Source organism: Bubalus bubalis, chromosome 6 (genome assembly GCF_019923935.1).
Source record: "Bubalus bubalis isolate 160015118507 breed Murrah chromosome 6, NDDB_SH_1, whole genome shotgun sequence".
In the NCBI taxonomy this organism is placed as follows: domain Eukaryota; kingdom Metazoa; phylum Chordata; class Mammalia; order Artiodactyla; family Bovidae; genus Bubalus; species Bubalus bubalis.
Window position 1 is genome coordinate 79,822,197 of NC_059162.1, and position 144,179 is coordinate 79,966,375.

At 42.2% G+C, this 144,179-nt stretch overlaps 1 protein-coding gene and 1 pseudogene across 6 annotated transcripts; one reads left to right on the forward strand and one right to left on the reverse strand.

Moving 5' to 3' along the window:
• Positions 1–2,786: 2,786 nt before the first annotated feature.
• AK4 (adenylate kinase 4) lies at positions 2,787–100,244 on the reverse strand. Of its 6 annotated transcripts, XM_044944891.2 has the most exons (7): positions 99,686–99,988; positions 99,215–99,486; positions 39,549–39,668; positions 13,008–13,180; positions 10,107–10,225; positions 8,659–8,819; positions 2,787–3,736 (listed from the first exon to the last, which is right to left on the reverse strand). In XM_044944891.2, exons 1-6 carry the CDS (start codon positions 99,868–99,870, stop codon positions 8,705–8,707), a joined length of 984 nt encoding a protein of 327 aa, XP_044800826.1. In that variant the 5' UTR covers positions 99,871–99,988; the 3' UTR covers positions 2,787–3,736; positions 8,659–8,704. The 6 variants fall into 6 exon arrangements, with proteins under 6 accessions (XP_044800826.1, XP_025144322.1, XP_044800827.1 ...); XM_025288537.3 differs by lacking the exon at positions 99,686–99,988 and adding an exon at positions 100,227–100,244 and having other exon boundaries at positions 2,787–8,819; XM_044944892.2 differs by lacking the exon at positions 99,686–99,988 and adding an exon at positions 100,018–100,142 and having other exon boundaries at positions 2,787–8,819.
• Positions 79,915–80,546, forward strand: LOC102403991 (annotated as a pseudogene).
• Positions 100,245–144,179: the final 43,935 nt, after the last annotated feature.

A 144,179-nucleotide genomic window follows, 5' to 3' on the forward strand; every position in this document is an offset into this window, starting at 1 on the left:
TATGTACACACACATATAATATTTACATATACATGTACGTGTGTGTGTGTGTGTGTGCTTCCGTGGTGACTCAATAGTAAAGAATCCACCTGTCAATGCAGGGGTCAGGGATTCAATCCCTGGGTTGGGAAGATCCCCTGGAGTAGGAATGGCAACCCACTCCAGTACTCTTGCCTGGAAAATCCCATGGACAGAGGAGCCTGGCAGGGTCGCAAATGAGTTGGACACAACTAAATGACTACATAATACATATATTTATATGCACATATAAAATATGCACATATATAAAATACATATACAACGTATCTAGTTTAGGTAGGTTCCCTCAAATATGGGCATAGTTTTCATTTAATTATTAGTTGCTTACATATTCACTGGCTGAAATGAATATGGGGGAAATTAAATCAAATTGAACGCTGGGGAAAAAACTTCAAGTTATTTAAACAGGTAGTGTTCTCTGATACATCAGAATTCTATATAAATAAGATTTTATTTGGTCATCAAAATTAGAAATCCTCTCCTTCATACCCCTTTGTCCTTGTACACACTACCCCCTCACTTCATGGACATCCAGCCAATAAGACCCTCTTTTCTACCTCCTGTATTCTTCTCATCCAGAAGTCCCATATCAGCTTAAACAGATATGCTCTTCAGCCTGTGCAGTGTTTTTAAAAAGTTTAAATTGCCAATATTTAAAAATAAGATTTCACACAGTGGCTCCCCTCCCAGAAAAATATAATACAACCACCCCTTTTCTGAACTCTACTATCACATCTTAGTTCAGACCTTTAGTGCAATTACATCATGCAAATCGGATGAGTCTCTTCTCAGCGTAAAGTCTGCTGTGAATTTTGAGACCAGGTCAATACAACTTCCCAATTCAAGTTGGTCTTATCTTTGTCTCCCCAGTCCTGCCTCACACGGTTTTGGCATCCGTCTGGCATATGTACTTGTATTTCTATATACATCCCATTCCCTTGGCCTGGGTTCCCTCTTTTCCTGAATCACTCAACTCAAATGTTAGCTCTCCCTTCTTCTCTCCTTGGTTAGCCAAGAGTCACTCCCTCTGTGTTCTTTCAAGTATAATCCAGTGATTTAACTCCAACAGTTACATAAAGAGTTATTTAATCATATGTCCATCCCCTCCAGGAAATTGTAAGAAGTCAAGGACAAAAACTGGGTCATATTCATCTTTGCAGCCCCAGAGCCTAATAGTATTAGATAAGTGAAAGTTGGAACTGAATGACATACTCGTCTTGGACCCATTTCTATCAGTCAGCTTGGGTTAAATCATGCTGTGATACCAGCTCCACCCAAATCTTAGTGGCTTATAAAACCACAGGTTTGTTTTTCATGCACACTACCCATCCATCATGGACTGGCCACATCCCTGCTCCACATCTTCCCTTTCAGTTCAGTTCAGTTGCTCAGTTATGTCCAACTCTTTGCGACCCCATGACTGCAGTATGCCAGGCCTCCATATCCATCACCAACTCCCAGAGTTTACCCAAAATCACATCAATTGAATTGGTGATACCATCCAATCATGTCATCCTCTGTCATCCCCTTCTCCTCCCACCTTCAATCTTTCCCTGAATCAAGGTCTTTTCCAATGAGTCAGCTCTTCGCATCAGGTGGCCAAAGTATTGGAGTTTCAGCTTCAACATCAGTCCTTCCAATGAATACTCGGGACTGATCTCCTTTAGGGTGGACTGGTTGGATCCCCTTGCAGTCCAAGGAACTCTCAAAAGTCTTCTCCAACCCCAGAGTTCAAAAGCATCAATTCTTTGGTGCTCAGCTTTCTTTATAGTCCAACTCTCACATCCATACAAGACTACTGGAAAAACCATAGCCTTGACTAGATGGACCTTTGTTGCAAAGTAATGTCTGCTTCTTCACTTTAGGATTCAGGTAAAAGAAAAGCCCCATAAAGCTGCCAAGTTTCAATGCAGATGGAGAGATAGGTACCCATCCTCTGGTCCTAAGGCTTCTGCTCAGAAGCAATACCTTCATTTCTGCTCACCTCTAGTGGTTAAAACACATTATATACCCAAGTGTTAAGCCAATGAGGCCAAGATATAAAATCCTCCTAAAAAGTGAATGGTTTGAACTTTAAAACAATGTCACACATTGCCATTAGGTCCGGTTCACCTTTCAGGGACACGGAAGCCAGGAGAACAAGTTGCTGTGTCAGCTGGCGTCTGACTTCAGCTAACGGAAAATCCCTGCAGGAGATAGGAGTGGGTGAGGTTAGGAGAAGCCAGGGCTCGTGCCCCAGTCCCTGTCATAGGAAGACTCTCCTTCAGAGGCTCTGTTTCCTCTACACCTCAAGCTCCCACCATAGAGGTCTGCTGGAGTACTGCTTACTGTTGAGTAAGCCTGGATGAGATGACCTTAGAGTCAGGCACTCTGATCCAGTCTCCTTACCTGTAGGATAGGATCTACTTACATCATCCAGTTACTTCAAAAATAAAGAATGTCCATGGAAATAGGTAAAAAATAAGGTGCTGGAAAATAAAGGAGTTTGAAGGTAAACAAAGTGAGGCAACATAGTACAGCAGAAAATGAGACTGGGGGGGTCATAAATCTTGGATGTGGGGTCTTGCTCTGCCACCAACTATCATATTATCCAGGGAACACTATATTCTCTGTTTTCCCCATCTTCAAAGTGGAGAAAACACTGTTGATAATGGGGAGGTTGCAGAGTGGCATAAATGAGAGCATTTGTGAAGGTGTGTACTGCCAAGTATAAAAGGCTATATAGAAATGTTAAATGAATTCACTAGTTATAAGCAGAAAAAACTTTATTTCTATCAAATTAAAAAGTATGAATCGATCTTCAAGCCAGATAAAATCATCAATAACACAATTAACAGAGCATGTACAGATTAGACTACAGGTTTAGATACTTTGAATTAAGCACATACACCAAAATCAAGAGGGCTGATAACTTTCACACTGAGGAAAAGCATTGACTCATCGTAAACACACAACTTCTGGGAAAATGGAGCTGACATTTCACAGGAGAGTAAACCAGAGGCAAGTTGTCATTAGGTTAGAGAACTGATTTGAGCTTGAGAGGAATCACAGTGAAATGCCATTGTAATGCAACAATTTCCCGAGATCTACTCATCTCAAAAACAAGAATATATAAAAATCAGTAGTACAAATTCTCATAAAACTAGGAAAGCCCTCTATGCCCTGACACCTTGGAGCTGACATAAAGATTGAGTTTTCATTTTTCTTCCCTTTATTCTTCTCTAAATGAAACACAAAACTTTGTTTTTATTTAGCACATTTCTGTCTCAAGAGAAAGGTTTTATGAAATGAAATTAGACACACATCAACCCCAGTGAGAATCTTCAAGGTGCAATGCTCTTTTGACATGTGTTTAAACAGGAAATCTTTTATTTCAAGAATGACACTGTGCTTTCTAGAATAGCCTAATTATCACCAAAGAAGGAATGAATATATCCAACACTACCCTTCCCAAAACACACACTACATTTCTTTCTCTCACACTCACTCACACACACCAATTTAGGGAATTTCCTGAAGCATACAGATAATGACATTTATTTTGGCAAGAACTGTGCAATTTGTTAAAAGAAAGATAAGGTATGGCATTTATCAGCAACTGTAATTATGTCTCAACAGACGCAGGAAGCAAATTTTCCTCACAGTTGAAATATGGCTTCACAGTTCCCCCGTCATCTGGGTCTTGCACACGTTGCATCTGCAAACCAGACTGGGTCAGTTATATAAGGAAAGGGACCTTATGACCAGACCACATTCCCACATTAAAAGGCGTCTGTTACTGGGTTCCTCTTCTGAAACACCAATCAGACAAGGAAGTTGCTGAAGATGGAGGGAAATAGAACGCAATTCATACTATAGACGTGACTCTGTCTTACGAATTGCCTTTCTGGCAAAATTACTGCAGCAAGAAAAGATATTGTCTATTAAGTGAAAAGCAATACATGAAATCCATCAGGTAGATATGAATGGCTCCAGAGACCCCGTGACCCAGCAGAGGACAGAGGAAACACCGTCCTCTGCATATGCACTGTGCGGCTACCGCCAGGACCCACTGATGCCCATTTCCTGTCTTGGCACGAGAGCCAAAAGCAAAGATTCCAGGTGGGAGCAAATACGTTGTTTTACCTATTCATGAGGATAGGGAGCTCAAACTAGAGAAACATATTTTAAAAAGCCTTTTTGAATTTCCTGATTAATCCCCATATAGGAAAAGGTTAAGTAAACGAGCATTTCAGTTTTAAAACACAAGGAGGCAAGATAATTGAGATAATACTATTACTTAGGCTAATTGTTGAGGATTTAACTAGATAATGGATGGAGTGCATATAGCACCAATAAACAGTGACTACCAAGCCCTTTTGATAACTGAACATACTTGGAAATTTGCTGTCTTTATGATTTAAGCAAAGACTTCTCCTCCCCTCCTGCTCCCAACACACACCACAAGCGGGTAGTTAAAACTTCTTTAAACAAATAACCGAAATCAGATATTGAACTCAGTTTCCAGTGATTTAAAAAGTATAAAAACTCTATTTATGGGTTTACATAGGCATCTTTCTATCAAAATTTATCCTGTCAACAACCTGTAGGGCTTCCCTGGCAATCCAGTGGTTAAGACTCCGCACTTCCACTTCAGAGGGCACAGGTTTGATTCCTGGTTGGGTAAGTTCTGCATGCTTCATGGTGTGGCCAGAAAAGAAAAAAACTCAACCTAGAAATGGCAGGAGAGGCCACAGCATCACCTGCTTCCCAAGAATCCTCCATTGCCTGTGCCTATTCTTACCTTTTCCCCTTCCCTACCAAAGAGAGGAGCACACCCTGGATGAAGCTGGAGCTCATGTGAGCTGAGCTATCGGAAGGTATTGAGAGTCACCCTGGAGAAGGCAGCTGAGGTGGGAAGCCATTCCTGCCAGAATTGTGAGTGATAAGCAGCGCCACCACATCAGAGGGCAGGCAAAGACGTGGACTTGGCCTTCAGGACCATGTTAATGTGCAACGTCGCACAGGGAAGATGACATTAAAGTCTAGGATGACCCTGGATTAGGAGCTCAATCACCACTTGCTCACCAGCTAGCACTGTAGGAAAGATCAGTTACTATGGGGGCCTTGTTTGGGGGTAGAGGCAAGGGAGTCATTTGTTCTGATGTCAGAGAAACAAAGTATTGAGTAGTTTCTGGAGGGCTCCCAGGAGTCTAGGGGAGTGTGTGAGCACCATGGCTGGGGTGGCGCAAGCATCAGGGTCCCTTCAGGGACACAAAACCATGGACGCCGAGAGAACAAAGGAGGAGCATGAGCTTGCTGCTGCCACCGAGTAGCCTGGACCCAAGCCAGGCCTACTTTGACAGCATTTCATTTTACTTATGTACAAAAGTAAAAGTCGCTCAGTCATGTCCCACTCTTTGCGACCCCCATGGACTATACAGTCCATAGAATTCTCCAGGCCAGAATACTGGAGTGGGTAGCCGTTCCCTTCTCCAGGGAATCTTCGCAATCCAGAAATTGAACCCAGGTCTCCCACAAAGCAGGTAGATTCTTTACTAGGGAAGTCCTCAATTTACTTATAAGTGAGCAGTTATGGATGATCAAGGGCTCAGACTCTCCTCTAGCAGCTTCCTTTGCTTAAGCAAAAGGGAAAAAGGAAAAGGAACACTCTCACACAGAGGTGGATGTCACCAGAGTGAACCCCGCCATTCTGGATGGGAGGCCACTTGGAAATACAAGCAAGCTCAGAGCCCTGTGTTGCATAGGACAGGACGCAGGTAGTCAACATCTAGGAGCAGAGCCAGGAAACCTGCATTCAAGTGTGTCTACACTGCACGTTGGGAGCAGAAGCCAGGGCACGATGCTTTACTCTGCCGACCCTCGCTTTGTTTATAAGCATGGGATCGTGCCTGTCTCAAAGGCAAGATTAAATGAGATGTTTGCAAATGTCCTAAAACTGTACACACATGACACTCAGCAGGCCTTCAATACATGGTACCTATTATATGCTTGCTTTAGTGTTAGAGGATATGAAACACAGCAGTGTTCTCAAGTTCTCAATAAGCAGGAAGCTGGTGGGGATAAGAGAAAGCAAAATGAATGCAGAGCTGGCTAGAATCAGAGAAGGAGGGGATATGTAGGAATTTTAGAAACCATCCAAACTACTCTTTGTGCCTAGCTTTGATGGAACCTCACGTGTGGCAGTAGAAGGAAAACTAAAGAGATCCCTTTAATTTTATCTTGGTCAAAATATTTTCAAGAAAATTTTATTTATTTTAGTGCAAAATCATTGAAGGAAAAGCTAGACTTTGTTGAAGAAAACCAGAAACATTTTTTTTAGGCTATCGAACATCATCAAACAAGCATCATCTTTCAAAAGCCCGTGGAAACAGTGTTTGGCTTTCATTATGGTCTCACCCAGCAAAGGTGACTGCCCTCTACTGCAGGGCAACCTCAGAAACAGCACACACTATTTAAGTGTCTATTTTGTTGGAAGGGAGAAGGGAGGGAAGGATGAAGGAGCAGAGTATCGAGTCAGGGATCACCTAGGCCATTTCCCATACTTCTTCCCAAAACTCCAAAGCCCATGATTACATTGGAGCATCTGCTAAACATCAACAGAAGGGAGGAAAGTTTTGAAGATTTTTCTGCTTCCAAAAAAGCACACACTTTCCTCTCCTGAATGATCCCTATAATAACCTTAACTTTCTACTTTTCCTACTTTATGGAAATTGTCTCCATGGCAAAACTACTCTAAATTGTGCAATTTTCCTCAAATAAGACTTGTTTTTCTCTATGCCTGGTTCCCCTGGAAACCTGAGCTGTATCTGCATGTCTGGTTTTTACCCTATCCCCATCAACTGGCATTCAAACACAACTCTTTTCAAAAGTCACTATCATGCACTAATGTTTCACAAATCTGAACTGGGCATTTTAACTGCATAAACCTAGAAAGTAAATAATCTTACTTCACTTGGATTCAGAGGATGAGGAGGAAACTGGTCTGTGTTTCCACTAAGGTAGCCAAGGAACACTCACACAAAGGGACAAAGCGAGAGGGACTGGCAGAGTGGGGGCAGTATTTGTAGAGAAGATGCATGGCTACCATTCAGAATCCATGGGTCAGTGAATGACTGGAAATTCACTGTGACATCTTCAGAAAATAAATAATGTGTTCCAACATCACCTATGCTGAAAGGCTTTTGTTTTCTCAGCAGTATCAAGAGTTAGACAGAAGTCACTTCTGGGAATAGGAAAGGACCCTCGCTGGTACAATCACGATGCATGAAGAGGAATATCTATTTTTAAGGCAACAGGAATAAATTTCATTGTCTTTCCCAGAGGAGGGCGAGCATTAGTGGCCACCAAGTCTGGAAACCAGGCAAATCCTTAATAAATGGTTTATTGATGCTACATTCTAATGAATGACAAAATAGTGTGATCTATATTTCTAGACTTAATGGCCATCCTATAGAAAGCATCTTTGGAATAGAATAAAAAATTACAATTTTATCAAATCCCATAATCATAAAGCTGTCATCATGAGTCTAGGCACAGGCAGTGCAGCATTTTCCTTGACCCCACAGGCTCCATTCCCTTTACCAACTATTTATAATACGCTTGGGTCACTCACACGAGAAAAACACTGTCAGCATCAATATTTAGCAGCATTTTCAAAATATATATATTTTTTGTCTTCACTATAAGCTAAACTATTCTTTCAGTCCAGTAATTCCATATGGTCTTATTTACTTCTATACATAAGATACAATCTTTTAACATTTATGGAGGTGAATATTTCCCAGTTTTTGAGAGTTCCCCGAAGACTCTTAGGGTTTTATTTTGCCACAATAAAAGAAAGGAGCGGTGACAACTCATGCGAGTCAGACGAACAGTTTAAGTAGACCCTCCACGCAGTTCAGCTCCTGGTACATAAGGAGACTGAACATCGTCCCCCAGCTCTCAGCTCTCAGACAGGAATTTGAGAGGGATAAAAGCAGGAACAATATTACTTAATAGTCTAGGGAGGGAGAAAACAGATGTCTAATAAAGTAGTAGAAGGCAAGTTCTTCATTCTAGGATGCCTGAAAAAGAGATTCAGTGGAGCACGGATGCAGAGAAGGCATCATTCCTAACAGGAAAAAGTGAACTGTGGACAGTCACTCAAGGCCAGAGAAGCAATCACTGAGAGCTACTGTTTCAATCTCACTGTCACCAGGAGGGCACATGCCAGAGAAGCAGGGACAAAGGCAGCTAGAGCCCCTGGCATTCTCAGGCCTCCTGGTGCTATGTTTCAACAGCCTTTAGGGGCTGGGGAGAGCCAGGGAGCACCACAGTCACGTGTGAGAAAGCTATTATGGCAACAACCTGGCTGTGGAAAATCAACTACAGCTTGGGTGATACACCGCTTGGAATCCAGCCTGTGTTGCTTCCTTTCTTATAAAGAACTTGAGACATGTGCAGGGACATTTTAAACACGTGTAGGTAGCCCCTCTTTTAGAAAGGCAGAGAAGAGCCTCGTCATTAACTCATTCTATTCATTAGTTTTCATGTCTGTTCACCATTTAAACTAGAAAAGACACTGCAAGCTATCTCAGCTAGCTGCTAACTGGGGCATGGCACCAACACTACACATACAGTTGAACAAATGACCATATCTTCCTGGTTCTTCCATTGCGCAGGCTCAGTAGGCTTCTTTGGACTGAACAGGTGTGATCTTGTTCGAGAAAAGCGTGTAAACATAGGGCCAGATTTTGTTAGTCTCGGTTCCCGAAAACTGGTGGAGCACTCCTCGGCTCCTGAAAAACAAAGTCCGACATACAGGGCACTTTAGGTTTCCTTTTGACATGATATCAGCACAGATGAAGGTCCTGGGTACAATCTAACACAATCTCCTGGTCTACGTCACACATCACTGAGTCCCAAAACCAATGTATCAACACCCCTGGTTCAGTACAACTAAATAAAGCCCTATCCTCTGCAATTCTGGCAAGCTTGATGTCATGCCCCCTTTTCTTCTCCCCTTTAAAAACATGATAACATTATAGGGACAACCCCAAATCTGCCTCAATACACACACTGAAAAGCAAATCAGTGACAAATCTTGCTACTCTAAAACCCTTGTTAGAGATCATGAAACACAAGATGTATCCTAATAAATGGTCAAGAACTTCATATCTGAAGGCTGGCTAAATTATTTGGGGGCTACAAGATCAGACAATGATTACAGCAGAGGCTGTACACTGCTGTCCTGAATACAGTCCATACATGGGCTTTGTTTGGCATCCAGGCTATTAAAATTTTTTTAGGGAATTGCCTGGTGGTCCAGTGGTTAGGACTCGCTGCTATTACTGCCAGGGGTCCAGGTTCAATCCTTGGATGGGGAAATGAGATACCACAAACTGTGCAACATAGCCAAGAATTTTTTTTTTTTAATTTTTTTGCCAATATATGATAAAATATGGGATGTTCTTCTGCAGAGAAAGCCTGACTTCTGCTTCTTTTGAAAAACAGGCTCACTGGCCACACTTAGCCTGAGTGCTTCCATGGTGATAATTGGCTCGAGCAACAGAGGAGCTGTCTAGTTCAACTGTCACTCAACTGCCCAGCTTGACATGCCCCCCACCAGGTTTGACACTCATTTCCATCACCTGCCTGGCCCCTATAGTTATCTGAATTTGCAACCTGTAGTTTATACCTTTAGTTTTTATTAAACTCCCTCCAGACATATCTAAGCCAAAAAGTCCCTTCTAATCTTCTATCCAAGTCTTATATTTACACGTGGGAGTATCAAAATGTAAACCATTATTTCAGTCCCTTAAGAAAATGAAAATGTCTAGATGCAAATTTATAATCACACAGAGATGATCAGGCTGCGGTCCTTATAAGAGTTTAAGCATAAAAATACCAGGCATTCTTGCCCATGTACACACCAGCATTTCATCTGATTTCATCCGAGAGGTATTTGGCCTTTCAGGTTTATCAAGCTTAAAGAAACACCACCCCACTGCATCCCACTGTCCTTCCCGTGAGGAGCCACACCGTTTCAGCTGGCAAGTGGCACAGAAACACGGAAGCACACTCACTTGTATAACTCGATGATGGGTTTTGCCACATCCTTGTACTGCCTTAGTCTGGCAGCAACTGCTTCAGGTTTGTCATCCTCCTGCTGGACCAATGGTTCACCAGTGACGTCATCAATGCCCTACAGATACCAGAGAAAGCAGCTAGTGTGGCCAACACTTAAGCCATTCCATACGTAAAAACTTTCCTGGGCAAAACTGTACATTCACCTTTGATTCCCACCACCTGATGAGTTAGCCCCAGGGGACAATAAGAATGATGAAGGTGGTTGAAAAGCAAACAGCATTAGTAAGTACGTTAAGCTTTTTTCATAAGAGATGAAACAGTAAATCTTTAAGACTTCTGATATTTCCAAACATATTCCACTGCTTGATAAATGACACCTTTAATTCATAGTTCAAAATTCCATGCCACTTCACCCAACAACAAAACAGCCACTAGACAATGTCACTCTGGTCCTCTAAATATTCCTAAAACTAGCTTCTTTCTAAAGCTTGAGTTCTTAAAATGGAAAATGAATGTCTCAAAGAACCAAATGGCTTCCTTAGGAAAAACACTCATCAAAGAGAAGGTATGTCAGGCCTGTTTTTGCTACTTTCAAATTCTATCACGTAGTTCTTCTAAGATTAAACTTACTCAGGTTATTTTAGCAAATCAAATAATGACATCTAAAGTTAGAACAAAATAGGCGTGAATCATATACCCATGATAACCACGAACAAACATTCTGGCAACTGAAAAGCTGTAATTTTAGAAAATCTGATTTTTTGGTGTACTTTAACTTCCCCAGGAGCTATATCTGCATACAAAAGCAAAATGGACACCTCAGAATTTCACCTCCCATATCCATGGCTATTGGACTACCAAGGCAGATAGTCACAGGAAATCAATCTGTCAAAAGGCAGAATAGAGCAGAACTCAGGCATAGAGCAGAAGGCTCAGGCATTCAACTGGATAATCTAGAATTGGCTCTAAATTTGAAATGCACTAAAATTCCAATATATATATATAACTTACACTTGGAATTTACTGGTGAGCCACATAATTATCATGTGTGTAATACAGGGCTGTTACCCTGATGGAACAGGAGAGATGAGGGGTGGGAGAAGGAGATCCAGCACTCATTTCTCTCCTTTATTTTACTTATTACTGCAAAGCTCAGGAATCATTTCCAGGACTTCAGGGCACCCAGAAATACAACACTGCTTCCAGAAAGAGCAGAAGCATGCTAGGACAGCAGCATCTCTCCCAGGGGAGCTTGGTCGCAGCAGCTGGCTGACTTGGCCCAAACTGGCACTTCCACTGCTGTCTTTGGAAATAGCGTTGCGGCTGCAGCGCTCTTTCGGGGGCGCGCAGGCTCCGGAAAGCAACTCAACTTCTACAAGAATCTCCACATCAGCAAGTCTAAGGAGGGCCAAAATACGATGTATTTGTGTTAGATTCCAATGCCAACTCAGAACCCTCTTTTCTTCCTTATCCATTTTTCCCCCATACTTGTTTTTTGGGATGGAATAATGGAAGAGCTCTACAAAGGAATTCCAGAATAATGTACATTTTTAAAAGAAGACTTCAAAAGGAGACTACTGCTTAACCTAAATGAAAAGGGCTTATAAGAACCTAATGATGACTTAAGGAACTAGATGGCATCCATACATAACCCCTTGAAGTAGTTTTCTATAGTTGTTATTGACTATATTCAAGTCTATCCTAGTCCATAAACATTAAACCAGTAAGACACAATAGCCACACCTTTCACATTTAGATAGGGACAAGTAATACTATATATTAGCAAATAAGAATGAGCAGACTGAACTAATTCATGCCTTTACCAGGAAGAACAGTAACTCTTTAAACGAGTTTACCAAAAGTTTCTTTAACCATATACCTTTACATCTACTTAACTTTACGCATACACATAGTCATTATATTGTGACCTTCTTTTAAAGGGCAATCTTCTATGCCTTTGGCTCTCTCTCATCCCTGTACATCCACATGCTCACTACTCACATGACCCCACTCACTCTAACCCTGTGCCTTACTCTGTCCCAGCCCCAAACACTGGCAGCCCAGGATAGATCCTTTGTATCTTTATCCCTACTTTTATGAAGCTAGAGAGCACTTATCATCATGTAAACAGATATGTATAAATAAGGGTGGTCATGGTTTTACAAAAATGGAATCATTCTGCTGTTCGCATTTGTCACTTAACAACACTCAGGGGAAAATATTACTCTAGGCCAAAGAATATAGTAAGTAAAGCACTAGTCACTCAGTTGCATCCAGCACTTTGCAACACTATGGACTGTAGCCCACCAGGCTCCTCTGTCCATGGAACTCTCCAGGCAAGAATACTGGAGCGGGTTGCCATTTCCTTCTCTGGGAAATTTCCCAATGAATATAGTACTAACTCAACTTTCTTTCTACTGACTACATGATATTCCAAAATGTGATTATTGCCAAATTTATTAAGCCACCCCTAGAGATGAATGTTTGTAATGTTTTCAAGTTTTATTTTTCCCATTAAAAACAGCACCAAAATAAGCCTCCCTGTGTACATGACCTTACCTGCTAGTGCTTACATTTTCATAGACTGTTGTCCCAGAAGTGGGTTGAATGAAATATGTATTTAAAATTTTTAATGTACGTTGTTAAGTTGCTTCTCTAAAAGATGATTAACATTTCATACACCTAACACAGATAACAGTACCGTGTTCCCAGATCCTAACCAGCAATAAAAGTGTTAATTTACATTCCTTCATTACAAGTGAATGATAATTTTAAAATATTTGTTGGCTATGCATATTTGCTCTTTTTGGAATAGCCTATTCATATTGTTCCCCCAGTTTTCAACTGAAATGTTTTACCTCCTTGTCAACGTGTGAAAGTACTTTGTATACTCTTACATGTACATGAGGTGGGTTGAAGTCCAGGTTATATACCCTTCCACTGGGAGGGTGAATCCAACGTCGGCTGAGACGATCTTTGAGCGTTTCGAATGGAATGTTCAAAGTGATCACTAGATCCAGGTCACATATTCTGTCCAAGGCTTCAGCCTGAACTAATGTTCGAGGAAAACCTAAATGCCAAAACAAAATATATCAAATGCAAGACACTTCCCAATTCTAATTAGCTGTTGGAATTATTTTCAGAGACAGAATAATCAAATCTGCACAAATACTACCCAGAAAGGAACTTTAAAAATCAGGAATTTATATTGACTTCAATAAATTGAATATTAGCAGAAAATATGCTACTTTATAACCTAGCTTCAGCATTTGGAATAGAAAATGTTAAGGAGTCACATGATAAAAGCAAAAAGTACTAAAAACTAGACTAGTCCAAGCTCTGGTGTAAGCTCTGCTCTTAACTACCTGTGTGACGTTGGGCAAGTCGTAACACCTCCATTTCCTGTTCTGTTAAAGAACCAAAGGGACAAATTTATATTTGTGTCCTTTTAGTTGTAATAGCTTGTGTGTGTGTGTGTATGTACTAACTTCATTTGTGTCCAACTCTTTGCAACCCTATGGACCATAGTCGGCCAGGCCCCTCTGTCCACGGGATTCTCTAGGCAAGAATACTGGAGTGGGTTGCCATGCCCTTCTCCAGGGGATCTTCCTGACCCAGGGATTGAACCCACGTCCCTTACATCCTCTGCATTGGCTGTCAGGCCCTTTACCACGAGCACCACCTGGGAAGCCCTTGTAATAGCTTATGAGTATATTATTCTTCAGATCAGATCAGATCAGATCAGTCACTCAGTCGTGTCCGACTCTTTGCGACACCATGAATCGCAGCACGCCAGGCCTCCCTGTCCATCACCAACTCCCGAAGTTCACTCAGACTCATGTCCATCGAGTCAGTGATGCCATCCAGCCATCTCATCCTCTGTCATCCCCTTCTCCTTCTGCCCCCAATCCCTCCCAGCATCAGAGTCTTTTCCAATGAGTGAACTCTTCACATGAGGTGGCCAAAGTACTGGAGTTTCAGCTTTAGCATCATTCCTTCCAAAGAAATCCCAGGGCTGATCTCCTTTAGAACGGACTGGTTTTTAGGTTACCACTAAATACACATACACATACACACACACACACATTTTTAAAATCCAAATCAATTAAAGTACAACCTTTCACTCAGACCTTCATTTGAGCCTGCACCTTAACAGTAAGATGGGCAAAATTCCAGTCTCAGGAAGAACTGATGCTTTTGAAACCATATGGATACTGCAAAACTTATAAATTCATCCTACTTTGCCAAACGTGGGGAAATAAACTGCAACTGAAATTTGGACTCACAGGTATTACTTTCTTTTTTGCAGTTAGCTGATCCCAAATTATATATATATTTTCCCCATCCACTTTTCCCCTTCTATTTGTCATGAAGTGATGGGACCAGATGCCATGATCTTAGTGTTTTTAATGTTGAGTTTTAAGTCAGCTTTTTTACTCTCCTCTTTCACCCTCAATGACAGATTTTATTTTCTTGGGCTCCAAAATCACTGCAAATGGTGAGTGCAGCCATGAAATTAAAAGACACTTTTTCCTTGGAATAAAAGCTATGACAAACCTAGACAGTGTATTAAGAAACAGAGACATCACTTTGCCAACAAAGCTCCATCTAGTCAAAGCTATGGTTTTTCCAGTAGTAATGTACGGATATGAGAGTTGGACCACTCTCAAAGAAGGCTGAATGCCAAGGAATAGATGCTCTTGAACTGTGATGCTAGAGAAGACTCTTGAGAGTCCCTTGGACTGCAAGGAGAACAAACCAGTCAATCCTAAAGGAAATCAACCCTGAATATTCACTGGAAGGACTGATGCTGAATCTCCAACACTTTGGCCACCTGAAATGAAGAGCTGACTTATTGGAAAGACCCTGATGCTGGTTCAGACTGAAGGCAAAAGGAGAACGGGATGGCAGAGGATGAGATGGTTTGATAACATCATTGATTTAATGGACATGAATTTGAGCAAACTCCAGGAGATAGTGAAGGATAGAGAAGCCTGGTGTGCTGCAGTCCATGGGGTTGCAAAGGGTTGGACATGACTTAGCCACTGAACAATTCCCCTCCAGGGGTTGACCTGCTTTAAATTTCACTCCAGGTTTGGCTGGGATAGAACTACACAGTAGTATCTTGTTTCTAAACAGTTTGTCAGGTTGATCTATTGTTTAAAACCTGACTGTATACACTATCACTTAAAAAAAAATGTCCTTTAAGTCTTAGTTAGGTAAAAGAGCCAGATGGATGAAGAAAAGGAAAGAAAGTATAATAGAAGATGCAATATTCAGAAAAGAAACTTTTAAATCCCTTCAAAAAGGACACCATCCCATCTCTATCCTTTCATCATTAGAAGTAATAAGAGAACTTTGTAAAGCTGGGTCTTCATGGCCCTAAAACACTTAACCATCAAAAAACTCCTTTTCCTATTATAGGAAGTCAGTTATTCAAACATGAGCATGCCACATCCTGTGTTACAATCCCCAAGTTGTATGAATGCCAAGGTGATATCAGAGTGTTTGTTCAGTTGAATATGACAAAACCCACCCAAAGTTGTCTCTATGCCCCTGCTCCAGGTAACAACCTCTGCAGAAAACTCTCTCCAATGCTCCCTTCAAAGCCTTCCTTATTGCCTGTCTATAAGGCCAGGCCCTTTTCTCCAAAGCCCATTCCTCCCAGGTTCCTTATCCATCATCTTTTGCATATTCCATTACCAGGAGTCTGAGCTAAGTCATGGATGAGATTCCTGATTCCTTGTTCCTGCATGTTCCCCAGCTATAATCCAACTCACCTGTTTGCACAGCTTCATCTCTGGGCTGCCCATGACACCATTTTCCTTATCTACACTTCCCTACAGTTGACTTTGGCCACATCAACTTGCATTCAGTATTGCTCTCCTCAGGCCTCGCTACTTTTGTGTCAAAGATACCTCTGCCTCAGGGCCTTTGCACTGGCTGTCCTTGGCCTAGAATGTTCTTCCTACAGATCTCTGAACATGACTGTTTATCATTTGAGATATTTGCATAAATAAAACTTCCTCGGGGAGACTTCTTACACTAAAGTCCCACTTCCCTCTCGTTATCTTATTCTATTCAATTTTTCTATTACTTATTATTATGAATAATTTCCAAGTATTCATGTTTATTTTCTATCCCTTGCTTACTCACTCTCTGAGAAATGGGACTTTTCTGTCTTGATCATTCTGTACCCTTTTGCTCCTAAAAAATTAACACTGATGAGCAACTTAGTACAGGGCCTTGAATTATTTGCAAAGTTTATGCCCTGATGAACTTGCTTACAGTATTTTGCAAGTTCCATGAGAAATTATCCATTACCTATATCTTATTAAACTCAACATCTGGTCTGCAGTCAAGTGTAAGCCTTGGTCACAGTAAGTACAGAAATGAGAAAAAACATTTAGGAATTTTATAGGAATTCCACAGAGTAATTTTAAAGCTGTTGAATCTAAAATTTGGGCTTGAATTTGGTGGGTTTTTCCTTTCAATTTTTCTAGTAATTTGTTTCTATTGTATTTGGCAAAAGAACTGTTCTGCAGTGGACTGGGAAAACAAAACTGGAGTTTCACAACAGAGAGTTTAATCTAGGCTTTCCCTGGGGCTTCTTTTCTAATTTCTCCAGTAAAGGAAATTACCCAATGGCCCAACTTTCTTTTCTTAAATTTGATGTTGCTTATTACAGAATCTCATAAGAGATTAAGTGGTATCTCTTTGCAAAGGGACACAGGAACAGAGAGACCCAAACCCAGGGCACATTTCAACTCTGTTCTCATGACAAAGAAAGCACAAGTTCAAGCAGAGGCGAGAACAGACCTATCTTGCAGAGCACGTCTCAGTTAGTTCATGGCTATCGTGAGCCTAACCCAAGGTAAACACATGCTCCCACCAGGCACAAGAGCCTTTCCAGTAGGAGAGAGAGCATCAAAAGAGACTGCTTTCCCATCCTCATTTGCTGGCCTCATGTCATCTAGTATTCAGGCTGGCTTCAGCAGAGAAATAGGTACTTCTAATCTTGCAGGCTAGGCTCCTGTGCCAATAGCCACCCAGCTATATCCTCTCCAACCTCCCACACTGACTCTCTGGCTAAGTATCCCCTTCACATAAAGGCACCCACCTGCTGGGAAATGATGATTGGAAGTATGTTCATGGTGCTTCTGCAATGGGAACTGAGATAAAGTATTTTCAAAATAGAAAAAATATATATTGCCTTTAAATAAACTGCTAACTATATTTTTTTCAACTCTCATAATTTCTGTTAGATCAGATTATTACTACCTGGTATTTGAGGAAGTGAAAGATCAAATCATATCTGCCTAAGAAGACCAAGTACAGTGTGGACACCTTGGCCTTAGCCCTGGAAGGTAGGACTGCCTGGCACACAGTGGCATACTTCTTTAATTAGTCTTCCTTATTTGTAAATAATTCCATGAAATTATATGACTCTCTTGAGCTCTGTAAACTAAATATGTAGCCCTCTTTCTGTTATGGAATGGCTTGATGACTTTAAAATCAATGCATTAAGCAACTTCTCTTTTGATTAAGTTCAAAAACAAACCGACTTTCTGAACTGGGGTTTCATAGCATGTGAGTGTGGACTTCCCTGGTGGCTCAGACAGTAAAGAATTTGTCTGCTAATGCAGGAGACACAAGAGACACAGGTTCAGTCCCTGGGTTGGGAAGATCCCCTGGAGTAGGAATGGCAACCCACTCCAGTATTCTTGCTTGGAAAATCTCATGGACAGAGGAGCCTGGGCAGGCTACTAATCCATGGGGTTGCAAAGAGTCAGACACAACTTAGCGCACACACACATGGCCTTATATTGAAGATGTAAGCAACATTTTAATTGAGGAGTGTGTACAGAATTTTAGAGATCACTTAAAGACCTGAATTCTCAGTCACAGTCCCTGGGGCCTCATTTTCCAGCAACATTTAGCTACTACCCTGACAAGAAAATATTGTTCTTTATCCTTTGGGTAGAGCTGAAAAAAGCCCTAGGAAAGAAGAGGCAGCTCTAAGAAGAGCAGTTCCCCCAACAAATAAAAACTTACATCTTGGTTAAACTTTCCTTGTCTAATGAGGGTAGAAGGCAGTCTGCTCAACTCCCCTAGAACTGTTTCTGAGTTTTTTGAGGGCCTCTAGAGGAATTGGTGGGAAATGGAATCGTGTACAAAATAAGCTGGATTCACCAGGAACAGATTTCAAAAACATGTTGGATAGTGCCAACCTACTGGGCTCTCACATTCAGACCCATATTTAATTCCTCTTCTGAGATTTTCTAACACTTTGGGGGGTTGCTGGTTGCTCTTTGCACTTGGCCATAGTTACAGCTCAGCACACACACTCCGCATTCTGGTCCCCACCCAGGCACCAGGGAGCTCAACTCAGCCACAGCTGACAGCCCAGGTCACAGGTCCTGTCTGTCACTCTAGTTAGCCAAAAGAACAAAGGCTCCAGGGAGTAGGGAAACAGTGTTCATCTCTACGAGATAATTAAAATATGAATATCCTTCAATCTACAGATCCTAACTTTAAGGCTTCAGGACAGGGACTTCCCTGGTGGTCCAGTGGTTAAGGATCTGCCTCCCAATGCAGTGAATGCATGGTTGTTTTTGTTGTTTTATAAATTTACAATTTATATATAAACCATGTTTACTGCATAGAAAATCTGTAGCTAGTATATACAGACCCCAAAAATGACTTGAGTATTAGTTGATCAAAAAGCCCCACAGGAAGCACACAAAATTTCATTATAGGAAAAATGGCATTTAAGAAGTAAAATGTTATACTTTACAAATTTCCATATCCTTTGATCTATTGAAAAAGATGATGTTTTTATAAATCAATTTTAAATTTCCCTGTGATAAGTGAAAAATTTAAATATATGCACTTAATACTTTTGGGAGCATTGAAACGAAGCCTTAATATTACACGGTCCTGAGCATTTTGTGTAACAATGGCTCCATCATTCAAGCTCCTGAGATTTAGTCCAATGGCAACAATGAAAACAGTCAACATGCCTGGTTACAATTCTCTCCAATATCACCCTTTAGGTCACTTTCAAACTTGAGCCTTCTCAGCCTGTTTTTCTGGGCTATGCAGGTCTGATCCCTGATCGGGGAACTAGATCCCACGTGCCACAGGGCAACTACTGAGCCGGAGTGCTCTGAAGCCCCCACACCACAAATAAAGAGAAGCCTGCACGTTGCAACAAAAGATCCCACATGCCGCAACTTAGAAGGCCCAATGCAGCCAAATACATAAATCAATGGATTGGATAAATAAATAAAAGGCTTCAGGCCATAAAACAGGAAATAGTATTCTAAAAGGCAGCATGGTAGCTCCAGAATCCCTTGAATTGATTTACATCAGTGTCTCCAAGGTGGGCTGAGCAAATCCTTAAAGTAATTCATTTGTAATTCTCAGAAGAGAATGTCAGAAGAGGTGCAACGTGACCAGAACATTTCAAGCCATTTTTAAAAGAACATCATTATGCATCCATACACATTTTTTAAAAAGAACATGAAGTCAGAGGGGTAGAATGAAGACTATCTGAAACCTGTCAAGCAAGATGTCCCTGTATCAGAACATGAGATGGTCATGTTGACTTGGGAGGTGGGGTAAATGTGGGCACTTACTTTAGAATGCATTTAGTTATCATTTGATATCCACTCATCCAAACTCTCTTCTAGAAAGCTACTCTTCATATGAGATTCAACTCAGTATTTTGAATTGCTAAGATTTAGGATTTGAAAGGAAACAAATAATTAACAAATGTAGAGAATGTTAAACCATGATCCCTTGGAAGTCTTGTAAGAGAAAAGCTGAATCTAAATAGGAATGGTTATTCTGAATGTGAAAGTATTTCAATGCATACATAAAGTCTTTAAACACATAATTAAGTGATTTAGACTAGGCAGGCCCAAGGAGAACTTGCTACTCTAGCTATGGATATTCATTATTCTTTAAATATGCTGGCTCATGGTGCCTATTAAAATTACAAGATCCCTGAGGGCTGGGGCTGTGTTTATTCCTGAAAGGCCCAGGATACAGTCCCACGTGGATATGGTATTCCAGGCAGGCAGGGATTACTGACCAAGTGGACTGATGCACACTCAAGTTCTGTCAACAGGTGGCAGCATTAATAATTTTTCCACTTAGAAAGAACAGCAGCTGTGGTATGGTTTTATTTTTTACTAAAAGTAATCCTCAAAGACATGCTTTTAAATGACTAGCAGTATTCCAGCTCCTTATCAGGCTATTCCAAGTGAATATATTCCATTGTTGAGGAAACCAGAAAGTCCAACAGATCAAATAAAATAAGCATCGTATTCAAGCACAGAAAGCTTGCTTTCCTCCCTCTAACTATACAAATGAGGCTGTTCTGCTGCCAGGTTTCTGATCAGAACGAAAAACCGGCCTCATGGGATCCTTGCATGAGTGCGTCCTCAGTCACTCAGTCATGTTCAACTCTTTGTGAACCCATGGACTGTAGCCCACCAGGCTCCTCCGTCCATGGGATTCTCCAGCAAGAATGCTCGAGTAGATTGCCATTTCCTTTTCCAGGAGATCTTTCCAACCCAGGGATTGAACCCCTGTCTCTTGCGTCTGCTGCACTGGCAGGTGGATTCTTCACCACTGCACCATCCAGGAAACCCAATGGGATTTCCTCATCTCAAAACCCAGCCTGGAAAAGCTGCACTGTCCTGTTCAAACAGCCCGTCCATGCTGAAAGCAGAAATGTTATGCAGTTAAATGTCTCCCAGAAGCAATCATGTTGCATCACTGCTTACAGTGCCTCACAGGTTGTTTTTTAGACCTCCCCAAAAGATGTGCTAGGTGCAGGGGGATGTCACTAAATTCCGGACTGGTAATATGTTCCCAGCAGTGCTGGCCACTGTGCCTTGACCCCAGCCTCTCTCAGCCACGCCAAGAGCCTGGGGGAGGGCAGCTGGAGCAGGAGGGGTCACAGCAACAAGCCGAGGCAGCAGAGGGCTAAAGGAACTAGGACATTTCTGTTTTTCTAATTTGGAGTGCATTCACTCCAGAGGAAAGGCTCGGAGCCAGAGTCCACCACCACATTCCCAGGCAGAAAAGAAAGCCCGCCACTTAATGGAAATAAAAGGGCACTTCTGAAGGGCAACTTCCAACATCCGCCTGGGATCAGCAGCTTGCAAAAAGGTCAAGCAACCTCAGGGCCCCTTCCTACCTCCAGTAAGATCTGGGGCCAGCATGGAGGCTTTTGACCACCCATCTCTTCCCAGTTGTTGGGAAAATAAGAACCATGTTACAGACTGTTCATTACAATTAATCACAGAAGGATTAAAGCTGAAAGCAGTCAGTTATTCTTCCACAGTTTCCCCTAATCCAGAGGGGCATTCACACCACCCCTTTAGTATTAACTTAAAACTAACCACCATCAAAATCTGTTTTGTAAAGGACTTTTCTCTCTTGTATCTTATCTGTTTACACAATATTAATTTGTATGCATATCTGAGACCTCCATATTCTATTTCAGCCAATTTGTATTAACAGATGGTGAAAAGATTAAGAAGCAGCTGTGCTCCAGATGTTGGCAAAGGGGGCTTATGCTACCTCTTACCACTCTATGAGCTCACAGTTCCCTCTGCGCCAGGAGTGCTCGAGGGCATGCTTCCTGCTCACTGGGATCTTCCAGGGACACTTGGACTCCTGTTATATATCCTCGGGTTTTAGAGATTTGTAAGAAGTGGGTACTGCTCTCAAAGAGCTTATAGGTTAGTAGTAAATGATTTAAAAACCTAGATAGGCTATAATCATTACTGAGTGATCTACTGATAAATACAAGATACAGAAAATTTGGTTTTGAATCACAAGTTTGGATCTTGGAAATGGCTTATTGAAATTAAAGAATTCCTAGTAGGCAGGCATTCATGGGGAAATTCCCAGATGGCATGGACATCTTCTAACATCAGTGGAAGGATCTGTCCTGTTTAAGGACATAGCTGACAACGACTAACTTGAAATCCCTGTTCTTAAACAAACTATTCTAAAAGCACTAAGCCCTCTTCCCAGTAAGGGAAGATGTACATTGCACTGAGGAAGGTGCTGCATCTGCAAAACTTTTGCTCAAAGGCTCTTCTGTTTAAGAATTCTGCTTCCTCATTCTCTAGAACCAAATTAAGGAAAAATTGGCCCCATTGTGTCTCAGTTGAAACAAAAGGAATTTGTAAATTATTTCACCACAGCCCACATTTTTGCCCCAAGTATCCCCTACACAGGCTTATCTGTAGGCTGCAGGCCAGACTTTCTATAATCGGACAGATACTTATTAACCTTTTCTATGGGCGGCACTGGCAATACAACCACGAATGACACAAATATAATCTCTGCTTTCTGAGCCGTACACCTGGGGTGGGGGCATAGGAAGTATGAAGCACCAAAATACAGATATATATCTAACACCACATGATTATAAGGTAAGAAGGAAGAGAAACGTGGATAGATAGGATGGGATGGTACACAAAGAATTCACCGAGGAGGGGATATGTGAGTAGAGATGTGAATGCAGCGATGCACATGGATGGGGAGGGTGGAGGGCAGGGTATTGCAGGGCGAGGGCATATTGAATACAAAGTCCCTGAAGCACAGCATGCATGGAACCAGAAGGTTGAGAAATTATAAGATAGTTATGGAATATAAGCAGATTTGTTCTCCTCTGCCCTAAACAGGTATGATGAAGGCAAAAGGAAACATGGCAGCAAGAAAAATTTAAACAAAACACAATAAAGACAAAGAATATAGCATCCAATACAATAGAAAAACTTAACAGATGGGCCAACAAAAAGATATAATACCGGAATTGTGTTGTTTAGTTGTTAAGTCGTATTCAACTCTTTGCAAACCCATGGACTGTAGCCCACCAGGCTCCTCTGTCCATAAGGTTTCTCAGGCAAGAATACTGGAGTGGGTTGCCATTTCCTTCTCCAGGGGATCTTCCTGATCCAGGGAGCGAACCCATGTCTCCTGTTTGGCAGGTAGATTCTTTACCACCGAGCCACCAGGGATGCCCATAATACAGGAGAGCTTTCCAGAAAGGAAAGAACTGAACTGGAGATCAAAAGGACACACTATATATAAGAGAAAAACAAAATCAATATTGAGAGATTCTATTTACTTAAGTATGAAAAAATAAAGAAAATAAAGAACCGCGCTGCCTGCAACGGACCGCGCAGAAGCGCCACCAAGAGGAGCTACCCCTCGCCCAAGGTTCGGGCGGCGACCGAGAGTGCCAGGCTGCATTGGCACAGGAGCAGCCAAGAAGAGCTACCCGCCCCATCCGATGTCACCAGCGGCAGCCGGGAGGAGCTACCGCACGCCCAAGGTCAGGGGCAGCAGCCAAGACGAGCTACCCCTTGCCCAAGGTCAGGGCAATGACCGAGAGTGCCAGGCTGCGTCGGCATAGGAGCAGCTGAGAAGAGCTACCCCACATCCAATGTTAGGGGTGGTGGCCGAGAGGAGCTACAGCACACCCAAGGTCAGGGGCAGCCGCCGAGACAAGCTACCCCATGTCCGAGGTCAGGGGCAGCAGCCGGGAGGAGCAACCCCACATCCAAGGAGTGGCAGCTGAGCAGGCGCAGGAGGACCAAGAGGAGCTACTCCACATTCAAGGTCAGGAAGGGCGGAGGTGAGGAGATACCCCTCGTCCAAGGTAAGGAGCAGCAGCTGCGCTTTGCTGGAGCAGCTGTGAACAGATACCCCACGTCCAAGGTAAAGAGAAACCCAAGTAAGACGGTAGGTGTTGCGAGAGGGCATCAGAGGGCAGACACACTGAAACCATAATCACAGAAAACTAGCCAATCTGATCACACAGACCACAGCCTTGCCTAACTCAATGAAACTAAGCCATGCCATGTGGGGCCACCCAAGATGGGCAGGTCATGGTGGAGAGTCTGACAGAATGTGGTCCACTGGAGAAGGGAATGGCAAACCACTTCAGTATTCTTGCCTTGACAACCCCATGAACGGCATGAAAAGGCAAAATGATAGGATACTGAAAGGGGAACTCCCCGGGTCAGTAGGTGCCCAATAAGCTACTGGAGATCAGTGGAGACATAACTCCAGAAAAAATGAAGGGATGGAGCCAAAGCAAAAAAAAATACCCAGTTGTGGATGCGACTGGTGATAGAAGCAAGGTCCGATGCTGTAAAGAGCAATATTGCATAGGAACCTGGAATGTCAGGTCCATGAATGAAGGCAACTTGGAAGTGGTCAAACAGGAGATGGCAAGAGTGAACATCGACATTCTAGGAATCAGCAAAATAAAATGGACTGGAATGGGTGAATTTAACTCAGATAACCATTATATCTACTACTGCAGGCAGGAATCCCTTAGAAGAAATGGAGTAGCCATCATGGTGAACAAAAGAGTCTGAAATGCAGTACTTGGATGAAATCTCAAAAACGACAGAATGATTTCTGTTCGTTTCCTAGGCAAACCATTCAATATCACGGTAATCCAAGCCTATGCCCCAACCAGTAACACTGAAGAAGCTGAAGTTGAATGGTTATATGAAGACCTCAAGACCTTTTAGAACTAACACCCAAAAAAGATGTCCTTTTCATTATAGAGGACTGGAATGCAAAAGTAGGAAGTCAAGAAACACCTGGAGGAACAGGCAAATTTGGCCTTGGAGTACAGAATGAAGCAGGGCAAAGACTAATAGCGTTTTGCCAAGAGAACGCACTGGTCATAGCAAACACCCTCTTCCAACAACATAAGAGAAGACTCTACACATGGACATCACCAGATGGTCAACACCGAAATCAAATTGATTATATTCTTTGCAGCCAAATACGGAGAAGCTCTATACAGTCAGCAAAAACAAGACCGGGAGCTGACTGTGGCTCAGATCATGAACACCTTATTGCCAAATTCAGACTTAAATTGAAGAAATGGGGAAAACCACTAGACCATTCAGGTATGACCTAAATCGAATCCCTTATGACTATACAGTAGAAGTGAGAAATAGATTTAAGGGACTAGATCTAATAGACAGAGTGCCTGATAAACTATGGACGGAGGTTTGTGACATTGTACAGGAGACAGGGATCAAGACCATCCCCATGGAAAAGAAATGCAAAAAAGCAAAATGGCTGTCTGAGGAGGCCTTACAAATAGCTGTGAAAAGAAGAGAAGTGAAAAGCAAAGGAGAAAAGGAAAAATATAAGCATCTGATGCAGAGTTCCAAAGAATAGCAAGGAGAGATAAGAAAGCCTTCCTCAGCGATCAGTGCAAAGAAATAGAGGAAAACAACAGAATGGGAAAGACTAGGGATCTCTTCAAGAAAATTAGAGATACCAAGGGAACATTTCATGCAAAGATGGGCTCGATAAAGGACAGAAATGGTATGGACCTAACAGAAGCAGAAGATATTAAGAAGAGGTGGCAAGAATACACAGAAGAACTGTACAAAAACATCTTCACGACCCAGATAATCATGATGGTGTGATCACTGACCTAGACCCAGACACCCTGGAGTGTGAAGTCAAGTGGGCCTTAGAAAGCATCACTACGAACAAAGCTAGTGGAGGTGACAAAATTCCAGTTGAGCTATTTCAAACCCTGAAAGATGATGCTGTGAAAGTGCTGCACTCAATATGCCAGCAAATTTGGAAAACTCAGCAGTGGCCACAGGACTGGAAAAGGTCAGTGTTCATTCCAATCCCAAAGAAAGGCAATGCCAAAGAATGCTCAAACTACTGCACAATTGCACTCATCTCACACACTAGTAAAGTAAAGCTCAAAGTTCTCCAAGTCAGGCTTCAGCAATATGTGAACCGTGAACTTCCAGATGTTCAAGCTGGTTTTAGAAAAGGCAGAGGAACCAAAGATCACACTGCCAACATCCGCTGGATCATGGAAAAAAAGCAAGAGTTCCAGAAAAAGATCTATTTTTGCTTTGTTGACTATGCCAAAGCCTTTGACTGTGTGGATCACAAGAAACTATGGAAAATTCTGAAAGAGATGGGAATACCAGACCACCTGACCTGCCTCTTGAGAAACTTCTATGCAGATCGGGAAGCAACAGTTAGAACTGGACATGGAACAACAGACTGGTTCCAAATAGGAAAAGGAGTCTGTCAAGGCTGTATATTGTCACCCTGCTTATTTAACTTATATGCAGAGTACATCATGAGAAACGCGGGGCTGGAAGAAGCACAAGCTGGAATCAAGATTGCCGGGAGAAATGTCAATAACCTCAGATATGCAGATGACACCACCCTTATGGCAGAAAGTGAAGAGGAACTAAAAAGCCTCTTGATGAAAGTGAAAGAGGAGAGTGAAAAACTTGGCTTAAAGCTCAACATTCAGAAATTGAAGATTATGGCATCCAGTCCCATCACTTCATGGGAAATCGATGGGGAAACTGGAAACAGTGTCAGACTTTATTTTTCTGGGCTCCAAAATCACTACAGATGGTGACAGCAGCCATGAAATTAAAAGACGCTTACTCCTTGGAAGGAAAGTTATGACCAACCTAGATAGCATATTCAAAAGCAGAGATATTACTTTGCCAACAAAGGTCCGTCTAGTCAAGGCTATGGTTTTTCCTGTGGCCATGTATGGATGTGAGAGTTGGACTGTGAAGAAAGTGAGTGCCGAAGAATTGATGCTTTTGAACTGTGGTGTTGGAGATGACTCTTGAGAGTCCCTTGGACTGCAAGGAGATCCAACCAGTCCATTCTAAAGGAGATCAGTCCTGGGTGTTCATTGGAAGGACCGATGCTGAAGCTGAAAGTCCAATACTTTGGCCACCTCATGCAAAGATTTGACTCATTGAAAACGACTCTGATGCTGGGAGGGATTGGGGGCAGGAGGAGAAGGGGACGACAGAAGATGAGATGGCTGGATGACATCACCGACTTGATGGACATGAGTTTGAGTGAACTCCGGGAGTTGGTGATAGACAGGGAGGCCTGGAGTGCTGAGATTCACGGGGTCGCAAGGAGTCAGACACGACTGTGTGACTGAACTGAACTGATGAAGAAATAATTCTTCAGAAATTCTGTACAACAAAAGAAACTGTATTCACAAAAGGGAAAACAGTCAAACTGGCCTTGGGCTAATAAATGAGGCCAGAAGACAATGAAACACGACTGCAAAGGACACAAGGACCACTTCAGAATATCACAGTCAGCTGAACCTTTAAACAACAAGGAGATGTTTTCAAACATGAAAATTCATGGAATATAGCACCTCGGGAGCTGTTCTGCCAGGAGGGCAGCAGAGAAGGGAAGAGAGGGAGAGAAGAGAGGCATCCAATAAAATCCAGTAAACCACGTGATGAATGGGAAAACTGTGTTAAAATAATGCAAATAAACTTATTTACAAAACAGAAATAGAGTCACAGATGTAGAGAACAAACTTATGGTTACCAGCGGGAAGCACAGTGGGGGAGGAGTAAATTGGGAGATTGGGATTGACATATACACACTACTGGATAAAATGGATAACTAATAATGACCTACTACAGGACTGGAAAAGGTCAGTTTTCATTCCAATCCCAAAGAAAGGCAATGCCAAAGAATGCTCAAACTACCACACAGTTGCACTCATCTCACACGCTAGTAAAGTAATGCTCAAAATTCTCCAAGCCAGGCTTCAGCAATACGTGAACCGTGAACTTCCTGATGTTCAAGCTGGTTTTAGAAAAGGCAGAGGAACCAGAGATCAAATTGCCAACATCAGCTGGATCATGGAAAAAGCAAGAGAGTTCCAGAAAAACATCTATTTCTGCTTTATTGACTATGCCAAAGCCTTTGACTGTGGGTCACAAGAAACTGTGGAAAATTCTGAAAGAGATGGGAATACCACCTGATCTGCCTCTTGAGAAATTTGTATGCAGGTCTGGAAGCAACAGTTAGAACTGGACATGGAACAACAGACTGGTTCCAAATAGGAAAAGGAGTTCGTCAAGGCTGTATATTGTCACCCTGTTTATTTAACTTCTATGCAGAGTACATCATGAGAAACGCTGGACTGGAAGAAGCACAAGCTGGAATCAAGATTGCCCGGAGAAATATCAATAACCTCAGATATGCAGATGACACCACCTTATGACAGAAAGTGAAGAACTAAAAAGCCTCTTGATGAAGGTGAAAGTGGAGAGTGAAAAAGTTGGCTTAAAGCTCAACATTCAGAAATTGAAGATCATGGCATCTGGTCCCACCACTTCATGGGAAATAGATGGGAAAACAGTGGAAACAGTATCAGACTTTATTTTTCTGGGCTCCAAAATCACTACAGATGGTGACTGCAGCCATGAAATTAAAAGACGCTTACTCCTTGGAAGGAAAGTTATGACCAACCTAGATAGCATATTCAAAAGCAGAGATACTACTTTGCCAACAAAGGTTCGTCTAGTCAAGGCTATGGTTTCTCCTGTGGCCATGTATGGATGTGAGAGTTGGACTGTGAAGAAGGCTGAGTGCCGAAGAATTGATGCTTTTGAACTGTGGTGTTGGAGAAGACTCTTGAGAGTCCCTTGGACTGCAAGGAGATCCAACCAGTCCATTCTGAAGGAGATCAGCCCTGGGATTTCTTTGGAAGGAATGATGCTGAAGCTGAAACTCCAATACTTTGGCCACCTCATGTGAAGAGTTGACTCGTTGGAAAAGACTCTGATGCTGGGAGGGATTGGGGGCAGGAGGAGAAGGGGACGACAGAGGATGAGATGGCTGGATGGCATCACTGACTCGATGGACGTGAGTCTGAGTGAACTCCGGGAGTTGGTGATGGACAGGGAGGCCTGGTGTGCTGCGATTCATGGGGTCGCAAAGAGTCGGACATGACTGAGTGACTGATCTGATCTGATCTGATAGCACAGGGAACTCTACTCAATACTCTGTAATGACCTATGTGGGAAAAGAATTTTCAAAAGAGTGAACATATGTATATGTATAACTGATTCACTTTGCTGCATAGCAGAAACATCTTAAATCAACTATATACTCCAATAAAAATTTTTTAAAAGTAGTTCAGTTTTATTCGTATACAAGTCACTTGTTTAAAGTGTATAATTCAAAAGTTTCTAGTATATTCAGTGATATAACTAAGATTAATCAAAATAAAATAAACAGGAGTGGTATGGGGGAAAAAATGAGTGCACAGAATTCATTAAAATTTCTTAACTATAAGACTGAAAAATGGGAAGTTAGAGAAGTTTATAATAAATTTTCACATTAAATGCTAACAAAATTGGGAGGAAAGGGAGAGGAGATGGGAGAAAATGTAAGTATATTGTTTAAATTTGAAATGTGAGATTAAAAAAAACAAATATGTCAATCTCATCTTTTCATAATCTTAAGAGGCTTCCATGGGAATTAATATCCCATGTGATGAAGAAGGTTTTTACCTGAAGTTCATTATTAATTCCTTAGGGTTCACTTCAGCTTTTGCTATAGTTCAATTTGAGTAAAACTGAATGCCTTTTTTTTAAAGTATGTAAAGTATGGTGTTATTCTTACAGAGTTTTACCTGCATTATGTGCATGGAGAGGTATCTAGACTGCTGGTCTGCAACTGCTAACCCTTGTTATTTCTGACTACTGGGATTTCAGGCAAAATTTGTTGCTTTTACTTTGCATTTTTTCATATGGCCTGAATGTTTTATAATGGTCATAATTTCTACAAGAACAATATGAAAAAAATAAAATTAAATCATCTGTGGGAATTCCCTGTTGGTCCAGTAGTTGGGACTTGGTACTTTTACTGCCGAGGGCCTATTTGGGGAACTAAGATCCTGCAAGATGCACAGTGCAGCCCCAAGAAAAAATAATAAAATAAACTGTCTGCTTTTTTCAACACCACCATGTCTTAATATTTAAAGTATGTCTGAATTAAAAAAAAAATTTTTAATTGGAGGATAATTGCTTTCAAATTGTGGTCCTGGAGAAGACTCTTGAGAGTCCCTTGGACAGCAAGAAGATCAAATCAGTCAATCCTAAAGGAAATCAACCCTTAATACTCATTGGAAGGATTGATGCTGAAGCTCCAATACTTTGGCCACTTGATGTGAAGAGTAGACTCACTGGAAAAGACCCTGATGCTGGGAAAGACTGAAGACAAAAGGAGAAGAGGGCAGCAGAGGATGAGATGGTTGGAGAGCATTACCGACTCAATGGACATGAACTTGAGCAAACTCTAGGAGATGGTAAGGGACAGGGAGGCCTGGCCTGCAGAGGTCTGTAGGAGTCAAACCAACAACAGCTGCTTTACAATGCTGTGTTGTTTTCTGCTGTACAACAATGTGAATCAGCTATAAATATATATATTATGTATATATATATTGAACCTCCCTTTTGAACCTCCCCCCCATTCTCCCTCTAAAAATTATTTAATTTAGCTAATTTTTAAATGTTAGTTGGAAGGAAAGTTAAAAATAAATTATTCACTCTTCCAAACTCAGTTTTAAATTTTTATTTTTAACTTTCTTCCAACTCATTTTTAATATTAACTTCGACAATTATTCAAGTCCTTGTTTTGCCTTTCCAGAAGTGTTTAACTTTTGCCCCTACCCACTTTTACAGCCTCATCTGCTCATAATTTTTGGCTCTCAAATTATCCAACTACTTGTAGCTTTCAGAACACACATGTTGTTTCACACCTCTATACCTCTCGTGCATGATCTTCTCTGTCCAGATTGTGCTTTACTCCCAGTTTCAAATTTTGTGTCCCCTCCTCCTGGAGGCCTCCCTCGGCCTCAAGAGAGCCAGTCACTTTCTCCTCTGTGCTAGCTCTCCCCTCCTACCCAGTTCACTGGTGTTCTCAAGATCCTACACTATGATTATTTAAGTAGCATTTGCTCCTCCTGGACTGTAAGGTCAGGAAGTAATGCTATTCCCTCCTCAGATGGATTGATGGGATACACAAATAATGCATACTCAATTTGTTTCTTGATCTCTGAACCAAGTTTTCCTGGGATGTGTTCAAATGTTTGTTTTCCATATGGTCCTTAATGCTTCCACGTTAAAATCTAGTCATTCCCTGAAAACACAAATGGAATAAACAAAGTCAGGATTGTCTACTATGTTAAGATTGTTTCTCATCCTGAGGCAACAGTCAGATCAATTAGAAGAAACACACCAGAAATAGACACAGAGACAGAGTCTCAGGAGAGAATCCAATGAAATGAAGAAGAGATCCAGAGTCTTACAGTGTTTTTCAGATACTCTGAGCTCATACAGACACCAAAGACACTGAACAAGGAAGGGTCGTGGAATAAAAATCAAATTCTTTGAATTTATGGTTACCAACGGGGAAGAGATAGCTAGAGAGTTTACAGACACATACACATTGCTATATTTAAAATAGATAACCAACAAGGTCCTACTGCATAGAGAACTCTGCTCAGTATTTTATGTAACAACTTAAATGAGAAAATTTGAAAAAGATACACGTACATGTATAACTGAATCACTTTGCTGTATATCCGAAGTTAACACAACATTGCTAACCAACTATACTCCAATTTAAAATAAAAAGTTAACAACAACAACAACAAAAAACCAAGTTCTTACACTGTTAATTAAACCAAAGACCCTCACAAAGACTTAACACTTTAGGTTTCTCTGCAGTTTGAAATGCTAATGTCTAACAACTATATTGATTTCTGTACATATACATGTATCTTTTTCATTTTCATATTCATTCCTATACACATGAGTATGTCAAGAAGGATGAGCCTGGTGAGATGCCAGAGATTATGACTGTTGAATCCATGCTTGGCAGCCCTGAGAACCACCACCGTGCCCACAAGAGTTCCTTCAAGTCTGTGACTCTCCACTCTTCAGCAGTCACTCCAATTGCTTCACACCTTCTGTTCAAGGTTGGGAGAATATACATACTGCCCTAATAGTGATTGAAGATACAAAGAGGTTCTTTGTGACCCCATGGACTATATAGTCCATGGAATTCTCCAGGCCAGAATACTGGAGTGGGTAGCCTTTCCCTTCTCTAAAGGATCTTCCCAACCCAGGGATTGAACCCAGGTCTCTCACACTGCAGGCAGTTCTTTGCCAGCTGAGCCACAAGAGAAGCCCAAGAACACTGGAGTGGGTAGCCTATCCCTTCTGCAGGGGATCTTCCCAATCCAGGAATTGATCTGGGGCCTCCTGCATTGCAGGTGGATTCTTTACCAAGTGAGCTATCAGGGAAGCCCAAGGACTAAACATCTGAAGGTAAGTGGGTATTACCCTCTTGAATACATGCACTCATACACATACAAGGAGAAAGCCTGATTCTTTTTTCTTCACAGAGAATGTCTTCAGTGACCTTCCAAAAAATGTACGACATGTTTTATTTTTGACATACCCTACATTCCCAAGGGCAACAGAAAAAAAAAATTGCCCTTGGCATTTTCTTGAAAGATGTGATTCAGAAGATGTGTGATTGTTGGCTTTTTCTCTGTAGGCATATGTTGCCCAGCGGGATGTCACACCCTTCAAAGGTCTGAATCAGAAAGAAAAATACAAAGTTGGGATAAGGTCAGAGCAAACACATACAAACACTGCACACATTCAGGTGGCTCTGACTTCTGCTAAAAAAAAAAAAAAAATCCCAGAATTCCCCACAGAGAGCACCCATTAGTGCTCAGAACAAAATCAAATAGAATATACAGATGGACCATGACTGAACGATGACTCTCCTTGTAAAGGTATCTTTATCTCCAATAAAAAGGTTTAAATTATATTCCACTTATAATTCCAAAATTGAAGATTTTTTTCCATGAAACCAAACTTTGACAGCAAATACAAAATATTTCGATACCTACACCTAAAGTCATCTGGCAGACAATTCTGTTACAACTTGAGATAAATTAGGACTGAGCCTGAGAGCATTTTACTGTTTAAATGCACAGGTTTTGGCAGCCATGTTTAGAAACAGGAGACAAGAAATCTATTACCTAACACACCTCCCAACGGGCCTCATCTCACAGCCAGCTTTTTTTCTTTTTAAATGAAGAATTTGTATTTGAGCTGGTTATTTGTAAGAGTTGGTTACTGTGCCTTAGTTACTATTTCACCTTAATATCACCCAGTAAGCCGTAAACATCTTAAAGAAAAAAGCAAAATCAAAACCAGAGTTTCACAGCAAAACTAGAAGACTTATACGTGACATTCCACTGGCTGAATATCTTAGAAAATATGAAAATTATTTTTATAAAACTGCTCTCACTCATGGAACGTCTAAGGAAACTAAAGAAAGAAAAAGAAAAGAGGGGGAAAGCCATACCTGTATACACATATTAATACAAAAAAGAGTGTTTCTTATCCAACTAAAAAGCACACTGTGAAGACAAGATGGTACTGGACTGTTTTTAGCAAGTACACGGCTGACCAAGCCACAGAGCACTCACCAAGCCCATTCACAGCCACCCGTGGTGTTTCCTTGGCATGCATCCGCACTGCTCGTTTTCCACCCCCCGTTTGCAGGATGCCTCTCCACAGCCATATGGACCAAGATGATGAGTCATCTGTCATCCAAAATTCTTCTCCTGACCTTTCCACATTCAATCACCTTTAGCACACTCAACCGGCACGTCCTCCGCAGAGCACATGCCCTGGAACATAACGGGTTTCAAGCTGAACATAGAACTTAGCATTCCTGACGGTCCCCACTTTGCCAAAAGGATTTCTTCCAGAGCTTTAAAGGAAAATCACAACCAAAACCGTGACCAGATGGGTTTTCAAGGAGAAAGCTATAAACTAAATCAGTGAGGAGACTGACGTCCTTTACTAAAAACAGGCCTATGATATAAAAGAACTTTACTTATTCATTCACTGAGAGGAAAAGTTATGGCAAAAGCAAAGCAGTGAAAAGATACATAAAACATTTCACAACTGAAACTGACTTTTTAACTTCGTGTAGCTGAAGATGTTTTAAACTATTTTTGAACTTAATGCTTCACATAATCACCAAAAAAAACAAAAAAATTCCCGACCTGCACCTCATGTACAACAAATCACAAAATCTCATATAGTACTTTCTATAATGGCAAGAATTCTGCTAAGCCCTTTATGTATATTCACTTACTTCATCCTTTCTGTAATCCCTGTTTTCCATGAGGAGTGAAATGCAGAGAGCTAATAAGGTACTTTGCCCAAGGTCACTGACAGTGCTGGTAAATGGCAGAGCTGGGATTGAAAGCACTGGTACTACTGGGATTAGTGGTGATTACACTAACCACCTTCCCAAAGGAGTTTAAGACACATGATCCTTTTTTAACAGTTAAGTTTACTTAAAACTATACAAGTTCATTTTATAAGGTGAGAAAACTTACAATTAAAGAATTTAAACTAGAGAAATGTAAATTATTGTTAAGTGGTGGCAAAGCTCAAGTTATCAGTCACGGAAAATACCAACATAAGAAAGGAGTGGGGGGCTAATTTTTATGAGTTAAATATTTAGAGTCTGGAGAAATTAACATAACCGGAGAAGCATAGGTAAGGTACTGATAGCCAAGAAACTCCAAAAGCTGGGAAGGCAATCATAGAGAACCCCAGGTCTATAGTGCCTAACATCAGTCAACACTCCTGTCAATTTTTTTCCCTCATCAAGGCAATCTTTCAGGAATGGTGCCTCCTGGCCATGTCACTGTGGATGCTTAAATTCAGGCCTTCAACATCTCTTGGTCCAATTGTGCTAACAATCTCTTCCCCAGCTTCAGGTCACCACTTCTTCCCCTACCCCAGCATCTAATTGCTCTGCTGCTAACAGAATAGTCTTTCTGAAACACCAACAGATTTGATCAAGCTATTCCCCTTCTTAAGTCTTCAGTGAGGTTCCCAGGTGGCACTAATGGTAAAGAACCCATCTGCCAATGCAGGAGAAGCAAGACAAGTGATTTCAATGCCTGGATTGGGAAGATCCCCTGGAGGAGGGCATGGCAACCCACTCCCGTATTCATGCCTGGAGAATCCCATGGACAGAGGAGCCTGGTGGGCTACAGTCCATAGGATCACAAAGAGTCAGACATGACTGAAGCGACTGAGAACACACGCACAAGTCTTCAGTGGTCCGTATCACGGACAATTTCCAGTTCCACCATCTCTGTATAGAATCAAAGTCCATCACCCCAGGATTTCCTCTGCCTCTGTCTGCAGGCACAGGAAAACACTAGGCTAAGTCATTCCTCTCTTACCCAGTTCACATTACCCCTTTGATGAAAAAAATCCTCCTTCCAACCCCATTCATCAACCTACAGGACCTCACTCTATTCATCTCTTTTACCATAAAGTTGCCAATCCCACTTTCTACCATGAGAAGAGATAATTTTCTCCTTTGGGTCCTCAGTGTACCCACATGGGTATTGATTCATTACATGGTCATAATTTTTTACACACCTGACTCCCCTACTGTGATATAAGTCCCTTAATAGAGAAAGTGTCCTGTCATTTTATCAACAGCACCCAATAGTTCCTGACTCACAGTAGGAGCTTTATTCATTACTAATAAATAAACATATACTTTCCACAGACCATTATAGCCTCTCTCTTGACAGAAGTTTTCAGTTCAGTCTGTTGGTTCCCTGCAGCCCCATGAGAACACAGTTCCCAATATTTTTAATGGAAGGCATTCTAGAAAGATATGATCTACGCTATAGTCAACTTTTCAGAACACCTCCACACTGAAGAATAGATGTTGAACAGTAGAGTTCACAAAGAATGGGCCATAGAACCAAACACACAGGTTCTCAATAGGGTAGGAGATTCTAGGGTTAAATAAATTCAGAAAATGCCTCATGATATTGCTTTCTATGAAGAGTTAAATCACACTATCATAGTAAAAGTTCATTAAAGTCCTAAGAAGTTGGTTAACTCTGGATTTACTAACTTTGAATAGGTAAGTGAACCCTACTGTGCCTCCATTTTTTCATCTATTAAATGGAAATAACAGTCTCTACCTTCATATGGTCACTGTAGGGACTGAATGAGATAAATATCTAAAGCTCAGATCACTACTTGGCACACAGTGAGTACTCAATAAATTCAAGCAATCTTTAATATTTAAACTAACATTTTGTAAACTACAGTGTTTTCCCATCAAGCCATTACTAACATTACACACTTTGAGAAACACTGATACAGAATAACTACTCTACAACATATTAGTCATTTTGGAGATTCACAGCTCCAGACTTTAGGAGAAATAGGCAATCTGATAGTTAAAACGTAGGACAATTCACTCTGGCTTCTCTGTGGCTAACAAACATTAAAGTTCACATTATCACAACTTGCTGAGGCTTTGGTTCTCCAAAGTAAGACAGGAAAGAATACACTGGGTGAACTAAAGGAAAACTACTCTGCAATGGAAAGAAGTTTCTTATATATAAATCTCATGATCCTTTCATTCCTAGAAAGCAATATATTCAAGTTTCTATTTTCACTGCCAAGGAATCTTGGTATTTAAGAGTAAGACAAATAATCCACACAGTCTATTTTTTTTTTCAATTAATAAATCAAAAGATTTATACTGGGCTTAAAGAATCATCTACTTAAAGTAGATGATTCTTAATTCCAGCTTCCTGAAGTACAAAACTATAGTAGTTCATGTATGAGCATCTGTATGCATTTTCCTAGGTAACATATCATAGGAACCACTGAGCTGTTCTTTTTTCAAACCATTGTTATAAAATTGAAGTATAGTTAATTTACAATGCTGTTTCAAGTATACAGTAAAGTGAATCAGTTATATATATACATAATTGAATATATATATATTATTTTTCCCATTCTTTTCCATTATGCCGCTGCTGCTAAGTCGCTTCAGTCATGCCCAACTCTGTGCGACCCCATAGACAACAGCCCATCAGGCTCCCCCATCCCTGGGATTCTCCAGGCAAGAACACTGGAGGGGGTTGCCATTTCCTTCTCCAAAGTGAAAAGTGAAAGTGAAGTCTCTCAGTCATGTCCGACTCTTAGTGACCCCATGGACTGCAGCCTACCAGGCTCCTCCGTCCATTGAGATTTTCCAGGCAAGAGTACTGGAGTGGGGTGCCATTGCCTTCTCCACTTTTCCATTATAGGTATAAGATATTGAATATAGTTCCCAATGCTACATAGTACATCTATGTTGTTTACCTATTTTATATATATTAATATATATGCTCAGTCACATCCAAGTCTTTGTGACCTCATGGATTATAACCCACCAGGCTCCTCTGTCCATGGAATTTTCCAGGCAAGAATATTAGACTGGGTTGCCATTTCCTTCCTACTTCAAAGGAGCTTCCTGATCCAGGGATCAAACCCATGTCTCCTGCATTTCCTGCATTGGCAGGCAGATTTTTTACCACTGAGTCACCTGGGAAGCCCATTTTATATATAATAATGTGTATATGTTAATCTTAAACTCCTACTTTATCTCCTCTCAACTGTTAGCCCCTTAGGTAACCATAAGTTTATTTTCTATGTCTGTGGATCTATTTCTGTTTTATAAATAAGGCTGAATTTTTTAAGAGTCCATATGTAATTGATATCATATGATATTTGCCTGAGTTTTTTGAAAAATTAGGCCTATGTATCATTTAGATATTAAAAATCAAACAGTTGCAAAGAATATATACAATGAAAGGTAAATCTCTCTCCCAAGCCTAATCCTTATCCAGAGCCAACCACTGTTATTATTTATATCCTTCCTAAGACAGATTATATATGTGTATATAAGTACATACAGTAATATTATACCATCCCTCCATTTTTACAGAGATAATAGTATATGATATATACTATATTGCAACTAGTTTTTTTCACTTGGAAGTTTATCTTAGAGCACTATCTATATCAACACATAGATATAGATATTTGATTAATAGGCATACCAAAATTTAAAGCTGCTGCTGCTGCTGCTAAGTCACTTCAGTCGTGCCCGACTCTGTGCAACCCCATAGACGGCAGCCCACCAGGCTCCCCCGTCCCTGGGATTCTCCAGGCAAGAACACTGGAGTGGGTTGCCATTTCCTTCTCCAATGCATGAAAGTGAAAAGTGAAAGTGAAGTCGCTCAGTCGTGTCCGACCCTTCGAGACCACATGGACTGCAGCCTACCAGGCTCCTCCATAGGAGGAGATACCCCACTCCAAGTGGGGTGCCATTGCCTTCTCCAAAATTTAAAGCAACCCTATGCTAAGATACTTGGCTTCCCAGGTGGCGCTAGTGGTAAAGAATCCGCCTGCCAATATAGGAGATACAAGAGATTGGGTTCAATCCCCAGGTCAGAAAGATCCCATGGTGAAGGAAATGGCAACCTACTCCAGTATTCTTGCCTGAGAAATCCCATGGACAAAGGAGCCTGGTGGGCTACAGTTCATGGGACTGCAGAGCTGGACGTGCTCTGACTGAGGGGCTGAGCACAAGATAAATACTTAGGTTGTTACCAGTGTCTTGTAACAAAGGTCAAAGCAATTGCTTTTCCAATAGTCATGTATGGATGTGACAGTTGGACCATAAAAAAGGCTGAGCACCATAGAACTGATACTTTTGAACTGTGCTGTGCTGGAGAAGACTCTTGAGAGTCCCTTGGACAGCAAGATCAAACCACTTAATCTTAAAGGAAATCAACCCTTTATATTTATTGGAAGGGCTGATGCTGAAGCTGAAGCTCCAATACTTTTGGCCACCTGATCGAAGAGCTGACTCATTAGAAAAGACCCTGATGTGGAGAAAGATTGAAGGCAGGAGGAGAAGGGGATGACGGAGGACAATATGGTTGGATGGCATCACCGACTCAATGGACATGAGTTTGAGCAAACTCCGGGAAATGGTGAAGGACCAGGAAGCCTGGCGTGCTGCAGTCCATGGGGTTACAAAGAGTGGAGGGACTGAAGAACAACTAGTGTTTTGCCAAGATTGCTGAAAATAAACATCCTTGAATATACATTTTTATGCAAGAAATGAAGCAGGGAATTGCTAAAGACTACTAAATTGCCCTCCAAAGGTTACCCATTTTATTCTCAAGAATACTTATTTCTTACACCCTCAATAAAAAAAGATTTTCAGATTTTCTCTCTTTTTTAAATCTGACAGGTAAAAAATGATAACAAATGCTTTTAACCTATGTGGCTTATTTTGAATGAAAGAACCTCTGATTTAAGATGAGTCATACTTATGATGACTTAGTCATGGAAACAAAAAGCACCATCAAAACTGGAACAATATTGGGAATTCAATTAAGGTTTGCTTCAAGTTGATGGCTTTAGGGATGGTAGTCTGCAGACAAAGGAATTAAAAGGCTTCACCCACATGGGTGTTTTAACTATGTTGCCAAATTGGAATATGTCTAAAGAAATGACTGGGGAAAAAAGGCACTTTGCAATCTGTAAGAAATTCTGGAAGTGTTCAAGGAGACCATGACCCACTACTAGCAGAAGCCCGGTGGACCCCCAGGTTCAACTCACCATCGAGTAGCCAGTGCTCGCCGCGCCTGTTCTCCAACTCCAACAGCATGAGGCGTGTGATCACATGGTCGGGAACCAAAAGGCCTTTCTCTATGTATTGCTTTGCCATATCACCAACTTCTATTAAAAAGACAGAAAAAAGAGACACTCAAAAAAGCTTCTGGGGGGGGAAAAATGCTTACCGACTCTCTCCTGACAGTTTTGCTTTTTCTTCCATTCCTGCCTGATGTCCTGGGGGGAAAGGTTTTTAAAGAGTCATATTTTTAAAATTGGCTTCAATAATGGCGACCCTGTCTCCCAGTTGTCTGCCAAAGAATTAGAAGAGCATCTCTTGAAGATACACACAGACAGAAATAAAAATGAAAGGAGACATAAATTAGGGCAAAGGGAAAATCAGAGTAGGAAATAAAGCTGGAGTCTAGAGGGAGAGCGGCACATAGTAAAGGCCAGGAGAGGAGAGAAGTCCAGCCTCTTGCTAGCAGTGAGCCGCACTCTGGACCCAAGCCCCCCACCAGTTTCCGGTAACAAGGAAAAAGGATCGACTTCACAATTCACAGTACAGGGAAGACTAAAGGAAGCTGAGAGACTCAACCATTCCTTAGACACCAAAGGGAAAATTGTCCACTACTCTTCTAGAAAAAGGGCTGGATGATACGAACAACAATGGATTTCCTTCTTTTCATGAGCCTCAGTTAAGCAGATGGCACCTTGCTGACACAGTTGTAGAAGCAACTCAAGTGTTTTTAGTGGAATGCCAAGTTCGTGAAAAGACATGAATTTCAATTTTTTTTTTCCAAAGAAAAAAATGCTCCTATCATAATTTAAAATAACAATTTGTTATACGTGGAAATTGTCAGTTGGGTTCAGGAGAACATCTGTTAAATTTCTAGGAACTGATTTTTTTTTAATCCAGATGAAATCCTCAGCTCTCTAGCAATCTGATCATGAACCATTAGAAACACATTCTTGACAGGCCAATTCAGTTCTTATAAAAACACAGGGCAGAATTATATTACTGGGGGAAAAAAGGTTAAAAACCATTTGCCCCCACCTTCTGCTTGAATTTAATAAGGTAGAGACCTTCCTTCCACAGACTGAATCTACACTGCCAGCTTCACCTTCCACACTGAAACATGGGCTGTGAAGAGTTCCCTATCACTCGATGACTACCACGGGGCAAAGAGCCCACTGTTAGGCCCAGTGATGGGGATTCAGAAATGCACTGCAAGAAAAAGAACATATGAGTGGCTAAATATGAATGTGAATAAAAAACTTTCATTCAATAAGGATTTATTGACTGCGTACTACTTAACAGGTAATATTCTACAAATGTAGCAGCGACTGAAAGTTGCAGCTTACCAATATTCAAGCAGTATGACTTTACCTGAGAGCAACAATAAGAATCTTTAACTGGGAATACAAACTAGCAGGTGCTGTGCTTTAAATATTTTATTTGTATTATTTCATTGATTCTTCATAAGATCCTTACGTTTAGATAGGAGGTAAAACTTGTATTTTTTTTTTTTTACGACAGCTTTATTGAGAAACAACTCACATACCATGACATAACAAGTCACACCGTAACATTCACCATTTAAAAGTGTGCAACTGAGTGGCTTTAGCAAGAAGAGATAAGAAAGCCTTCTTCAGCGATCAATGCCAAGAAATAGAGGAAAACAACAGAATGGGAAAGACTAGAGATCTCTTCAAGAAAATTAGAGATACCAAAGGAACATTTCATGCAAAGATGAGCTCGATAAAGGACAGAAATGGTATGGACCTAACAGAAGCAGAAGATATTAAGAAGAGATGGCAAGAACACACAGAAGAACTGTACAAAAAAGATCTTCACGACCCAAATAATCACGATGGTGTGATCACTCACCTAGGGCCAGACATCCTGGAATGTGAAGTCAAGTGGGCCTTAGAAAGCATCACTATGAACAAAGCTAGTGGAGGTGATGGAACTCCAGTTGAGCTATTCCAAATCCTGAACGATGATGCTGTGAAGGTGCTGCACTCAATATGCCAGCAAATTTGGAAAACTCAGCAGTGGCCACAGGACTGGAAAAGGTCAGTGTTCATTCCAATCCAAAGAAAGGCAATGCCAAAGAATGCTCAAACTACCGCACAATTGCACTCATCTCACACCCTAGTAAAGTAATGCTCAAAATTCTCCAAGCCAGGCTTCAGCAATATGTGAACCGTGAACTTCCAGATGTTCAAGCTGGTTTTAGAAAAGGCAGAGGAACCAGAGATCAAATTGCCAACATCTGTTGGATCATGGAAAAAGCAAGAGAGTTCCAGAAAAACATCTATTTCTGCTCTGTTGACTATGCCAAAGCCTTTGACTGTGTGGATCACAATAAACTGTGGAAAATTCTGAAAGAGATGGAAATACCAGACCACCTGACCTGCCTCTTGAGAAATTTGTATGCAGGTCAGGAAGCAACAGTTAGAACTGGACATGGAACAACAGACTGATTCCAAATAGGAAAAGGAGTCTGTCAAGGCTGTATATTGTCACCCTGTTTTTTTAACTTATATGCAGAGTACATCATGAGAAACGCTGGACTGGAAGAAACACAAGCTGGAATCCAGATTGCCGGGAGAAATATCAATAACCTCAGATATGCAGATGACACCACCCTTATGGCAGAAAGTGAAGAGGAACTCAAAAGCCTCTTGATGAAGGTGAAAGTGGAGAGTGAAAAAGTTGGCTTAAAGCTCAACATTCAGAAAACGAAGATCATGGCATCCAGTCCCACCACTTCATGGGAAATAGATGGGGAAACAGTGGAAACAGTGTCAGACTTTATTTTTCTGGGCTCCAAAATCACTGCAGATGGTGATTGCAGCCATGAAATTAAAAGACGCTTACTCCTTGGAAGGAAAGTTATGACCAACCTAGATAGCATATTAAAAAGCAGAGACATTACTTTGCCAACAAAGGTTCGTCTAGTCAAGGCTATGGTTTTTCCTGTGGTCATGTATGGATGTGAGAGTTGGACTGTGAAGAAGGCTGAGCACCAAAGAATTGATGTTTTTGAACTGTGGTGTTGGAGAAGACTCTTGAGAGTCCCTTGGACTGCAAGGAGATCCAACCAGTGCATTCTGAAGGAGATCAGCCCTGGGATTTCTTTGGAAGGAATGATGCTAAAGCTGAAACTCCAGTACTTTGGCCACCTCATGCAAAGAGTTGACTCATTGGAAAAGACTCTGATGCTGAGAGGGATTGGGGGCAGGAGGAGAAGGGGACAAGAGAGGGTGCGATGGCTGGATGGCATCACTGACTCGATGGACATGAGTCTGGGTGAACTGCGGGAGTTGGTGATGGACAGGGAAGCCTGGCGTGCTGCGATTCATGGGGTCGCAAAGAGTCGGACGCGACTGAGCGACTGATCTGATTTGATCTAATACCCTCTCCTTGTTGTGCAATCATCACCACTACCTAATTTCAGAACATTTCTATTACCCCAGGAAGAAACCCCATACCTACTAGCGGTCACTCTCCCATCCCCTCCTGCCTCTAGGTACTGGCAACTACTAATCTACTTTCAGTCTTTATAGTTTGCCTGTACTGCACATTTCACATAAATGGAAGTGTACACGATGTAGTTTTTTTGTGTCTGGTTCCTTTACTTAGCATGTTTTCAAGGTTCATCCATGTTGTACCATATCAGTACTTCATTTTCAAAGCTGAATATTATGACTCTATTGTGTGGACATAGCACATGTTGTTTATACATACATCAGTTATCAGGCACTGGGGTTGTTTTCACTTTGGGACTATTTTGAATAATGCTGCAATATACATTCATGTACAAGTTTCTATGTGAATATATGCTTTCAGTTTTCTTGGGTAATATCTGTAAGAAACACGTGTACATCTGAAAAATCACTGTCAGACAGAATGCTCAGAGCAACTGAGACACTTACTCTGTGATGGTCAGGCCAGCCCCAGAGCCCTGTTCTCAGTCTTATCCACCAAACTTAAAGGTACATGCGAATAACAAATATACATCTTCCAAGGTGAGAGACCAAGATATGAACTGGTTTGAAACATCCCATGAGGAAACGGTTAATGAGGAGGAATTGTCTTGTAGGGAAAAGAGAAGACCCAGAGAAGGAGATGATAACAACTGACCCATAATCTGATTCTGGACAGATGGAAAAGGCATTATTTTACTTAATCCCCCAGGGCTTAGAATTAGTACTAGTGGGAATTGCAAATGGACAGGAAAAGTCGCCTGAGGAAATATTTGAATGGAGACTCAGAGAAGGGATATTATAGAGGGATTTTGAAAACTGGATTGGGCTTAATTCATGTTTCAGATCCCTACAGATGGAAGAGTTATGGTACTGTGGTACATTTGAATTCAGTAATTTAATGAAGAACAGTGTCAAAAATGATAGCTCTAAGACCTCTGATTATCTCCTAAATGGCTCAAAATGTACCTCCGCTGACACCTCAAACTTATCCTGTCCAAAATCACATTACCCTCCCACTCTGTTCTTGTCTTGGATGCTTCCTGCCTCATCAGTAACAGATTCCTTGGATTCAATTATCCAAAGTCAATCACGGTCTGAAAAATATTAAATGGAAAAGTCCAGAAATAAGCAACTGATAAGTTTTAAACGGGCACCGTTCTGAGCAGCACGATGACATCTCTTGCCACTCTGCTCCATCCTGCCTGGGATGCAAATCATCCCTTCATCTACAGTATCCCACCTGTTAGTCACGTAGTAGCTATCTTGGTACATACTGTTGTGCAGTGACCTTATTTTACATAATAATAACCCAAAGTGCAAGAACAGTGATGCTGGCCATTCAGATGTGCCAAAGAGAAACCATAAACCGTGCTTCTTTTAAGTAAAAAGGTAAAAGTTCAACTTGAGGAGGAAGAAGAAAAAGGAAATTCACGCCCCAGTTTTGCTGCTGCACCTCAAACTTCAGAAGTAATGAACACAGTGCATAAGGGCATAGTTAAGATGAAAACAGCACTAAATCTGAGAGGTCACGTTCACCTAACTTTTACTAGAGTATGTTGTTAGAACTGTTCTATCTTATTCAGTTCAGTTCAGTTGCTCAGTCGTGTCCAACTCTTTACGACTCCATGGACTGCAGCACACCAGGCTTCCCTGTCCATCACCAATTCCCGGAGCTTGCTCAAACTCATGTCCATCGAGTCGGTGATGCCATCCAATTATCTAATTGTCATCCCCTTCTCTTCTTGCCTTCAATCTTTGCCAACATCAGGGTCTTTTCAAACAAGTCAGTTCTTCACATTAGGTGGCCAAAGTATTAGAGCTTCAGTTTCAGCGTCAGTCCTTCCAACGAATATTCAGGACTGATTTCCTTTAGGATTTACTGGTTTGATATCTTATTATTAGTTATTGCTATTAATCTCCTACTGTGCCTAATTTATTAATTACCATTAAATTACTTTATCCTAGGTATGTATGTATCTATAGGGAAAAAACATAGTATATAGCGTTCAGTACTTTGGTTTCAGGCATCAACTGGGGATCCTGGAATGCATTCCCCACAGACAGGAGGGCACTACTGTACTCTCCTCAGATATCATCTAAGATTAAGCACCAATTGTCTTGATTTTCTTGATTTCACTTGTTGTTGTTGGGTTTTTTAATATTTATTTATTTGGCTTTGCCAAATAATGGGATCTAATTCCCTGACTCAGAGAAGGAAATGGCAGCCCACTCCAGTACTCTTGCCTGGAAAATCCCATGGATGGAGGAGCCTGGTGGGCTGCAGTCCATGGAGTCGCGAAGAGTGGGACATGACTGAGCCCCTTCACTTTCACTTTTCACTTTCATGCATTGGAGAAGGAAATGGCAACCCAATCCAGTGTTTTTGCCTGGAGAATCCTAGGGACAGGGGAGCCTGGTGGGCTGCCATCTATGGGGTCACACAGAATTGGACACGACTGATGCGACTTAGCAGCAGCAGCAGTTCCCTGACCAGGGCTTGAACCTGGGCTCCCTGAATTGGGAGTGTGGAGTCAGTTGCTGGACTACCAAGGAAGTTCCTCTCCCATTCTCGACACCTAGCTGAACACGAAATCTTAACATTATACTTCCACGTGTCTCTCACATCCAGGACAGCTGATCAAAACATAGCAGCACAACACTAACTGCTGAACAAACTAGAACAAGCTGCATTCCTGCAGAACTGTCTGTGCCACTGTGAAACACACACTGAAGGCCCTGGACTGCCCTGATAGTTAACAAGAGCTCGTGGCTTATCAGAAAGTGGAGAAAAGGGGAAGGAAGCAGTGAGACAAACTCCAAAGCCTAAGAAATCTTTATATAGTGAAGAGGAGAGAACTGATAAAGGATCCCATAGCTGAGATCAAAGCAAGTCCTTTACCCATACCAATTCTTGACTGGCTACAAAACAAGAGTGCTTTTGGGTTCTTGCACATATGAGTCAATCTAAAGAATAATTAGACTACCTAAGCAGCCAATTCTCAATTCTTTGCTTACTTGACTTCTTAGCAGCATATGACATGACTCCTGTGCATAAATACAGAGTGACCCCTTTAAAACCCATTATGCCCCTCCTATGACTTCCCATGTCATTGAGAGTATAAGCCAAGTCCTCCCCTTGGTCTCCAAGTTCTCTGACCCCATCTCCCACTTCTCTCCTCACTACCCATCCTAGTCCAGACACAACAGTCTCCGTGCACTTTCCTGAAGATCACAAGCATGTGTCCACTGCAGGACCTCTGCATTTGTTCTTCCCTCTGTCAGGAAGACTCTTTCTGCCAGAATTTCAAAAGGTCAAGTCCTCTCAGCATTCAGGTCTCTGATTGAGTATCACCTCAGATAGGTTTCCCACCCTATCCAAACCGCACAAGCACAAACATCCAAGTCCCAATCCCCCTCTACTCTCTTATCCTACTGTGCATTCTTTTCCAAAACTACAGGCTTTACATATTATATACTGATGTATCGGTGAATTCACTTTCTGCCCCTCCAGATTAGAATATAATTAGCTCATTGGAAAAAATAATAATACTTTGCTCACTGCCATATCCTGAGTGCTTACAATATGGTCTGGCATGCATAGATACTCCATTAAAATTTGTTGCATGAATGAATGAATACATTGAAGATTATAGAGTCTCTTCCCCAGGCAAGAATCAATCTGATCGCCTTACAGTTATTACAGAACCATTACTCCAATGTCAAATATAGCCCAACCTTGCCAGGTATCAACTTTTTCAAGGGAGATATGTGACAAAGTGGGATCAGTACTAACTAGGTGAGATGACCACATAGGGTTTCACAGCTCAGTCTCATTTCCTCAGCATTTCAAACTGTGAATAGAGAAGAGCCACGTACACGAGGGAAAATGAGAAGGAAATACTAGGAGCCAATGTTGCAGAGGCATGGAGCTGCTTGGCATACCTGGAGGAACTTCAATTAGTAACATCTGAAAATAAGCACATCATGACACAGAGAGCACTAGACAGGCCAGAAAAGGAGCATAGGCTTTGAAGGATTAAAGGAAACAGGTAGCTTCAAAAATGGTATTCTCATAGCTGAAAGCAATTACCAAGGGCCCAGGACAAAATGAAAATATGGAGCCTCCTGGTTCAAAAATTAAAAACTACAAGATGGTAACAGCAGAGCATTACACTAAGTGCAGGGCCTTTTGTCACGTGACACAAGTCACATGCCCACGGCTATGAAATTTGTATGGGGTTGGCGTGATGAAAGCAAAGGAGGCTGTGATAATAATCCAGCACAGACAGGCCTGCAGAAGCAACATTAGATGACATTTTGGCCCTTGAGAGAGTACCTTGAGCTGACCCATCATCGACTGTGCAACTCAAGTTCAAAATAACTCTGTGGAAGACTTCCAGAACCATCTTAATTCAATTTACTAATGAAGAGAAAGCTCTAAGGGCAGCATCCCTTCCCAAGTATTTTTGGCATCCTTGGCTCTTCTCTGGAACAGGACAGACAACATGCCCTCTAATCTGTTACAAAATCAAACTTCCTCTGAGTTTCTCAATCCCCCTCCCCAGCCCTGTGAAAAACCAAGAAAAGCCAACAGCAGCCAGAGGAAAATGAACTTAACAACGAATTTGCATCTGAATGAAGACCTCCCTACAACAGCAATCTGAAATAAAACACTGGTCAGAAGACAGGCCCATTCCAGAAAACAGGACCTTCATCTGCCCTTGTCAGTTTGCTTGGAAGAGAAAGCAGTATCATTAAACGCTAATGCAGCATGTTTGGCTAAAACATAGACCTGAGCCAATTTCTCAAGCAGTATTTCAAAGAAAAACTGTAGATACACATATGCTGTCTTACAGTTTTTGCATCCTTTGTGCACACACATGCACACACATGCTGACTAAAATAATAAACCATAAACCACCAGGAAGGTTTTAAAAATAAACTTTATAAATGAAGGTCAACAGCTTTGCATTTTTTAAGTGTCACAACAACCAAAAAAAAAAAAAAGGGGGGGGACACCCAATTATGTATTTATGAGATTGACCATAACACTGTTAAGGGAAGCACACTGATTGAAACCGCCCACCCTGGCTAGGCACCATAGTAACCATTTGCATAAGTTGTTTTACTGCAGGAGGTCCGGGTAAGGAACACGGAACTAATAAGCCACCACCAACCAGAAAAGTTCAAAAAGGTCAAAAGGAGACACCACATGTCTGACCACCTCCCAGAATCCTTCTCTCTGGTGTCCATCTTGACTGAACAAGGTGTGCCCCACCAGGAAGGACTCTGAGTCAGAATGATTGACTAAAGACAACCCAGAAACTAATCCCATCACCATAAAACCCAAGACTGCAAGCCATGTGACAGAGCTGTTCTCTTGGGTTCTCTTACCCTTCTGCTCTCCACCCAGGGGCCCTTTCCCAATAAAATCTCTTGCTTTGTCAGCACATGTGTCTCCTTGGACAATTCATTTCTGAGTGTTAGACAAGAGCCCAGTTTTGGGCCCTGGAAGGGGTCCCCCTTCCTGTGACAAATGGTGACCTTGGTGGGACTCGTCTTCACTGCGACTGACATCCTGACCACTCGGGGTACTCACAGGCCAGCTTTTCTGCCAATGGACCAGACTCAGCAGCCACAACTGGGACCCTGTTGTCCCTGGTCTCCTCCTGACGCAGACAATTGGCCAGAGTACCCCAACTGGTAAGGAACAAGAGACTTTATCGAACTCTCTCCCTTTCCCTCTCTCTTTCCTCTCCTTAACCCTTCCTATCCTTCCCTTTTTTTTCTAGTTTTCTGGTCCTGTACACAGGAATCTGGTCAAAGGGCCTCAGCCTGAGCTGAGGATTGGAGACTGATCACCTCCTCTTGGCAGAGAACTCGAATTCTGGTTCTGTTCTCTCTGGTTTCTGGTAGGGCTGAGTTCCATTCCTCCCTTCTCTGGAGGCTCAGGGTAAAGTCCCATAACACCTGGGTATCTGCAGATGGCAGGAGACATCTGTAAGACCACCCCTTTTGCCCCCCTCTCTCGCCTCCTCCCCCTTCTTTCAACCTGCCTTCCTTTCCTCCCTTTGAAATCTTTGAAGACCTGAGATATTTTCCTTTACTCTGTTAGTACTTGGATCTGAAGTTCTATGTCTATAGGAGGTTTTCTGAGAGACTGTATTCTTATATTTAAGGGAGTGTCTGATGAGGACTGCCAGGTTTATATGTGTGTTTTAACTCTGTGTTCTATGTTGTGATTTTTGATGGCCATTTTGCTTTGTCTGGCCACCATTTGGTTTAGGCCTGCCACCATTTTGTTAGAACTTGATTTTCTTTCCCTGTGCCTTGGGACCAGGGTTCTCAGGAACACTTATCTAGACCATCTCTAACTCCTGAGACTGAGGAAAAATGGGAAAAAGGCTTTAAAAATTTTATTTATTCCAACTGTTTTTTATAAACTACTAAATTTTATATTGTAATATCTAATTCATGACTAAAATTAGAAAATGAAGCTAGATCTTATATTGTGTCTGTCTAAATATGTCTCAGTATGTCTTTGTCTCTGGATAATATTTTTGAGATTAATTTGTAAATGAGCTCTTTTTAATTGACTTAAAGAAAGGTAAGCACTTACAAATAAAATAATTCTAAATTAAACAATAAATTCCAGGTTCATATGAACTGGTAAATATTCAGTATTAAATACCTGATATTAATGTTTGTTTGTTGATCTATCTAATACATACATGTCTTAGAATAATTAACATTAAGTAGAATGTTTTCATTGTACCTAGGTTTAATATAAGTTAAATATTATCTTATCTGTTACAAGTTTGTCAACAAGGAAATTACCTCAAGTGAAGAAACTTCTAAAAAAATGTAAATGAGATATTAGCTTTTAGATAAGCTCTATTAATAATAATTATGCTTTAGGAATATCTGTTTAAAATAGTCTCTCAAGATTGGGGTAACTTGAATTTCTAAGGGTTGTGCTAAACTAAGTGTTGGAAGTCTATTGAATAGTTAGGTCACTTCCAAATAAAATAAGATTTTGAAACATTTACTACTAACTGATTTCTTTTTACAGAAAAACTAGAGTTGGGGACTATAAATGAATAATGTTTGGTGCCATCCTAAAATGTTTTAAGAAAGCAAGGGTTTTAGAAATTATCACTAGTATTTATGCTCACCAATCTATAAAATGCTAATATAAAAGTTAGTTCTTGGTTGCTAAAGGAAAGTAGGAAGTGTGTTTTCAGTTAAAAAAAAAAAGGTATAAAAAATACTAAAAAGAGTTATGCATGATCAGGATTTTTTAAAAATTGGATTACAATTAGTTAGATAAATGGATTTTGTTAGGAATGACACAGCCATGGGAAAATTGGTTAGAGCCAACTAGGTCCAAGATTGGAGAAGACAATGGCACCCCACCCCGGTACTCTTGCCTGGAAAATCCCATGGACGGAGGAGCCTGGTAGGCTGCAGTCCATGGGGTCGCTAAGAGTCAGGCACAACTAAGCGACTTCACTTTCACGTTTCACTTTCATGCATTGGAGAAGGAAATGGCAACCCACTCCAGTATTCTTGCCTGGAGAATCCCAGTGACAGAGGAGCCTAGTGGGCTGCTGTCTATGGGGTCACACAGAGTCGGACATGACTGAAGTGACTTAGCAGCAGCAGCAGGTCCAAGATGGCGGAACTGACTTTCACTAGACCTTGAGGTATATACACCATTGTGACACATCAACAAGCTAAATGATACACCCATCAACACTAAATCTCACCAAATGTTCTAAACCCTTTTAATGGATTTTTTTGACAAAACTTCCTAAATCGAATTCTTTTGAAGTTCGTTTGACCTCTAAATTTGGGGTGCTTCAGAGGGCCCCTGAAACATCCCAAAGAGAGATATTAAACTGTGTTTATTTGGTTGGTTAAATTACATGAAAAATATTATCAAGTGAGTACTAAATTCTCTCATGTTATAATGTATGGTAAATATTACTAATATAGATATCCTAGAAATTATATTGAGCTCTTAACATTCTGATATGTCCTGGTATTCTAATGAAAAACCTGATGACTTCACAGAAGTTAACAAAGGACTGAATGAACCAGTGAATATGTTTATAACTTTTACGGTTTCTGTCTGAAAAATTACAGGTTTGAATCTTATGTTTTCCAGGAGTAGGGAAAACCTTCCTCTCAAGCTAATTATGACAATACTTTGGTAAAATTATACATTATAAACAAAACAATTATATTTTCTATCTGACTCCTCCAGAAATTGGAAACTCTTGGGTTTCCAGTAAGTTTATCAAATGAATTAGAAAGGTTAACTCACTAACAGGTATAAAAATCTCAAGGAATTTTGGAGACCTTAAAAAGGGAAGAATTCACCTAGATTTGTTAGGCAAAATCTGTGATAAGCCCTTGGTGTGAGTTTCCCAGTCCTGTTTTATTTTAAAAGTTCAGTCTGAGACTCTATAAATGTTTCAGCAAAATAAAAAGTCTATGATCAATTATGGTTATATAAATCATCAGACCAAAAATTAGTGAGAACAGGCCTATTTTGCAAACAAACTAGCCTTAATTTGGTTATATTTGATAAAAATGAGGGTAATTTTATGGAAAAAAAGATGTTTCAATAAATGTTAAATCCCAGTTTGTTAATGGAGGTCTGCATCTAGTAAGACTCATTTCTTGGATAGTTCTTTGCTGTTATGTGATATTAATGTAAAATTTAATTGAATTCTTAAAGAACACCCTAAATTTGTTTCTGAAGCTTATCTCAGTAATCTATCTTTGGATGAAGATCAGATACCACCTCATGACCTGCAACCAGGACTGGAAAAAGACATAATTTAAGGGACTATATCCAATGTTGATAGAAGGACTTTTTATCAGGTACTCTTAACTAGCTCATGCAAAATAAAACTGAAGGGAAATTAACTCTTAGATTAATTCCCACTTCCAAAGGCCCCTACACTGGATTGTCTATAGAGAAGATAGCTGAACTGATCTCACCTTAAAATGATGCTCAAACAGAGGAGAAACTACACTACACCAGGATGAGAAGACAATGACATCAGAGGTAGACAGCTTGCCCAAGATGCTGGACCTGATTCGTATGATCATTTATAATGCTTTCTTGACTTCTTAGACCTTTGCATACAAATCAAATGCTTTTCTATCCTAGACCTGATACTATGCTAGTTTTAGAAATCAGTCCAATTGTTGGGTTTGTGGCCAATTACCTGTGTCTAGTTCTGAGTTATCTTGGTAAATTTCTCTACTACAAGACTCTAACTGATTGGCCCTGAGAAAATTTACTTAAAAAAAAAAATTATAGTCATATTCAGGTCATTGTGATATTACTAGATGGGATCCCCTCACTGGGCCAATTAATAATGCCTGCTCTACTCTGGCCATAAATTTGAGCTTTCTTCTATTACTCAAGTTCAGTCAGAGCAACAAGCAAAGTTTCAGCAAAGGAGGAAAAAATCTCCCACAATTATGGGATGGATTTATATAGATAACACTGGGCTATGGTAATTTAGGTTTAAAGTCTCCTCTATGTTGGAAACAATTAAATCATACTAAGGATAATCAGTCTAGTAGCACTAGAAAACTGGGCTATGTGCCTTATAGACAGTGCCAATATATAATTTCCCTGGAAGATAAAGGTTCTACAGAGTAGACTAAGTCAGATGACCTGGGATATACTGAGCTACATCTAATGGAAGCTCTTAAGTCTTACTTGTGACTTTACTAATACTGCTGGCTATGTTATTTGTATTTCACCTGTTTTACAAAATTGCTGTTTCTTACACTGCCAAATGTGTGACTGAGGCCTCTGATAGAATAATATATAGTCCCATATGACATTGATGATGATAACAGTGTAACTCTAGATATGGGAAGAAGCAACAAGAGGAAATGTTTTCCTGGACCAAGAGGCTAGTAAGACAGGTGGTCCAGAGAATTTTGGATACTGTTTTATGGCCTAGTCCACTAATAGCACATTGAGTGGCCTGTCTACAAAATCTTTGCCAAACCTGAGAATGGAAAGCACCATGGGATAGAATGGTCATGAAATGCCCTCCTCAAAATCATGGTCAAGTTTATGAGCAAAAATGGGCTCTGCAAACTGAAAACTGACACTTTCCTCTTAGGTCTACAAAGATTAAATCATGGTCACTGCAACTGCTGACCTTCAACTCTCCTGAAAGGAGTTCAGGGTGAAAATCAGGAATGAGGTACTCTGTGCTCTGGGAAAACCGACAGAACAGACCTTCAGATAGTTAAATCTTTTTAGGAGAATATTTTATGAGTTCCAATTCTTGCATCTTCTCATACCTAGAGAAACACTGACGTCATTAATAGTGACATCTGCTTTGGCTATTAAGGAAAATGTTACAATTAAAAGTCAAAATAGAGTAGCTGGTTCAGACATCCTGGAAAATAACTAGGTGATGCTATGGGAGTACTTTCAGACTAGACCTTGTATTACTAAACACTTGAGTTTTCTGAGTTGTGTCAGGCTTGGATGCCACCATTCTCAAAACAATGTCTGCTAGAAGCTAGTAACTGCAAGCTTAGTTTTTATAAAACTAGGCAACTGGCTGCCTGGCTACAAGTCTCCCCAAAGTGCCAGGTCCAGACTGGGTTTCAGGCCTATTCTTCTAAAAAGAAATGAGATTTATTTTGTCTATTAAAATTCCAGTTTATCACTCCTCCAACTACTTCTAATTGGGTCTGTTACACCAAAATGGCAGACCAAGGGATTGAGATTTTAATCATACAAGACTCAGATCTAGAACTTGCAGCTCAGGAATATTTCCCATTCAGTGTCAATTCTCCAAGCTGAGGCAGTCCTATGCCCCATTTTGACAGGAAGTTATCACAGTCATAGTTGGCTAGTTCCCTAAATTAAAACTGAGCAGAACTCTGTGGGGCTCTGGAGTACAGATCTGTTCTGTGTTCTCCATTTCTTGTCTGTAGGATATAGGCTTCATTCAGCTCCTTGACCTTCCCAGTGTTCCAAAGGGTGGATTCAAACAATTGCTAATAATGGAAGGGAGGGGATACAGAAACAGAGGAGAAACAATCAAATGGTTGTACAGCCTCCAGAGAGGGTCCAGATTCCTACTCAAAGAAATATGCATAACAATGTCTTTGAGTTCTACTACATAACTGGAGCCCCCATCCAGGTTGAGGATGGTAACTTCAGACTAATCACAAGATTCCTGGAGCACAGCTCTGTTGCCTCACCACCAACCAAAAAAAAAAGTCACAAACCCTGCAGCCCTCACCCTAAATGTTTCCTCCTGTTTCTGGGGACCAGAGATGACCATCCTGTTAGGTCTCCTGTTTGGCCCCTGTCTATTTCATTTCTGAGATGGGCCAACAGTTTCAAACTAAATTGCTGTTATTACAAGTGTGAATGCTGGTTTCAGGCAAAAAAATACCTAGAATTAGATCAGGTAAAGAGAGACGTCTGCTCTGCTAGGCAGGCCTATGCCCATGCACAGCAGGAAGAAGTTACAGAAGAAAGACCTCCGCCCCAATTCCCAAGAAGAATCTTGAGTATGAAGTCTCTCAGGGGGGAGTTGTTAGGGGAAGCACACTGATTGAAACCGCCCACCCTGGCCAGGCACCATAGTAACCATTTGCATAAGTTGTTTTATGGCAGGAGGTCCTGTAAGGAACCGGGAACTAATAAGCCACCACCAACCAGAAGAGTTCGGGAAAGATCAAAAGGAGACACAACATGTCTGACCACCTCCTAGAATCCTTCTCTCTGTTGTCCATCTTGACTGAACAAGGCGTGTACCACCAGGAAAGACTGAGTCAGGATGATTGGCTAAAAACAACCTGGAAACTAATCCCATCACCATCAAACCCAAGACTGCAAGCCATGTGGCAGAGCAGTTCTCCTGGGTTCCCTTACCCTACTGCTCTCCACCCGGGTACCCTTCCCCAATAAAATCTCTTGCTTTGTCAGCACATGTGTCTCCTCGGACAATTCATTTCTGAGTGTTAGACAAGAGTCCTGGAAGGGGGTCCCCTTTCCTGCAACAACAACACTGATTAAGGCCACATTTGGAAAAACTGTCTTCAGAAAGGGAAAGATTAAGTGTCAGAATAAAAAATGGTATGTATTACAAAATTATGTATGTATGTGCACAGACATATATCACCATCCTCAATGTTAAATGTATTATAACAATGTTCTACTCTTTTAAAATATAAAATTTGTGGCAATGCAGCTAAAAAACCTATTTCATTTAATTACTATTAAATATAAATTAAAACAGATATGGCCTTGGTTACCTTGAGAAATATATTTTTTCAATTTCTGGTCAAATCAGACAACAAATACATTTTCAGAATTTAATGTTATCTATTAAGTTGTGTGGGACTTCCCAGGTGGTTCAGTTGTAAAGAATCTGCCTGCCAATTCAGGAGATGCAGGAGACAGAGGTTTGATCCCTGGGTCAGGAAGATCCCTGGAGCAGAAAATAGCAACCCACTCCAATATTCTTACCTGGAAAACTCCATGGAAAGAGGAGTCTGGTGCATTACAGTCCATGAGGTCACAACAAGTTGGACATGACTGAGTGACTGAGCATACATGTATTAGGTTATATATTTAAGATAATATATAAATATTAAATATATTAAAATATATTAAATGAATAAATGTATATTAATATAAAATTTTTAAATAAAAAAATTTAAAAATTTAAGATATCACAGAACTTAGTGTACTTATTAAATTGGTCACTTCTTCAAAATTCATGCTTCCAAGATATGGAAGAATTTTTATTGGCTTTAATTCTTTCACATTAAAGTTGTCCATATTCACATAGGATTGTATTCAGGGCAGCAAATATGGAAAATACTGTCCACTGCTATAAGGGGGATTTTGGACACACATTGCGAATTATCTTAATTAAAAAGAAAATATCTTAGTCTAAATAACTAGGAGAGTTACTAAGAAAATAACATTTCTTTAGAAAAACCATAGAAACACACATACAGATTTGTAGTCAGCACAAAATCCATTCTATAGCCACCCTAAATATTCACGACTGCCAGCTCAAGCATTCCAGAGACTAAATGACTTCCAAAAAGAAACAAATGCATAAAGATCCAAAATGTGGAAGAAAGATTACTGAGATAGGGGAGGGGGTGGTAAACACTGTTCACTAAGGGAAAATTGGAGAATATGGAATGTAGCTGATTTTGTGGGCTTAAATACTCTGAATCCACTTAATATTCACTCAGTCCATATTTATTCAGAATCTACTACGTACCAGGCTCTGTACCAACTTCAGAGGAGGCTTGTACCACAGCTTAGAACCTAAACACTGGGATCAGGTCCTAGCCCCCGCAAAGTGTTCAACAGCAAAATTTCATGGAATTTTACACTGTCAGGCAAAAAAAAAATCAGTCAGCAGTTATCACTTTAGGCTTCCCTGGTGGCTCAGTGGTAAAGAATCTGCCTGCCAATGCGGGAGATGCAGGTTCAATCGCTGGGTCAGGAAGATCCCTTGGAGAAGGAAATGGCAACCCAAACCAGTATTCTTGCCTGGGAAATTCCATGGACAGAGGAGCCTGAAGGGCTACAGTCCATGGGGTCGCAAGAGCTGGACAAAACTCAGTGACCAAACAACAACTACTACTACATGCCAGGTACCATGCAAGCACAAGAGTTACAAAGATGAGACCATCTCGAAGAATGAGAGGAGAGGGACAGACTCATGAACAAATATAACTATTGAAAACTGTATTCTCAAGTGGAAAACTGCACAGACTGAAAAATCAACAATTCTTCTTGATTCCATAAGAGAGGGGAGGACACCAGGCAAACCACTGTCCCCAGGGATAGAGAGACAGTTGGGTAAATACATGGGGCCACAGCTTAACTGGACATAAACTCACAGCCAGTGCCAGGAAGGAAAACGTGAACTGTAATTGACAAGCTGCTGAAGGCTCTATGTGGACAAAAACTCAGGGAGAACCCAATCAGGGGGAACCCCATAATATTATGAGATTTTCCTCCAGACGCTCTACCTGGTTGCCACAGTAAGTATCAGAGAAAAATCCCCTCAGGCTTCTGGCAGGGTGAGGGGAAAGGGAACCATTTAAAAATAACCAGAGCACTTGGTTCTTCTTAAAAATTCCAAGCACGTGGAGGTGAAAGGGTGTGGTTTCACCAAAGGAGGATGCTACATTTAACCTTAAATCTCACTTTGGAAAATAAACAGTTTCGAACACAAGGCTCATAACTATACTAATAAAATTCCAAATTATCATCTTGCCCTGGTTGCATATCTCAAACCGATTTTATTTCCCCTTTACAGAAAGGCTTCAAAAGATAGGATTTAATATGCAGCTCAGTCGGGTCCAAATCTTCGTGACCCCATGAATCGCACCATGCCAGCCTCCCTATCCATCACCAACTCCCAGAGTCTACCCAAACCCATGTCCATCGAGTCAGTGATGCCATCCAGCCATCTCATCCTCTGTCGTCCCCTTCTCCACCTTCCCCCAATCCTTCCTAGCATTAGGGTCTTTTTCAATGAGTCAGTTCTTTGCATAAGGTGGCCAAAGTATTGGAGTTTCATCTTCAACATCAGTTCTTCCAATGAACACCCAGGACGAATCTCCTTTAACATGGACTGGATGGATCTTCTTGCAGTCCAAGGGACTCTCAAGAGTCTTCTCCAACACCACAGTTCAAAAGCATCAATTCTTCGGTGCTCATCTTTCTTCACCGTGCAATTCTCACATCCATACATGACTACTAGAAAAACCATAGCCTTGACTAAACGGACCTTTGTTGGCAAAGTAATGTCTCTGCTTTTGAATATGCTATCTAGGTTGGTCATAACTTTCCTTCCAAGGAGTAAGCGTCTTTTAATTTCATGGCTGCAATCACCATCTGCAGTGATTTTGGAGCCCAGAAAAATAAAGTCAGCCACTGTTTCCACTCTTTCCCCATCTAATTCCCATGAAGTGATGGGACCAGATGCCATGATCTTCAATTTCTGAATGTTGAGCTTTAAGCCAACTTTCTCATTCTCCTTCTTCACTTTCATCAAGAGGCTTTTTAGTTCCTCTTCACTTTCTGCCATAGGGGTGGTGTCATCTGCATATCTGAGGTTATTGATAGTTCTCCCGGCAATCTTGATTCCAGCTTGTGCTTCTTCCAGCCCCGCATTTCTCATGATGTACTCTACATATAAGTTAAATAAGCAGGGTGACAATATACAGCCTTGACGTACTCCTTTTCCTATTTGGAACCAGTCTGTTGTGCCATGTCCAGTTCTAACTGTTGCTTCCTAACCTGCATAAAGGTTTCTCAAGAGACAGGTCAGGTGGTCTGGTATTCCCATCTCTTTCAGAATTTTCCAGTTTATTGTGCCCACAAGGTCAAAGGCTTTGGCATAGTCAATAAAGCAGAAATAGATGTTTTTCTGGAACTCTCTTGCTTTTTCCATGATCCAACAGATGTTGGCAATTTGATCTCTGGTTCCTCTGCTTTTTCTAAAACCAGCTTGAACATCTGGAAGTTCACAGTTCACATATTGCTGAAGCCTGGCTTGGAGAATTTTGAGCATTACTTTACTAGCGTGTGAGATGAGTGCAATTGTGTGGTAGTTTGAGCATTCTTTGGCATTGTCTTTGTTTGGGATTGAATGAAAACTGACCTTTTCCAGTCCTGTGGTCACTTCTGAGTTTTCCAAATTTGCTGGCATATTGAGTGCAGCACATTCACAGCATCATCTTTCAGGATTTGGAATAGCTCAACTGGAATTCCATCACCTCCACTAGCTTTGTTCGTAGGGATGCTTTCTAAGGCCCACTTGACTTCACATTCCAGGATGTCTGGCTCTAGGTGAGTGATCACACCATTGTGATTATCTGGGTCGTGAAGATATTTTTTGTACAGTTCTTCTGTGTATTCTTGCCATCTCTTCTTAATATCTTCTGCTTCTGTTAGGTCCATACCATTTCTGTCCTTTATTGAGCCCATCTTTGCATGAAAGTTCCCTTGGTATCTCTAATTTTCTTGAAGAGATCTCTAGTCTTTCCCATTCTGTTGTTTTCCTCTATTTCTTGCCATTGATCACTGAGGAAGGCTTTCTTATCTCTCCTTGCAATTCTTTGGAACTCTGCATTCAGATGCTTATATCTTTCCTTTTCTCCTTTGCTTTTTGCTTCTCTTCCTTTCACAGCTATTTGTAAGGCCTCCCCAGACAGCCATTTTGCTTTTTTGCATTTCTTTTCCATGGGGATGGTCTTGATCCCTGTCTCCTGTACAATGTCACAAACCTCCATCCATAGTTCATCAGGCACTCTATTAGATCTAGTCCCTTAAATCTATTTCTCACTTCCACTGTATAATCATAAGGGATTTGATTTAGGTCATACCTGAATGGTCTAGTGGTTTTCCCCATTTCTTCAATTTAAGTCTGAATTTGGCAATAAGGAGTTCATGATCTGAGCCACAGTCAGCTCCTGGTCTTGTTTTTGCTAACTGTATAGAGCTTCTACATCTTTGGCTGTAAAGAATATAATCAATTTGATTTCAGTGTTGACCATCTGGTGATGTCCATGTGTAGAGTCTTCTCTTATGTTGTTGGAAGAGGGTGTTTGCTATGACCAGTGCATTCTCTTGGCAAAGCTCTATTAGCCTTTGCTCTGCTTCATTCTGTATTCCAAGGCCAAATTTGCCTGTTACTCCAGGTGTTTCTTGACTTCCTACTTTTGCATTCCAGTCCCCCATAATGAAAAGGACATCTTTTTTGGGTGTTAGTTCTAAAAGGTCTTGTAGGTATTCATAGAACTGTTCAACTTCAGCTTCTTCAGCATTACTGGTTGGTGCATAGGCTTGGATTACCATGATATTGAATAGCTTCCTCCTAACACTAAGCTCCTCCACATCCCACCATCTCATGCCACTGTTTTCTACCCTACAGCTGGATTGGTACAAATTGCACATCTGAGCACATCACATCCCTGTTAAAAGCATGCCAGGGCTTCCCTGGTGGCATAGTGGATGAGACTCCACCTGCCAATGCAGGGGACACAAGTTTTCATCACTGGTCTGGGAAGAGTCCACATGCTCTGGACAGCGAAGCCCAAGTACCTGTGCCCTGGAGCCCAGGAGCCGCAACTACTGAGCCTGAGTGCTGCAACTACTGAACCCACTTGCGCTAGAACTCATGCTCCACAACAAGAGAAGTCAACACAATGAGAAGCCTGAGCACCTCAACGAAGAGTAGCCCTCGCTCACTGCAGGCAGAGAAAAGCCCTTGCAAATGAATGAAGATCCAGAGCAATCAAAAATAAATGAAAATCTTTAAATGTGTGGGGAAATTAAAAAAAAAAAAAAAAAACTTCAAAGGGATTCTACTGCAGTGGCTTTCAAGTGCCTCCAAGATCTGGCCCCTGCCTGCCTCAGTGGGCTCGAAGATTTTTTCCCATCACCCACATGTGGCCATTCCACATCATCTCTACTCTCCAGTCCCAGGTCCTGTCTCCAAAACAAGCTAGGCCCCCAGTATATGGTCCCATGGCATCCTGTCCTCCCTCCTTACAGCACTCACATCTGCTTTTATTTCTCATGTCAGTCCTCCCCAGCATACAACAGAGGATCGTGTCTATCTGGTACACCACTGTCTCTAATGCCCCAGGAACAGCACCTGATACAAAGCAAATGTTTGATACACACTTGAAGACCAACCAGTCCCTCCAACTCTTTTCAGTCCCTAGAGGATCAGGGCTAACTGCACCTTTCGTAATAGGTGTAGCTACTTCTGACAGAACCAGACAGATGTGTAAACACTTCAGCCACTAATCTGTATGCTAGATTATGAATTTACGTTGGGATATAGCTTTCCCAGCTAGGACTCCCACATTCAGCTCCCACATGTTGCAAAGAGATGTCAAAAACAAACTACATGGAAGTTGTAAGAAGTGAAGTTCACTGACCTTGCTATTACAATTCGTTCAGAAATTTTACTGAGCAACTAGTCTGTGCCAGGCATGGCTCATTTCACTACATGTCAGGGAAACAATGAAAGGACCATTGTTTGTTATAGGAGCCACAAGGACCACAAGTTGTTATGGGCCACTGATGGTTTGGTCAGGGATCAAGTTGACAACTTGGCCTACTTCAAAACAAAATCAAGTCATAAGAATAGTCTCTTATATTTCACTGGCATGACCAAGAGATACAAATATTTTTTGTTGTCCTAAAATCTGCCCATTTATATAAAAGTCTAAAACAGATTAAATTACACTGTATTATTCAAAGTATTATGGACGGACCCATGTGTGTGTGAGTTAGTCGCCAAATCATGTCTGACTCTTTGCAAATCCATGGACTGTAGCCCACCAGGCTCCTCTGTCCATGAGATTTCCCTGGCAAGAACACTGGACTGGGTTGCCATTTCCTTCTCCAAGGGATCTTCCTTCCCAGGGATCAAACCCTAGTCTCCCACATTGCAGGCAGATTCTTCACTGCCTGAGCCACCAGGGAAGCCCCACCGAGAGACCTGCAGCTTGTAATTAATTATCCTCTTATTTTGTCATACACTTTTACCATAGATGTATTGAGGGGCCCATACAACTATGGCAAACGTGTATGGGAAAGCAAAAGGATAACTACAAGAGGCAGGGTAGCAGCTGGGGTCATAGAGAAAGAACATATAGGGGCTTCCAAGGTACTTGTGACATTTTATGCCTTAGGTTGAGTGGTGGATACACAGTTGTTATCCTTTACATCATACACACCGTGTTTATCTTCTTTTTGTCTGACTGCCTATAAAGCGATGGCAAACTGAATACACAAGACAGAGCTGGACAAATGTCCACAAAGCAGCAAACTGCCAAGATGCCTGGCTAAATCACCAGAAACACATAACAATTCCGTGTTCTCTTCATTGTTCAAGTTAGAAAACAGTGAAAGGAAAAAAAAAAAAAAAAGAAATCAGTGAAAGAGACCACTGTAAAAGAGCTTGATACCCCCTTAAGGATGCCTAAAGTAGGATAAACCATTGCCCCCTCTCAGTATCATCCCTTCACAGTGATCCCTCAGGACATCACTGAGAAGGCCAACTTCCTCTGTCTCTCGCTCTCCCATACACACACACTACAGTTCAGTTCAGTTGCTCAGTCGTGTCCGACTCTTTGTGACTCCATGAAACAGCACGGCAGGCCTCCCTGTCCATTACCAACTGACAGAATTTACCCAAACTCTTGTCCATTGAGTCAGTGATGCCATCCAACCATCTCATCCTCTGTCGTCCCCTTCCCCTCCTGCCCTCAATCTTTCCCAGCATCAGGGTCTTTTCAAATGAGTCAGCTCTTCTCATCAGGTGGCCAAAGTATTGGAGTTTCAGCCTCAGCATCAGTCCTTCCAATGAACACCCAGGACTGATCTCCTTTAGGATGGACTGGTTGGATCTCCTTGCAGGCCAAGGGACTCTCAAGAGTCTTCTCCAACACCACAGTTCAAAAGTATCAATTCTTCTGCACTCAGCTTTCATTATATTCCAACTCTCACATCCATACATGACTACTGGAAAAACCATAGCCTTACGGACCTTAGTTGACAAAGTAATGTCTCTGCTTTTTAATATACTGTCTAGGTTGGTCATAACTTTCCTTCCAAGGAGTAAGTGTCTTTTCATTTCATGGCTGCAATCACCATCTGCAGTGATTTTGGAGCCCCCAAAAAATAAAGTCTGACACTGTTTCCACTGTTTCCCCATCTATTTCCCATGAAGTAATGGGACCAGATGCCATGATCTTGGTTTTCTGAATGTTGAGCTTTAAGCCAACTTTTTCACTCTCCTCTTTCACTTTCATCAAGAGGCTCTTTAGTTCTTCTTCACTTTCTGCCATAAGGGTGGTATCATCTGTATATCTGAGGTTATTGATATTTCTCCCAGCAATCTTGACTCCAGCTAGTGCTTCATCCAGCCCAGCATTTCTCATGATATACTCTGCATATAAATTAAATAAACAGGGTGACAACATACAGCCTTGATGTACTCCTTTCCCAGTTTGGAACCAGTCTGTTGTTCCATATCCAATTCTAACTGTTGCTTCCTGACCTGTGTACAGGTTTCTCAAGAGGCAGGCCAGGGCACACTACAAGGAATATTCAAAAATGAACTATAGCTTTGTGATTCTGCATACAAGTTCTTAATCCCCTGCCCACTCACTTGGAAGAACATTTTGGTACTGAAGCGGTTACTTGGAAAAAAATAAGATAAAGAAAACCTTTATTCTATGAACTGTTAATCCTTGATACCACTTTGATAAACTTCTCCTAATAGTAAAATAAGTTTTTAAAGAGAAAAAAGTTTGGTTAAGAAATTGATATCAAAGTCTGAGGAGGCAGAAATTATGGGAGAAACTTCTGAATTTAAGAAACTTAGGCACTTAAACGACTCATTTCAGATGTCCAGGATCCATCTGTCAAGTGGCCTTGCTCAAAGCCAGGCTTTCCCTCCCTTCACACCAAAAAGACTAAATCACTCCCTGACACTTGGTATTTGTGGCTATGAAGGCAATTCTGAACCTAATGTCACAGTCAAGAACACGTACTTTAAAACTAGACTGCCTCGGTTCACATTCTGGCACCCCACTTAAAGGTTTTACAACTTGGTCACTTTGTATGTTTGTACATCCACTTCTTCATCTATAAAATGGAAATATTACCACATAGGAATGTGCTAAAAATTGTATGTGATTAATATGTATGTATAAAGGATTTAGAATAATGCCACTTTGCAAATTCCATTCAAGGACACAGATATAATCAATGTATGTTCCTACATGCCAGGTGTCGTCCTAAGCAGTTTATACACATGAACCCATTTAATCCTCACAAATATCTATGAGGTCGATGCTAGTATTTCCCCCATTTTGCAAACAAGTAAACTGAAATACAGAAAGAGTAAGTAATTCTCCGAAAGTAACTCAGCTAATAATAAGTAACAGAGCCAGGACTCAAACTCAAGTAGCCTCCATTTCCTTAACCACTTTACTACACTGTCTCTCAGCGTTTGAGAGCATTTCCTTGAATAATGGCACTTTGGATGTTAGAGTACATTCTCCTGGAAGGGTGAAGCAAATCCCTAACAAAAGGGACAGGAGCATACATTTCTGTCATGTACGCATGCATGCTAAGTCACTTCAGTCTTGTCTGTGTCTTTGAGACCCTATGGACCGTAGCCTGCCAGTTCCTCTGTCCATGGGATTCTCCAGGCAAGAGTACTGAAGTTGGTTGCCATGCCCTCCTCCAGGGGATCTTCCTGACCCAGGGATCAAACCCGTGCCTCTTATGTCTCCTGCATTAGGCAGGCAGTTTCCTTACCACTAGCAGCACCTGGAAAGCGTGTGTGTGTGTGTCTGTGTGTACATGTGTAGTATATACATGCATTAATGGTGATAGTACACCCTGTGGGAAATACATGTCTTCAACTAAATAAAAACTTACAGCAACTATTTCTGTGCAGCTGCTTCCTACCAAGCTCTTAAGCACCCTGCAATGCTATACCTCCAAACTCTCCACCCGGCCCCTTCTCTCCTCTGATCCATGTCTACACAACTCTCAGAGAGGCTTTCCAAAAAAAAAAAAGAAAACATAGTTGGCACAAGTCGCTTCCTCCTCCAACACCAAGAATGCATCCCCTGGCCTACAGGATGATGTGGAAACGCCTCAGGATGGCAATCAAAATCTTTCTGATCCACCTGGAACTATTCCTCAACCCTGACCTCCCACACAGATCCTTCCCTCAAGGTCTCTTCCCTCGAGCGGTACACAGACTCAGTGGGGAAAGGGCGAGACCGGAGAGAAAGACAGTGCTGACAGGCATGTGCCTGAGACACACAGGGACACACAGGTGGCCACTGCCCTCTGACCTTAGGTCCCAGAACACATGCCTCCCTAGAACTGGGCTTTAAAGGGCTGACAGAGGTTGCCTGAAGAGTCACCTTTCAAGGACTTCATGTACCAGCCACCTCACAGCCATGTACTTCCTACTCCCTTCAAAGGAGTCATCCTCTCTCTGTACTCCACCAGCACCTGGGCTGAAGCTCGGACATCATGTGTCTTCAGACATTAGGAAAAAAGACATTGCCTTTGGAAGATGCCCATTTCTCAGAGCTGACTCAGCTGTAAGCCAGGGAACACAGCTCGGTGGACAGAACCCAAGCTGGACTGTAAGCCCACCCCCAACACTCCCCAGCCAAGTACCCTCCCGCTCCCTATGCAGTTTCACAGCCTGTACCACTATATGCGGTTGCACATCTACCTACACGTCATTCATCGTGCTCATTGGAGGCTGCTCAGAAATCCTCCACACCAGATTTTAATCCCCTTGAGGCCACACATTACGGGATTCCCAGGTAGCTCAGTAGTAAACAATCTGCCTGGCAATGCAGGAGATGCAGCTTCAATCTTTGGGTCAGGAAGATACCCTGGAGAAGGAAATGGTAACCCACTCCAGTATTCTCACCTGGAAAAATGTCATGGGCAGAGGAGCTTGGCAGGTTACAGTCCACAGGATCGCAGAGTCAGACAACACTTAGGGACTTAACAACAGCAAGAGCCACTCCACTTGAGATCAAGAGCTACCCTATCTTTAAAATCTCCATCCTTCTACCACTAAGGTCCTACAGATTAGATGAACTTTATTATCACTGCTGCTGCTAAGCCACTTCAGTTGTGTCCAATTCTGTGTGACCCCATAGACGGTAGCCCACCAGGCTCCCCTGTCCCTGGGATTCTCCAGGCAAGAACACTGGAGTGGGTTGCCATTTCCTTCTCCAATGCATGAACGTGAAAATGAAAGTAAAGTCTCTCAGTCGTGTCCGACTCTTAGCGACCCCTTGGACTGCAGCCCACCAGGCTCCTCCATCCATGGGATTTTCCAGGCAAGAGTACTGGAGTGGGGTGCCATCGCCTTCTCCGTTATTATCACTACACCCACAATATCTTATATCTATCATATTGTTCAGCAGTCCTGATAAAGTCAACACTTTAAGGCAATTAAGGCTTAGAAAGACCTTCTTAATCACAGTAAGAATTATGTAGAGAAATATTTCCTTTAAATATTATCTTTTCTAATTCTTTGGCAAGCCTTGAATAATTTAATAAAATAAATTACTGGATTAATAAGCAAACCATTATAAATGGACACAGTGTAGTTTGTTAATGGGTCTCACGATGATTGCTTCCGTCTATTCAGGCTGGTGCAGAAAGATCGTCACCACAGGTTGTCTTTGGATCCCAAACTGGAGCTCTTCACAAGAAAGGATCTGTTCCTGCAAGTGGATGCCTGCCCCTCCCGGAGCCACCTGACATTCTCCAACACCCACAAGAGGTGCATGAGTCACCTCTTAAAGATTCTGAGAGTGCAACTCCAAAATATCTAACAGAATAAGCGGAGAGTTTAGTGTTAAGGAAACAACTTATCATTTCCAAACTAACATGCAGGTGCTTGCTTGGAAGTCACCCCAAATCAGAGTTTGTACTAGGCTCCACTGTCAAAAACCTGCTGCCTCTCTGAGCTATCTCCTCTTCTGGGTGTCTATGTGTCACAAGTTAGGTTCTACCCAATGGTTTCCTGATAAATCACAAGATATTAGGAATTGTAAACAAAGGCTAAAGAAGACCAGAGGAAATTCCCTGGTGGTTCGGTGGTTAGGACTCCACACTTTGATTGCTGAGGCCTCGGGTGCGGGGAGCGAGCTCCGCCCGTGGCAAAGATCATGAGGAAGGAGGCTTGGCATACGCAAAAGTGGGATCGAGCCTCGGGAGTCCCCCTGGAAATTCTCGAGCATCTACCCCCAAAACCAGAGTCTGCCTACTTTCTGCTTTGTGCTTTCACCTGCACCTCTGACTTTACGGGGGGCTGTCCCCCACTACCTCTCTCTGAAAAAAGAGTTAGCTTACAGCTCCAGTTAACAATTCCTGGGTGTGACAGTGTTTCAACCTACAAACTCCTTTGGAAGTCCTCTAGCTTGCCTGAATAGGTTTTTCAGGCCACATATGATTGTTCAGAGCCTCCCAACTGTGAGAGGCAGGAGATGTTCTAAACTGTCTAAACACAGATTCCTTTGAGTAATTAAAAGATTGATTAGAAATTGTATTGGTGAAGGGTTTTTCACTTATTGGGCCAATGTTTGCTGCTAAGTCTCCATACCCCTTACCTTCTGTGTCCTTGGCAGTGTATTGATTGATATAATGGGTGTATAGAAATGTAAGTAGTAGCCTCAATGTTTGTAACGTTGGACCCTTGAGTTAATTCTTTTCTTGATTGAGCCCACCTCACCTTTGCCCTATAGGAATGCAACTCTATCCAATGCTTTTTGGAGGCTGGCGCCTGACTTTAGAATAATCACCTTTACAGAAAAATAAGTTTCTTAAAATGTTAACAGGCCTCCGGGCCAGAAGATGATGTAAATCACCTAAACTTTTGCATATGATAAGTTTGCAGGAAGAAAGCCTGGCTTACTGCATGACTCTACCCCTTCCCCCATTATCCTCTATGCATAACTTAAGGTATAAAAACTACTTTGGAAAATAAAGTGCGGGCCTTGTTCACCAAAACTTGGTCTCCCCATGTCGTTCTTTCTCTTACCTTCTGGCTGAATTTTTCAGCCTCTTTTCTTCACTGAATTTTCCTACTGAGCTATCCTTATTTGAGCCTCTTTTCTCCACTGAATTTCCTCACTGAGCTATCCTCATTCTATTACTTTTTATATCCTTAATTAACGTTTAATTAAGCAGTTGTTTCCTGATCCTCGCCGATGCCGTCTCTCCTTCAAATACCCTGGATCAGCTGGGGCTGGACCCCGGCACTCGGGTTCAATCCCTGGTCAGGGAACTAAGATCGCACAAGCAACACAGCAAGGCAAAAAAAAACAAAAAGGTACCAGAGATAAATATATAATCTATTTAATGTAAAACAATGCAAAATTTTGAAACTATAAAGACTTTATTCTATCCACTCTTTGTTCCTTTGGACATCATCAGACTAAGCTCCCCCTGGGATCAAATCACTGACCACATCCCTCCTAACTTCACACAAAGCACTCCTGTCTTCCAAACCTTTCCTCTGCCATTTAGTCTCAGGATAAAATGTTTAGCTCATCATGGGGTCATTACTGGGGCTTCCCCAGTGGCTCAGCAATAAGAATCTGCCTACAAAGTGGAAACTGCAGGAGACATGGGTTCAGTCCCTGGGTCGGGAAGATCTCCTGGAGAGGGCATGGCAACCCACTCCAGTATTCTTGCCTGAAGAATCTCATGCACAGAGGAACCTGGCAGGCTGCAACTTAGCACAGCACAAGGTCATTATTATTATTGGTGTTTTAACCAAAGGAAATTGTGGTGAAAATTATTTGACTAAATATTTGAAAATTACTTGTGATTTATATGATCAATCACTACTCTCAAGGTTAAAAGGAGGTTAATAGCAAAAAAAATTATTTCTTCTTTTTAGATTTGAACCCAAATATAAAGTACAAATGTTTCTCTTTACCATTAATTCTGAGATTAAAATGAAAGAATTTATAGTGTGATTTCTTTTTTTCTATTGAGCTCTAACTCACATAACATTAGTTTCTGGTCTACAACATAATGATTTGATATTTGTATATATTGAGAAATGATTGCCACAATAAACCCAGTTAACATCTGTCAACATGCATAGTCACAAACTGTTTTCTTATGAAGAGAATATTTAAGATCCATTCTCATTAGTGTGTACACACATAAATATTTCTATATTCAAAATAGAAAACCAGGGACGTCCCTGGCAGTCCAGTGGTTAAGACTCTGTGTTCCCAATACAGGGTGCACGGGTTCAATCCCTGGCTGGTAACTAAAATTCCACATGCTGCAAAACATGACCCCAAAAAAAGAAGATAAAAAAGAAATCCAATAAACAAATGAATTACTTTTGAGGGGTAAAAAAAATATCTATTCTCTTGGCAATTTTCAAATACGTAATAAAATATTTTAAATATAACCACCACACTATATGTGCATCCCAAAGGCTCTCATACTTTAGTTTGAACTTTTTGATAGGCTAAACCCCCACCTCTGGCAATCACCAATCTGTTCTCTGTATCTATGAGCTCAAGGTTTTTTTGTTTTGTTTGTTTCTTAGATTCCACATTTAAATGAGATCATTCAGTTGATTTATTACTAATATCTATATTTTTAATCAAGAGACAATATATCCTTTTAAAAACACAGAACTGGCTTCATAATGAAGCAAAGAGCCAACATGATGCAATGAATTACCACAAGAGTGGGAATCTGGAGTCTTGACTCTTTTAAGTTTGCCTCCAAGTCACTGCCCATGGCCTGAACACATCAATGTCCTTCACTGATTGCAGCCTCAAGTTTTCTCATTTGCATGAGCGAGTTGAACTCTTCTTCTCTGTAATCTCAGAGGCAGAATTTCAATTTTGTATACCTCAGTTAAGTTCATTTGCTCAGTCGTGTCCAACTCTTTGCAACCCCAAGGACTGCAGCACGCCAGGCTTCCCTGTCCATCACCAACTACAGGTGGCCAAAGTATTGGAGCTTCAGCGTCAATCCTTCCAGTGAATGTTCAGAGTTGATTTCCCTTAGGATTGACTGGATTGATCTCCTTGCAGTCCAAGAGACTCTCAGGAGTCTTCTCCAACACCACAGTTCAAAAGCATCAATTCTTCTGTGCTCAGCTTTCTTTCTCTATGGTCCAACTCTCACATGCACATACATGACTACTGGAAAAACCGTACCTTTGACTAGACAGACCTCTGTCTGCAAAGTAATGCCTCTGCTTCTTAATATGCTGTCTAGGTTGGTCATAGCTTTTCTTCCAAGGAGCAAGTATCTTAATTTCATGGCTGCAATCACCATCTGCAGTGATTTTGGAGCCCAAAAAATAAAGTCTGCCACTGTTTCCATTATTTCCCAATCTATTTGCCATGAAGTGATGGGACTGGATGCCATGATCTCCGTTTTCTGAATGTTGAGTTTTAAACCAGCTTTTTCACTCTCCTCTTTCACTTACATCAAGAGGCTCTTTAGTTCCTCTTCGCTTTCTGCCATAAAGGTGGTGTCATCAGCATATCTGAGGTTGATATTTCTCCCAGCAATCTTGATTCCAGCTTGTGCTTCATGCAGCCCAGCATTTTGCATGATGTACCCTGCATATAAGTTAAACAAGAACGGTGACAATATACAGCCTTTACGTACTCCTTTCCCAATTTGGAAGCAGTCCATTGTTCCATGTCAGGTTCTAACTATTGCTTCTTGACCTGCATACAGATTTCTCAGGAGACAGGTAAGGTGGTCTGGTATTCTCATCTCTTTAAAAATTTTCCAGTTTGTTGTGATCCACACAGTCAAAGGCTTTAGCGTAGTCAGTGAAGCAGAATTAGATGTTTTTCTCGAACTCTCTTGCTTTTCTATGACCCAATGGATGTTGTCAATTTGATCTCTGGTTCCTCTGCCTTTTCTAAATCCAGTTTGAACATCTGGTAGTTCTGGGTTCGTGTACTGTTGAGGCCTGGCTTAGAGAATTTTGAGCATTACTTGGCTAGCATGTGAGATGAGTGCAGGTATAAGTATTCCTGGCTTTTGACTTGGGCTTTCAGGCTGCTTAGCACATCTGAAACCACAGCAGGATTCTTTCACCCACCTAGACTCTACTTTTGAAGTGAGGACAGGTGAGACGAAGGAGAGTCTCCCTGCCTTCACGCACCGCTAAGGTGTTGACCACTATACCCATTCTAGACATGACAAGTGGGGTCTGGACCAGAACTCAGGCCTGACCCATGTGCCTGGGAATAAGGGCAAATGCTTTGTTAGGCCTCTTTTCTTTTTACCTCTCTAGCCAGACTGGATATTTACATTCACTTAGTCTAATTTTGTACCCTAGGTCCAGAAATGTGTTGGCAGTGGGTGTGTTTTCTATAATAGTCAAGATAAAAATATGCATGGACAAAAGCCACGACTTTGGGTAGGGGAGGGGCTCGCATAACTGAGAAAGAAGGTGATCAAATGTCTAAGCACAAAGAATATCCTTAAGCTTTCTCATCCCATCAGCAGATTAATTATGTGACCCCCCACATACCGATTCAAAGAATAAAACTGCACAGTGACTTCATTTTAAGACTTTTAAATAAATCATGAAAGGAAAAAGACACTGTAAATTTCATTAAGCCAAAAAAATTTTGGAATATTTTCTTGGCCCAGAATAGGAACACATGCATTTATAGACGCACCATGAACATCTGGTGAAGGACCACATGCCGCCTTACATAAGCAGCAGGAGAAAAAGCAGACCGGGATGAAGGCAACAGAATCTGGGCAAGGGAACAAATGGGAAAAGGCAAGTAATCTGTGAGGTTTGCCAAAATCAAGGCTGAGTTTTAGACCCAGAGTGTTCAGCCATCTCCTCAAGTGCCGCAAGTCTGCCTTGGCATCCATGATACAGGCACTTCCAGCCCCAAGGAGCAGGATCATACTTTATATCTCACAAGCTGTCTAGATTTTCCCTGCCTCCCTTGTGACCTGACCACAACCCAACTATTAGCCCCATGCAGAGGACAGAGGGGATTTTCACTTTTAAAGAAGATAAAAGGAATTCCTTCCCATTGCAGAAGGCCTGGGTATGGATCTGGTTGTGCCAGGCACCTTGTCAGCTGCCTCTCTGTGCAGGATCTTGGCTGCAGATCTGCACAAGGGAAGCTGCTGTTTCCTCCAGAGCCATCTGCTCAAACAGGAGGGATTGCTACTGCTGCCCACGGTGGGGGTGGGGGGAAGGGTCCTCTCTCTCTCCCTCGTCTCCCTCCCTCTGCCATAGCTTTCTGGCAATACTCTGATGGAGAACTACTCCAAGAACACTGAGGATGTGCACGTTCACCAGCCTCCCAGGGCTGGTAGCAGACAGTCCTGCAAACAAAGGAAAAGAAAAGGAGGGAAACAGCTGATGGTACCTCTCTTTTCCTCTAGGGCTCCCAGTGGGGTATACGGTCCACTGAGAAGGCCGACATGCCATCATCCTTTAACACCAGCAAGGACAACAATAATAATAATACCAGAGGGCAACCATATAAAAAACAGTACAGAGGTTCTGCAAAAAATCAAAAATAGAATCACCTGGGACTTCCCGGGGTGGTCCAGTGGTAGAGAATCCATCTGCTAATGCAAGGAACACAGGTTTGAAACCTGGTCTGGGAAGATTCTACATGCCACAGAGCGGCTAATTCCATGCTCCACAACAAGAGAAGCCAAAACAAGGAGAAGCCCACACACCGCAACTATAGAGTAGCCCCCACTTTCCCAACTAGAGAAAGCCAGTGCTCAGCAATGAAGACTCAGCACAGCCAAAAATTAATAAATAAAAGAAAAGAAAAGAAAAGAATTACCATATGATCCAGCAGTTCCACTCAGGGTATTTATCCAAGGAAAATGAAAACACCAACTTGAAAAGATTTATGTAGCTTTTCATACACTGTGGGACTTCCCAGTGGGCTTGGTGGTAAAGAATCTGACTGCCAATGCAAGAGACACAAGGTATGTGGGTTTGATCCCTGGGTTGAGAAGATCCCCTGGAGAAGGAAATAGCAAGCCACACCCAGTATTCTTGCCTGAAAAATGCCATGGACAGAGAAGGCTGTCAGGCTACAGTCCATGGGGTTGCGAAAAAAGTAGATGACTCAGCAACTAGACAACAACAATCTGCACTGCAGTTCAACAGCCAAGATATGGAAACAACCTAAATGTCCATCAGTAGATGAATGGATAAAGAAAATGTGAGTGATACACACACACAGAATATTACTAAGCCATTAAAAAGAATGAAATACTGGGACTTCCCTGGCAGTCCAGTGGCTAAGACACCATGCTACCAATTCAGGGGACCCAGGTTCAATCCCTGGTCAGGGAACTAGATCCCGTATGCTCCAGCTAAGTGTTCACATGCTGCAACTAAAGATCCTGCATGCTACAAAGAAGACAGAAGATCCCTGCTGCAACTCAAACTTGCTGCAGCCAGATAAATATTTTTTTCAAATAAACTAAGTCTAATCTTAAACAAACAGCAATTAGAGAATGGTCAGAACTGTAGATGGTTGAGTGAAGTGCTGTGTACCCACTGAGCAGGTGATGGGAATTTAAAAGTGAAAGTCGCTCAGTCGTGTCTGACTCTTTGTGACCCCATGAACTATACCGCCCATGGAATTCTCTAGGCCAGAATACTGGAGTGGGTAGCCTTTCCCTTCTCCAGCGGATCTTCCCAACCCAGGGATTGAACTGGGGTCTCCTGAATTGCAGGTGGATTCTTTACCAACTGAGCTATCAAGGGCACAGGATGGGAACCTGAGTCCTCCAAATTCAACAGATAATGCTGGAGTACTGGTCAAGTGCCACAGACTGTTCCCCAGTATCACCCATCACCCTGACTGTGACAGCGTGTCACAGTCACTCCCAGGTCACCCATCGCAATGACTCAACGCTAACGACCAGGATTTGCGGTTTGCAAATCTGTTTAGAACTCAGTCTGAACTTGCCCAAAAGCAGAAGTAACCAAGAGAAGAAAGCATTGGATTTCATCCTCTGACTCTAGAAGTCTTACCTCACTAACTAATTTGAAAACGAGCTGATAAATTACCCAACAGGAAACATTAAACTTTGCACATTAAAGCAAGGGATGGCTTTCAGGCTAAGATAATTATTCCCAGAGTTGCCTCTATTTCAGGAAGAGTTCCTGGATATCTGAGGATGTCCCCCTTATAAATCAAAGTGCCACTAATATACTAGTGATTTCAACCTCTACACTTATTCTACACTCAAGTCTCTACATCTTTTTCTGCTAGATATGCATATACATGAAATTTGAATGCTCCACCAGATATACAATGTTACACTCAATTTTAAACTTTCACACTTTTTCCACCTGCTAAATGAAAGAAGGGAAACAAAGCAGACATGTATAGTTTAGCAGCTGCCACAGCTGTTCTCTAAAAACTGGTACAAAGAAGGTGACATACACTCAAGACAAGAATTTCCCATTCTTTTCTTCTTTTTTTAACCCTAAGCCAAAAAACACCTGGAGTCTCTATAAATGATCAAATTCATGCAGTAGATCCACCTTGCCATGGCAAGGCAGCATTGTCTGGCAGCAGTCAACCAAATGAAGTTATGTTTTTAATTCATTCTACTACAACAATTGGATTCCACCTTTTTGGAATCTAAAAACAAAATGATAAAACCTGCAGGTAAATTTAAACCTAATGAAAGCCAATGACAACTGCTATGGTGGTTACTAGTTTATTTAGCTTTACATATTTTATGCAAAGCATCAACAACATCCCATTTCTGTGACTTTTTTTGAGGGGGAGGTACACGAGGTCTCCATTGCTGTGCACGGGCTTTCTCTCGTTGCAGCAGGCGGCACTACTACTCGGCTTCTCACTTCACTGGCTTCTCTTGTTGCAGAGCACGGGCTCAAGGGCACTTGGGCACAGTAGTTGAGGCATGTGGAACCTTCCCAGACATAGGGATCAAACCTATGTCCCCTACATAGGCAGGCAGATTCTTAACCACTGGACCACCTTTTAAGAAGAACTATGTCTCTTACTTTGTCCAGAAAGCAACACTGGATGAATCTGTAGACGAAAGGAATGAAGGAAAGAGGAAAAGACCACTGCAACAGAGTAGTGCCCTAACAATTTGCCTTGCCTGGGTGACACCTGGACTTTCAAGAAGAAAGCTTTAAAACATCAGATTCTGTAGTTTTTTGTTTTTTGGGTTTTTTTTGCCTTTCACTGGTCATTAACTATGAAAAAGATTTCTAAGACATGCTTATAATCAGGTCTGTATAACTAAAGGCAAACTGGAGAAGAACCAGAATTAAAGAAAGATTCTATGATCATAATTTAACTTCTAGAAACACCACTTCCTAATCCCCAGTGTGGTCTGGCTTCTGTCACTTAGAATATCTCTTGCCAACTAACAGTAGTTCCAGCTCTGGCTCAGCCACCATCTGTGTCCATCTTCCACAATCCCCACCATCGAGGAGAAGCAATGTTGCAGTGCTATTTGGTTTGGCTAGATTCCTCTAGACATAAGCTCAGTTCATACATTTTTAATTCTCTGGCTGTGAACTTTAGCAGTATTTGAAACACGACGTTTCAAAACCTAAAGCTGACCTTGATAAGATTTGGACTGGCACTCTGAGATAACCTAACAGAAACATCTATGCTGGGGAAAGAAATCCTTACATGAGGCTTTTAGAACACATTTCCTTCACAAGACTAACATCCCCCTGATAACTACAAACAACACACAACACATCTGTCTGCAACCGTGGTGAGATTAGTGAGGCACTCACTTTGGGCCAAAAATTGGAGAGGATATAAAAGAAAACAAGCTCTAGTAACCAGGATAAATAATATTTTAAAATATTATCAAATGTTTTAAAATATCAAAATTAAGGTTATGGATTTAAAAGATATTCACAACTTAAAAGTTAAGAGAATTTTTAGTATTTCAAGTCTAGGAGACAGCATCTCAAGTAACCCTGGAGAACCACTAAGGAGGTGAGGGGAGGAGCCAGGTAGAGTTTTAAAACAAAGGGCAGGTAGTTTGAACATCAAATGATTATCATTGATTAAAGAAAACCAGATATCCCAAGTTAAGGAATTTTGCACTTTTCTATGTATAGAAAAATACAAAAGTCCTGGCTCACTGAAATCATTCCTTTGATATGAAGGAATCTATCTGGGGCCTATATCCTGTGTTGTCCCATCCTGAGTTTCTTCAGTGCTCAACATAAGGAGCGGCTACAGTCTGATGGCTGCTCGATGGCAGGTATTCTTTTCTTCCTGAGTTCCACAGGGCTCACCTGCTCACCATCCTTGGTGTCTGCAATTGCTGATGACTGTGACATCCTTTGTTTACTGATACGGCAGGAAATATTTCATTTCTCAAGGCAAAAAAATCCATGATGAAAAATTATGAAATTTTTAAATAAAGACAGGATCCAATCCTGCACTTGTACGACTCGCTGTCACTCACTTCACCCCAACCTCGGTCCTTTCAGATTTGGTCTCTATTTAAAATGTTGGCATTTTGGCACTTCCCTGGTAGCTCAATGGTGAAGAATTTGCCTGCCAATACAGGGGTCACAGGTTCAGTCTCTGATCCAGGAGGATCCCACATGACAAGGAGCAACTGGGCCCATGCAACCCAACTATTGAGCCTGTGCTCCAGAGCCTGGAAGTCATCACTACTGAGCCCACGTGCCGAAACCACTGAAGGCCATGAGGCCTAGAGCCCACGCTCCACAAGAGAAGCCACTGCAATGAGCAGCCTGAGCACCGCAACTGGAGAGTGGCCCCCTGCTCGCAGCAACTAAAGAAAGCCCACATGCAGCAACGAAGACCCAGCACCAGCCATTAATAAATAAAAACAGATCTTTAAAACAATAATTTTTAAAATGTTGACATTTGGCTTATTTTACTCCATTAAACTATTTATCTTGATGACTGATTTTTTTGGCAGCCCTTTAAATTTTTTACTTAAGGAGGGTGCCTTGCTCGCTCTTTTAAACTTAGCCTCAGCCCTGCCAAAACATATTAACTTATTTCACACAAGGAAACTTGATGAGGCAGCTCTATCATGACTCTCATTTATAAATGAATAAACACCAAAAGGTTAGCCATTGATGCTTTGCCCAAATTCCTACAGTTCATGGCCAAGTCAGACTCCAAACCCAGCTATGTGGGTCATAGCACAAACTCTTATTAAAGGCAACTCTCAGAGCTTTCCATCACTAAAGTATCTGGCATGGGTGAAACTGATGAGGATCCTGTGGGGCTCCGCTGGACACAAAGTCTTTCTGGGTCCCCTATTTCTTTTATTTATTAATTTGGTTAGTTGCAGCACACAGGATCTTTGATCTTCATTGCATCCTGTGGGATCTTTAGTTGCAGCATGTGGGATCTAGTTCCCTGACCAGGGATCAAACCTGGGCACCCTGCATTGGGAGCTCAGAATCTTAGCCACTAAACCACCAGTGAAAGTGAAAGTAGCTGAGTCATGTCCAACTCTTTCTGACCCCATGAACTATACAGTCCATGGAATTCTCCAGGCCAGAATACTGGAGTGGGTAGCCTTTCCCTTTTCCAGGGATCTTACCAACCCAGGGATTGAACCCAGGTCTCCTGCATTGCAGGCAGATTATTTACCAGCTGAGCCACAAGGGAAGCCCAGTGAAGCCACCTCCATTTCTTATTTAAAGGATAAAGTCTTCAGCTTCCTTCCTAAACCTTCCCAGAGATCTAAAGGGCAGATTCAAACAGCTGCCAATCAGGGAAATAAGGGATGCAGAAACAAAGGAGGAAGAAACAAGAAACAGTACAGTGATTAAAGCAGCATCCTGGTTCCTCCTCAAGGGAATACATAAGAGTATGTTTGAGTTCTTCTGTAGGAACTAAGACTCCACCCAGGTTGGGGGTGGTAATTTTGGAGCACCACTCTGTTACCTCACCACCAATAAATCAGAAGAAAAGTCACACATCCTGTAACCCTTACCCCAAATTTTATCTATAGAAACTCTTCCTCAAAAGCCATCAGGGAGTTCACAGGGTTTTGAGCACAAGCCACTAGTCTCCTTGCTTGACCCTGCAATAAAACTTTGCCCCAAGCTCCGATTTTTCAATTGATTTGGTCTCATCTTTCCTTTGGTAACCTAAGTCGCTACAATCCTGGGTTTCATAAAATAATATGTGGGAAACAATCCAAATAAGCTATAATTAATGACAATCTGGGTAAACTCGGTCATGAGTTATTCATTGCTGATCTGTGTCCTGCAATATTTAGGCTGATTAATTCCATCCAGAATTTCTCCTGGAATCTTTCTAATTTGTCCCTAATTCTCAGAGGGAACCAAGAAAGCAAGATCTCTGAACGCCCACTCAAGGACAGCACTACAGAGCTGAATAGTCTGGAGTAGCTGGTGTCTGAACTTAGGTCTTCGCACTAATCTTCAAATACTGTCAGCTTTATGAGGCTACATGAGCTACACTGCATTGCAGGACGATGTTCAGAAATACTCCCAAATAATGTATTCATTTAAGAAGTAGAATATAGAAGTAAATCCACTATAACTGTAAGCAGATAGGGTAGGAGGTCCCTGGAGAAAGAGAACCAGGAATGTCTTTCTTCACATGACAGAACTCATTTTGGCCTAAGAACATTTTGTGATCTAACCCTGATCAGGATGCTTACCCTTGAACAGGTCTCAATAATAATGATCTTTTTTTTTTTTTTTTAAACTTTACATAATTGTATTAGTTTTGCCAAATATCAAAATGAATCCGCCACAGGTATACATGTGTTCCCCATCCTAGGAAACAAAGGAATGCTGGAATAGAGAAAAGGCAGTCAAACAACAGTTCAGTGATAAAGTAAGAGTCCTAGTTAATCCTCAAAGGATACATATGATAATATATCTTTGAGTTCTGTAGGAACTAAGACCCCAACCCAGATGGAAGACAGGATAAGGATGCTGCCCTCCAGACTTCAATCAACCAAGACTTAGATTGTTGACTTTGCCCCAATTCTAGGCTGAACTCTCCTGGCTCAAGCCCCTTCATGAATATGCATGTAGCCTTAGCTTAAACTTCCCTGATTTTGCTGTTTGGGTATGCTGCTTTGAGAAAGATCACAAAGTACTTGCTGCAAGTAATAATAAGTCCTTCATTCTACCATACTTTGGCTTGGTTGTGTCTATTGGCTCAACATCGACCAAGATGTGAACCCAGTTTTCTGGTAACTTAGGTGGAATGATCCTGCCACATTTAGCTAGCTGTCAGGAGGGATGGCCATTGCAGATTAAAAGGGCCATAGTGAAATCAGGCTGCAAAAGAACCTAGAAATGATATCATGGGAAGAACGGCTCGGGGAACAAGGGCTATTTTTCTTGGGGGAAAAAAAAAGACAACTTAAGTCAGAGAAGTGGTGCCTAGCAACTATTTTCAATTATCTGAAGAGCTAGTGGATTTAATTTATGTGACAACAAAAGACTGAAGTTGGATAAGTGGATGACAGTTTATAGATGACAGTTTCAAGGAGTTGGCTTTCATCTCAGTATGAGGGGGGGAAAAAAAATCTTCCAACAATTAGACCTGTCCAGCAATGAAAGAGCCTGCCTCCAAAGGAGGCAAGTTGGCTGTCAGCTGCTGTAGAAGGGATCTGACACAGAATGGCCACTTGGACAGAAGGACTTAAAATCCCTTCCAATTCTAAGATGTTAAGAAATGGAACAAATAATTAAACTTAACACAATCATTGTTATGCATAGTGTTTAGCTCCTAAGAACCCTAGAAAACTGAAACAAAACTGAGTTCAATGAAAAGGTTTTGCACTTTCATCTTATTCCAAGCTGCATTCTTGATTTTTTTTTTAAAGCTAAGCCAATGAAGTAATGCAAGTTGAAAGTCAATCTCCCTCTTTGAAAAACTAAATTATGTCCTGAGATGGTATTTATAGTTACCATTTAAGAAAACTGGGAAACTACTCATACATGCAATCAATATTTTATAGCTCTCCTACAAACTACATTGGCTATTTTTACCAAGACCTATAGGGGTCATGTAGAAGAAAAATACAGAAGCATCTGTGTTAAAATTTAGGAAAACCAAGCAAAGCAAAAATTGAATTTCAGTTATGTCAGTTACTCTGTTTATTAAAAGACCTTGAGAAAATCTAACATATCAGATAAAGAGGTAAAGTTAAGCAAACTGTCATTTTCCTTTCACTGCTGTGGCCACAACCATAAGTATGCTCAGGCTTCAGAAGAGGCTTGCCCCCAGGGTCCCCCTGCTGTGGCAAAACGGTCTGGTTGGACCCCATGGAGACTAATGAAGTCACCAAGGCGAATTCCCATCAGCAGATCCAGAAGCCAATCAAAGATGGGCTGATCACCTGGAAGCCTATGACTTCTTGGACTCAATGGTGGAAAAACACCTTGGCTCGCTGGAAGGGCAGGCATATGGGCATAGATAACTGAAAAGGTACTGCCAATGCTCGAATGCCCGAAAAGGTAACCTGAAAGCAGAGGATGAGAACTGTGCTGGCTGCTCAGAAGATACCATGAATCTAGGAAGACTAACCACCACGTGTATCACAGCCTGTACCTGAAGGTGAAGGGCAACATGCTCAAAAACAAGTGGATTATATCCACAAGCTGGATATATATCCATGGAATATATATATATATATATCATGGAATATATCTACAAGGTGAAGGCAGACAAGGTGAAGGCAGACAAGGCTCGCAAGAAGCTTCTGGCAGACCAGGCTAAGGCCTGTAGGTCTAAGACCAAGGAAGACCTCAAGCACCGTGAAGAGCAGCTTCAGGCAAGGAGGAAATCATCAAGATTCTACCCAAGGAGGAAGCGACCAAGAAATAAAGTTCTCCCCCTCTTCTCTGTACATAGTAGCCTCAGCAATTGCATAAATCACACATTCAATAAAAACAAAACCTTATTCTGCCTTAAAAAAAAAGAAGGAAGAAAGAAAGAAAACTGTCCTTTTAATGATGACACAATTTTTAAAAAGAAAATTTCCCTGCCTTCCAAAAGAGGCACACACATAAGTAGCTTTGTTTGGATAAGAGTGGAAACAAGGGGTTTCCCTGATGGTCCAGTGGTTAAGAATCTGCCCTTGCAATGCAAGGGACGTGGGTTTGATCCCTGGTCCAGATCCAGCACATCTCAGAGCAACTAAGCCCGCAGGCCTTAACTACTTTAGTCCAAGAGCTCAGGAGTCCCTGTCACACAATCAGACACCACAACAAAAGCTTCTGAGTACTGCAACAAAGACCCAACTCAGCCAAATAAATAAATTAAAAAAAAAAAAAAAAAAAGAAATAAGACAAATGCAAAGGAAAATAGGACAACACAATTAAAACAATGAGCAAATGCTTATAACCTCTGCAGAACAGAGAATGGTTGAGTGGTGAACACACACATAACACTCACACACACTCACACACCCAAACACATCCCCTAAACACCACTGGATTATGTCACTGATTCCATTCAAAGCACCACATTCAATGAGGAAGATTTTAAATGAAATGAAAATATATAACTCCAGAGAGGAGGAGAACAAAGCAAAGACTCCTCTTACTTGCCAGGTATTTGACATAAATAACCTCCTCTGACCCTCCCCAAAGCCTTGTGAAATAGGGATTCTTACAAAGGAGGAAATCAAGTTCATTAACTTCCCCCAAATTTACAAAGTCAATAAGACGTTGAGCCCAAGGTATGCGTGACTCCAAAGCTCAACAGTATTTCCACTATGCCATGGGCCAGCTTCAGTGCCAGCCACTTGCTACGCCAAACCCACAAGGGTTCTTGTCAACTGGAACTTCCCACAGGTATGGACTGCACCCCTCTGTTAAATGGGACCACTGTCCCTGACAATCGCTGAAGTTTCAAATTTCAAAGGGCTGCATTTGGATCTGCCCTTGCCCACCATTCCCATACAGTCACATCTAATGTCACCACTTCAACTTCTCCCAAACACTTCTTCCCACTATTTCTAAACTACTTATAAACTTCCCACTATGATCTAAACTGTGGTGACACTACCCTAGCTGTGCTCCACTTCCTTCCCACCAGTCCACCGGTCACAGTCACACCACTAAAGTAATTTGAGGAAGGCACTCCCCATAGTTTTCCTATTTACAAACTCCATCTGGGATTATACAGACAGCTCCTCTCCCGCCTCCGCCAGGAACATTTCCAGCCTATTGCCTATAATTCCCAACTCTAGGTTTTAATCAAAATACCCTTAATTTTAATCACCTACTCCCAGACATGATCCTTCAAAAACATCCTTCTCAGGACTTCCCTGGAGGTCTAGTGGGTTAAGACTCTGCTCTTCCAATGGAGGGGATATGGGTTCAATTCCCTGTCAGGGAACTAAGATCCCACATGCTGCATGGTGTGACGAAAAAACTGAAAAGTTAAACAAAACACCCTGCTCCCATTTTTCCACGTGCCAGTACCTAACCCATCTGTAAAGGCCCAGCTGTAATGCCATCTCTCCCATAGCTTTCAGTTACTCTTTCATCCCAAAGTATAACAAACTATTATACACTGCCTGTGTTAGATATTGGTGATAAAATAATGAACTCCCTCCACTGTTCTTATAATAAAATTTTCATGCCTTTTTATAGTATTCAGTATAATCTCCCTGATAAAACAATTAATTGGCTGTATGTTTTACCTTGTGAATTTCTTAAAGGCGGAGACCATTTTTTTATTCCTAATAACAAGATGCCATTGGAATATCTTGATTTAACAAGTGCTTACTGAAGTTTAAAGTCTAACCATTTGTGGATACCATAACAACCTCTTAACCGACCTTGGAAGTTTCACTCTAGAACCATCCAATCCAGTTTACAAACAGCCTGAATGACCTATTAAAAATGTGAATCAAACTGTCAATTTCCTATTTAAAAACAATGGCTTCACCTTAGATTAGGTGATGGTGTCTTAGCCACATCACTAAAAACACAAACAGCAAAAGAAGAAAAAAAAACCCAGATAAATTGGACTTCATCAAAATTAAAAACTTTCCATAGACACCATGAAGAGAGTAAAAGGCCAATTCACAGGGAATTCCCTAGAGGTCCAGTGGTTAGAACTCGGCACTTTCACTGCAAAGGGCCCAGGTTCAATCCCTGGTTGGGGAACTAAAGTCCCACAAGCTGTGCAACATGGTCAAAAAAATATAAACAAACAAAAAGACAATTCACAGAATGGGAGACAATATATGCAAATCATATATCTAATAAGGGACTTATATCCAAAATATATAAAGAATTCAACAATAAAGGACAAATGAGCCAATCTTAAAAACAGGCAAAGGATTTAAATAGACATTTCTCTCCAAAGAAAACATACAAATGGTCAAAAGGACACGGGAAAAAAATGTTTGACATCATTAGTCCTTCAGTTCAGTTGCTCAATCATGTCCGACTCTTTGCGACTCCATGAATCGCAGCACACCAGGCCTCCCTGTCCATCACCAACTCCCGGAGTTCACCCAAACTCATGTGCATCAAGTCGGTGATGCCATCTAGCCATCTCATCCTCTGTTGTCCCCTTCTCCTCCTGCCTCCAATCTCTCCCAGCATCAGAGTCTTTTCCAATGAGTCAACTCTTCGCACAAGGTGGCCAAAGTATTGGAGTTTCAGCTTCAGCATCAGTCCTTCCAATGAACACCTAGGACTGGTCTCCTTTAGGATGGACTGGTTGGATCTCCTTGCAGTCCAAGGGACTCTCAGGAGTCTTCTCCAACACCACAGTTCAAAAGCATCAATTCTTCGGCACTCAGCTTTCTTTATAGTCCAACTCTCACATCCATACATGACTACTGGAAAAACCATAGCCTTGACTAGATGGACCTTTGTTGGCCAAGTAATACCTCTGCTTTTGAATATGCTATCTAGGTTGGTCATAACTTTCCTTCCAAGGAGTAAGCGTCTTTTAATTTCATGGCTGCAATCACCATCTGCAGTGATTTTGAAGCCCAGAAAAATAAAGTCTGACACTGTTTCCACTGTTTCCCCATTGATTTCCCATGAAGTGATGGGACCGGATGCCATGATCTTCGTTTTCTGAATGTTGAGCTTTAAGCCAACTTTTTCACTCTCCTCTTTCACTTTCATCAAGAGACTTTTTAGTTCCTCTTCACTTTCTGCCATAAGGGTGGTGTCATCTGCATATCTGAGGTTCTTGATATTTCTCCCGGCAATCTGGATTCCAGCTTGTGCTTCTTCCAGCCCCGCGTTTCTCATAATGTACTCTGCATAGAAGTTAAATAAGCAGGGTGACAATATACAGCCTTGACGTCCTCCTTTTCCTATTTGGAAACAGTCTGTTGTTCCATGTCCAGTTCTAACTGTTGCTTCCTGACCTGCATATAGGTTTCTCAAGAGGGAGGTCAGGTGGTCTGGTATTCCCATCTCTTTCAGAATTTTCCAGTTTCTTGTGACCCACAGTCAAAGGCTTTGGCATAGTCAATAAAGCAGAAATAGATGTTTTTCTGGAACTCTCTTGCTTTTTCCATGATCCAGTGGATGTTGGCAATTTGATCTCTGGTTCCTCTGCCTTTTCTAAAACCAACTTGAACATCTGGAAGTTCACAGTTCACATATTGCTGAAGCCTGGCTTGGAGAATTTTGAGCATTACTTTAGTAGCGTGTGAGATGAGTGCAATTGTGCGGTAGTTTGAGCATTCTTTGGCATTGCCTTTCTTTAGGGAAATGCAATTCAAAACCACAATGAGATACCACTTCACACCCACTGGGGAGGCTAAAAGAAAAAGACAATAACAAGACTTGACAAGGAAACAAAGTCATTGGAAAACTCATTCATTGGTGATGGGAATGTGTAAATGATGAAGCTGCTTTAGAAAATAGTTTGGCAGCTCCTCTAAATGTTAAACATAGTGTTACCACATGACTTAGCAATTCGACTTCTAGGTATACACCCAAGGGAGATGGAAACATGTCCACACAAAAATGTGTACAGTGATGTTCATAGCAGGAAACGACCCAAGTGTCCATCAAAGAATGAAAGAATAAAGTGTGGTATAGCCATCTAATAGAGTATTATTAGGCAAAAGAAATGAAGTACTGACACATATTACCATATAGTTGAATCTCAAAAACATGCAAAGTTAAAACAGTCAGCTGCAAAAGAAAATTATGTATTATATGAGTCAACTTATATGAAAGATCAAAAAAGGCAAATCCATATAAACAAAAAGTAGGTTAGTGATTACTAGGAGCTAGAGGGAGGAGGGGAATGGGGAATGACTGCTAATAGGTGCAGGGTTTCTTTCTGGGGTAATGAAAATGTTCTGTAATTATATAGTAGTTGCACAGGGCTTCCCAGGTGGCTCAGTGGTATAGAATCCACTTGCCAAAGCAGGAAGATGCAGGACACCAGGTGGGAAAGATCCCCTGGAGGGGGAAACAGCAACCCACTCCAGTATTCTGGTCTGGATAATCCCACGGACAGAGCATCCTGGCAGGCTACAGTCCATGGGGTCGCAGAGAGTCAGACACAACTGAGCATACATGCATGATGGTTGCACAACTCTATTAAAAAAAAGCACTGACTTATGCACTCTAAAAGGATAAACTTTATTATATGAAAGCTATATCTCAATAAAGCTAATAAAAAAAAAAAACTCCATTGCCTTGCATCCAGTTATAATGAAGTCCTAATTTCTGGCCACCCTACACCTTTCCAGCCACTTCTGCCATCTCCTCTGCACTCATGATACTCCCGAGACACCTGTCTCCTCTCTTCTCCACTGATGGAAAGCTCACTCCTATATTACAATTTGTCACATGTTCATCCTTCTGCCCAAGTCTTCGCATACCTGGCTGCCATGCTCACGTTCAGAGCCCAGCTTATACATCATCTGTTCAGACAGGCGTCCTCCGGCTTCACAGTCTGAAGTCATCTTCCCGGTCACTCTGTCCCCGCACTATTATATTTGCTTCATAGCACTTATATAACAAATAAGGTGTACAGTTATCTCAGATGCTTTTCTCTCCTGCCCTAATACGATTTCAAAACTTCTGTTGAGCTAAACTAAAGCTAATGAATTTACTCTTCAGATGGTGAAAGACTGTAACTTAAGTTATGAAATGGATCATCTTCCAGGGAGGTGATCGTGAATGCCGTGTTAGAGGTACAGATGGGTATTGGAGAAATTCCAGATTAGAAAATGACATATAGCTACAACAGCTGTGGAAAAGCTTCATAGAAATGATGGGGCTGCAAACAGACTATGAGAGATTAGCTAAAGTGTGAAAGGCATTATGGGAGAAAGGGAGAAAGTTATATCTGAATAACACCCTCCCTCAATGATGTTCATGACCTCAACACTTCACCCACATACACCCACCATGACCCATGAGAATGTAACATGGAACCTCGAACTTGAATCCTCGACAGTAAACACCTCAAGGACACTTGTGCATACCTCCCCCTACCTAACCAGGCACAGAAACATTTTTTAAGGGACTATAATAAGTTAAAAAGTACAAGTATTATTCCAGAAGTCTTAACATTATGATGAGAAACAATTTCTGCCTACTCACAAATACATATGGTTTCTATTTTAGACCTCTTTTGGCCCATTTTTATGGGAGAAAAGAGGAAGTCGGTGTTTCCTATTTTAGAATTTTGTTTTTAATGTTTTAGGGACAGAGTGGTAACAGCAACAAACCATGTATCTCCAGCTCACCATTAAAGGGTCTGCTCAATCTCAGTGGACTTGTGGAGAGCTAACCTGCAGATTCCCTGCCACTCCTGCCCAATGTGACATTTCTAAGACAAAGTAGATATTCACTAGCTACTGGAGCACCTGCAAGGCAGCAGGACACAATGGAAAGCTTAAACCCCAGCTATGCAGTCTCAAGTTTGAATGCTAGCTTCTCTATTTGACTATCTGATGTAAGGCAAGTAGCTCAACCTATCTGATGCCATTTCTTTATTTATAAAAGGAGATATTACTTACAACTGCTCCAGATTTGTGTGTGGACTAGACAACGTGCATGGGCTTCCCTGGTGGCTCAGACAGTAAAGAATCTGTCTGTAATACAGGACCTGGGTTTGATCCCTGGGTTGGGAAGATCCCCTGGAGGAGGGCAGGGCAACCCACTCCAGCATTCTTGCCTGGAGAATCCCATGGACGGAGGAGCCTGGCGGGCTACCGTCCATGGGGTCGCAAAGAGTCAGACATGACTGAGCAACTAAGCGTGCTGCACAGAGAATGTGCCACACTGGCTAGTCTAGTGCGTGCTTGACCCACTGCAAATGTCAGTTACAATGATCAAGTCACAAGAATTACAAAGTGCCAGGGTCACAGGTTGCTGGTCAATTAAAAAATGCTTTAGACTAGAAAACAGTTGATTTCTGGCTTCTTGGGAATTTGATGAGCAGGAGTGACTTTGCATTATTTCAATACTATCAGTCTCCCTGGCCAAGGAAGAGATGCTTGCTGCCAGACCTGTCGCTTAACCAGTACAAGAACCCTTGGAACTTGGAAGTGAGGCTGTTAAAATATAACATCAGCCATCTAATTGGGACTGCATGAAGCTCTACAAATGAGACCTTTTGTACTATGTCTTAAAGGCCAATCAGAACCAAACATCAAGTGATGGAGGGGAAAAGGCAGAGTAATCTAAAGCCTCTATTACCTGATTTAAAATATATTTAAAATATATATATTTGTACATATATCTAGTTCACTAAAAAGACAATACACAGTTGATATATCTGATTCACTGTGAAAGCATACTAAAACTTAAAAAAAAAAAAATTTCCAAGTCTTAAGTCTTTTCACAACATGGACCACACACAGTGCTAAAGAGAAGACTAGCATAATATGAAACAATTTAACAATTTACTTGGTATATTGTTAAATATGCAATTCTTCATGCCCTTCATAATGATTGTATTTATAGCTAATCGTCTAGAGCCAATTTACTCTAGTTTCAAGATCAGTTGCCATCATTGACCCAGGAATTGAGTTCCAGGAAGTTAGAAGCAGAAGATTAAAAGTTTCCTGGTACCATATGTGTATGGATCTTAAAGGTAAGCACAGTAATGGAAACTAGAAAAGGTGATATGAAGCAAGAATAATAACCCTTTCCTTTGATAATATGTATAATTAAAAGAATATGTATAATAGAATGATAATATGCATAATAAAAAAGGGTAAAACAGGAGATTGAAAAAGCTGGCTTGAAACTCAACATTCAAAAAACAAAGATCATGGCATCTAGTCCCATCACTTCATGGCAAATAGAAGTGGAAAAAGTGGAAGAAAGGACCGATTTTCTTTTCTTGGGCTCCAAAATCACTGTGAACAGTGACTGCAGCCTTGAAATGAAAAGATGCTTTCTCCTTGGAAGGAAAGCTAGGACAAACTTAGTGTATTAAAAAGCAGAGATATCACTTTGCCAACAAAGGTCTGTATAGTCAAAGCAATGGTTTTTCCAGCAGTCATGAATGGATGTGAGAGTTTGACCATAAAGAAGGCTGAGCGCTGAAGAATTGGTGCTTTCAAATTGTGGTATTGGAGAAGACTCTTGAAAGTCCCTTGGACTGCAAGATCAAACCAGTTAATCTTACAGGAACTCAATCCTGAATATTCATTGAAAGGACTGATGCTGAAGCTTCAATACTTTGACCACCTGATGTGAAGAGTAGACTTGCTAGAAAAGACCCTGAGCTGGGAAAGATTGCAAGCAAAAGGAAAAGGGGGCAGCAGAGGATGAGATGGTTAGACAGCATCACTGACTCAATGAACATGAATTTGAGCGAACTGCAGGAGCCAGTGAAGGACAAGGAAGCCTGGTGTGCTGCAGTCCATGGGGTCACAAAGAGTTGGACACGACTTAGTGGCTGAACAACAATATTTACAGGGTGAATGAGGTCTAAAATGATAATATACAAGGTGTAATCAAGTCACAAAAGCAATGATCCCATGGACTTCAAATAAGCCCTGGAGGAGGAATTCCAGGTATTCCATGTAAACATCTACCTCTCCTCACCTCTTAGTTGAGCTGACTTGTCAAAATTCAGCTCAGAAATATCCTCTGAAAAGCTTTCCTTAACTCCATGCAAGCATGCTAAGTTGATTCAGTCATGTATGACTCTGTGCAAGCTATGACTAGCTTGCCAGGCTCCTCTGTCCATGGAATTCTCCAGGCAAGAACAGTGGAGTGGGATGTTGTTTCTTCCTCCAGAGGATCTTCCTGACCCAGGGGTTGAACCCAGGTCTTCAGCACGGCAGATTCTTTACCATCTGAGCTACCAAGGAAGCCCCCTTTAACACCATATGTGTGTGTGTTAGTTGCTCAGTTGTGTCCAACTCTTTGCGACCCCACGGGGTGTTGCCCACCAGGCTCCTCCATCCATGTGATTTTCCAGGCAAGAGTGCTGGAATGGGTTGCCATTTCCTTCTACACTTTAACACCATACACACAAATAAACTCAAAATGGATTAAAGAACTAAATGTAAGACCAGATACCATAAAGCTCTTACGGCTGAACACGAGTCTCTTATGTCTCCTGCATTGGCAGGCAGGTTCTTTACCACTGGTGCCACCTAGGAAGCCTCTTCCTTTAACCCCACTTCCTCCTAAATGCTGGGTAGGCTGCCTCTTCCTTATGTGCCCAGGACCTACACACACACACCTTGCAGCCTTTCATCCACTGCACACTTGTTTGCCTCACTGCCTCTCCCAATAAATTTACAGCTCCTTCAGGGAACAGACCTTGACTCACCTCTTTGTGTCCCATAAGCCAATACTGCCTGGCACTCAAGCCTTTGTTGAAAAATATAACCAAGGGACAGTCAGCAAAGCGTATTTTTGTATACTGAAAGACTGCAAATAACCCACAGGCAACTGGTTAAATCACCATTCTCCAAGTGTGGTCCAAGGATCCCCAAGGGTCCACGAGACCTTTCCCAGTGTCTGTGAATCCCCTCTTTCTCTAACCACATATTTGTGTAAAGCCAGATTCTCTTCCAATACTTTCATCTGACAACATGGCAAACTGAGTAAGAAACCAGATGTGAGAATCTAGCTTTCTTCTATTAAACCAAACACTAAAGAGATTTGCAAATATGCTACTCTTCTTTGGAGTTTGTTCTAGAAAACAGTTCTTTTTTAATAGAAATAGGTTAACATGGGTTTATTACTCTTGTGTGTGTTAGTCACTCAATCATGTCTGACTCTTCAAGACCCCATGGACTGTAGCTCACCAGGCTCCTCTGTCCTAAGGGATTCTCCAGGCAAGAATACTGTAGTTGGTTGCCATTTCCTTCTCCAGGAGATCTTCCTGACCCAGGGATCAAACCCAGGTCTCCTGCATTGCAGGCAGATTCTTTACCATCTGAGACCAGAGAAGCCCAGTTACTCTTACTTTTAACAAATTAATAAATATTTTTAAACTTTCTTAGTTTTGCTTTCTAGTACAGTTAATAACTATAGGTAGGACCTGTATAAAAAAGACTCTTTGGGGTTCTCAATGTCTTTTAAATGTAGTAAAAGGTCCTGAGACCCAAACAGTTGAGAATTGGTCAGTGAAAGAAACAATGGTATAGTCGTATGATAGGAGTATGCAGCCAATTTTTTAAAAGAATATGGTAGGTTGATAAACACTAGTAGAAACCAATGTCCAAGCTATAATGCTAAGTTTTTTTAAAAAGGACAGGGACTTCCCTAGTGGTCCAGTGGCTGTACCTGTGCTCCTAATGCAGGGGGCCTGGGTTCTATCCCTGGTCAGGGAACTAGATCCCACCTGTCACAACTAAGAGTTCCCATGTTGCAAGTAAAGATCTTGTGTGCCATAATTAAGACATGTGCTGTGTGTGTTAGTTGCACAGTCTTGTCTGACTCTTTGCAACCTCATGGACTGCAGCCTGCCAGTCTCCTCTGTCCATGGGATTCTCCAGGCAAGAATACTGGAGTGGATTCCCATGCCCTCCTCCAGGGGATCTTCCCAGTGCTATGCTATGCTAAGTCACTTCCGTTGTGTCCGACTCTGTGTGACCCCATAGACGGTAGCCTACCAGGCTCCCCCATCCCTGGGATTCTCCAGGCAAGAACACTGGAGAGGGTTGCCATTTCCTTCTCCAATGCATGGAAGTGAAAAGTGAAAGTGAAGTCACCTAGTCGTGTCCGACTCTTAGCGACCCCATGGACTGCAGCCTACCAGGCTCCTCCGTCCATGGGATTTTCCAGGCAAGAGTACTGGAGTGGGGTGCCATTGCCTTCTCCGGGATCTTCCCAAACCAGTGATCAAATCCAGGTCTCCTGCATTGCAGGAGGATTCTTTACCGACTGAGATACCAGAGAAGCCTGGGTGACATGGCACATCAAATAAATAAATATTTAAAAAAGAAAGAAGGGCAAAACAAAGTACTGATATATGTGTACATTTTTAAAGAGGTACCACTAAACATACATACATATATATATATATATATATACACATATACACATATATATACACACAGACACACACACATATTTTTAGGATGAAATCCAAGAAAAGTAAAAAGTACGTATCCCTGTGGAAAGTAACTGGGGAACCAGAGGTCAGGGATGGGAGAGATTTTCCACACCATTCCTAGTGTATTTGAACATTTTACCACCTGCATGTATTATGTGTGTGCTCAGTCACACAGTCATGTCCACCTCTTTGCAACCCCATGGACTGCAGCCCTCCAGGCTCCTGTGTCCACAGGATTTTCCAGGCAAGAGTGCTGGAATGGGTTGCCATTTCCTGCTTCAGGAGATCTTCCCAACCCAGGGATCGAACCCAAGTCTCTTGCATCTCCTGTATTGGCAACAGATTCTTTACCACTGCACCACCTAGGAAACCCTCTACATGTATCACCTTTTTCAAAAAATCAAGAGTGTAATAAAAATTACATTGAAATAGTACAAAGCATTAAACTCACATTGAAGAACAGACTGTAATGACACTGGAAAATATTAAATGATACACTGTGAAATAAAACAAGCCATTTTCAAAACAGTGATACAGAATATATTCTTAAAAAACTGTCGGGAAGATATTCTGCACGTAAAAAGTATTAACAGTTATTATTTCCTCCTAGTTAGTGTTAGTGCAAATACAAATTTTTTACTTCCTCATCTTTCTTGCATTTCTAAACCTTGGGTAACTTAACATGAACTATTTATGCAATCAGAAAATCAATGAAAGGCCTCTTTCCTGGATGGAACCATGGAGAGTGCAGAAAAGAAGAAAAAGAAGGTTCCTGCTGTGCCAGAAATCCTTAAGAAAAAAGCAAAAGAATTTTGCAGAGCTTAAGATAAAATGCCTGAGAAAGAACTTTGCCCAAAAGATGCTTTAAAAGGTAAGGAGGAAGTTAATCTATGAAAAAGCTAAGCAGTATCACAAGGAATACAGGCAGATGTACAGAACTGAAATTTGAATGGTAGGATGGCAAGAAAAGCTGGCAACTTCTCTGTGCTGAGGAACCCAAACTGGCATTTATCATCAGGATCAGAGGTATCACTGGTGTGAGCCTAAAGGTTCAAAAGGTGTTGCAGCTTCTCCATCTCCATCAGATCTTCCAAGGCACCTTTGTAAAGCTCAGCAAGGCTTCAACTAACATGCTGAGAATTGTGGAACCATACATTGCATGAGGTGTTACCCAAACCTGAAGTCAACAAATGAACTGATCTACAAGTATGGTTATGGCAAAATCAACAGGAGAATTGCCCTGACAGATAACACGATGCTCAATCTCTTGGCAAATATGGCATCATCTACATGCAGAATCTGTTTCATAAGATCTATACTGCTGAAAAATGTTTCAAAGAAGTAAACAACTTCCTATGGCCCTTCAAACCGTCTTCTCCATGAGGCGGAATGAAGAAAAGGACCACCCATTTTGTAGAAGGTGGAGATGCTGGCAGCAAGGAAGACCAGATCAACAGGCTTATTGGATGAATTAAGGTATTTACCACTATTTTTGTAATCTGTTCACTTAATAGAGACTGCTTTCAAGCTGAAAAGAAAGAAAGAAAAGAAAAAAGAAAAACAAAGAAAGCGTTTAAATACACAAGTATAGGGAATTCCCTGGCAGTCCAGTGGTTAGCAGTTCACACTGTCACTGTTGAGAGCCCGGATTCAATCCCTAGCCAGGGAACTAAGATCCTGCAAGTGTAGCAGTGCCAATGAGGGGGCGTGGAGGTGGGGGTGGGGATGTTGAAAAATAAAAATATACACAAAAGTATGTGTATCTGTGTCTATATTAAATAAAATATTTAGTAAGCAAAAAAGTACATGAATAAAGCAGCACCAGGGTGGTGCAACAGTAGAGTCCCCCTGCCAATGCAGGAGATGCAGATTTGAATCCTGGCTTGGGAAGATCCCCTGGAGAATGGAATGGCAACCCACTCCAGCAATCTTCCCTGGAGAATCCCATGGACAGAGGAGCCTGGTGGGCTGCAGTCCACAGGGTCACAAAGAGTCAGACACGACTGAGCGACTAACACTTTCACTTTTATCTGCTGAATGGACTATAACATAGAAACTTTAAATGGTTTTGAAGAAGTGGTAAGAACACAGCAAAATGCTCACAATATCCAAGTGGGACGCCAAGTTAGTTTGTTGGGGATGGCGGGGCAAATATACAGGAAAAAAATAACTTGTTAGAATTTCCTAGTGTCAGTGTGGAATAGTGGGTAATTTTCACTTGCCTTTTCAGTTTCTTTCACAGCTTCGCATTTTTCAAATTTTCTACAAGGCATGACTTTGGTCAAAAAAAACTACTTTTAAAAAATGACCAGGACTTCCCTGGTGGTCCAATGGCTAACGCTCCATGCTCCCAATGCAGGGGGCCCAGGTTCAGTCCCTGGCCAGGGAGCTAGATCCTGCATGCCGCAGTGAAGACTGAAGATCCTGCGTGCTGCAAATAAGACCTGGCACAGCCAAATAAATAATTTTTTTAAGTGGATTTCCATTAAAAAATGACCACACTGAAAAGAAGCTCAGATTCAACTATGCATGTGTGAAAGTCAGTCTTATTGTCATGGGACCTTATTCAAATAAAACAGTTCTCTTGAAGTATGCATGAAAACCCTCAAAGAAATAAGGAAAAACAGGGAGATGTACAAGTGGACCTGCAGACAGGAGAGATGCCTCCAAACTTGTCAGGTCCTTGACCTACATCCTGAGTCTCACCAAACGAGGGAAAAAATATGGAATATCCCATACTCTAGAAATAGTAGACTAAGCCAAGACTTTGTATGATCTCCAAAAACATGAACTATTAATATTTAATGTTGTTCTAAATACATTGGTGAACATTAGTCTCTTTAATACAACTTCTCCAATTGTCAGACGTTTTCATTCTTACATAAGAAAAGACACACATTTATACTTAATGAGCATTTAAAAAAAAACAAACCCTGAACCTTCTGAACTAGATCATCTTTTCAGGGGAGGCTCAGCCCATAGACTAATTTGAAATGCCAATCCCATCTGCAAACCTCAGCAAGAGCTGCAGTTAATATTAATTAAGAGCAGAAACAGGTTTGCTCTTGAACATCTCTTCTCTCAAGTCCAGGATGCTTCCAAATGGAAACTTTCCAATTTCCCTGCACTTGAGATAGTAGATCCAGTACAAACCTTAAAACAGGAGTCTCATACCTTTCAGAGGGAGATTTCATTCACTGATCACTCAACGAATGAAGGTACCACTAAATATAAATGGCGGGGGGGGGGGGGGGTGGGGGGGTGGTGCGGGCGGTGTTTGTTTTGGGCCACACCATGCAGCATGAGGGACTTTCATTTCCGACCAGGGATTGAACCTGTACCCCTGCAGGGGAAGTGGGAGCATGGAGTTTCAACCATTGAACCGCCAGGTAAGTCCCAAGGTTTGGGGATAGTGGTTTTTGGTATTTATTTTCTTATTTGGCTGTGCCAGGTCTTTGTTGAGCCTTTTTAGTTGAGACATGTGGGATTTTTTCTTTTCTTTTTTTTTTTTTTTTTTTTTTTTTAGTTTCAGCATTCGGACTCTTGTGGCTCACACCATAAAGAATCTGCCGGCAATGTGGGAGACTCAGGTTCAATCCTGGGTCAGGAAGATGCCCTGTAGAAGGGAATGGCAATCCTCTTCAGTATTTTTGCCTAGAGAATTCCACGGACAGAAGAGCCTGGTGGGCTATAGCCCATGGGGTCACAAAGAGATGGACACAACTGAGTTACTAACACACATTCATGCTCTAATTCCCTGATCAGGGATCAAACCCAGGCCCTCTGAGATGGGATCACAGTCTTAGTGTAACCACAGGCCTTCACCTATATCCTCTGCTTTAGCTCCTCTCTGAAGTACCTGCTGCTGCTGCTGCTAAATCGCTTCAGTCGTGTCCGACTCCGTGCGACCCCATAGACGGCAGCCCACCAGGCTCCGCCGTCCTTGGGATTCTCCAGGCAAGAACCCTGGAGTGGGTTGCCATTTCCTTCTCCAATGCATGAAAGTGAAAAGTGAAAGTGAAGTCTCTCAGTCATGTCTGACTCTTCGAGACCCCATGGACTGCAGCCTACCAGGCTCCTCCGTCCATGGGATTTGCCAGGCAAGAATACTGGAGTGGGGTGCCATTGCCTTCTCCTAGATAATAGTATTTGATGCAAATTTCCTGAGATGCTTTGCTGATGTAAAACCCCACTCCACCAAACAGAAGAACTATTTGGTGACCATGAGCACATAGCCCCAGGCCTCCTGGAGCCTAAGGACAAATAAGTTTAACCCCTGTGACACCACTCTGCTGCCTCACCATCAGGCAATCAGAGAATTGTACACTGGCTGATCCTGTACCCTGAGACACTCACCTGCCCTTTAAAAATGCTTTGCAAAAACCCTTTAGGAAGCCTCAGGATTTTCAGGGCATAAGCCACCTCCTAGCATGGACTTGCAATACATCTTTCTTCGCTCCAAACTCTGACGTTTCAGTTTAGCTTCACTGCACAATCCGGCACATGAACTTGCATTAACATTAGCCACTGGACTACCAGGGAAGTCCCAAATTTTAATGGAACTCTACTGAGTGCCAGCTGTGTGTATGTGTGTGTGTATGTGTGTGTGTGTGTGTGTGTGTGTGTGCACACACACATATAGATTCATGCATATGTATGCAAACACACACACAAAAGCTAATATTTTTTATGACAGTGTCCCAGCTTCTGGCAACTTAAGAGAACTCTCCCATCTATTTACTCATTCAGTGTGCTAAAAAAAAAAGTAAGCCAAAAATTTGGGGGTGAGTCTTCAAATAAGGTATTTGATAAGTCTCAGCCTGCAGAGCTTCAGGCAGACCAGGCAGAGCCAACAGGTGACAGATATCACAAAGCTCATCTGAGATCCATAGTAAACACAAACTTTTATCACAAATCAGAGCTAATTAAGCAGAATGGACTTAATCCCTAAAAGCTGTTTGACTCTTCTGGGAAAGATGTAGATAGAATTTATGACCGTGTCTTCATCAGACTTGTTGAACTCCTTTTATTCATTAGGCAATTTGTCAGATCCATCCTTTAAGTCTCTCAGTGGCAACTGGACTATGGTGAAGGTAGAAAAAAAATACTGCGATAGCCCCCAGCACCTAGATCACTGACATATAGCAGGTATTCAGGAAGTATCTACTGGATAAATCAGAATACATTCGCTGCACTGCATCAGAAGTGTATGTGACAGCAGCAATAGAATTCACAAGCTATGTGCAAAGAGATGAATTTTGCCAGGGCAGGTGAGGGAAAATTGCCCAAATGTAATGAGTAGCCACTCCTTTCCTGGAAGAGCACCTTTTCACCAGGCAGTAATGGCAGGAAAACCATGTGGACAGGAGTATGCCCCAACCCTGCAGGCTGCAGCAGATGGCCTGAGCTACTTTCCAATTCAAATTCTTACCAAGGTTTTACTTCCTGGGATTTTGCTGCACTTCAGCATCTCCTTCAAACCTTCAACTATAAAGGGGCACCTACAGAGCGGTCATTGTGCTTCTCTGCCAGGAAATTAGTGAAAAGCAAACAGCAAGTAACAGAAAAATAAATGCTGCGGAATGGTTTCTTATTTACCAGGCAATGAGCCTGTTAAGACTCTTATATCTTCTGAGAAAAATAACCCAAAAGCACCCTCCAAGTCCACTAGAAACAGGCCACTTTCAAAACAGTCATTGTCCTTTATTTGTCCTCTTCTCCTTTCCCTGATAGGGCTTTTGTTTTTTTGGGTTTTTTGGCCCACAGCACAGTGGATCCTAGTTCCCTGACCAGGGATCGAATTTGCATCCCCTACACTGGAGGCACGGAGTCTTAACCATTAGACCACCAGGGAAGTCCATTCTTGATTAAGTTTTAATTGATTCATGCATAAACTACTTGATTCCCAACAGAAAAAGATAATTTAAACATTGCAGAGTCACTTTTTACTCCAGGGAGAAACACTGGCAGGGAAATGAAGGCACTTGAAAGAGAACGGAGACTAAAATTCTGAACAAAGGAAAGTTAAAATGAACAAAATAAGGGAAAACAACAAGTGGAAAAGTTTTCAAACCCCCTAAGAAGTGCAGAAACAAGCGACTTCCCATCACATTCTCTTCAAAAAAGCAGAGTGGGCTTCCCTGGAGGCTCAGTGATAGATAATTCTCCTGCCAGGGCAGGAGACATGGGTTCAATCCCTGAATTGAAGAGAGAATTCTAAAAGGCAAGGAGAAACTAAACCCATGTACCACAACTATTCACAGTGCTCTAGAGCCAGGGAACGGCAACTACCTGAAGCCCACGTGCCCTGGAGCCAGTACTCTGCAACTTGAGAAGCCAGGATGAGAGGCCTGAGAGCCGCAACTAGAGAGCAGCCCCCACTCTCTGCAACTAGAGAAAAGCCCAAGCAGCAAGGAAGACCCAGCACAGCCAAAAAAATAAATAAGTAAATCATCTTTTTTAAAAGGAAAGAGCCACTAATTCAGTCCCAGGATGGATGGTGCAAAGCCTTCATGCCAGAAGGAGGCAAGTTACCGAGTCAGGTACAGAGAAGGCAGAAAAATGGGCTCAATCCCACCCAGCAGTTTCCTCACCTCATTATACCCACTGAGAAGCCCCACCTGACCACAAAACCCACCTGGCCACCTTGAGCCAGCCTACCCTCTCACAGTTCTCCCCCCACCCAAACTGCATTCCAAACAGGGAAGGAGTAAACTGCATTTGAATGTATTATTAAAATTAAAATAGACCCAGTTGTGGTAACAATACCTGCAAGAGAAAATTCCAGGTGCAATCAGGTATACAGGACGCAGCCTTCTGAATGTTGAAGGGTGGGGAACAGGATTATTGAAAATCAAAATAAAAGTTTGCTCTTAAAACCTGCTTTAAGAAATAAGGAGTAAAATTCTGCCTTTGAGATACTTAATTCCCCGCCCTTTCAGGCTTTCCGTTTTCCAAGCACCTCTGTCAAACTAATTTGTGCTTCTGTAAAGAAGATACCGTAATAGGCTATAACCACCTAGGAACAGATGAGAACAAAAGACAGAGGGAAGCACCCCGTTTGCAATAACAAGTTTTCATAAATGAGTTGCTAATTGTGAGTATCTGCATCCCAGAAGGGCCAACTACCTCGCAGCAGCACCACAACTACCTACCTCTCGCCTTTTAATGCCAATTCACTATGAACTCGTGTGAACGCGGGGTGGGAGGAGAGGGGAGAAGGGCCGCACTGACAGGCTAAGGAGAGCAGGCGACCTGTAGCCCAAATGAACCAGGCAAGCCAAGGGAGGCGTTCTCAAGAAGCCATTTCCAAGGAGGCTGGATTCAAACTGTAATTTGTCAGATCAAATCTCCTTGTCTCCTAAGGGTCAGGCCCCGGCTTGAAGAGGAGGGGAAGTTAGTGGTGAGAGTTTACCTTAGAAGGCGGCAGGGAACAGACAGGCCTTTCAAAGCCACCCAGGGCTCTGCCCAGAGGCCCCGGGAGGCGTGGAGGGGCTGGAGCGGCGCGCGGCTGCGAGCCCCGCGGCGCCACAGGTTCCCCAGCGCGCGGCAGGGCCCGACTCCCACAGGTGGGCGGCGCTCGGCCCGGGGGGCTCTGGCGAGAGGAGGAGATGCTACGGGTCACCAGGGACGCGGTGAACTGGGTGGGAGACGGCCAAGCGGTGGGATGACTTGGCTTTAAGGAAGCCGGGCGAGAGAGAAGCTCGGGGTTTTCAGCTGCCGCGATCTGCTGGTTGGTGACCCGCTTTTCGCCAAGGCAAGAGCAGCCCGTGGCGGGGTGGGAGTGGGGCTCGCGCCCCTCCTACCCTCCGCCCAGCTAGCCTCGGCCTCCTCCCGGGCGCGGTTAAGCCGCACGGCCGCGGGCCACCAGCTGCATGCGCCCCGGCACGTAGGAGCCTGCACTACCACATGCGGGCGGGGGAAGGGCGCCCGGGGACCGAAGAGACTCAGCCCCTGGCTGGCCCACCAGCCTCACCCGATCCCGCGTCCGCTCACTCGCCCCCGCTGCCTCTCACCCGTGTTGGCCTTGATGTTCTCCCGCAAGAAGTGGCCGCTGGAGAGATGCTGAAGGCCAAAGTTCTGGGCTATCCTCTGGCACACGGTGCCCTTGCCCGAGCCCGGCGGCCCAAGGATGACCGCACGCAGGAGTTTGGAAGCCATTGCCTCAGAGAGGAGGGGGAGGCCGAACTGACAACCGGGACAGCGGCCTCGGAGAAGCCCCGGGAACTTTGTTTCTTCTGCCCCTGCCTCTGACACCCTGGGCTCGCGCGGAGATTCGCCGCCGCCCCTGCAGGGGAAGGAGAGACTTTGAGACAACCCCTCCTCTCCGCCCCGCGCCTGGGCGGCTCGAGGGCGGAGTAAGCGCCACGCTACACCTCCCCGCCCTCAACGCCCCCACTCTGCGATCCCGGAGAACTCCCGAGCGCCCGCCCCTGGCGGGGGTAGCCCTCGGGAGCTTGGAGTGGGGTCAGCCCGGCCAGGCCCACCTCGATCCTTTCCTATATCTCGTGCCCCACGCCCAGTCTGAGGAAGGGGTCGGGCATCCCCACGCCAATCTCCACCGAGTGAGACAGCCGGAACAGGCGGTGACTCCAAGCGCGCCTCCAGTAGCCCCACGCCGCGGCGGCCTGGGGGCTGAGCCCCAACCCGGGTCCCCGCACGTGGGCAGCATTTGGTCCGCGCCTCCGCCTCTCCCCGGCGGCTGTCACATCCCCGGGAGTGGCAGCGGCCGCCTCCGCAGAGGTCTGAGGGATGCTCTCCTCGCCGCGGAGCCAGAGTCCGGCGCCTCTCCACCCGGAGAAGTCAAATAAACACACACCTTGGCCGGGACGCGGCCCTCTGCGAGGCTTCTAGCCCGGATCCCGCTGGGCGGCGCCGCCTCCGCCCGCCCCCACTCGGAGCCCCGGCCGGCCGCTCGGGGCTCGCGACTTACGTAAGCCGGGAGACCAGCTCCGCGCTAGCCGGCCGCCTGCGCTCCCCACCCCGCCCCAGTCCTGCCGCTCCGCTCCCACCCGTCCCCTCCGCGACCTTGCTCCCTGAGACGCCGTGGGGCCCGCGGGGCAGAAGGAACGTGGAGAAGACGCACGCGCCAGAAACCCCTCTTTTGCGGTAGGTTAGGGAGCCGGTCTCCTGTGGAAAAGAAGGAAAAATACAACTTGTTGAGTGCCTACTGTGCGTCAGTTTCGGAGCTAGGCGATTTCCTTGAAGCAGCAACAGTTCCAGGTAGGGCATGCACGATGGACGAAAAAGGAGGCTTGGAGTACGACCCTTCATTCATTGAGTCATTCATTCAACAAAGGTTTATTGAGCACCTACTATGTGCCAGACACTCTAGTCCCTCAGCATATAGCTGCGAACCTGAGATGGACTCCTGCCCTGTGGAAGCTACATTTCAGCGGGACTTTTGAACTCTCATTTGCACGACTCCAAAGCGCAGGGTTCTGGAGTTAGAAGGAAAAGGGAAGGGGGAGGGGGAATTAGGAATGATCCTACCCTCAGGATCTCATACACTGGTTCCAGAACTGAAGAAGCCACGACATTGGCACTAAATTAACAACTCAGTCCCAATGGATGCTATCTTCTCCCTCGCCTTCCCAGCGCATCCCAATATCCCAATCCATATTCTCTTTAAATCTGTTCCCGCCCCGCACAGAGCCTTCATATTCCACTCGGACTTAGTGTGATAACCGCCTGCCCACAAGTCTCCAGCTTCCGGCCATCCATATGTGATGCAGCTGCTAAAGAGCGAATCAATTTCCATTATTTCCTCACCTCAGATATTATCGACCCTTCAGCATAAAGGAAAAAAAAAATCGTCAGCAGGAGCACACAGGTGCCTTCCGTACACCTCTGCCATCTTTCCACAGGCCTTCTGTCTCCTGCCATTGCAGAAATCCCCTGCAGGATTCTGAGCACCCCCACACGTGGCTCACCAGTTCCAGAGGGACAGTGTGGAGAAGAGCCTTCTCTAGCTTCCTGGCTGCTCTGTCTGTGTTGGGGGGCTAGGGAGGGGGTGAGAGAGACTGGCGTGGGATCCCAGGTCCCAGCCCTTCTCCTCCACACACTGATAGCCAGACAGAGCCTAGTCTCTCCTTACCCAGGAGCACCCCCAGGCTGCCAACCCCCCCACCGCCAACCCCAGGTCAGTATTTGTTCCAAAGTCCCCTTCCCCTGTCAAAACTATCTCAGTAATTTCCCTGGTGGTCCAGTGTTTAAGAATCCGCCTAATGCAGGGAGTCACAGGTTCGATCCTGGATGGGGGAAGATGCCACATGCCCTGGACAAACTAAGCCCATCTGAGCCCAGCACTGCAATTAAGAGTAACTCCTGCTCTCTGCAACTAAAGAAAGCCCCAGCAAGGCAAAGGAGACCCAGTGCAGCAAAAAATAAATTAAAAATTAAAAACTATCTCAAAGTTCTGTGGACATCAGAGAGTTGTTATATAGAGCCCTTTTAGCCCTTCTTCTGGAAGCAAAGAGGGGAAAGAGCCTCTGGGGCTTTGGAGGGGATGACAAATCTCCCCTCTTCTTCCTGCCATGTGCCCTATAATATATAGCAGACACTCTGCAGTCCTTCTCCAACCTGAGCATGCATCAGAATGACGTGGAAGGCTTGTCAAAACTAACTGCTGATCCCTACCTCCAAAGTCTCTGTGATTCGGTGGGTATGAGGTGGACATTTCTAACTAGTCCCCAAGTAGAGCTGGGGCTGCCTATCTTGAGAGCTCACTTTGAAAACCAACTGCTCTTAGGAAATCAGTATTCAGACACATGTGGTCTGGATTCCTCCACCTGCTGTGGGATCTTTGGCCCTTAACCTCTTTCTAAAATGAGATTGGATTTAGCTGGTGCCAGAGGTCCCTTTGTATTTACCAAGAATTGATTCTGTAAGTTGCCACAGGAAAGACAACTTCTAGCCCCCACAAACTAGATGTAGATAGCTTACCTTGCTATGTCATCCAGTTCTTTTGCCTAGTTTTGAAATGTCTTCACCAACATCACCTTATGATGTCAGGCAACTCTGCTAGCCACCCACATGAACATATATTATGAAATAAAAAAGGAGTTGTGACATAGGTAAACTTAAGAGAAGCCTGGCTGAGATTAGAACCTGACATTTCACAAGAGCCCCAATGGACCTTTCGTGTATACAGCCATCCTCAGGGTCCCACAACTCAGCTGCTGATTGGAAGCAGTAGAACTGGAAGACATGGGCTTCGGAGTCAGATACCCTAGGATTCAATTGCAGCAGCACCATTCACCAACTCTTCAAGCTCTTGATGTCTGTGAGCCTTAGTTTGCTTATCTGTAAAAGGGAAATAGTACTTATCTCACAGGCAGTGATAAGGCTTAAATGAGATAATGTATGTGAGAATTTAGCACAGGACTGGGCATATAATAAGTATTTATTCATGAACATCATCATGATTTACCATGGAAGAATTGTATAGCCTCTCTGATCTCAGTTCCCGGATTATGAGCTAGTAATAAAAGCTGACTTAAAATTCAGCATTCAAAAAATGAAGATCATGGCACCCAGGCCCATCACTTCATAGCAAATAGATGGGGAAACAATGGAAACAGTGACAGATTTTATTTCTTGGGCTCCAAAATCACTGCAGATGGTGACTGCAGCCATGAAATTAAAAGACACTTGCTCCTTGGAAGAAAAGCTATGACCAACCTAGACAGTATATTAAAAGCAGAGAAATTATGTTGCCAACAAAGGTCCATATAATCAAAGCTAGGGTTTTTCCCATAGTCATGTATGGACATGAGAGTTGGACCATAAAGAAAGCTGAGCACCGAAGAATTGATGCTTTTGAACTGTGGTGTTGGAGATCAAACCATAATTTGGACAGCAAAGAGATCAAACCAGTCAATCCTAAAGGAAATCAGTCTGAATATTCATTGGAAGGACTGATGCTGGAGCTGAAGATACAATATGTTGGCTACCTGATGGAAAGAACTGACTCATTGGAAAATCGGAGAAGGCAATGGCAACCCTCTCCAGTACTCTTGCCTGGAAAATCCCATGGACGGAGGAGCCTGGTAGGCTGCAGTCCATGGGGTCGCTAAGAGTCGGACACAACTGAGCGACTTCCCTTTCACTTTTCACTTTCATGCATTGGAGAAGGAAATGGCAACCCAATCCAGTGTTCTTGCCTGGAGAATCCCAGGGACAGGGAGCCTGGTGGGCTGCCGTCTCTGAGGTCACACAGAGTTGGACATGACTGAAGCGACTTAGCAGCAGCAGCAGCATTGGAAAATATCCTGATGCTGGGAAAGATTGAATATAGGAGAAGGGGATGACAGAGGATGAGATGGTTGAATGGCATCACCAACTCTATATATATGAGTTTGAGCAAGCTCTGGGACTTGGTGATGGCCAGGGAAGACGCGTGCAGCAGTTCATGGGGTCACAAAAAGTTGGATACAACTGAGCAACTGAACTGAACTGATGACAAAGTACCTAGCAGGCTTCCTGGCCCTTGCAAGATATTCCATAATGGTAGCTGTTCTTAACACAAACATTCATGTAATTGGCTTCTTCTATTTCTTTTGCCTAGGGTTTTAAGTCCATTTGTAATATATATGACAGTCTTCAAAATAATTCACATCTATGTGTTAGTCTGTAGACAAACTGTAAACTCTGAGGGCTGAAACCAAATTGAATTTATTTTTCTACTTTCAAAAATATACAGCACTGGACTTCCCTGGTGGTCCAGTGGTTAAAACTCCATGCTTCCACTGCAGGAGGCACAAGTTCGATCCCTCATGGGAGAGGATCCTGCATGCCACATGGTGCGGCAAAAAAAAAAAAAAAAAGATTTAGATAGATAGATAGCCCTTTGCTCACAGTAAGTACTCTGTAAAAGTTTGCAAATCTCATCCCCCCGACTCCATCCTAACACACTCACTATCAAGCTGTGTGGCCTCTCTGCAACTTTCCATAATATAGACTACGTTTGTTCATACTTTACACTTCCTTCATCAGATTCTCACAAGCTTGCAAAGAAGCTTGAGCAGAGATTCTCATTCCTATTTTACAAATGAGAAAAACCAAGGTTCTGAGAGGTGAGGTGAACTGCCCAAGATCACAGAACTAGCTGGTGACATGGTGGGGTCCAAATCCAGATTTTCTCATTCTAGGCACAGTGCTCTTATTTACTAAACTTCAGTCATTTCCACACTACTTTCACAGTTTTGCCATAATCTTCTAACATCTTGGCTGTAATCTGCTTATCATGTTTCTTTATATCTACTCAATTTGTTTAAATAATTTATTTGAGAAGGAAACTATATATAACTCACCATCCATAAATACAAAGGATACACTAAAATAAATGCAAGAAAAATAAAAGTAAGTTACCAAATTGCTCAGATCTACTTGTTGAGTTTCTGAGCTTAATCTTTATTTTAAAAAAAAATCTTTGTTTAAAGAAAAAAAAGATGTTGTTTACCAAGTGTTAGCCAAAAGATAAAAAGACATGGAGCATCTAAATGAGACTGTCTACAAACATACAGCTCAAAATAGAAAGGGAACACTTTCTTAACCTTTAGTTTATTATTATCCAAAGCCAGGTCCATGTACCACCTAGAATCAGCTCCATCTCCATATCCAATTATCTTTAGCTTCATCAGGAACGCTTTCACATACTTCAAAGTATACCCTTGAAATGTAATTTAGTATAACTCACCAGGATTTTTTTTAATGATGTGACCTCAACCATAGTTCACAGATATGATGCCAATCCCATTTCAAACATTAACCCCTATGTCCCCACCCCACCCCCCGTTCTTCACACTATCACTCTCCTTCACTGTCTTTCTATCATCATTCAGGCTTCCTTCTGTTGTATTTGATGAAGACTGTAGGCTCTTTGAACATAGTTGTTATATGAAAACTGAGTTTGCCTCATGGTGGGTGTCAAACCAATAGGTATAACCAAGTCAGAGATCAGGAAAAGGAAGAATTTATAGCTTGCAGCAAGTAAGGAGAACACTAGGGATCTTCCTCAAAGGAGTGTCTCTCCACACAACAAAACAGAGACGCTTTAAGCTAAGGCTACATGCATATTCAAGAAGAGGCTTGAGTAGAGGAGAAATGGGGCAAAGGTCCACGGAGTTCAAGTCTTAGTAGGTTGAAGTCCGGAGGGTCAGCACCATTCTGTCCAGAACCTGGCTGGGGGGGCCTTAGTTCCTCCAGAACTCAGACATTATTATGTATAGCCCTTAAGGAGGAACTAGGACTCTACTTTATCCCTACACTGTTGTTTGACTGCTTTTTCTCTGTTCCTGCATTCCTTTGTCTCCTTAAGATTATCAATTTTACCACGACTTGTTCAGGGATGAGCTTTGTGTCTAGGCTTAGATCAAAAAAATGGCTTAGGCCAAAATGGTTTCTCTTATGTCAAGAGAAGTTCTCTTTCTCCAGGGCCCCCCAGTACATCTGTCTACATAGTGACTTCATCTTGTATGTCAGGGCCTCCACACAGTTAGGTATAGAGTCCAGACTTGAAGGGCAAATATTATCAAATGACTGACTTATGGCTGAATGCAGAGTGGGTAAAGTCCACAGGGACAGAAAGAAGGAATGCTAGCCACTTGCATACAGCAAGTTTCAGAAAAGAAAGATGTAAAAAAATGGGAAAAGGAACAAGATATTAGCCCCAGATTGCCTGGCTCCTTTCTCCCTGCCGGGACTCATGAAAAACTTAGGACACCAAAAGGTTGTATTGAGAGAAGAATAAACAGGGAGGACTAACATGGCATTTGTGTAACAGCAGCACATTGCTAAAAGCGAGTCATTTCCAAAATTTACTAGTGCACATGGTTATTAAACTATAACATCTTAACACTTATTGAAAAGAGGCAGCATTATCTGTTTTACAAGGTTGCTCTCAGATAAAAAAAAAAAAAAAAAAGTTGTTCCCAAACTGGTCTGGGATAATCCCACATGCCTCAGAGCAACTAAGCCTGTGTGCAACTACTGAGCCTGGGCTCTAGAGCCTGGGAGCTGCATTAAGAGAAGCCACCTTCTCCTCCTGCCCCCAATTCCTCCCACTTTTCCAATGAGTCAGCTCTTCGCATGAGGTGGCCAAAGTATTGGAGTTTCAGCCTCAGCATCAGTCCTTCCAATGAGCACTCAGGACTGGTCTCCTTTAGGATGGACTGGTTGGATCTCCTTGCAGTCCAAGGGTCTCTCAAGAGTCTTCTCCAAAAACACAGTTCAAAAGCATCAATTCTTCAGCGCTCAGCTTTCTTCACAGTCCAACTCTCACATCCATACATGACCACAGGAAAAACCATAGCCTTGCCTAGATGGACCTTTGTTGGCAAAGTAATGTCTCAGCTTTTTAATATGCTATCTAGGTTGGTCATCGGAGAAAGTAATGGCACCCCACTCCAGTACTCTTGCCTGGAAAATCCCATGGATGGAGGAGCCTGGTAGGCTGCAGTCCATGGAGTTGCTAAGAGTTGGACACGACTGAGCGACTTCACTTTCAATTTTAACTTTCATATATTGGAGAGGGAAATGGCAGCCCACTCCAGTATTCTTGCCTGGAGAATCCCAGGGACGGCGGAGCCTGGTTGGCTGCCATCTATGGGGTCGCACAGAGTCGGACAAGACTGAAGCAACTTAGCAGCAGGTTGGTCATAACTTTCCTTCCAAGGAGTAAGCGTCTTTTAATTTCATGGCTGCAATCACCATCTGCAGTGATTTTGGAGCCCAAAAAACTAAAGTCTGACGCTGTTTTCACTGTTTCCCCATCTATTTCCCATGAAGTGATGGGACCAGATGCCATGATCTTAGTTTTCTGAATATTGAGCTTTAAGCCAACTTTTTCACTCTCCTCTTTCACTTTCATCAAGAGGCTTTTTAGTTTCTCTTTACTTTCTGCCATAAGGGTGGTGTCAGCTGCATATTTGAGCTTATTGATATTTCTCCCAGCAGTCTTGATTCCAGCTTGCGCTTCTTCCAGACCCGCGTTTCTCATGATGTACTCTGCACATAAGTTAAATAAGCAAGGTGACAATATACAGCCTTGATGTACTCCTTTTCCTATTTTGATCCAGCGGATGTTGGCAATTTGATCTCTGGTTCTTCTGCCTTTTCTAAAACCAGCTTGAACATCTGGAAGTTCATGGTTCATGTATTATTGAAGCCTGGTTTGGAGAATTTTGAGCATTACTTTACTAGTGTGTGAGATGAGTGCAATTGTGTGGTGGTTTGAGCATTCTTTGGCATTGCCTTTCTTTGGGATTGGAACAAAAACTGACCTTTTCCAGTCCTGTGGCCACTGCTGAGTTTTCCAAATTTGCTGGCATATTGAGTGCAGCCCTTTCACAGCATCATCTTTCAGGATTTGAAATAGCTCAACTGGAATGCCATCACCTCCACTAGCTTTGTTCATAGTGAGGCTTTCTAAGGCCCACTTGACTTCACATTCCAGGATGTCTGGCCCTAGGTGAGTGATCACACCATCATGATTATCTGGGTCATGAAGATCTTTTTTGTATAGTTCTTCTGTGTATTCTTGCCACCTCTTTTTAATATCTTCTGTTGGTAAGTGCCCAATATGCTACTGGAGATCAGTGGAGAAATAACTCCAGAAAGAATGAAGGGATGGAGCCAAAGCAAAAACAATACCCAGTTGTGGATGTGACTGGTGATAGAAGCAAGGTCTGATGCTGTAAAGAGCAATATTGGATAGGAACTTGGAATGTCAGGTCCATGAATCAAGGCAAATTGGAAGTGGTCAAACAGGAGATGGCAAGAGTGAACATCGACATTCAAGGAATCAGAGAACTAAAATGGACTGGAATGGGTGAATTTAACTCAGATGACCATTATATCTACTACTGTGGGCAAGAATCCCTTAGAAGAAATGGAGTAGCCATCATGGTCAACAAAAGAGTCCGAAATACAGTATTTGGATGCAATCTCAAAAATGACAGAATGATCTCTGTTTGTTTCCAAAGCAAACCATTCAATATCATGGTAATTCAAGCCTGTGCCCCAACCAGTAACGCTGAAGAAGCTGAAGTTGAACGGTTCTATGAAGACCTACAAGACCTTTTAGAACTAACACCCAAAAGAGATGTCCTTTTCATTATAGGGGACTGGAATGCAAAAGTAGGAAGTCAAGAAACACCTGGAGTAACAGGCAATTTGGCCTTGGAATACAGAATGGAGCAGGGCAAAGGCTAGTAGAGTTTTGCCAAGAGAATGCACTGGTCATAGCAAACACCCTCTTCCAACAACACAAGAGAAGACTCTACACATGGACATCACCAGATGGTCAACACTGAAATCAGATTGATTATATTCTTTGCAGCCAAATAAGGAGAAGCTCTATACAGTCAGCAAAAACAAGACCGGGAGCTGACTGTGGCTCAGATCATGAACTCCTTATTGCCAAATTCAGACTTAAATTGAAGAAAGTAGGGAAAATCACTAGACCATTCAGGTATGACCTAAATAAAATCCCTTATGATTATACAGTGGAAGTGAGAAATAGATTTAAGGGACTAGATCTGATAGAGTGCCTGATGAACTATGGATGGAAGTTCGTGACATTGTACGGGAGACAGGGATCAAGACCATCCCCATGGAAAAGAAATGCAAAAAAGCAAAATGGCTGTCTGGGGAGGCCTTACAAATAGCTGTGAAAGGAAGAGAAGTGAAAAGCAAAGGAGAAAAGGAAAGATATAAGCATCTGAATGCAGAGTTCTGAAGAATAGCAAGGAGAGATAAGAAAGCCTTCCTCAGCGATCAGTGCAAAGTAATAGAAAGAAAATAACAGAATGGGAAAGACTAGAGATCTCTTCAAGAAAATTAGAGATACCAAGGGAACATTTCATACAAAGATGGGCAGTAGAGACTATAATAAACATTTACTGAGTATTTGCTATGCACCACTGTTTTTCTCCCTCTCTCTTCATATGTGTGTATATATAAATATATTTTGTTGGTGTTGTTCAGTCACTAAGTCATGTCCGACTCTTTGTGACCTCATGGACTGCAGCATGCCAGGTTCCTCTGTCCTCTACTATCTCCCAGAGTTTGCCCAAATTCATGTCCATTGAGTCAGTGATGCTATTTAACCACTTGATCCTCCGCCTCCCCCTTCTCCTTTTGCCTTCAATCTTATCTATCTCTATCTCTATCTCTCTCTCTCTCTCTCTATATATATATATATATAATTGTTAATATATTATTATGTTATATACAATATTAATGCTTGCCACAGCCATATGCCATAGGTAGTCTATTATTCTGTATCCACTTAATAGATCTTAAACCTGAAGCAAGACATCTGGCAAGTTGCCTGACATCCTATAGACATAAGTAGACGATTTAAGGACATAAATCAAGCATCCTGACTCTAGAACCAGTGTTCTTTAATCATTGTGCTATGCGGATTCAAAGATGTCTGGAGTAATAGTGTTACTTTTTATTTTATAGATGAAGAAACTGAGACACTAAGAGGTTAGGTAGTTTATCCCCCGGTGTCATTGAGCCAGAGCTGGGATTTGAACCCAGGTATCATGGGTCAAAGCATATAACCACTACACCCTACCCAGTTTCCCTAGTACTTGAGTGAAGAGGGTCCTATGACTCTGTCAGGAGCAATCTTCACCAGATTGCTTCTCTGGATGCTAGAATAGAGAGATGCTAACAGCAAGGAGAAAGTCACTTATGTTCAACCTGACTTCACTCCCTCAATAGCCAGGTAATATCAACTGGGTCCTATGAAAGGTTTCTCCCACTAGGCCCTCTGTCTCAGGAATTACCACAGGTTTTAACTTACATCTTCCCTCCTGAACCTGCCTGTCAGCCTCCCACTGCCAACCTGTTGCCAGATCATTGCTGTGTCTCACATCTTGTTGCCAGAACCCTTTGACGGGAGCTTGACTCACTGCCGATCTGGCTCTCAGGTGGCATTTCCACTTGGATCTCCATCTCATGACCACAGGCCTGCCTACCAGCTTGGGAATCAAGTTCCAGCTGCCCTCCCCGCCCCACCACCACAGCCCCTGCACCACATCAGTCCCAAACTTGGCTTCCAGATCTCCAGCCAGGGTTATGGGCCCCCATCTATTTGACAGGTCACTATGGACACAGCAGAGAGACAAACCAAAAGGGCAGGAAAATGGTATAATTTAAAAGGGGTGTCTTACCTATAGACTGGGAGAAAATAGTTGCAAAAGATGCTACTGACAAGGGACTAATCTCCAAAATATACAAATTGCTCATAAAACTCAGTATTGAAAAACAAGCATCCCAATTAAAAAAAAAAAAAAAAAACAATCAGCAGACTTAAATAGACATTTCTCCAAAGAAGACATACAAATGGCCAACAGGTCCATGTAAAGATGCTCAGCATCGCTAATTGTTAGAGAAATGCAAATCAAAGCTACAATGAGGTATCACCTCACAATGGTCAGAGTGGCTATGATCAAAAAGTCTACAAATAATACAAACTAGAAAGGGTGTGGAGAAAAGGAAACCCTCCTACACTGTTGGTGAAATGTAAATTGGTACAGTAACTATGGAAAGCAGTTTGGACTTAAACCTTTAAAAACTAAAAAATAGGACTTCTCTGGTGTTTCTGTGGTTAAGAATCCTCCTGCCAGATGGGAGGGAGTTTCAAAAGGGAGGGGATGTATGTATACCTATGGTTGATTCATGTTGAGGTTTGACAGAAAACAACAAAATTCTGTAAAGCAATTATCCTTCAATTAAAAAAAAAAAAAAAGAATCCCCCTACCAATGCAGGGGACATGGATTAGATCCCTGGTCCAGGGAGATTCCATATGCCTCGAAGCAACTAAGCCCAGAAGCCACAACTATCGAAGACCATGTGCCCTAGAGCCCAAGCTCTGCAACAAGAAAAGCTACCATAATGAGCACACATGCACACACAGAAGCTAATCTATCTTGACTGCTACATCCTCAGCCTTGGATGCTGAATGCTGTATAGAAAGTGTTATTGACTATACTTACATAATGTGATTCAGAATCCCTGGCATCTTCTGTGGATGGATATATTCTAAAATGAGATACATAGCAACAAATAAAACATTCTGCATGTAATCTGATGACACTCTCTTGTTCTGTACAGTATATTTCTTCCATAGCAGGATAACATTTTACCATGATCCCTTTCCTTCTTCATGTAACAGCTGAGGAATGTTATGCCCATCACCTTAAGAAAGGTAATGCAGGATTTCCATGGTTGCCCAATGGTTAAGAATCCACTCGCCAATGCTGGGGACATGGGTTCGATCCCTGGTATAGGAAGATCCCACATGCAGCAGGGCAATTATGCCTGTACACCACAACTACTGAGTTCATGCTCTAGAGCCTGTGCTTCACAGCGACTGAGCCTGCCTGCCCTAGAGCCTGTGCTCTGCAACAAGAGAAGCCGCTGCAATGAGAAGCCTGAACACTGCAACAAGAGTAGCCCCTGCCCACCACAACTAGAGAAAGCCTGCGCACAGCAATGAAGACCCAGTGCAGCCAAAAGTGAATAAAATTTAACACAAAAAAGAAAGAAAGGTGAAGTAGCAGAAAGAGAGAAATCAAGAGTCTTTTCTTGGCTTTGAGTTTGGGGCAGGGATCCCAGAAGAAGTAGAAAAAAATGCAGTTGATTTGGGAGTCTGCAAATGGTTGAAAGCTTTCTACTATATTCTATATTCTAAACTAGGAAAAATCCCCTGGGTTAGGAAGATGAGAATCAGAGGAGAATTTAAGTGAAAATGATTTCCTGGAAAGAAGGGAAACTGCCTATCTGTTTACTTCCCAGGACTGAGCCCAGCAGGGAGGATTTAAGAAAAAAGAGAGATGGAGAAGATCCAAATGCAGGGAAGTGTGTTGCCCCTTCCCCAAGTAGGACCTGCGTTCATGCATGCGTGCTCAGTCACTCAGTTCTGTCCAACCCTTTGCGACCCCATGGACTGTAGCCCGCTAGGCTCCTTAGTCCATGGGATTACCCAGGCAAGAATACTGGAGAGGGTTGTCATTTCCTCCTCCCGGGGGTCTTCCTGACCCAGGGATCTAAACTGCATGTCCTGAATCTGCAGGAAGATTCTTTGCAACTGAGCCACCTGAGAAGCCCCAGGTAGGACCTAGAGAGGTGACAAAACTTCACAATGAAGTGCATCACAGAATGAATCTGTTCCACAAGCATGTTCTGTTTGGTTAGTGCCGGGTTTGTATTTTATTATTTTATTCATTTATTTATTTATTTTTATAAATTTATTCATTTTAATTGGAGGCTAATTACTTTACAATATTGTAGCAGTTTTGCCATACATTGACATGAATCTGCCACGGGTGTACATATGTTCCCCATCCTAAACCCCCCTCCCACCTCCCTCTGCATCCCGTCCCTCTGGGTCATCCCAGTGCCCCAGCCTTGAACTATTTGGCAGCCCTGGGTCTTAATTGTGGCATAGCCCAGATCTTTAGTTGCAGTATGTAGGATCTAGTTCCTGATCAGGGATGGGACCCAGGCTCCCTGCATTGGAAGCATGGATTCAGCCACTGGACCACCAAGGAAGTCCCAAGGACAAGGTTTTTAAACAATTTGATTCTGAATGACTCTGAGTAGAGCATGCCCTTTCTGGGTTCTCCAGTCCTCACTCTCTATGATCTTATATTTGGTCTACTGTACTGACTTTCCCCTAAAGGCACTGAGTTTAAAATCCCTGACTAGCCAGACAGACAAGAAAATATTAATGCTCCACACAGTTCCCAATATGCCTCAACAAAGTAGTTCCATTTACACACGAGGGCCATGCAAGAGGAAGAGAGAATAGGCAGCTCAGTTGGGATTGAAAACCAGAGGTAAACAACAGTGTCTCAGTGAATGCTGATGTGGAGGGATGACAGCCAGACCAAGATGCTCCCTCAAAGTCATGGCACTTCCAAAGTCCCACTCTCCAAAAAAAATGAAGGCAACCATAGCGACAGATGTTTTGTGGTTGGGCATTATGTTTGACTCCCTCGTAGCTATGCCCTCTCTAATTGAGGACTAGCAGTGAAGCTAGGGAAACTGATCCTGACTCAAGTGACATAGCTGATTGGTCCAAGGACATTTCAATTGCCCCCACCATTAATTAATTCAAGAATGGGGACTTCCCTGGTGGTCCAGTGGTTAAGAATCTGCCTTGCAATGCAGTGGACGCAGGTTCTGTCCCAGGTTGGGTAACTAAGATCCCACATGCCAGGGAGAAACTAAGCCTTCACACTGCAGCTACTGAGCCCATGCACTTCTGGAGCTCCTTCGCCACGACTAGGGAGTCCATGTGAGAACCAAAGATCCCACGTGCCACAACTAAGACCCGGTATGGACAAATAAAGAGATAGAATAATAAGCAGCTGATTCTGAGCAACCATGAGTGAGTGTTTTATGGAAGTTTCTGGTTCACAGTCAGCAATGGGAGCCAGTCTATCTTTCTTCAAAACAAGATTTCTTTGTAACCCAACTATCGTTGAGAGCCACCTACAGTCATGTGATAGACCAGCATTAGTTTGAAGCCAATAGCATGAATGGCAGAGCAGAAGGATGAAAAGAACTTGGTCCTTGATGATATAATTTAGCCTCTAGAGGAACCCTAAATTCTTCCCTACTTTTGGATGTGCTCTAATGTATTAGCCAATAAACTCTTGATTGTTTAGGTCAACTTGAGTTATATTTTCTATTGTCTGCAGTTAAACCATCCTGACAGACTCATAATCAATATCAATTTTAGTCATAAAAAATTTTAGAAGTTACAATTTTCACATCATAGTTGAAGAATTATGATTCATTTTGCTAAAATTTCATATTATCTAAAACTGAAGTTGCTTTTTTCACAAACCCAGTATTTACATAAAGCCTTGAAGACATATTTTTTTCAATTGTTCATGGATGATTACTGGAAACAAGATGATTTCCACTCTCTACTTCTGCCTCATTCATTCATGTAACAAGCATTTATTGAATGCCAACTGCATACCAGTCACTCAGTATAATGATGGTCAAAAGAGTCCCCTTTTCACTGATTATAGTTTATCAGATACAAGGAATTCAGATTCAGAAATGGTTTAAATACCTCTGCCAGAAAACTTATAAATGAAAGAAAGAGGTATGAGTTAAATTCTTAGATGAAGGAAAATTCACCAAGGAAGATATCTTAAAATACTAGCCAAAATAGAGTCCTAGCTGAATTGTTGGTAGAGTCAACAATCTCAGGGCAGGACTTTGCAAGTGGTCTAATGGTTAAGACTCCTTGCTTCCACTGCAGGGGGGCAGGTTCCATCCCTGGTTGAAGAAGTTCACCATGCCATGGGGTGTGACCTCCCCTCAAAAAAAGTCTCAGGGGTGTTTTAAATGGCAGCATCCTAAAAATGCTTTGTCTTAAAATAGACCATATCTCAGGTTATACTCAAGGTTTTTCTCCAGTTGGATCCAGAAAACATCTTTTTCCTTTCTTCCTCACCATAGATATGTATAAATCAGCCACGATTCACTTTATTTATTCAACAAACATAACTGGGTTCCTACTTTATTCCATCTTCCAGGCTAGGTGATGGGGCTACAGAGTTGAATATGATTGCTATCTTTAATACAATTTACCACTAATGAAGAAGCCAGACATATAACAGCAACAACAACAAAATAAAACAAAGCCAAAACAAAAAATTGGAAAGAAAGAGGTCCAGTATCAAAGGGACCTTAACTAGACACCAAGATCCACAATTTGCACTCTGGGTGATGTGGATTCATTTGTCTAACCTTGATTCCTTTATTTTCTCTTCAAGAAAATTAGAGCTACCAAGGGAACTTTTCATGCAAAGATGGGCACAATTAAGGACAGAAATTGTATGGACCTAACAGAAGCTGGGATTTCTTTGGAGGGAATGATGCTGAAGCTGAAACTCAGTACTTTGGCCACCTCATGTGAGAAGTTGACTCATTGGAAAAGACTCTGATGCTGGGAGGGATTGGGGGCAGGAGGAGAAGGGGACGACAGGATGAGGTGGCTGGATGGCATCACTGACTCGATGGACGTGAGTCTGGGTGAACTCCAGGAGTTGGTGATGGACAGGGAGGCCTGGCGTGCTGCAAATTCATGGGGTCGCAAAGAGTTAGACATGACTGAGTGACTGAACTGAACTGAACAAAAGTAGAAGAGATTAAGAAGAGATGGCAAGAATAGAAGAACTATAACACAGAAGAACTATACAAAAGAGATCTTCATGACTCAGATAACCACAATGGTGTGATCACCCATCTAGAGCCAGACATCCTGGAGTACAAAGTCAAGTGGGCTTTAGGAAGCACCACTACAAACAAAGCTAGTGGTGGTGATGAAATTCCAGCTGAACTATTTCAAATCCTAAAAGATGCTATGAAAGTGCTGCACTCAATATGCCAGCAAATTTGGAAAACTCAGCAGTGGCCACAATACTGGAAAATGTCAGTTTTCATTCCAATACCAAAGAAAGGCAATGCCAAAGAATGTTCAAACTACCACACAATTGCACTCATCTCACACACTAGCAAAGTAATGCTCAAAATTCTCCAAGCTAAGCTTCAACAGTATGTGAACCATGAATTTCCAGATGTTCTAGCTGAATTTAGAAAAGGCAGAGGAACCAGAGATCAAATTGCCAACATCCATTGGATCATCAAAAAAGCAAGAGAATTCCAGAAAAAGATCTACTTCTGCTTCATTAACTAGGCTAAAGCCTTTGACTGTGTGGATCAGAGCAAACTAAGAAAAATTCTTAAAGAGTTGGGAATACCAGACCACCTTACCTGCCTCTTGAGAAATCTATATGCAGGTCAAGAAGCAACAGTTAGAATCAGACTTGGAAAAACAGACTGGTTCCAAATTGGGAAAGGAGTACGTCAAGGCTGTATATTGTCACCCTGCTTATTTAACTTCTATGCAGAGTACATCATGAGAAATGCCGGGCTGGATGAAGCACAAGCTGTAATTAAGATTGCCGGGAGAAATAACAATAACCTCAGATAAGCAGATGACACCACCCTTATGGCAGGAAGTGAAGAGGAACTGAAGAGCCTCTTGATGAAAGTGAAAGAGGAGAGTGAAAAAGTTGGCTTAAAACTCAACAATCAAAAAACAAAGATCATGGCATCCAGTCCCATCACTTCATGACAAATAGGTGGGGAAACAAAGGAAACAGTGACAGACTTTATTTTCTTGGCCTCCAAAATCACTGCAGATGGTGATTGCAGCCGTGAAATTAAAAGACGCTTGCTCCTTGGTAGAAAAGCTATGACAAACCGAGACAACATGTTTAAAAGCAGAGACATTACATTGCCAACAAAGGTCTGTACAGTCAAGCTACGGTTTTTCTGGTAGTCATGTATGGATGTAAGAGTTGGACAATAAAGAAAGCTGAGCACCAAAGAATTGATGCTTTTGAACTGTGGTGTTGGAGAAGACTCTTGAGAGTCCCTTGGACTGCAAGGAGATCCAACCAGTCCATTCTGAAGGATATCAGTCCTAGGTGTTCATTGGAAGGACTGATGCTGAAGCTGAAGCTCCAATACTTTGGCCACCTGATGCAAAGAACTGACTCATTGGAAAAGACCCTGATCCTGGGAAAGATTGAAGGCGGAGGACAAGGGGATAACAGAGGATGAGAGGGCTGGATGGCATCATCGACTCAATGGACATGAGTTTGAGCAGGCTCTGGGAGTTGGTGATGGACAGGAAAGCCTGGCATGCTGCAGTCCACGGTGTCACAAAGAGTTGGACTTGACTCAGCGACTGGACTGAACTGAACTGAACTGAATTCCTTGAAATCAAAAGGGAAATAATAATAATACCTATATCATAAGATATTTTTGGTGATCAAATGCTTTCTGAAAAAAATTATGTATCACCTTAAGTACATAGCAAGCAGTCAGTAAATATTAGCTAGTACTACTATTCATTAAACACTATGATTCAAGCGCTGTTCTAAATGTTTGAGATACATCATTGAATAAAACTGAAAAAAATCTCTGTCCTTGTACAGCTTACATTACTATTTTCATACAATCTAATACATGCAATGAACTGCATATAATGAAAGCTCACTGTTACATTCTTAGAACCTGACTCATTAGCTTGGGTTCTCCCGGATCTCCTGAGTAAAGGAATTGGGCATAAGTCTTTCTTTTGAAAGGTGGCCCTATAAAGCATGGTGAGTGAGCAAAGTGAAAAAGGGAAAGAGAAAGAAGTCGACAGAGTATACATGAATTAGTGGGTCACCTCGAGGGGCAACTGGAGCTCATTCTCACAGAGACTTTTTGAATGACTATATAGACACACCTCAGAATTGTTCCGGGGTATTAGTTCACCGACTTGTTTTCATAGGTAGAAGGTCACTCCTGAGGTGTCTCTCCAGCAGAAAAACACAGCCACCTGCATGCATAGGAATCGTCTGCAGGTCATCTTATGGGAGGGTTAGGGGGCTATGAGTGAGGAACATCAACTCTGCTATACTAATAAAATTAATATTTTATTATAAAAGCCTCTCTTACTAAGATAAATTATACTTTTAACAATTAGCTCATATAAATATTATTGCTAGACTGAGATAGCGCTCACCATTAATTCCACTCTATTTTCCATTTTATAGATATAAGTGTTAAGAAAGCTTTCCACACATATCAGTAGATGGAAATAAAGGTTTTCTTGCAGCAATATCATTTAATTCTTTGAACTCCTTCCAAGGTATATTTCAAAAACCACAGAATGATCTATCATTGAAATGCATTTTTTAGTTGTCTGTTAGCCGAAACTCAATTAGTCTCTCAATTCTGTTGCAAGAAAAAAATTACAAAATACCTGACTTGCAAAAGTGTTTGCTATCCAGTTAGGCGAGCCATTCACTTTCTACATTTCTGGGAAGTTTGTCAAAAAGGCTTTCTCAAGAATTATCAAGCAATTATTAAATCAGATCTGTTACTTCTCCACCTAGAGGCATTCTGATTAACCTGGTATGTTCAGAAAGGTTTAGAAAATGAAAGTACTATTAATTTCAAAATATCTTAGGTAATAAAGTTTTTGAATTTTATTAGGAATAAAATTTACAAGGAATTTTTCTCTCTTAAATAAAGTAATTGCTGTATTTTTAGCTCATTTGATTTATGGAAATATCTGCCTAACAGCTAACTGGCAAAGTCAGCCCTCACAGTCAAACCAACCAGCCAAATTAGACTTTTTTTTCCAGTCAGAAAAGATCTGACTATATTTTTCTATCCAAATAAACATATTGAAACGCATCCTCATGACAACCATCTCTCTTCTGAACTCAAAATGAGAGAGACGCGATCTTGCTGAGAATTTGTTCTTAAATGAAATAATCCACCTGGAGGGGTGAGATGCGGGCGTGCGAGGAAGGCTCAAAAGGGAGGGGATATATGCATACATATAGCTGATTCACATTGTTGTAACAGAAACTAACACAATATTGTAAAGCAATTATACTCCAGTTAAAAAGTAAATATAAAAAATATCCTATGACAAGCCATAATGGAAAAGAATATGAAAAAAGAATGCATATATATATGTATAACTGAATTACTTTGCTGTACAGTAGTAATTAATACATTGCAAATCAACTAAACTTCAATTAAAAATGACTTGTTTTTAAAAAGAAAAAAATCCTGTTTAATGTTTATATTTTTTTATCAATGTGTCTCTACCCTCCTCCCCATTTATTTGCTGTCACAAGACTCTGTCAGAAGTGATCAATTCTTTAACAATAGTCAGGGGATAGGAAGGCTGAGGTTATTAAATAATAATTGCCATCATGTTCGGAGAAGGCAATGGCACCCCACTCCAGTACTCTTGCCTGGAAAATCCCATGGACGGAGGGGCCTGGTAGGCTGTAGTCCATGGGGTCGCTAGGAGTCGGACACGACTGAGCGATTTCACTTTCACTTTTCACTTTCATGCATTGGAGAAGGAAATGGCAACCCACTCCAGTGTTCTTGCCTGGAGAATCTCAGGGACGGGGGAGCCTGGTGGGCTGCCGTCTATGGGGTCGCACAGAGTCGGACATGACTGAAGCGACTTAGCAGCAGCAGCAACCTGTCCTTAAGCCACTGCTCCCTGGTGGCTGAGATAGTAAAGAATCTGCCTGTAATGTAGGAGGCCCAGGTTCAATCCCTGGATCAGGAAGTACTCCTTGGAAAAGGGAATTGCTGCCCACTCCAGTATTCTTGCCTAGACAAGAAATCCCATGGACAGAGGAGCCAAAGAGTTGGACATGATTGTGCAATTAACACTTTCACTTTCAGGCTACCCTAGTAGTTTAATCTCTTTGGAGCCCTGGAGGTTTTTACCCAGTGCAAGGTAACATAATAAGCTGGGGACAACAATATCTTTTTATTTTATAAATGGGATAACTGTGATTATGAAAGGGGAGTGAGGAACAGAAAACTGACATAACACTTGTCATTCCTCAGAGAAATCCTTTCTGGTGGATTATGGATGGAAATCAAGATCTGGAAACTGATTCCCTTAACATTCCCTGTGCCCATCAGATCCCTTGGAAAGTCTTTGTATCTGTCTTTGAAAACCACTAGATTTATACCATGTACATTATTTGTCCCTCATAACAGCTCTGTGAGTTTGGTACATACAAGAGCTATTAATGTGACTCCCATGTAGTAGATGAGGTACAGAGACATCACATCAATTACCTAAAGTCACTTGAAACCAGTCAAGTCAACATTCCTGAGTTCATTTAGCAGAGCTCCCTGCTTCTGCTCCAGCCAAGTGGACCAACACACCATCCCAGCACCACTGCCTTCCTACCTGGGAGGCTTCTCTGCCTCCTCATAAAATGCTGGACTGAGTGACACTCACTCAATTAGCATGCTTTTTTACTCTGGTTCAGGCTAATTTTTCCAATATTTTATTAAGAAAAAAGTTGAAAACATCTAAATTGAAAAATCATATACACCCAGCTACATATCTAGATTCCATGAATGTTTTACCATATCAGCCAGGCTGGTTTTTGTTTTTTCTCATTTATTTATTTTTGGCTGTGATGGGTCTTTTCTCTAGTTGCAGTGAGCAGGGACTACTCTAGTTTGGTGCAGACTTTTCACTGCGGTGGCTTCTATTGCCATAGAGCACGGACGCCGGGGCACTCAGGCTTCAGTAGTTGTGGTTCACGTAGTTTCATTTCCCAGGCTCTAGAGCACAGGCTCAATAGTCAGCCAGGCTTATTTTTTAAACAAATCTTTGAGAGCTTACATTTCCCCCTTCTATAAGACAGAAAAATACCACTGTACCTTCACCCAGGGTGTTTTCAAGGAGTAAGACTTCTGACACACAGAAAACTACAAACACAAATTTTCTCATCTCCACTGGTTCAGGTCATTCATTCAGTTTGTTACTAAACTGGGAAGTACATTAGAATCGCCTGGGGAATTTTTAAAACATATGTGTCGTGGTTCTCCCCTGATCAACTGAGTCAGAATCTCTTGAAGTAGGTACAGTGTTTTAGCATTCAGTTAACTAATAGGTAATTAATGCGCACTAGCCATGTAATACCACTCCAAGATGGTGGAGTAGAAGGACATGCGCTCATCTTCTCCTGCGAGAACTCCAAAATTACAACTCGCTGCGGAACAACCATTGACAGGAGAATGTTGGATCCCACCAAAAAAAAAGATACCCCACATCCAATGGCAAAGGAGAAGCCCCAGCAAGACAGTCGGAGGGGCAAAATTGCATATAAAATCAAACCCCAAACATCAGAGATGCTCAGAAGGCTCAAACAAAATCTTGTGTTCACCAGGAGACCCCACAGAGATGGAGCCAGACATGCCTTTGACTGTTTGAGTGTCTCCTGTGAAGGTATGGGTCAACAATGGCCTGCCACAGGGGCAGAGGCTCTGGGTGCAGCAGACCTGGGTGTGACATAAGCCCTCTTGGAGGAGGTCGCCTTTAACCCCACCATAGAGCTGCCAGAACTTACACAGGACTGGGAAAACAGACTCTTAGCAGGCACAAACAAAACCTTGTGTGCACCGGGACCCAGCAAAAAGGAGCAGTGACCCCACAAGAGTCACAAGTCACCCCACAAGTCTGACCCAGACTTGCCTGTGAGTGTCCAGGAGTTTCTGGCAGAGGCATGGGTCAGCGGTGGCCTGCTGCAGGGTCATGGTCACTGAGCAGCACTGAGTGCATGGGACCTTTTGAAGGAGGTCACCATTTTCTTCATTACCGCCACCATAGTTTGGTCTCAGGTCGAAAAACAGGGAGGGAACACAGCCCTGCCCATCAACAGAAAATTGGATTAAAGATTTACTGAGCATAGCCCCATCCAACAGAACAAGACCCAGTTTCCCATACAGTCAGTCTCTGACATCAGGAAGCTTCCATAAGCCTCTTATCCTTATCCCTCAGAGAGCAGACAGAATGAAAACCACAATCACAGAAAACTAATCAAACTGATCACATGGACCACAGCCTTGTCTAACTCAACGAAACTATGAGTTATGCCATGTAGGGCCATTAAAGATAGACAGGTCATGGTGGAGAGTTCTGACAAAATGTGGTCCACTGGAGAAAAGAATGGCAAACCACCTCAGTATTCTTGCCTTGAGAACCCCATGAACAGTATGGAAAGGCAAAAAGATAGGACACTGAAAGATGAACTCCCTAGGTCAGTAGGTACCCAATGTGCTACTAGGGAAGAATGGAAAAATAACTCCAGAAAGAATGAAGAGACAGAACCAAAGCAAAAACAACAACCAGTTGTGGATGTGACTGATGGTGGAAGTAAAGTCCAATACTGTAAAGAACAATATTGCATAGGAACCTGGAATGTTAGGTCCATGAATCAAGGCAAATTGGAAGTGGTCAAACAGGAGATGGAAAGGGTAAACATCAACATTTTAGGAATCAGTGAATTAAAATGGCCTGGAATGGGCAAATTTAACTCAGATGACCATTATATCTACTAGTATGGGCAAGAATCCCTTAGAAGAAATGGAGTAGCCCTCACAGTCAACAAAAGTACGAAATGCAGTACTTGGTTGCAATCTCAAAAATGACAGAATGATCTCTCTTCTTTTGCAAGGCAAACCATTCAATATCACAGTAATCCAAGTCCATGCCCCAACCAGGTAATGCTGAAGAAGCTGACATTGAATAGTTCTATGAAGACCTACAAGACCTTCTAGAACTAACACCCAAAAAAGTGTCCTTTTCATTATAGGGGGCTGGAATGCAAAGTAGGAAGTAAAGACATACCTGGAGTAACAGGCAAATTTGGCCTTGGAGTACAAAATGAAGTAGGGCAAAGCCTAACAGAGTTTTGCCAAGAGAACGCACTGGTCATAGCAAACACCCTCTTCCAACAACACAAGGGAAGACTCTACACATGGACATCACCAGATGGTCAATACCAAAATCAGATTGATTATATTCTTTGCAGCCAAAGATGGAGAAGCTCTATACAGTCAGCAAAAACAAGACCGGGAGCTGGCTGTGACTCAGATCATAAACTCCTTACTGGCAAATTCAGACTTCAGTTGAAGAAAATAGGGAAAACCACTAGACCATTCGGGTATGACTTAAATCAAGTCCCTTATGACTATACAGTGGAGGTAACAAATAGCTTCAAGAGATTAGATCTAATAAACAGAGGGCCTGAAGAACTATGGACAGAGATTCATGACACTATACAGGAGTGATCAAGACCATTCTCAAGAAGAAGAAATGCAAAAAGGCAAAATGGTTGTCTGAGGAGGCCTTACAAATAGCTGAGAAAGGAAGAGAAGCTAAAGGCAAAGGAGAAAAGGACATATATATCCATTTAAATGCAGAGTTCCAAAGAATAGCAAGGAAAGATATGAAAGCCTTCCTCAGAGATAAATGCAAAGAAATAGAGGAAAACAATAGAATGGGAAAGAATAGAAATTTCTTCAAGAAAATTAAAGATACCAAGGGGACTTTTCATGCAAAGATGGGCACAATAAAGGACAGAAATGATATGGACCTAACAGAAGTAGAAGATATTAAGAATAGGTGGCAAGAATACACAGAAAAACTATACTAAAGAGATCTTCATGACCCAGATAACCACAATGGTGTGATCACCCACCCAAGCCAGACATCCTGGAATGTGAAGTCAAGTGGGCCTTAGGAAACATCACTATGAACAAAGCTAATGGAGATGATAGATAGAGTTCCAGTTGAACTATTTCAAATCCTAAAAGGTGATGCTGTGAAAGTGCTACACTCAATATGCCAGCTAATGTGGAAAACTCAGCAGTGGCCACAGGACTAGAAAGGTCAGTTTTCATTCCAATCCCAAAGAAATGCAATGCCAAAGAATGTTCAAACTACCACACAATTGCAATCATCTTACATGCTAGCAAAGTAATGCTCAAAATTCTCCAAGCCAGGCTTCAACAATACATGAACTGTGACCTTCCAGATATTCAAGGTGAATTTAGAAAAGGCAGAGGAACTAGAGATCAAATTGCCAACATCCATTGGATCATCTAAAAAACAAGAGTTCCAGAAAAACATCTATTTCTGCTTTATTGACTATGCCAAAGCTTTTGACTGCATAGATCACAACAAACTGTGGAAAATTCTTCAAGAGATGGGAATATCAGACCACCTGACCTGCCTCTTGAGACATCTATATGCAGGTCAAGAAGCAACAGTTAGAACTGGACATGGAACAATAGACTGGTTCCAAATAGAGAAAGGAGTCCGTCAAGGCTGTATATTGCTATCCTGCTTTTTTAACTTACATACAGAGTACATCATGAGAAATGCCAGGCTGTATGAAACACAAGCTGGAATCAAGATTGCTGGGAGAAATATCAATAACCTCAGATATGTAGATGACACTACACTTATGGCAGAAAGTGAAGAAGAATTAAAAAGCTTCCTGACGAAAGTGAAAGAGAAGAGTGAAAAAGTTGACTTAAAACTCAACATTCAGAAAACGAAAATCATGGCATCCAGTCCCATCACTTCATGGCAAATAGATGGGGAAACAAAGGAAACAGTGGGAGACTTTATTTTTCTGGGCTCCAAAATCACTGCAGATGGTGATTGCAGCCATGAAATTAAAAGATACTTGCTCCTTGGAAGAAAAGCTATGACCAACCTAGACAGCATATTAAAAAGCAGAGACATTATTTGGCCAACAAAGGTCCATCTAGTCAAACTATGGTTTTTCCAGTAGTCATGTATGAATGTGAGAGTTGGACTATAAAGAAAGCTGAGCGCCAAAGAATTGATGCTTTTGAACTGTGGTGTTGGAGAAGACTCTTGAGAGTCCCTTAGACTGCAAGGAGATCCAGTCAGTCCATCCTAAAGAAAATCAATCCTGAATGTTCTTTGGAAGGACTGATGCTGAAGCTGAAACTCCAATACTTTGGCCACTTGATGCGAAGAACTGACTCCTTGGAAAAAACCCTCATGTTGAGAAAGATTGAAGGCAGGAGGAGAAGGGGATGACAGAGAATGAGATGGTTGGATGGCATCACCAATTTGATGGACATGAGTTTGAGCAAGCTTTGGGAGCTGGTGATGGACAGGGAGGCCTGGTGTGCTGCAGTCCATGGAGTCGCAAAGAGTCGGACACAACTGAGCGACTGAACTGTACTGAATTGAGCCATGTATCAAGCAACATCTGAAACATCAGAGCAGTCCCTGCCATTATGGTGCTGCATCCTCTTTCCTTGCCACCAAAAGAATCTTCCTGCACCGTGTGTCTCATCCCCTTTCATCTAACTCTCCTTCCTTGTCTTTAGATCTTTATTCAGATCCCAGAATATTCTATAATGCTTCCCCTTCTTCAACCTAATCATGCCTCGAGATCCAGTTTACATGCTGCCTCCTCTGAAGTCTCACCTGGCCCTGTAGTTCACTCCTTCTCAGGAGTCCTGCTGTTGGCTTTCCCATCATCATTATCATAGGAGACAGCACTTTGTGCAAGGATTTCTGGTTTCCCCTATAGTACTCCAAGTACTGTGAAGAGGCAGAGACTGTTGTATGTGACTTGATATCCTCATTATGTTGGAAAGTGCCTGGAACATGGCACCATTTTAAAATTTAAAACAGACAAGCAGAAGACCAGTAGTTGAGACCAGTATCACATCTCAGGCAATTACCACCACCATGAATGGCATGTTTCCTAACACTTACTCTGAATTTCTTCCTTAGGACTTGTTTGATGCTCTTTTATCCAAAGGGATGGAAGCTAGACTTTGCAGTGGACAGATCTGATAATGAAGAGCTCTGGAGGCTTACAAGTTGTGTTCTTGGATTTTTCTAAGTCCTCCATTGAAAACTCTTTAAAACTCCTGCCCCCACCAATGGAATTTGCAAAGGGGAATGTCCCAGAGGAGACAGGCCATGAAAGAGTTCACTCAGTCAGACAGAAATAGCTGAACATGTAGGCTTTGAAGTCTGATGGAACAGAGGACGAAGTCTTACCTCCACCCTGCTATCTATTTGACTTAGGTGGTTTACTTAACCTCTCTGACCCTCAGTTTCTTTATCTATAAAATGCAGACCAGTATTCTCACCCCCCTTCTCTCTACATGAGCCTACAAACTTCGTGTGGAGAATCACATTAACAGTTAACATTTACTGAGGGGTTCACCATGTGCCAGGCACGTTGTCAGCTCTTTATGATTCAAAACAACGACCCTTTGAGGTACTACTATGACCCATGTTTTGCAGGTCATGAAACCAAGACAAATTAAGTTGTCAATGATTACACAGCTGGTAAAGAGTAGATTCAAATCCAGACAATCTGGCTCCAAGAGCGCACTCTTATCCATGTCCAAGGGACTTTGTTTACCTTAGTGTCTGCAGGTCCTAGAATACCTGGAATAGTGACTGACACATGGGAGCTAAAAAAACTCTTAAAACTGTTAAATGAATCAATCAATACCTTCCTGCAGCGCTGTTGTGAGGGGGAAGGCAGTATTATTTATTATCTACCACATTTGATGCTCTTTTATGTATCTTACCTCACTTAATCCTCCTATGAGGTGCTTGCCTACATAGAGGAGAAAGCTGAACAGAGGTAAAGTCACTTGCCCAAGGACACACACCTGACAGTCTCTATGCCTCCTCCCAGCAAAGCCTGTGTACTCTTATCTCTGTACCTGTGGTCTTTAAATATTTTTGTTCCCCTTGTACCTTTCCATGTTGACATCTAGAATGGTTTACCATGAGTTGAAATAATTGCAAAGGCTATAATTTTCTCAGTATTATAAATATTGACATTTTAAAAACATTTCATTACCTTTCTTTGGTAGGGATGTAGTTATTTCCTTAAATTAAAAAAAAAATTTTTTTATAAAAAAAAAAAATTTCTGGTACTGCTTCCACAATTTGGAAGTCAGGGCCACATGCCTGATGCAATAAAAAGAAAAGGGAAAAGCTGTGACTGTTAAAAGAGCTCAAGAATGTACATCTAATTGACACTACATTACATTGGTCATTAAGTGCCCTTTTTGCCAGCTGACTATGACAACCCTAAACAAGCAGTGTCTCCTATTTAAGCTGAAGTAACTTTTGTGACTATGGAAGGGCATCATTCATCTTTCCTTTTATGGCAGATTTTTGTAGTTCCTCTAGTACCTTGTCTCAGAGTACTCTGCAACTTTCCTGATAACTCCTTGTTCTCTCTCCTGCTAAAATGTAGCCCTTTTATGCCAGACTTTTAGAACCTTTACTACCATATCCACTACTTCTACCCCCAGATCCAGATCCAGATCCAGTGTCATTGAGGCTGCCCCCCTTCATTGGTCTATAATTTCATTGCCATTGTCCATTATAATTTCCCAAATCATAGTTCCCACCACCACAATAGCTAACACGGCCAAAATTTTCTCTTTCTTTGCCACCATTCTATCCTCCACCTTGGTTTCCACGTCCTGGTCCATAGTCCCCTCTACTACCGTCTTCCACAGCTGCCTCCACCACCTGCAAATCTGTGTATCTATCATTATGCCCTTCATAACTATCTGTGCTCCAACCACCTCTATTAGCTGACTCCGGTGAAGTTAACACTATGGCTTAAGTTCTCTCCAGGACCCATGAAGTTGCCACATCCTCTCTTTCACTCTGCTTGTCTTCCATAGCTTCTGTGGTTTCAATCTTACCATTCTTTTCAAAATAGTTTCTCAAAGTTTATTCTTCTTTAATACTACCAACACATTTTTTTCTTTACTGTTAGCTGGGTACCAGGTTTTCGGGCATCCAACAGGTCCTGTCCCTCTAGTAGCAGATGGAGTCTAGGTGGGGCACCTGGGCAGAGGGTTTACTTCCATTTTGAGACCTAACTGGCCTCTTCTAACCCAAGTTAGAGGAAGAGGGACTGAGAGGAAGGGCTGAGTCACTTTTGAAGATATAACCCATAGAATTTAAAATCAAAAGTGAGTTTGTATCCAGATTATCTGTTTTAAAAAATACATAAACAGGTGTATAATGGCTAGAAATTTTGCTTTATTCCCTTGTGTCCTTGGACTCATTTCTCTTTTTCATTTCTCCCTCAAAATTGTATTCTACTGTGATTTATTTTATACATGAAAGTCATTTGTTGATTACCCTTCCATATGGGTCTTTTAAAATTTTTCATGTCTGATGTTCTATCTTAATAAAATAACCAGTTCAAGAAAAGCCATAAATATCTTGTTAAACAAAAATAAGCCAATTTCACTGATTAAAAAAAAGTGTGTTGAAATTTTGATAAACAATCATTACATATTGGAAGCAAATTGTTTTGGAAATCCATCTTTCAATGAGCTAGTTCAATTTTTGTGTTTTCAGTTAGTTCATAAATCCAGGGATTTATACAAACTATTGGAAGAATAAAAACTGCATTCCAATTTCATTTCTAATATAGATGGGGGGACTTTTCTGGTGGTTCAGTAGCTAAGTCTCCAGGCTCTCAATGCAGGAGGCCTGAGTTCAATCTCTGGTCAGGAAACTAGATCCCACATGTTGCAACAAAGACCCACGTGCTGCATCTAAGCCCTGGCGCAGCCAAATAAATATTAAAATATAGATAGATAAATAGGTAGATGGGAGTGGGTGTCACTGAGCATGTCGCTCAGTTCTTTGAATTCCTGAGTTGTATATGTTACCAAACTCAGGTTTCGTTCTTTGGAGAACGAAGCCAGTGCTCAAGAGACAAGTGTTAGTTGGAAAGGAAAGGCTGCTTTATTCAGGAGGATGGCAACCTGGGGATAAAGCAGATTTGTATTCTAAAACCAAATTCAAAGATTCTGTTCAACCATGAAAGTTTTATATATATATAAAACTTTATTTAATAACTTATTTACTTTTGACTGTCTTCATTACTTTGCTCAGGATTTTCTCTAGTTGTACCAAGCAGTTCAGTTCAGTTCAGTTCAGTTTCTCAGTCGTGTCCAACTCTTTGCAACCCCATGAACCGCAGCACACCAGGCCTCCTTGTTCATCACCAACTCCCAGAGTCCACCCAAACCCATGTCCATTGTGTCGGTTTTGCCATCCAACCATCTCATCTTCTGTCATCCCCTTCTCCTCCTGCCCTCAATCTTTCCCAGCATCAGGGTCCTTTCAAATGAGTCAGCTCTTCGCATCAGGTGGCCAAAGTATTGGAGTTTCAGCTTCAACATCAGTCCTTCCAATGAACACCCAGGACTGATCTCCTTTAAGATGGACTGATTGGATCTCCTTGCAGTCCAAGGGACTCTCAGGAGTCTTCTCCCCAGGTGTTACTCTAAGTTGCAAAGCAAGGACTTCTCACAGCGACACAGGCGCTAGAGTAAGTGGGCTTCAGCAGTTGTGGCACATGGGCTCAGTAGTTGCGGTTCCCAAACTCTAGAGCACAGGCTCAATAATTTTAGTGCACAGGCTCAGTTACTCCTCAGCATGTGGGATCTTCCTGCGTCAGGGATGGAACCCATTTAATTCTTTACCACTGAGCTGCCAAGGAAGCCCAACTATCTAGGGGGCTTCTCTGGTGGCTTAATTGGTAAAGATTCTGCCTGCAATGCAGGAGACCTGGGTTTGATCCCTGGGTCAGGAAGATTCCCTGGAGGAGGTAATGGCAAGCCACTCTGATATTCTTGCCTGGAGAATCCCATGGACAGAGGAGCCTGGTGGGAGACAGTTCATGGGGTCACAGAGTCGACACGACTGAGTGACTAACTCCTTCATTTTCACTTTCATCTGGGGGGAGGGTATCAGAGTCTTTGTTATCTTCCACTGTGTGCAGACTTTCTTCTTCTAATTGGCTGGTGGTGAGGTAACAGGGCAGTGTTCTAGGAATCTTGTACTCAGCCTGAAGTTATGGTCCTCAACCTGGGTGAGGGCCTTAGTTACTGCAGAAGAGCTCAGGATGTTGTTATATATCTTTGAAGATATAGCAAAGATAGACAGAAGAAGAACCAGAGTTCTGGGCCAACGATACGCTATTATTTCTTGACTACTTCTTCCTTGTTTCTGTAGTCACTCCCTTTTCTGACTAGCAACTGTTTGAATCTGCCCTTTGGAACTCAGGGAAGATCAAGGAGTCTGAATGAAGCCTCTTTCCTACAAACAAGAAATGCGGGACATGGAAAATATTTGTACCCAGGAGAACCCCACAGGGTCCTGCTTGGTTTCATATCAAGCATCACATAGTTATATTTCATCAAAAAATGTTAATGACCTATTGACTATCAACTTGATTAGGTTCTCCTTAAGTTTTACTGAAAACAAATATTAGAAATCATCTGATTTGAAAAGGAAGTGATACCCAGTAGGTACAGTCACCTTCACCGATATTTTAAACTGCCCCTTTGCTTGGATATTTTTACATCCCATTGTAATGCACCAAAGTAAACTGAGATGGGTGAGATGCATATCTTTCTCTTCTTGAACCCGGAAACTGGGTTGGCCTCTTGGTGGGTGTCAAGCCAATGGAAACAACCAAGCCAAATATCCAGAAAAGGAAGGAATTTTTCCCTCAAAGATTTATCTGTTTATATTTTTAAATTCATTTTTGGCTTTCCTGTGTTTTTGTTGCCGCACTCAGGCTTTCTCTAGTTTGGGGGAACAGGGGCTACTCTCTAATTCTGGTGTGAGGGCTTCTCATTGCTGTGACTTCTCTTTCTGCGGAGCATGGGCTTTAGAGTATAAGCTCAGTAGTTGTGGTGTGCAGGCTTTAGTTGCTCCACAGCATGTGGAATCTCCCCAGATCAGGAATCAAACCCATGTCCCCTGCATTGGCAGGCAGATTCTTAACCACTGGACCACCAGGGAAGGCTTTATTATTACAAGGAAGAATTTATTATTACTTACAGCAAGTAAGGTGAACACCAGGGATCTTTCCCAAAGGAGTATCTCCCCACACAGCAGAACTGGGGAAGTTTTAAGCTAAAGGTACATGCATATTAAGGGACTTGAGCAGAGGAAAGGTCAGCATAGAATTGGGGCAAAGGTCCACAAAGTCCAAGTCTTTAGTTGATTGAAGTTAAGACAGTCAACGTCATCATTTCCTCCTCCATCTGGGTGGGGGTCTTAGTTCCTGCAGAACTCAAAGATATATTATTATGTATAGTCCTTCCTTAAGGAGAAACTAGGACTCTGCTTTTTCTTTTTTTGGCCATGCCACATGTGGGATCTTAATTCCCTCACCAGGGATTGAACACACAACCCCTGTATTGAAAGCACAGAGTCTTAACCACTAGACTGCCAGGCAGTTTCCAGGACTCTGCTTTATCATTGCATTGTTTGACTGCCTTTTCTCTGTTCCTGCATGCCTTTGTTCCCTTAAGATCTTTGATTTACTGAGACCTGTTCAAGAGTAAGAATTAAGGTTAGGCTTAGATCATCAAATATCTTAGGTTAAAATTTATTCTCTTACGTCAAGAATGTCATTCCTATCTGCTTACACTGGCAAACTTCTATTCCATAAACTTAAGCTTACCAACCTCTTGTCACTGCCCATCATCCGAGCTATTATAGCTATGCTAAGTGCTTCTCCTCTGTGTTCTGTGTTGCCCTACTTGCACCTATCTCTGTCATTCCTTTACAGTTTTAAGCCTACTGGTTTTTCTTCTCCTTATTTGTGAGCTCTTTGAAGCCAGGGTCAGTGTCTTTCCTCTTTGTCCCCAGAGCCTAGCTTGGGGTCTAGCCCACAGGAAGCTTTCAGTAAGTGTACTGTTGAAGGGCCAAGGGAGGAAGAAAGAAATAACACAATTGTGTTAAGGAGAAATGCAGAAACTAGGAAAAGATGAGTCCACATACAATGGGAAGAACAGAGCAGATGACCTAAAGCCCCTTCCAACCTTGAGCTCTGATGTGTCTGAGATGAGAAAACTCAAAAATAATAGTGAAAGAGGACTTTGATTGTGATTCATCTCATTCATCTCACTCCCTCTCTCCTCTGGTCTGCAAAGAGAAGAAAGACATATTCAGACCCTGAACGAGGAATAAGCCAATGGTTTTGCAGGTGCCATCATTTAACTATTTGCCTATTAAAGCCCAGAAATGCACAATCTTTCCCTGCCTCCTCTTTCATATGCTCTGCCTTTTCATGAAGGAGAAAAAAGGAACAAAAGACTTACTGGAGGAATATGCGGTTGTTTAATTTGGGCTTCTCTTGTATCCTCTAATAGCCCTGCAAACGGGTAATTCTTATTCCTTGCTGAATTACAAAGGACATATTATCCCTGCCCATTCTACTGCAGGAGAATAATGGTGTGGGGAAGGAAGAGAAAGGGACATTATTTTTCCAGGCTTCTTTCCCAACAAAGAGGAAAAAGCTGTCGCCAAAGGGCTATGTGTTTTGCTAGGCACTGAATCCTTCTGTCTGGTAATATCTAAAATCCTCAGGTGAACCCAGAAATTCAAAGTCTCTTCTACTTAAAGTATGAATAAGTAAGAAGATAGATATATGAATATTTTACACAAAATGTTATTTGAAGTGACACAAGACAAAAACACTAGAAACCACTTGGGCATTTATTATAGGAGAATATATAAATAAAATATGGTTTATCCAAACTATGGATATTATGTATAAAAATAACATTAAGTCTATATGTATTTCCTGGAGGGGTTTGAATGAAATAGAGGTAAGAAAAAACAAGTGATTTATGAGTTTATAAGTCCCATTTTGAAAGAGTATGACAAAAATCCCTAAATATGTGGATATATATTTATATATAGACATACATACATACATAGGATTCCCCGGTGGCTCAGACAGTACAGAATCTGCCTGCATTGCAGGAGACCCAAGTTTGATCCCTGGGCTGGGACTAACTACCCACCCCAGTATTCTTGCCTGGAGAATTCCATAGGCTACAGTCCATGGGGTCGAAAAGACTCAGACACAACTGAGCGACTAACACTTTTTCAACTACTTATATACAGATAAGTGTGTGTGTATAATATGCATAGATAAGGATATGAAGAGATATGTACCAAAATGTTTATATTTGTTATGATGGGAGGTGGGGGAAAGGCAGATTCAGCAGAAGGGGATATTGTTGACTCTTTTACACAGTGGTACTGTTTGATTTGTTGCCTCAAGTTGGCATTACTTTTGTGCTTCAAAGTGAAAACCCCAAATTTTCCAGCACACACACATACACACACTTTAAAGTACTCAACTGGTGCTTTAAATCTAAAACACAGTTCAACAAGCAGGATCCCTTTGACTTCTCCTAAAGTCTCTCTGGTTAGCTTGTTAAAGCAGTACACCTGGAGAAGAAAGAAAAAAGAGATGAAAACCCTCTGGCTAGGCTGCATTAATCTTTTTTTTTTAATTGACCAGCCTGCTGAGCTGAGGACTGTGGAAGCCCAAGCTCTGGAATCATCCATCAGAACTCTGTGTTCTAGGGAAGGAGAAAAGTAGAAAAAAGGCAGATTGATTGCCTCTCGGCTCTTAGCCAAAGGAGCTGCTAGCGGTGGGAGTGGAATTTTTTCATGGCAAAGGAAGAGGAAAAATCAGATCACATTTCCTACAGGGAGAGCCCTATTTATTCAGGAAGATCTTGGGGCCCTTGCTGTTCATAACAGGAGCATGTTCATTGGGTCATACTTTGATTTTCACAATTAGAAATCTTTTCTTTTTTTTCTTTCCTTTCTTTTTTTCTCTCTTTCTCTTCTCTTTTGCTTCCAACTTTGAAGGTGTTTCTCCCTAAAACGCAAATGTCATAGAGAACTGCCACACGTGACCACTGATAAAGTGGAAAAGAACGATTGGTTCAGCAAGGAAACGCACATCCTCCCAAAGAACCAGACATTTTTCTCTGTTACCTTACTAAAGGAACTGTGTCGGCAGCTTCGGGGGGACTTGAGAGCCCACAACACGAGGTTCTAGCCCCTTACCTCTTCTGCTCTCTCCCAGCCACGGTGCTTGGGTGGGATCATGGATGTTCAGAAATTGTTTTGGAAAATTTCACTTGGAATAAACATGGAACCACAGAATCAGTACACTTGGACGGCGCTTAATGGCCATCTACTCCCACTGCTACCAATACACTTATCACTAATACCACTTTACACCATTTTCTGAGGGTTTATTATCAGCTCTATGCTCTGTCATTGGAATACCCCTAGGAAGAAGGGGCTTCATTGTTCCAGCTGACAGAAGTAGAAATAGGCTAAGGAACTTATGATCAGGCTATCAACTTCCCGATTCCATGCTCTTTGCCCCAGATACACTGCTTACTGGGGACTCCCCTGGTGGTCTAATGGCTAAGACTCTGTGATCCCAATTCAGGGGGCCTGGATTCAATCCCTGGTCAAGGAACTAGATCCCACATGGCACAACTTAAAGATCCCATATGCCACAACTAAGATCGAAGTTCCCACATGTCCCAATAAGACCTGGTGTGGCCAAAAATAAATAAATATTCTTTAAAAAGATGTCACTGAAACACGATTACAATCTCTACTTGGACACCTCCAGTAATGGGATGCTTGCTATTTTTAGAAATGGTCCATTGCTAATTATGAGGATGTTCTTTTTTTTTTTTTTTAATTCTGGCTGTCTTTGTTTATGCTGGCCATACTCAGAATATATCTAATCTGTAGGTCTTCTCTGTTATCTCTTCTTAGTGCTTTTAACTATTCAACAGGAATGTTTCTTACTATTCTTGTCTTCTCTGTATGTTCTCTTGCTTGTCAGATTCCTAATCTAATTGTCACAGCCAGAGCTGAAAAACAAACAAATGAACAAACAAACAAAGAAAACTACCCAGTTGAGAACTCCAGATGGCAGAGAATGTGTCTGTCTTGTTCACCAAATAGAGCAAGACTCTCATGCTGTATGGGCTTCCCTGGTGGCTCAGATGGTTAAGAATCCACCTGTAATGCGAGTGACCTGGGTTCGATCCCTGGGTTGGGAAGATCCCATGGAGAAGCGCATGGCAACCCACTCCAGTATTCTTGCCTGGAAAATCCCATGGACTGGACAGAGGAGCCTGGCAGGCTACTGTCCACCGGGTTGCAAGGAGTCGGACACGACTGAGCAACTAAGCTCACTCATGCTGTATGCTGTCAAAGTTGGCTAACGCAGTCCAGCTCACTGCTAGCTTTACTAGAAGTCCCCCCACCCCAAAACTGACAACTCACCCAGAGTTCACTGTCCCTCACATCACTGAGGCTTTCTGAAAGAAATACTGGTACAGACTTCCCTGGCAGTCCAGTGGTTAAGACTCTGGGCTTCCACAGCAGAGAGCACAGGTTCAGGAAAGATCCCATATGCCGCAGGGTGCAGCCAAAAACAGAGGTTCAAAAATACAGGCATGTAGCCAGGCAGGTCTTCCCCAAACAGTTTTTGTGAAATAGGCTTTAATTTTTTGCCTCTTGAGACAATATGCTGAAAGAACATAGTTTTTGGCCACATATATATCTGGGCTTTACCATTTCTGTGCTCAGTCACTAAATCATATCTGACTGTTTGCAACCCCATGGACTGTAGCCCACCAGTCTCCTCTGTCCATGACATTTTCCAGGCAATAATTCTGGAGTGGGTTGCCATGCCCTCCTCTGGAGGATCTTCCCAACCCAAGGATCAAACCCATGTCCCGTATCTCTTATGTCTTCTGCATTGGCAGGTGAATTCTTTACCACGGGGACAATATGCCACCTAAGACAATACAACAAAAAGAACATAATTTTGGCCACATACATATCTGGGCATCACCATTTACTGAATGTATAATCTTGGATCCATCACTTTGGAACCTCCTTTTTTTTTTTCCTATTTTTTTGCTCCCCTGTGAGATGTGCAGGATCTTAATTTCCTGACCAGGGATCAAACCCACATCCCCTGCAATGGAAACGCTGCATCTTAACCAATGTACTTCCAAGGAAGTCCCTGGAACTTCCATTTTCAACATCTGCAAAAGGAGAATGATAACACCTCATCCATAGAAATTTTCTGAGGATTAAATGAAATAATGGATGCAAAGTACCTAAGACACAAAACAAAACCTGATAGATTGTTAATTTACTTAAAATAAATTTAATTTTACTTTCTATCTTAATTCTTACATTTACATATGTAACTTCATCACTCAAGGACATGGCAAAGTCTGAAAAGCTGAGACCAAGACGAATATGAGACACTCCTGGTGCTTCTGTGAAGGAAACAAGATCCAAGAACCAAAATATCTGGAAAATAGATCAAGACTGCTCTGCAGAAGACCAGGGAGCTACCTCCCTGGCATAGTGCCAGGCCTAGAAGAACACACAACACACAATCTGCAGTCATGAAACATTGATGGGACGGAGAGCCATTGGGTAAGGCAGGTGACATCCTAACACTTCCAGGTTCCTGCAGAAAGATAAATCCAATGCAAGAGAGCAGGAAATAATTAGATGGGTTTTCTGGGATTTTAATCCTTTCACTTATTCAATAAATATTACAGAGCATCTCACACTAGCTGGTTGCTACTCTCAGTGCTGCCCATTCAGAAAAGAGAAAGACATAGTTGCTGCCCACCAGCAGCAACTGGTGGTTGCTGGTACGAAAAGTCTGGTAGGAAAAGACAAGAAACTGAATATCCACAGTACAATGGGGTAGGTGCACAGATGGTATTTAAAAGTCTGGTAGAGCCACAAAGGACTGTAAAGGCTGTCAAAGAAATGACACAACTGTTCCTAAAATCTTACATGTGAACAGTGGACAAGATGCTGTACTTAAAAAGCGGTAAGCTGATGCTCAGAAGAGAGGAGTTCTAATCCTTTCCTGTTACTCTTTGGCTTTGCACAAATATTTCCACTTCTTTGGGCTTAGCTGAATGGTTTACATGTTTCTTAAGGTTCAAGTAGTGACCTAAGAGCTCTGTATGTCGAAGTTTCCTCATCTGTAAAATAGTATATAATAGCTGTCTCATAGGACTGGTTTAGAATTTGTAAAAGTTCTCAGAACAATGCCTGATTCATAATGAGTACTGTAGGGACTTTTCTGATGGTCCACAGGCTGAGACTCTGTGCTCCCAATGCGAGACCTGAGTTCGATCCCTGGTCAGGGAACTAGATTCTACATGCAGCAACTAAGAGTTTGAAAGCCAAACTCTCTATTATTAACTTTCTAAATAATAATAATAAGCATTATACACCTGTTAAATAAAATGAAATAAGGTTAAGGTTAAGTGAAGTCACTCAGTTCTGTCCAACCCTTTGCGACCCTGTGGACTGTGGCCTACCAGGATCCTCTGTCCACGGGATTTTCCGGGCAAGAGTACTGGAGTGGGTTGCCATTTCCTTCTCCAGGGGATCTTCCTGACCCAGGGATCGAACCCAGGTCTCCCGAACTGTAGGCAGACGCTTTACAGTCTGAGCCACCAATTGTTTGTCACCAGGTTCCTATTTTCAGCCTCTGAGTGAAAGGAATTAAAGGATCTTTCAAGAACCCTATAAGCCTCAGCAGTGAATCTCATATCATCAGACTACACTGCCTAATACCCTTCTGATTGCAGTCATCTACCAACACTGGGTCCCTGCCTTAAGTCCTGATTCTCTGTGACCCTCCCCAACACTGTTTCCATCATTATTCTTGTGATTTATACACATATATGATTCCTCCAGCATCCTGGTCTCTTCATCCATGACTTCTCATATTCTATATCCTACTTGGGAGGGCTCATGTGCATGGGTCACGCTAAACACTGTCATTTTGACGTTTGATGAAATGCAGTTTATTTTTATGTTCACTTTGGAAATTCCTACTTGTCCCTAATGTATACAGAACTATGTAAAAAATAATTTATTTCTGAATATGTCTTCCATTTTTCTGATAAAGGTTCTAAATGGGTCATTACAGAGTGGGTTGGGATAACAGAGTTCATTACAAATAGAGTGAATCAATTTCATTTCTAAATAAACATATTTTAAATGTTTCTTAGTTAAAAGTTGCCAGAAGAGACTAAGTGGGTAATGTCTGTGTGTTTGTGTGTGTGTGCACGCACACTCTGCGGTGTTTGACCATTTGCAACCCCATGGACTGTAGCCTGTCAGGCTCCTCTGTCCATAGAATTTTCAGGCAAGAATACCGGAGTGGGTTGCCATTTCCTACTCCAATGGGTAGTGTCTATTTAACATTAAATGAATGAATGGGTAGAGAGAGCCTTGCACTGTGCAGCTTGAAAAGAATCTATACACATCTTAAGAAGGTTGTGATTTTATTATTGTTGAGGTATTCCAAGCATAGGCTGGAAAAGAATTTCCAGACATAGAGCATTTCAGAAGGGAGTGAGCTTATTAAGAACAAAGAGCAGAGATAATGTGGGCACTGTGAGCACAGGGGGCTGACCTCCTGACAGACCAGGGGAGAGTCAATGCTTTTCGTGGGTTAGTGGCCAATTTTTACAGCCTCAAGACAAAGAGAATTCCTGCTGTACTCACTGTAGGGTGAGTACTGGAGTGGGCATCTTTGCCTAATTTGGAGTCAGGAAGCTTGTTAGTGATGAGCAGAGGGCTTTTGGCAACAGTTACAAAGGGACTCAGTCTGCTTCGGAGGTGACCTTGGTTCTGGACTCTGCTTTTTGTGGCCTTGATACAAGGTCTCGCACCTGTGGCCTTGGGGCAGGACTCAACAATTTTGACAAAAGACAGGAACACTGTTAGAAGTTAAGTTGGGGCAACTTCCCTGGCAATTTAGTGGTTAAGACTCCAGAATTCCACTGAAGGGGGCACAGGTTCGACCCCTAGTCAGAGAACTAAGATCCACATGCCGTGCAGTACAGCCAAAAAAAAACCCAATAAAGTTAAGAAAGGCTCTTTCTTCCCTTCTAGATTCTCCCATCCTTGTGTTAACCAAGTTAATAAAATAGTCCTCATTCCCTCTCCCTTGTCCTCACCAGGCCTCCCCACTCTCCGCCGTGGCTTCTTCTCTCATAGGTTTCGCCGTGGAATCCTCTAGCCACCCAGACAGCAGCGGCTACTCCAACTTCAGCTCTTGCTTTCCCGGAGCCAGGGAATCTGGAATTGCACTACTCCCTGAATCCACTTAGCTCGCTGGGCTCCCGCCCTCACCATCCTCAGATCCCACACTTCCAGTCTTCTGATTTACTCATGTTGCCTCTGCCACTGCATGAGGACTGCAGATTTCCTATTTATATGTGAATTCCCCTCTGTGCTGAGAGCTTGTTTCCTAACTTCATCTACTTGTTTGGGTCTTCACATCCTACTTAGCCCTTGCTGGAATCCCAACTCTCACTAGTTGTGAAATCTGAAGAAGTAACGTAAGCTTTCTGAATCTCCATTTTTTTTTTCTTTTGTTTAATTCAATATTTTTTCAAATATTATAATGTTTATTTTCAATGCTTAAGATTCATGCTTCTCTTCCCCTGTGATCAATAGAATAAACTGAGATAATAAAAAGATCGTTTTTCTGTGTGACTTACAATGGGAATTGAATCTGCAACCTATGTTTCATTAAGAGAAAGATGCTATAGTGAATTGGAGAAGGAAATGGCAACCCACTCCAGTATTCTTGCCTGGGAATCCTGTGGACGAAGGGGCCTGGTAGGCTGCTGTCCGTGGGGTCACATGGAGTCGGACATGACTGAAGCGACTTAGCATGTATGCATGCATTGGAGAAGGAAATGGCAACCCACTCCAGTATTCTTGCCTGGGAATCCTGTGGACGAAGGGGCCTGGTAGGCTGCTGTCCGTGGGGTCACATGGAGTCGGACATGACTGAAGCGACTTAGCATGTATGCATGCATTGGAGAAGGAAATGGCAACCCATTCCTGTATTATTGCCTGGAGGATCCCAGGGACAGAGCAGCATGCTGGGCTGCCATCTCTGGGGTCACACAGAGTCGGACACAACTGAAGTGACTTAGCAGCAGCAGCAGCTATAGTGAATAACCAACTTAAACACAAAGAACAATAAAGAAAAGAGAGCAAAGGGAGGAGAGAAAGAGGAGTCAGGGAGAGAGGAACTAAGAAAGGAAGAGGGAGGGATGGAGGGCAAGAGGGAGGAAGAAAGAGAGAGAAAGGAAGGAAGGAAAGAAAAGCATCACCATTTTCTGCATCTTCTCAAGATGGACGTGAGGACAAAATGAGTATGATTTATAGATGCAGGTATGGCTATAGATCGGGATACAGATAAAGATACAAAGATATTTATGAAACGTTAGTTCCCTTCTCTGCCTGCCTTTCCCTCATCTCAGCTTTGGGTGTCATGGTCATTGCTTCCAGCCTCCTTGCGTCTCCACGAAACCGTGACTTTCCGATACTGTAAGCAGGTAGGTTAGGGGATCCCAGGAGAAGGAGAACCAGACACAACTTTCTTGACATAAGAGAACCCATCTTGGGACTTCCCTGGTGAAGCAGCAAATAGAAATCTGCCTGCCAGTGCATGGCACATGGGTTGAATCCCTGGTCCAGAAAGATTCCACATGCCCCAGAACAACTAAACCCATGTGTCACAACTTCTGATCCTGTGCTCTAGAGCCCACGAGCCACAATTACTGAGCCTGTGTGCTGCAACTACTCAAGCCTGCACACCTAGAGCCCATGCCCTGGAACAAGAGAAGCTACCACAATGAGAAGCTGCACACCGCAATGAAGATTAGCCACTGCTCAACTAAAGAAAGCCAGTGTGCAGCAACAAAGACCCAGTGCAACCAAAAATTAATTAATTAATTAAAAGATGCTTGCTTGTTGGAAGAAAAGCTATTACAAACCCAGACGGCATATTAAAAAGCAGAGACCTCACTTTGCTGACCAAGATCTATCTAGTCAAATCTATAGTTTTTCCAGTAGTCATGTATGGATGTGAGAGTTTGACCATAAAGAAAGCTGAGAGCTGAAGAATCAATGCTTTTGAGCTGTGGTGTTGGAGAAGACTCTTGAGAGTCCCCTGGACTGCAAGGAGATCAAACCAGTCCATCCTAAAGGAAATCAGTCCTGAGTATTCATTGGAAGGACTGATGTTGAAGCTGAAACTCCAATACTTTGGCCACCTGATGCGAAGAACTGACTCATTGGAAAAGACCCTGATGCTGGGAAAGATTGAAGGCAGGAGGAGAAGGGGATGAAAAAGGATGAGATGGTAGGATGGCATTACCAACTCTATGGACATGAGTTTGAGCAAGCTCCAGGAGTTGGTGATGGACAGGGAAGCTTGGTGTGCTGCCGTCCATGGGGTCTCAAAGAGTCGGACACCACTGAGCAACTGAACTGAACTGAATTAATTAATTAATTTTAAAAAACTTTTAAAAAGAGAGAGAACCCATTTTGGCCTAAGCCATTTTGGATCTAAGCCTGGTCATGATGCTCACCCTTGAACAGGTCTCAGTAAGTAGTGATCGTAAGAGAAGCAAGGGAACGCTGCAACAAGGGAGGAGCAGTCAAGAAACAATAGTGTAGACTTGGGGCAGGGATCTGGATCCTTAAAGGATATATATAGGAATATATTTTGGAACAGGAACTAAGGCCACCACCCAGTGGAGGATGGAATGATGTTGACCCTCCTGACTTCAATCAACTAAAGCATGGATTCTGTTGACTTTTGCCCCAATTCTATTCTGAATTCTCCTCTGTGCAAACCCCTTCATGAACATGCTTAAACTTTCACCATTTTGCTGTTGGGGCAACAATACCTTGGGGAAGATCCCTGGTGTTCTCTTACTCCCTGTAAGTCATAATAAGTCCTTCCTGCTTCTAATCTTTGGCTTGGTTGTGAAACCTTGTAACTCAGACTGGGACTTGAACCCACAGACTTTTAATTGAGATCATACCTGTTCTCAGGACTTAATGAATTTCAGGTTCTTGAGGTCTTGTCAAAGAAAGAACTCCATGAAAGACAAGGTGATAAGTAAGAGGTAGATTTATTCAGAGAAAAACACACTCCACAGAGTATGGGCCATCTCAGAAGGCTAGAATGGCCCCAGGGCATGGGATTGTTAGTTTTTATAGGGGTGGGTAATCTTTTATGCTGGGGAAGATTGAAGGCAAAAGGAGAAGGGGGCAGCAAAGGATAAGATAGTTAGCATTATGGACTCAATAGATATGAATTTGAGCAAACTCTGGGAGACAGTTAAGGACAGGGAAGCCTGGTGTGCTGAAGTCCATAGAGTCACAAGAGATGGACACAACTAAGCGACTGAACAATAACAACAATTTCATAGGTTAATGAGTGGTAGGAGTATTCCAGATATTTTGGGGAAGGGATAATGATTCCTAGGAATTGGGCCTCTGCACACTTTTTGATCTTTATGGTCAGCTTTGGAGCTGTCATGGTACTTGCAGGTGTGTTATTTAGCATACTGATGTGTTCCAATGAGCGATGAGTGTATACTGAGGCTCAAAGTTTAATGGAAGTTGACTTGTCTGCCATCTTGGGCCTATTTGTCATTGTCCACTGTTGTAGACCACTTTATGTTGTGCCCTTGGGCTATGTCACTCTTTTAAAAGTTGTGCCCTCCCCACTTCCCTCTTGGTTCAGGTGTGTCCATTGGGTCAAAACCCATCAAGAGGTGAACCCAGTTTTTGGTAACAATATCCTCAAAAACACTTCTGGGTGTTCACCAGTCCCATGCCATCCCTTTCCCCCCACTTTCCTCCCCAGCCTGTGCACTGGGGTCCCTGCTTCCACCACGGCAGAGCCAGCATAGTTCCCAACAGTACACCTGCTTGGATCATCTTTTCTTCTTCCTGTCTTATTTCCATCTCCAAACCCATACTCCCCAAGCATCCTTGGTACTCAGAGTCCAGTCTGAGGGCCAGCAGCAGTATCACCTGGAACTTGTCAGGAATGCAAAATGAAGTGCCCCCACCCCAGACCTGCTGAATTAGTTACTGCATCTAATAAGGTCCCCAGGTGATTCATAAACGCACTACATTTTGAAAAGCACCACACTAGATTATTCTTAGGGCTTAACTCAAAGTCATCACTTCTGTGAAAATGTTATTGATCCTTCCATCCAACTTATTCACTTACCTCTATACAAGCACTGTTATTTACTCCCTCCTCCATGCTCCCATCTACCTACTGGTCATCCATCCATCCACACCTCCATCCATCTTGGAATCTGCAAACATTTACTAAGGGCTTAGCATTGCAAGACCTCTCCTCACTGATGGAGATAAAAGTAAATCTACATGTCCCTTTCTCTCAGAGAGATCACAGTCCTACAGAGACGATAACCAATCTACAGGCAATTACAAGGTATTGCCATTGCCCCATTGTATGTGTGCTTGGCCGTGTCCGACTCTTTATGACTCCGTGGACTGTGGCCCACCAGGCTCCTCTGTCCATGGGATTTCCTAGGCAAGAATACTGGAGTGGGTTACCATTTCCTCCTCCAAGACCCAGGGATCGAACCTGAGTCTCCTGCATTGGCAGGAAGATTCTTCACCACTGAGTCACCTAGGAAGTCCACAAGATATTGATAAGTGCTATCTATTCAGCAGTTACAAATGAAAGGTTGTTGTTGAATCACGCGAATAAACCGGGATTCTTGGCCCCCGGAGGAGAAGAATTCAATCCGGGGCCAGAGACGAGGCTTGATTGCTCAGAGCTTTTGTGTAATAAAGTTTTATTAAAGTATAAAGGAGATAGAGAAAGCTTCTGACATAGGCATCAGAAGGGGGCAGAAAGAGTACCCGCTTGCTAGTGTTAACAATGAGGTTATATAATCCAAAGAATGTCTGGAGGTTGCATAATTTACATCTTAAGGTAACACTGTCCTCAGGCAAGATACATCCTTGTAAAGACCAGGTCTACTCCCATAATTAACATTTTAAGATAACAAAAGGTTGAATCCAAAGACTGTCCTTAGGCAGGATACATTATTGTTAAATAATCCTAAGGAATGTGGAGAAAGAAAAAAAGCTTGTCCTTTCTTCCTCCTTGAGAATTCCAGACCCCTCTCTCCTTGGGGACCCCTAGACGCCCTATCAACTTGCCTAGGAACTGACTCTCTCACAAATATGTTTGCGGGAATAAGGGTTTGAGCCAGAGTTTAAGGAGTACAAAAGAGGAACACCTCACTCAGCCAATGAGGTTAGGAAGACTAATCAGAGAGGATGACATCCGATCTGAATGCCAGTCCTGTAAGTCTCAACCTACACACTTTCTTCTCCAGGAAGCCTTCTCTGATGTCTCTCTGTTACGTTAGGGACTCTTGCTCTATGCTCTATCCCCATAGGAAAAGCCTGCCAAAATCCCCAGAAAACACTCCCAGCCCTGGGAACAACAAATGCAAAACCTATGGGATAAAAACATCATGGAGGGACTTCCCCAGTGGTCCAGTGATTAAGACTCCATGCTTTCACTGCTGGGACACAGGTTCAATCCCAGGTCAGGGAGCTAAGATCCCACATGACAAGCTGTACAACCAAAAAATAAATAAATAAAATCTAAAAAACCATCGTGGAGCATGTGGTATATGTATATATATGTTAACACATCCCCTACATTGCAATGACTTCTATTCTTATCTGTCTCCCT

What these genes read in the sequence shown, in the direction of transcription:
- AK4 (XM_044944891.2), bottom strand. Translation starts at nt 99,870, where the DNA reads ATGCTGCCCACGTGCGGGGACCCGGGTTGGGGCTCAGCCCCCAGGCCG. An exon ending in CGAGCACTGGCTACTCGATG is followed by an intron (nt 13,181 to 39,548) that starts GTGAGTTGAACC and finishes TTTGGCATTTAG; the next exon opens with GTTTTCCTCGAACATTAGTT. An exon ending in TCAACCCACCTCATGTACAT is followed by an intron (nt 10,226 to 13,007) that starts GTAAGAGTATAC and finishes TGGTATCTGTAG; the next exon opens with GGCATTGATGACGTCACTGG.